The sequence below is a fragment of the Xenia sp. Carnegie-2017 genome, unplaced genomic scaffold (genome assembly GCF_021976095.1).
Source record: "Xenia sp. Carnegie-2017 unplaced genomic scaffold, XeniaSp_v1 HiC_scaffold_6, whole genome shotgun sequence".
Taxonomy (NCBI): domain Eukaryota; kingdom Metazoa; phylum Cnidaria; class Anthozoa; order Malacalcyonacea; family Xeniidae; genus Xenia; species Xenia sp. Carnegie-2017.
This window is the reverse complement of record NW_025813526.1, coordinates 8471267-8575813: the sequence shown is the minus strand read 5'-3', so window position 1 is coordinate 8575813 and position 104547 is coordinate 8471267. Positions and strand designations below refer to the sequence as shown.

The window sequence follows — 104547 nt, the reverse complement described above, 5'->3', positions numbered from 1 at the left end:
CAACATCCTTATTACCCTTAAAGGAATTTACTATACAGAGATTATTAGATACTTTTGAACATAATTTACAAAGTAATATTTCAGAATTTTAAATAATGACTGGAAAACTAATGTATGTCTTATGATTGTCCCACATCAATATAAAAATGAGAAAATCTCATTTAGGAAAAAAAAGACCAATTCGGAAAAACAAAACAAAAACTTATTTATAATTTAAATCCTGATGATGATAGTAGGGGGGGTGGTAAAACAAATCGTCCAATATTGAAACATCAAAGAGAAGTTAGAAATGGTATTTTGCAAATTAAGTGTGACAAATTGCAAACTCAAGTTAAAAATTGTTGTTTTGCTGTGGCTGTATTAGTTGGAAAAATGTTTATTAATAATGATGAGAAACTAAAAATTTTTAAAAAAAATTTAAGTAAAACAGTTGATGAAAAAATTACTGTAGACGAAGTTAAATCATTTTATAAAGAAGTTAAATTATCAGAAGGAAGTGTCGCCATTAACCAATTAAATTTAGTTTACGAAAACTACTTAAAAAAAGATAATTTTCATTTGGTGATTTTTTCTAAAGATAAATTAGATACAATAATTTATGACTCAAGAGTGAGTAATCATGATTCCTTTCACATTAGTGATAAAATTATTTTTTTATGGTTAAATGATTCCCACTATGACTTAATCTTAAATCCTAAACTTTTTTCCAATTTAAAATTGGATTTATTTTGCTTTAAATGCATGCATTATTTGAAATTTGACGAGTATGCGGATTCTCATATTTGTAAAAATGAAGACACATGTTTAAAATGTTATTCAAACTGTAAAAGAAGCAAATTTTTCTATTCAATGCACCGAATGTAATATAATTTTCAAATCATCAGATTGTTTCGGAAACATTTGTTTAATAAATTGTTTAAAAATAAGAATAGTATTAAAGTCACACCATGTCAAAAAATTTTATTTTGTAATACATGTAATAAAATTGTCCCAAGATTTTTCTTTGTTAAAAAAAAGGTTGTTTTACATGATTGTCAAAAAACATATTGTGCACATTGTAGAAAATATTTGGACAAACAACTCAAATGTCGTATCAAACCCTTAGAATTTAATAAGTATAAGTCTACACCAACGTTATTTTTCTTTGATTTTGAAACAAAACAGATGAAAATAATTTAATGATACCATTCTATTGTGTTGTTCAAAAGTATGTCGTAAATGTGAAAAATTCCATTTCATAAAAATTTTGAGTATTTTTACCCGATATGGATTATATTACTGACTTATCAATTGACCCCGTTGACTGTTGTGGTTATCGTCAATTTGTCTTTGATTGTAATAATGATGATGTAACATCACGTTAGCTCAGTTTATGTTAGAACAAAAAATTCTGTTTGGATTGCACATAATGGTGGTAGATTTGATACAATATTTTTATTAAAATACTTATTGACAGAAAAAAATTTAATTCCGGAAACTGTTATGAACGGGAATAAAATTTTATCTTTAAAAATAAAAGAAATTAATCTGCAAATTATTGATAGTTATTCATTTTTATCCATGAAATTAGCAGACTTTCCAAAATCACTTGAAATTGATAACATTGTAAAAGGATATCACCCATACAAATTTTTTGATCTGACATATAGGGGAAATATGATTGATAAAAATACTTTGATATATCAGAAGAGGATGAAAACGATTTTAACACATGGTATGACAAACAATGTGAAAAAGAATACGTATTTCGAGATGCAATTTATTATTATTGTAGTAATGATGTTAATATTCTAAGGCTTGGATGTATAAAATTTTCAAATTTAATCTACAACATTACAAATATTTTGCCTTTTTACGACACAACATGCATAACAATTGCTGGTTTAACATTAAAATATTTAGAAGTAATTATTTACAAGATGATAAAATTGCACAAATTCCATCATTCGGGTACAGGGGTAATACCATGCAAAGTTTAATAGCATTATGTTGGTTGAGTGAAGTTAAATCAGAATTAGATGAAATGGGTTACACTTTAGAATACAAACTATCCATTAATGGAGAAAGAAAAATTCTGGGTAGATTTGTTGATGGGTATTGTGAAGAAAACAATACTGTATATCAATTTCACGGATGTTTTTTCCACGGGTGTAATAAATGTTTTAATAATGATGATTATAATACTTTGAAAAAAGAAAAAATGTATTTTTTAAGAATGCAAACAAAACAGTTTTCAAAACAATTAATTGAAAATAATTATAATGTAGTCGAAATGTGGGAATGTGAATATTTAAAAGATAAAAATATAAGTGAAATAAAAAGTAGGAAAGAGGAATTTTTTAATGTATTACCGTTGCATCCACGTGATGCATTATATGGTGGTAGAACATCACCTTCATGTTTATATTATGAAGTGAAGGAAAATGAAAAGGTTAAATATGTTGACTTTACGTCATTATATCCATATGTTCAAAAAAAGTATGAATATCCTTTAAATGATCCTGAAATATATTTAGAGGAAGAATGTTTAAATATTGATGTCGGAAGTGTGTTTGGGTTAATTAAATGTTGTATATTACCCCCTACTACACTTTTATTTCCTGTTTTACCCTTACGCATTGATAATAAATTAATATTTACACTATGTTACACTTGTGCTATGGAAAAAAATCGAAAATGTAATCATAATGATGAGAAGAGAGCATTAAGGGGTACATGGACTAGTGTTGAAATAAATAAAGCTATTGAATGTGGTTATAGAATAATTAAAATATATGAAATTTATCATTATAAAAACAGGGGTAAAATTTTCGGAGGGTTTGTAGACAATTTTATGAAAATAAAACAAGAAAATAGTGGTATTCCTAAAGAATGTTATAATGAAACTGAGGATGAAACTGTTAATGAGGATGAAAAAACTGTTAATGAAGAAAATTAAATGAATTTATATTAGATTATTATGAACACGAAGGAATTCAATTAGATAGAAGTAATATTAAGAAAAATATATGTATTCGTACCATTATGAAAATGATTTTAAATTCATTATGGGGAAAGTTTGCACAAAATGATAATGTAGTTACAGTATCATTTATCAATAACTTATATGATCTACTGTATTTAGCAAACAATCATACTAACGAATTAACTTCTTTAAATATCGTGTCTTCGGATATTTTAAGAACAACACATAAAAAATGAAACATGTTCGTCAATTTTACCCAATCGTAATGTTGTTATTGCTTCTTTGTAACAAGTTATGCAAGATTAGAGCTTTTAAATGTATTACATAAGCTGCAAGACAAAGTTTTATATTATGATACCGATTCAATAATTTACATTAGTGTTGATGGAAATGATATTAAAACGGGTAATTACCTAGGTGACCTTACTAACGAATTAAAAATGGTGAATATATTAAATCATTTTGTTCTACGGGACCAAAAGTTATTCTTTTAAAACAGATAAAAATAATGAAATAGTGCATGCAAAAGGATTTTCTTTAAAGGGTGATGGGAAAAGAAAAATAACATTTGATTCGATAAATGAGTGTGTAAAGATAATGAAAAATAATTGAAGTAATTTATAAAGAAAAAATATCACGTGATAACCAACAAAATGTATTTTTAAACGAAGAAGTGAAAAGTTTGCATTCACTTTTGATAAACGTATAGTATTAGATAATTTTTACAATTCCTTATGGTTATTTTTAGATTGAAAATATGATATATAAACCAGTTGTAAAATTTCAACATCCTTTTATGATGACTATTTGTGGACCATCACAATGTGGAAAAACACATTTTATAAAAGAATTGATAAAATTTAATGATGAAATCTTTGAACCCCTTTTACAAAACTTTTATATTATTACTCGTCTAGTTATCAAGAAATGTTTGACGAAATAAAATCTATTATTAATGAACAAAAAAAATACAGCCCTGCAAAATTACGAATTTATCAAATGCAAATTACACATACCCTCTGTAACTGACATAAAACAAAAATTAGGAAATCAAACATTAATAATACTGGACGATTTGATGATTAATGCAACGGATAATAAAGATAATACAAAAAAATTGGATGAAATTGCTACACGAGACTGTCATCATGAGGATTTTTCTATCATATTTACATGTCAAAATTTAAATTACGGAAATACAAAATTAAGAACAGCTAGAACAAATAGTCAATACATTATTGTATTCAATAATGTAGGAGATAATAGGAATTTAAAAACATTATTGTTTAATAAGGGTTTATCAAAAAAATTTCATGGATTGTTTAATAGACGATATGAATGAGAATGATCATGGTTATATTGTTTTCGACAATCATATAAAAAGTAAACATAATGTAAGAATTAGGAAAGATATTTTTCCCAATGAACTGACAACAATATATGATGTAAATATTTAATTTTATTTCTGAAATATATTTTTTTATTAAATAAAGATACTTTTTTTCGCTAAATGACTTATATAAATAGAGAGTAAATTTTCAAATTATGTATAATACTTCTAACGAAAACATCTTATTTAAAAAAATGATTGTAACTTTTTGAGCATAATTACACTATTCCCATTTTTCAATTTTGGTGTGAATTTGATGTGTTTGAAGATATAGTAAGTAAAATAGGAAAAGAAAATATAGAAGTCCCATTTGTCAATGAAAGGGACGAAGATATATATATTGATGAAAACTTTGTCACGACAGTTTGGAGGTACTTTCTTAAAAATTCATTGATTCCTGAACGAGGTAAACATTTTGTTTAAATGTGGTGAAAAGATTTCAATTGCTTTCTTAAATATTTATTTTTTCTGAAGTTCTAAGCAAGCCTGATTTAAGAATTACCGAACTTCGTGTTTCATATAAAGATTTTGAAGAAGAAGAAAAAGAAAAGTGATGGTTGTCATAGTATTTTACAAGAACGATTATGAAAAAGTACGTTTTACATTGGATGAAGTTGTATTCTCGCTATTTATCAGAGTATTCATGATGCATCCCGATTTCAATGATTATACAATTGATGAACTTTATGTTATGAAAGAGTTTGTTGAAAAGTTTTGGGACTTATGTATTAGACATGGATATGTAACCAAAGATATTGATGTAATTCCTGATAAAATGACAACAACATAATTTTACTTTTAAATATATTTTTATAACTACAACATATTTGAGTATTTTTCTTCTCATTTTACATTTTCTTGCATACACTTTTTAATTCTTGGAAAAACATTTTAGATAAACTTAACAATTTTTATCATTATCTAAAGTCGAATTATGATTAATTACATTTAAAATATTCATTTTAAACATTTTTGTAACAAAAACAAACACCAAACCCCACAAGTAGTTGTATTAATATTTTGACGTCTTTTATAAGAAAATATTTCAAAATTTAATTTTTTATCAGTTGCAAATTTTTTCCATCTTTTATTTTTATAATGTTCTGGAGTTAATCCAAAACTATCAAAAAAATATACATTTTTTCCATTTTTCCACGCTGCTACCCAATGTTGACCTGGTTTATCACTAGTATCTGTATTCCATATCCATCCACCTTCTTTAAAATCTGTTTTAGGGTAATAATCAGCTGGAAAAACACCTTTGAATTTTTTTTTTATAATTTTATTATTACCAGCCAAATTTACTAAATTATCAGTTGTTAAAAACTTTTCTAACATACAATTTATATCCATTTTTTATGCATCAAATGTTTCTCTCAATGTTTTTCGTCGAGAAAAAAAATTAGAAAAACGATGGGGTGTAGAACTCCCTAAACTTAAGGACGGTTCAGGAGTTAATAATGGTGGTGTACGTGTAGATGACGATGTTGAAGCAGGAGAAGAAGAAGATAATAAAAAAGGTAATCGTGAAGTTCGTCTTCTAGTATTGCTTGCATCAGAATTTATATACATATCCTTAATTTTACTATTTTTAATATATGAAACTGGCATTCCTTTTCTTTTTAACTCAGGTAAAATAGATCTTAATTCATGTTCTTTGAGATTTAATGTTTTTCTATTAGATATTAAATAGTTTACTAAATCAAAGTAGGTAAAATTAAATTTCTTCCCATTTATTTTTAAGTCTTTTTTGTTTATGCCCTTTTTAAGTCTTTTTTGTTTACTCGCTTTATTCAAAAAATTAATTAAATTTCCTTTTCTTTTATTTTTTCTTTCTTTTTTTAATATATTATATGCTTTTATTACTTCATGTCTTTTTGTATTATTAGTTATCCCATTAATTAAATCATCTTCCTCACGTCTTCTCTTCAATTCTGCTAATAATTTATTTATTTGACTTGTGTCAACAAGACCAAATTTCTCAACACTATCATTTACCATTATTTTTAATTATGTTATAAGCATCTTCTAATAAGTACCCTGTTTGAACATCTTCACATAATAAATGTTTTATATCGTCACTATGTTTTTGTTTTAAACTTCTTAATAACATTTTCTTATGAAATGGATTTATTTCTTCATGCAAAATTATTTTATCATTTAAAATATTTTTAAAATAAAAATCAAATTTTAAATATATTCTTATTTTTAATTAATTTTATTCTATTTTCTACTCTAGAATTAATAAATAATTTCAAACTTGGAATAATGTTATTTTTTTCACTTTTTTTTTTTTTTTTGAAAATTCGACTAATTTGACAATTGCTTTTAAAACCTCTTCATTTAAAACATTTTCTTCATTATCATCATCTTCATCATCATTATCATCGTTATCATCAACAAATTCATATTCATCATCATCATCATCAGAATCAAATTTTTCTTCATCAAATTTATTTTTTTCTTTAATTAAATTCTCTTCGTCTTTAACAATTTTTTCCGCATTTTCTTTATTATCTTCATTTTCCATATCATATTTTCCCCATTCATTTACATTTTCTTTATCATCCATTATAAATAAGTAGGGTTTATTACTGGATCAACGTGTATAATTTGTTTTTTTAATGGAAAATCAATATCAATTACTTTTAAAGTTTTTCTTTTTAAATTTTTTTTCTTTCTTTAATTTATATAATTTTTTGTTCTTCTCATGTTGAATACACAACAATAATAACAAAATTAAAATCGATATTCAAAATATATAGGGATTTTATATCCATAATTCATTTGATTTCTAAATTCTCCAAAAAATATCATCGTATGTGCTTCAGTTAATGCATTTTTTAAATTAATATCAAATCCAAAATCCCTGTATTCTGACCCGATAAAACTTCGGTGAAACTATCTTGATTAGGAGATAAATCAAACCGATAATTCCACATTCAGACTTAAATCGTGCGTAATCAAAATTCATTTTTTCATTTTTTTTATTTAAAATTTTCTTTAAATTCCAATATGCTTCTTTTCGACCGTAATACTCATGTGTTACTGCACGGTTAGTACGTGCACAACAATAACGGAAATTCAATAAATTATATAAGTGACAATTGAGTTGATGTGATCCATTAAATCTTGTTGTTTTTGAAAACTATAAAACTCTTGATGGTAAACCCCAGTGAATACATCATAACAGTTGATTGCTTGGGATCCAATAGGAAGAGTTTTTGTAACAACTCTCATATTATTTACAAAATAATGACACTCTTTATTTTCTTGTATCAGTTTATTATTTATGGCTCTACTCAATTGTTCATTTGGTTTAAACATTCTAGTATTTATCTTAAAATCTTTAAGATGAATATCATAATTTTGGGGATTATCACCAGCTAACCCCATCAAATAATTTGTTTTATCTGCTCTTGCAAATTGAAATTTCAAATCACTAGCTGATGTAATCCATGTTGTTTTACCATATCCATTTATCAAAGTCATATCAAGTTGGTCTATAATTTTGCAAGTCTTATTATTTATAAGGCTTACTCGTGCATTTTTCCCATTTACATCAGCTCGATCATTATTACCTGTATTATCCGCAATATTATTTACTACATCCATTTTTCCACTCCCATCCAATATATCCAGATTTACAGCCCCTAAATCACCACGTGATTCATATGGTGTATATAAAATATTTTTTAAATACGAAATTCTATTATACTGATTAGTAATGTTATTTACTAAAACATCATTAATATATAAATTTATATTACACCACATGTTAGTTAGAGGTCTTGGATAAACGCATATATTTAAATTATTATATAAAGTACCACCAGCCATTAATTTTATTCTACCACTCATATCAAAGTCGTCAGTTCTCAATAAACCATATTCGGATTTTGACATTATACATTCGAATTTTTTTGCATAAGGTTCGTCAGGTTCGGGATTTAAATAAATAGGTCTAAATTCTAAAAATGTGTGATTTCGAGGAACTGGTTGAAATAAATTTAAATTACTGCTTACAACATGATCATTTTATCAATTTCATTTTCACTAACGCTTGCCATTTTTTATTATTTTGTTAGTTAGAACTTCACACTACCAACAAAAGATATAAAATGAAATGATAATTTTTTTAATAGCTTATAAATATATATATATTTACAAGAAATTTAATTTATTTCTGCAAAAATTCAATAAATCATCATCAATTCTCTTTCTTTTTCTCTTTGGAAAATCTTTTTTATTTTCCTTTTCTTTCTTTTACAGTATATTCTGATAATTGTTTTTTAATAAATTATTAAGTGCGACATCGGTTAAACCCATAGATGGACAAATTCCTTTTTTTTCAGTGATGGAACTAGATTTATATTTTATATAATTAAAATGTGGACTACAATATTTCATTCCATTACCCTCTAATACATTTTCATAATATTTATACAGATCATTTTTTCTTTCTTCATTCATTTTTTTCTTCAAATTTTAAGTCCAGAAATATATCTAGTTCTTCGTTGGTGATATAGTTATTATCTGAATCATCGTACTCCAATTCAAATAATATATATTTTGAAAATAGAATCGAAGGAGCTTTTTCATATTCCATTATTTGCATTGATTGCAAATTAAAATTAGCAACAGCATCTAATTTGGCTAATCCTCCATTTAAATATAAAAAATTTTATGCATTAATAAAAAAATTTAATATTATTCGGTTCGTTATTAATATTTTTATACTATCTGGTATACAATTTTTCACATTAGTTAAATCACCAAGATCTGGTATTTTTTGTACATTTTCACTTGAATTAGTAAAAAAATCATATGGAATAACTGAATAAATATTTAATTTAAATCCTCCATTTTTGAAATTTTTTGGTTTTAAACTCTTTATTCGATATAAAATTTTATTATTTTTACTAATTCCTGATAAATTAAATGGATATAATATATCTATATATGGCCAAAAAAAATTTCGAGATAAAGCATGATTATGATTAGGTATTTTAATAGGTCGTAACTTAATTTCCATTTTTTCAATCAATTTGGCATTCCAACGTTATATTTCCAGAATCAAACGGTATATAGTTGCCTTGATGATCCAACACTTTTATAGTTAAATCTTTAATAAATGAAGAAATTAATTGTTTTTTTATAATTGGAGGAGTGTACACAAACAAGTCGTCTCCACTTTCATCTGCATAATGTAAAGGGACAATACATAACAATTCACTTCTTGAATCACCAACAATTTCACTATCAATTTTATCACAATATATAAACATTTTATTTAACCCAATTGTCTCATCAGGAAGATATGGACAATGAAATATTTTAATTTTTTTTAAAAATTTACGTTCGCTAGAATCAAATCCAGAATCAAATGTATATTTTATTTCTTCTTTATCCAACCCCAACATAAAACTTAATTTTTTTGAAAAAGTCAATTTAAATTCCAAGGTATTATTTCCTGTAGCATAATCAATATATTCTATTTTGTTCATTACGGGTTGTGTCCAAATATAATTTTAAAATCATATTTTTACCATTTTGATATAAGATTCTTTTCCCTGACCATAGTAACAAGTATATTCATTTGTTAAAATTATATTATTTTTCCATTTTATTATTAAAAAACATTAAAATCGTTTAAATAATCATTTAAAAGCGCTAAAATTTTTTTATTGTTATATATTCCAGATGGTATTTTAATTCTTGGTAAATTAAACTTCAAAATTGGATATAAACTTTTATCTATATTTTTAGTGGTATCATCCGTTTGAATAAAGTATTTTGAAAATTTTAATTCCAAATCACACCAGCATTCATCTTCATTAATATTTTTGCTGTTTTGGATAAAAACATTTAACACAGATATGTATTTTTATTATTTATTGCATCAATTTGACCTGGTAATGTTGTGGTAAAATGATTAATATAATTTTTTCACCATTTTATTATTAACATTACTAATTAATGTAATATTTTTCATTTTTAAACCTTTTTAATTCTTCACGATAAAACTTCCCTTGAATTTCCTCACCGCTGTTATCACCAAGCTTATAAGTAACAGGATCCGTCAACAAAACTTTATTTATATAAAAAATCTCATTAACCCACTGTCTTAAACTTTCCTTTTCAAAAATATTATTTTCAATTCTTGAAATTTGCACTTTATCATTTTTTTTTAATATATTTAAATTTTTATCACTTTTTTTGTTTAAAATATTAGACAGTCTTTTGATGTAATTATTTTTTTCCACCTAAATAGACATCATATGATGAAAGATTATCGGAAAGTAATCTGCGATGAGGAGATTCGTTATATCTTTCAACAATTAAATGTAAGTATTTTTTATAATTAAAAATATTTTTTTCGCTTCTCGTTTGCAACAAGTCAATAGTTCTTCTAATCATCTGTTTTATTGTTCGTATAAATCTTTCAGCATGAGTAGCTTTAATTTCACGATTATAGGTATTATAAATTGTAAAATTATATTTTTTTGATAATTCTTTTCGAATCCCTTGAAATTCACTTCCCTCGTCCGATACTATTTTTTTAGGAAATTCATTTTCTTTCAATAAAATATCTTCAAATTTTTTCATAACATTTTTACTAGATTTATTTTGTAATAAACGAACAAATGCATATCTTGAATAAACATCGACTACACATAACAAATATCGCAAATTATCATTATATCTTGCCAAATCTTTCATTTCAGCTAAATCAATACTCCACAAATCATTTTTTTTCCATATATTTATATTTAATCGATTATATTTTTCTTTTTCTTTTGATACAAATTATATATATTTTGTTCATTATCTTCTAAATGTTCACCTTTTAATAATCTTGCGGCTTTTTTATAAAATCGTCATTAATTAAATTAGTCTTCTTTCGTTCTCCTCATCGTCATCATTTACAATCGTTGGAAGAGGATGGTGATAATCAAGCACTGAAAGAAAAATGTCATTATATATTCTTTCGATTTCATCATTTCCATATTTTTATAAATTTCTACAAAATCATATTTCTTCCCATTTTTCCTCTAAAATTTCATTCATAATTTCACTATGATAAACAACGCAATCATATATTGAAATATCCAATTTATTAGAAAACTCTTTCAACATATAAATAGCTTCAATATCATTATCAATTTCAATGTCATTACCATTTTCAATATCATTTCCATTTTCATTCATTTTTCTTGGTACAGTTTTCGTCTTTTCTTTTTACTTTTTTTTCTTTAACTTCCTTTACTTTGGTTGTTTTTTCTCTTCTTCACTTTTAATAAATCACGACAAGATGCAACAAATTCTCGCAATTTTTGTGATATAGATTTTAAGTCGTCATCTTTTCTGAAATACACTTTGTAAAATTCATCCGTCCAATCAATCATCGAAATATCATTTAGATTGCTTCGTTTGAAACATTCATCCCACTCATCATTATCATCATCAACACAAATAGTTACACTTTCATCAACAGTACGAGATGATTTTGTGTTTTTAAAATAAGTTTTCCTGATTCACGTTCCAAAATAACGCGTTTTTCGTTAGATGAAAACAAAACTTCATACAAATCTTCACCTTCATCTTTATTAGCAATTTTATTCAACACGTTTGCTAATTTTTCACATGCTTGCAAATTCATTTGCAATTCGTCTTTACAACACAACCCATCATTGTATGGAGAGTAAACAGATTTTGAAAAAACATAACTTACTAAAACGATTAAAACTGCATACTTTATTTCCAAGGATTGCTTTTCCATTAGTATAACTTTGTAAAACTGTTACCAAATCTCTAAAAGTTTTTTTATAAATGGTAAACTCTTGAGCCATTTGTTTTATCTTTTCCTTAAAAAACTTATATCGATGTGTTGTTTGAAAGTATATGAAATCAAATGATACAAAACATGAAAAATAAGATGAATATATACCCTACAAAAATCGACAATTTTTATTTTTACAAAAATCAACAAATTTTTTACAAAATTATCAACAAATGTTTTTCATTAATCCCATTCCATTTTGTTATATTAATATATGGTCCCTTAAAAAATATAATTCTTTACCAATATTTTTTCTATATATTTTGTTCATTTATATAAATATTATTATAGTCTCTGAGATATGATTTATATTTTAAAATAAAATTATAAATTTTTTTGATCAGTAATTTTCAACTCGTTATTCTTTGATAAAAGTCAAATATATAATTTTAGAAAAAATTTTTTAAAAATTTTCGTCGAATTGAAACAAATAAATTCCATTAAAATAACAATGAATTAAATTATTCCCATTCATCATCACCACCAATACAGATAGTTCCTTCTTCTAACAAATACGTATTTTCATAAGTTTCTGTATCTCCAGAATTTTCTTTTCTTGGTATTTTATCTTTTCATAAATCCTCTTCAATAATATAACAGTGATAACAAATATACCACGAAAAAATTAATGAAAAAAATAATAATGTCACAAGAAACGTTATAATCATTTCATCTACGAGGACTTCCATCAAATAAAATCTTTAATTCCTTGATGTTTTCTTCCAACATGGATATAATGAAGTAAAGTCAATATATTTAACCTTTTCATTTTCCTTCATTTCAGCCATTTCTCCATTCTTATTGCTCTTATTGCTCTTTATATAAACACACAAACAAAAAAAATAATAAAAATAATAAATAACATCAACAGCATCATCATCATCATGTACGTTCAAGTACGTTCATCAAATAAAGTCTTTAATTCCATGATATTTTCTTCCAAAATCTTTAACCTGGTATTAAAAAATTCCACTTTCGTAGAATGTATTTCGTTCAATTTAAGAAAAATACAACCAGTTATAAGTAAAAGACAAATGTAGGAATCATCCATTTTTCTTATTGTTCTTATTTGTTCTTACTGTTCTTTATATAAACACCCAAACATAAATTAAAATAAAAAAAATAATACATAATATAAACAATAAACAATTATAAATAGTATCACAATCATCATGATTATTTTCCATTTTCATACAATAATTTTTTTCTTTCTTCTATCAATTTCTCTAACTCTATAATTTTATTTTCTTTTTCTTTTATGATAATATCTTGCTCTTTTATGATAATATCTTGCTCTTTTATGATAATATCTTGCTCTTTAATCTTGTGGATAAGAGTTTCAATCTCTACATTCAATTTTTCAACATCTAATTTTAAAGCAGTCACTTCTTGAGATTTTTGTATGCCAAAAAATAAAATATAATCCCCATAAAATTGTTGTTTATTCACATCCATCATTAATTGAATCGATAGTTATAAAATGTTCATAAGGAAAATTTTTCCAAATAAATTCATGATAAAAATGATCATATTCCAAAACATCGATTCTTGCTTTATATGCTAGATTTAAAGTTATTAATTCACCATTTTCTTTTTCTAATTTTTTTAATCTTGATACTAATAAATGGTTTTGTTTTGAACCCTTCCACATTTTTCTGCATCATGTTCATAGTTTTGAATATAATGCAATTTTTTCTTAAAATTTTATTTTCATTTTAATATCTTTACATAATTTTTTAATGCAACAAGCGTAAAACTTTTTTAACATCATCCATCTCAAATAAAAAATATAATAAAATTTTCTACTTAATACAGTTATGAGTATATATATGTATTAATCAACTACTAGGACATCGTCTTTGTCTTCAGGTTTTTTTAGCAATTCATTTTTTTTTCACATAAAGATTTAATTACTATTTTCATTTCTTCAATAGTTAGAAATAATGTTTCTTGTCTTTCCACAAAATCTTTATTCTTTTCTTCAGCAATTTGAAGTCTTTCTTCTAAATCCTTTATCTTTTGTTCTGCAATATTTTTTTCCAACACGTAATTTGTGATTTGAACTTGATTACTATAATTTTCAAGCGATATTTCAGCTATAATTTTTTTATCTTTTTCTCTTTCTTTAACAGCTTCAAAATATTCGTCAAAAAGGTATTGATTAGTCTCACGAGATAAATCAAAATATCTATTCATATACCGCACAAAACTCTCACCATTATCCATATTTAAAATAGTTTTATCTTCTCTAATAATTCCTTCACTGTATTTAAACCATGTCTTTTTTGTTTACAAATCCAAGCATTCTCTTTATATACACCACTATCGTCTATAGATTGCATACATATTTTAAAATAATCATATTGTTCATCATTTTTATGGTAAATTCTATAAAAATATTCGTTAGTTAAAACACTATCTACAAGTAAAAAGTTCTCATCCATTTTTGTTCATGTCTTCATTTGTTCGTTGATCTTTATACGTGGAATCAGAAAAACCAAAAGGTAGATAAATTTGATTTTTTTCATTTTTCTTGAGTGTATTCACATACATTTGAGAATAACTTCCAACAATATTAGAGAATTTCAAATCCTCTCCATGCCATTTTTTTAAATCATTATATAAATCAGAAGAAACTAACAAAGCGTTTAACAAATCGATATAACCATGAATTAATGAACATAAAGTAACTTCATTTTCTAACACCACTTCTTTTAAAAATTTTTTTCTCTCTCTTTCTTCTTCCTCGTAAGCTTTATTTATTCTTTCCAAAGTTTCAGGAGGTATAGATGCCATTGATATCTTTATATACAATATACAAACCAAAACTTCATACAACGATACTATTGATATGATTGAATAGTAAATTTCACAACAAATGTTTATAACAACAACCAACCAAGTAAATAAATACTTCGTTATCTACATTTTTCTTTAAAAACAAATCGTGTTCATTTTCTTCATATTTATTCAAGTCGAAAACCGCCTCTTCGTTTTTTTCTTCATTATACCATGGTGTATTTCTTAAATCATTGTACAATTGTTCATTCTTCAAAATATATCTAATAATCCGAATATAATCATGAATAGAAGAAACCAATTTCTCATTACAAACAAGCATATCTTTTAGAAAATCTTTCCTTTTTTTTTCAGGTATTTTTTCCCATTCAGAAAGATATGTTTGTGCTCTTTTTAAATTTTGTTCCATATTATATCAATAGAGTTAAGAGAACACACTTAAAATAAAATGGGTAAAAGTGAAATAGGTAAAATTTATGAATTTTTAACTGAATTTAACTGTAGTAAATGTATATATATATACTTTTTACCAAATAATTATAAATATATAAGTGAATTATCTTTTAATGAATTTATTATTACCCATATAAATCATATTGAATACGAAAAAATAAATAAAAAAAATTCAAAAAGAATTTAAAAATGGAAAAGAAAAAACACTTTATATTATTACAAAACTATATAAAGTCTGTAGTGTAAAATTTTAAAATCAAGAATAGATATGGTATATGAACACATCTATAAACTATACAACAAATTACATTATAAATATTGTTTTTCTTGTTCATCGTGCCAAAGTCATAAAATTAAGTTAATTTGCTTTGGTTATACACTATTATCAAATGAAGATGCTATCAAGTATCATGCAAAATTTTGTTGTAAAGGAAATGAAGAATTAAAGAAAAAAGTTGAAGAAGAAATTAAATATATCAAAGAAGAAAAAGAAAAAAGGAAAAAAAATAAAAGAGTATACAAGAAAGAACTTAAAGAAATAAAAATGAAAAATTCCCTATTTAAAACCTCATGTAAATTTTTTTAAAAGAGAAAGAAAATATAGATAGTTTTGCTAATAGTATTGTATTAGTATTCATTACTAATAGACAGGTTATAAAAAACTTAAGTAAAAAATGTCTATTGCTAGCTTAAATGCTATATATAGAGATCTATTTTATAAATATTGCTTTTCTTGTAAAACGTGTCAAAAATATAAAATTCATCATAATTTATACTCATTTCCAAATCAATTACAACGTATTCATTTTCATGCTGACAATTGCTGCAGAGAAAACAAAGAAGAAAAAGAATATTTTGCAAAGAAACTAGAAATAGTTGATGAAAATATAAAGAAACTAAATTCTAATAGAGAAATAAGTAAAATAACTATACCCTATGATCACATCTTTAAGCTCTACATCAAATTAGATTATAAATATAGTTTTAATTGTTCATTTTGTCAAACTCATAATATTAAATTATTGTGTTATGGACGTGCGCCATTAACAACTGAAGATTCTATCAAGCATCACGCAGAGTTTTGTTGTGAAGGAAAAAATTGAAAAAAAAATTGAATTTATCGAAAAAGAAAAAGAAAGAAGGAAAAAAAAGCATACAAGAAAGAAATAGAAATTAAAAAAAACATGATAGTTTATTGTAACCTCATTAAATTGTAAACTTTATTCATTTTCATACTAACATTTAGTGGAGAATAGGTGATTTATTCTGGAAAAATGGATAAAAATAAAATTAGTATTGCAAATGAAAGATATAGAAATTTATTTTACAAATATTGTTTTTATTGTAAAGAATGTCAAAGATATCAAATGGAGGCTTTATATAGTGCTTCATTACCAAAAAATCCAACACATTGTGTTTTTCATCATTTGTATGTTTGCTGTAAAGAAAAAGAAGAAATAAAAAAAATTTAGGAAGAAATTAGTTTTATTGAAGAAGAAAGGAAAGAAAAAACTTAAATGTCATATAAAACATACCATAGAAGCAAAATCAATACAGAATACACAAAATTATTTTATAAATATTGTTATTATTGCAAAATATGTTTGGATTACGAAATTTATTTGAGTTTGAAAAATTTACCAACACCAACTGGAGCAGAAAGTATTGATTATCATGCAAACGTTTGCTGTAAAGACAAAAAAGAATTAAAAAGAAAAATTGAAGAAGAAATTCAATCGATAAAAGAAAAAGAAAAAAAAAGAGGGAAAATAAAAGATATATTAAGAAAGAACTTAAAGAGATAAAAAGAAAAAAAAACACATTATTCTATTTTTCTTTTTTGTAAGAAATTTGAATTTTTGAATGGAAAATAAAAGTGATAATTTTCTTGAAAATGAAAGATATAAAAAATTATTTTATAAATATTGTTTTTATTGTAAAAAATGTCAAAGATCTCAAAAGATTTTAAATAACGCATCATTACCACTATACCCATCAGTTTGTATTTTTTATCATACATATACTTGCTGTAAAGAAAAGAAAGAATTACAAAAAAAAATTGAAAAAGAAGTTAATTTTATTCATAAGAAAAGAAACTATACAGCGGTAAGTTATGTTATTAACAAAAACTGAAAGCAGAATGTATTCCTATTAAAACCAACTTTTGTTGTTTTACAGAGCGAAAATACAAAAAAATGAATGAATCTAAGGATATAAAAACAAGACTACAAGAAATATCTTTATTTATAAAAACAACAAATATCTTAGTGCAAAAAGAAATGAAAGAAATAAAAGATATAATTACAAAATTTGAGGAAGAAAATGTTAAAATACATTTGAAATTACTTGATAAATTTAATGTGTTAGAAAAAAATAAAACTGAAAAATCAACATTTGTTACACCTACTGGGTTATTTGGAAAATCTAATTTACTTAGTAAAGAAGAAAAACCAGAAGAATTTGGTGATGGTAAAAAAACATTTGATTTACCTAGTAAAGAGGAAAATGTATTAACATTCGATGAATCTTGTCAATCAAAATTTGGTAGTGTGCCCTTCGGTTCATGGCCTCATGGTCGACCTAGTGGTTTATTTTAAAAAACTTTTCTTAAATATAACATTTTAAATTGTAAAAACATGTAATAAATTGTTTTTTCTTGATTAAAATTGTTTTGCAATTTTTTACATTTTTTCATTTTTTACATTTTTAAATTTATTTTCAATTTTTTCAACTTTTTTCAATTTTTACAATAAATTTCATTTTACAATTTTCTATATTTATACTTTTTATATATCTACTTGTATCATAAATATTCAGTCGCTCAAAGAGAAAGATGTCTTTCAAAAGTAGAATTAATTCAATTATTCAAGATCTGAAATTTTTGGAAATATGATGGTCAATACTTGTTTATGACAGGTCTTCTTCATATTGGATTTTTTCTGTCTTCATAAAGCAACAACGTGTTTAGTTCAGACCACTAATATTGGTGATTGTGATTAAATTTATCTCCAATTTTTTTGGTAAGCATATTTTAATATTTAATATTTATTAACATTATGACACTTACTTGTTTATCATCATTTTTTTAGTCCTTTTATTGTTTCTTTAATGTGGATGAATCATTGAAGCATGACAATTTGTATTATCACTAAATTGGACTTTGGACTTTCCATATTAATCTTTTTTAAAAATTGGACTTTGGACTTTCATCAATGTAATTATTTTCTATTGTATTTGAAATATATATCTTTTTTTTATGAAATCTTCTTGTTTATATATTTTATATTACTCTTATCCACTATTCTAATATATATATGTATATTATCACAGGCTCACCCTTCTATTTTTATGTTTACTACCGCTGACTACCTCAAAACGATCCCCTGGTTTTTTATTATAAGATGTATTATGACTATTTTTAGACATAATACATTTTATAATAAAAAAAGTTGAGCCTGCGATGATATATATATATATATTAGTTAACTACTCAAAGACACAAACATTTATCACTTACACTAATTTTCTCTGCAGGTTAAATAAATATTGTCATTGAATATTTAAGTAATGTATATACCTGGTCCACATTCAAGAGGCTTCATAATACTGGACTTTTGATCTTCCCCATAAAATAGTAAAGACTTTGCAGCTTCTGGTGCCTCACAGCAAATGTAAATGGCACATTTGTGAAATTTCAAGGGAACAGCAACTTGCTTGAAGTATGGGTGCTTTGACTCAAACCTGCACCAAGATCAGTATCATTTGGCCAAGCCTGCAAAAGTATTAATTAGAAACTTAAACATTGCCTTGTACTAGACTAAATATTCAACAATAAGGTTTCACAATGTTAATTAAGTTACTAAAAATAATTGGCATGCCATTTACCATTAGCCATTATATAATTTTTGTACACTCTGTTTGTTTCTCTACTAAGCAGTTACCTGACAATGGTTCTTGGTAATGGATTAGGTAGTGCATCTTGGGGATAATAGATGCAGGGTACTGTTCAACAAATCGCATATAATGTTGTTCAATTATATTCTTGCTCGCTTGTTCACCAATTTCAATGACAGGTGAAACACCAACACAACTATTTCAAGCAGTAATATGAAGAGCTGTTGTTCTTCATCTCTTTGTAACACGATTTAAAAGTATGGCAAGTGTCTTGCAAGGCACCGCCTAAGAAGCAACAAATGAGCTACCGGGTTGTTAAATGTTTATTTTACTTTAATGCTGGGCAAAACGTGTCAAATTTGCTAGTATAAAGCATATAGTGCAAAAAGTGAATACATAACAGCGTAAGGTGTAATAAATACTTGCACAACGTGGTGCCTGACAAATAACATGAAAGTTATCCTCAAATTGTGGTACCGTTTTAAATGATTTAGTAACAATGCCAGCGTTGAAAACTCGAAAGGCACATTGAGCAAGTACAAGCCATTTTTCTAAAACCCACTGTCACTTCATATGGAACGAGCTCAACATTATGCTTTGCACGTGAATCACTGTGTGCAAGCCAGACGCCCGCGCATCGCTGCATTGGTCAATATAGTAATTCTTTCTTTAAAGTGTTTATATTACGACTTTAGCCCCTCTTTTTAGCTAAATTGAAAGACCTTGTTTCAGTGATTTTAAATCTGCAATTATAATTGAAATTGATTGGTGAAAGGATTTTACGGACGTTTAAAAGTCACGATTTTGCATTTTTTGTGAACTTTTCATGGTATGCTAATGACTTGTGACGTAGAAAGTTGAACACATATATCAACATATGTATTCTACTAGTAATCTTAATAAGAAACGCGGAGGAAAACGCTGGTTGCTGGCGGACCTAATCAAATTAGTTGCGCCAATGATTCAAAACCGAAGAATGTCGATGCATCTGTTCCTAAAAAGAAACAGAGCCGCAAAGATCAAGAAAATGGGTAAATGTTTGTGTAAACATAGACCGGGTTTTGATTTCACTCATGTTCGTGTTCTGCGCATTTTGAAGATTCTTGTTTTGACCTTAATTTGAGAGGCAAGTCAAGCTCAAAAGAAGGTTGAAGAAGATGCTATCCCAACCATTGACGTGGCTGGGATTCCTGAACCATTACAGGACGAAATAACCGATCTGAAAGCGAAGACAAGTAAGTTTACGCTTGTTTATAGTTTTTCTTTTTTCATATGTAAATTCATATATAAGTTTTGTAGATTATTTGACATTCTAATCCATAAGTTTCGCTGAAGGAACATGTTCTCTCGATGAGAAGTACCATCTACTGTGATGGAGCTGAGCATGTTGAAGTATGCACTGGGAAGCAAATGATTCGGCCATTGAAGAAGAACTACATGCAGTTGGTGAAGATATTTGTGAATCCCAGTCTCCATATAAATCGTGCCATCGTCTTAAGAAAACTTCATCTTTACAAAACTTAAGCTGAAAAACACAAAAGCATCTTTGAAGAAAAAGGCTCAGAAGTTGCAAAATGAATATCGAAGCGAAATCAGGGAAAATCGTAATCCCGTGGTGACCAGAATTAATATAGAGGATGGAATGCAGGGGAGAATGAAGAGCTTTTGAAGGAGAATCATACATGGACTACTCTCTTCGAAGAGTCTAGTCAGAGTGAAGATTTGATGAAGATACCACAAGTAATACAGTCAGGTATTTTATCTTATAAAGAATTAGATCTCTGTTGTATTTCATAATAATGAATTTTCTTTAATCGTGTTATAGAGTTGATGAAGGAGCCTCGCATGAACAACACATATGTTCATGGTATTTTACATCTCATTGGTTGAGTTGTTTGAAAACTTTGCTTTAACTGCAAGGCTGAAAATCCAAAAGTACACATTAAAACATTGGTTCAATGGCCATTGTAGAGCAAAATTGTGGTAAATGTGTTGAAAAGTACTTAGGAGAAGCCAACCTATGGTTTTAAAGATATCCAGCTAGAAACGTTATGACTAAATTGGTATATTGATGTCTGTGTCAGTATAAGCAGGCCATGCTGATGTTCAAGCACATGAATCGCTCAGCAAATAGTGTGACCACTTATCATGCATCAACGCACCTTCTTGTTTCCAGCTATTCTGAAGCTAATTCGGAAAGCTATCAGTCAAAGTTAATTGAAGATGTGAAAAAACTGATGCTGATTTCAGATGGTCGAGATGGAAGCTTTGATTCTATGGGGCACAGTGCGAAATATGGAATGTACACAATTTGGAGCAACACAACATGAAAGCTGGTTCATTCTGAATTGCTTCAGGTATTATTGAATGATGAAAATCATTGTGTAGTTTTTTACTTTCAATGATGGAGGCATTTCATTTTCAACAGGAAACAAAGTTGAAGCAGTAATGCCATGGAACTGAGGGAGCAAAAGATCTTTTCATCGTCATATGCGAAGTCGTTTAAATGCTCGACATAACCCACGGATTCCAAGCTCGAATCAGATACGCATTCAGACATCGAATTCGAATTATCTGAGCACTGATTTGAGGCCAGTAGTTATGGTGCAGGTATGGTCCCGGAAGTAAACGGAGCTCTTACCCGTGTCAATTAGTTTCAGTCCTAGGAAGTAAACAGGGCGCGCGCGTAAACCGAAACGATATAATGAACGAAGGTTGCTACTGATGACATGATTAATTGAAACATGATAAAACTTAATTAAAATTGTCAAATGTTTTCTATTCTTAAAGTAATATAAAATCCGTTTTCTTGTTTCTTTGCAAATATAAAAAAAAGGAGAACACGTTACAATTTTATTGAGTTAAAGTTATTTGTAATTTTGCCTACTAAAACGAAAATGGCTTTAAAGTAGACATTGAGCAAGCAAAGAAAGTGAAGGAACGTCCTTCGAATTTCAAGATGAGAGCCATGTTTTAGATGAACGCCAAAGCAATATACAGAATAAATGTTAAAGTGCTATGCTACTGAAATTGGTTTTAATATATCGAACTTCAAATGACTGTGACGTATGTCGCGTTGACTAACCCTCACAAAGATGCCACGAATGCTTGATGATGCCAAATGATGAAAGGTTGACGATCTACTTTGATGATGCAGCAAAATTGATGAGGAAGAAGTCATGAAATCCTTCTTGATAGTTTACAAGACATGACCCGATAGTAAATGGCTAGAACTTATCAAGTACACTTGTAATGATTGGAGAAAATATTTTTGACAGAAAAAGAACAAATTAGAACATGAGACGTTGATATTCAATAAATTTTATTGAAATAAAACATTTTTATTCAATTAAAAACTAGCAACAACGATCACTTGAAATAAAGAAATCAATCTTACTGACTGTTCTACTGTATCAATTTTCAATAGATAACAAATTAATACATACTCAAAAATCTTATAAGAAGCGATCAACTCTTCGTCAAAGCATCTAGAGTATAAAGCAATGGACATTACATAAAACGACTACAACATTAGCAAGCAATAATTATATCACTTACAAGCATCGGACATTGAAATGGCAAGCATTCCATTTGCCTTCTTCAAAAGATAAATGAATTATGCCCACAGCTCGGTGGGCAGATCAACCATAGATGGCAGTGTTCACACTGGCCTAAAACAATAACAAAATCCAACTTAATTTTCTAAAGTCATATCTAACATTGAAATTATTCCACCAACACTCAAAATTGCATATTCTTGTGTAGCCACCGATGTTGTTTGGTTGATGTCTTCTGCCGTTTACTTGCCTGAGACGGCATGGTGTTTTATCATTATTGACATAGGCCATTTTGTTAGCAGTAAATTTCAAATGGACGATTATTTCCCAAAGCCCAGCATTAATGAAGGCATTAAAGTATTAAACTGTGAAATCTCTAATGCAGGCCTAATGTATATCAAACAATCCACAAGATTGTGAAATAACTTCTGTTGTCATTGCCAGTTTTAGCTGAAAAATATTATATATCAAACTGTCTTAAAATTATAGCTATGAGTCTTAATAATTTATTATTCTGCAATTTTAACTTGTCATTATACTATGAAAACAACCAAGAAGAAATTTTTCATCATTCGTGTGAAGAAAGAATTTTATTTGGAAATATGTTAAAAGAAGCCTTAATCAAACAATTAAAAAACACAAACTAATCCTGAGGTAATTATATTGGTAAACAGCTGAACCATATTTAATAACCAAGGAAAAACAAACTTAGATACAATAAACAGTAAAGACAATCACACATATTTGTCATTAAAATAACGTTTCGTTATGTATGGACAGAAGGCCAAAGAGAAAAACCCTGTTTTTTGAAAATACTGGCTACGTGTGGACAAACCTTAAACATAGTCAGAACCTGCTCATTGCAAATTAAATAATTCTATTTTCATATCGTTAATATGGAGAAAGGATTTTGATGGAAATATAATTAAAAGAAGCCTTAATCAAACAATTAAAAAAATGTAGACAAAACTTAATCCTTGAGCTAATTATAACCGGCTAGCACAGCTATAGTCCACATATTTATGAAAATGTAGGATTACTATTTGGTTATTTTCATGGGAAAAAATTTTGACGGAAATATGATTAAAAGACGCCTTAGTCAAACAATTAAAAAAATGTAGACAAAACTTAATCCTTGAGGTAATTATAATCGTTATGTATGGACGGGAGGCCAAAACAGAGAAAAATACCTCGTTTTTTGAAAATACCCGGCTAGTGTGGACAAAAATTCAACATAGCCAGAACCTGCGTAATTGCAAAGATAAATAATTCCTATTTCATATCGTTATAAGGAGAAAGGATTTTGATGGAAATATGATTAAAAGAACCTAATCAAACAATTAAAAAAATGCAGACAAACTTAACCTTTGAGGTAATTATAATCATTACATAGCTAGAGTCCACATATTTATGAACTGTATGTTTACTATTATGGTATTTTTCAATGGAAAAATTTTACGGGAATATGATTAAAAGAAGCCTTAATCAAATAATTGAAAATGCCTTAAAATGGAGTCATTGTGACATTATAAACTCCAGCACTGCAAATCATTTGCATTAATTCGAGAAACGTTTCAGCCAGAGATAGAAAAAAAGAACAAATGAAAAATGGTTTCATTGAGAAGCACAGATGCTTTGCAAAACGGCGGTCTGAAACGTTTTACTTTCTAACGAGGGCGCTTCCAAAGTGCGCCAAAGAAAATGTAATTTATTCACGCCTGAAGAAAAGTAATTTGCAACCTGAGATGTGCACGATAAGAATGTTAAGGAATTGCCGAACTGTTTTAATTTGTGAGTGCTGGGTGTTTGCATATCTGGTATCGAACTTGACCAACAATCTGGCTGACCTTCTTCTTTTCTGTTATATGGCAAGTGAAAGTGTTCATTCTTTCATGGGCTGACGCATCGTTTAAAGGAACTGGAAAACTAAAACCAGCAGTGCCTAAAAAGAGAGTCGAGCACCATAAACAAAAAGAAGAATCAAAGGCCCAAAATATTGTCGAAAAATTCATCCGATGTTGAAGAAAACTGATGTCGAAGGACATAATTACAAACTTTAAATTTTAAATTCCATATAATTTGATGTGTTTACAATAATCTATGTATGAATTTTAAATTCAAAACAATTTTTTGCTTATTACATCATGATGGCTGTAAAATTGACGATCTTTGCCCATGGAGTGGTTGGACTTGTTTCTCTTTCAAAACAAAAAGCATTATCGCACGCCCAATGCCAGTGGGGCGAGAAAGTTATTTCCATCCGCGATTAGGCAAAGTTATTTCTGTCAACGGATTTTGGTGAAGACACTAATACTGTGTATGAGTTTTATGGTAAAAGTTATCAATGCTGTCCCTTAAGTCTGATTTGAGCGGTGAAAATCCTTATACAGAGGGACAACACTAAGAGACGCGTACAATCGAACCATTGAGCGTGAGGAAAGATTATTAGAGTAATGTATAATGTGAAAACGATATATGAGCATGATTTCAAACGACTGACACAGACACTGCAAATGCAGTATTTTCTAAACACAACCTGAATTCATAACAGACCTATGCCCGACTGATAGTTTTGGAGGTAGAGTTGAAGGCTTAGTTGTTTCATAAGGTTGAAGAAAACGAGAAAATCTTTTATTACGATTTTACAAGTCTTTACACGTTTGTTATGAAAAAAATCGACGTTATCCTACGGGTCACCCCACAATTATTCGAAAACTTTAAGACCTTCTAATTACTTTGAAGATGGATTACCACAGAATGTCATCATTCAGCAAACGAGCGTGCTTTTGGGGACTTTATACCATTGAAATGACTAAGGCAATTGAAAAAAGGCTAAAAATTTTAGAGATACATGAAATCTGCATTTCGAAGAAAGCCTGACAGCTTATTTAGCGAAAATGTCAATTTCTTGATTAAAAAAACAAGAGGCTTCCAGGCTACCCCGCATGGATTTCCTTCTAATCAGACCAGGCAAAATATATCAATGACTACCTAAAGGATAAGGGAATTCTATTGCGTAAGGAGAAAATTGTAAAAATGTAGGGTTAAGAGCACTAGCAAAGCTTTGTTTGAATTCACTGTGGTAAATTTGTAATAACAAAAAATGATATGTTAATTACTGAATTTATTCACAACGCGCTTGTATTGTACAATCGACTAAATAGAATGATACCGTGATTCACGATATGCAATTGTTGAATGATGATTTTGCCAGTTATTTACAAGCGTCATTGTGAGTTTCAAAAGGAAAATAAAACAACAAATATTTTTATTGGTAATTATACTACTGCATTGGGCATGTTTAAAATTATACAACGTGTTAGACCGATTGTATAATAATATTTTATATGGACACCGTAGTTTTGTTGCAACGCCTGATTCAGAAAGCCTCCTCTGGGAGACTATTTGTGGGATTTGACTAATGACATTGACGAAGGCGACTACACTACTGAATTGTCTGTGGAGGTCCAAATGCTTGCTATCATCTTATAATAGTAAACAGCATTGTAAAATACGAGGTTTCACATTAAATTTTTAAAATAGCTTGCTTTTAAACTTTGATCGTTAAAACGAAATGATTTATAACTATGTAGAAAACCATCAACTGTAGAAATAGAAGAATGTAAAATGTCAGAGCAAATGGTCGCGCAATCTTGTAAATAGAAATCAAATTAAAAATATCAAGTTGTCTTTGACAAACGAATAATATTAGACGAAGGTGGCGACACTTGAAAGTTCACACCATCAGACTTCTCCCATAACACGATGCAGTGACGGATGATATTTTGTTTACATCCGTTCATCAAATTGTGTAAGAAAATGACATGAAAAGCGGCTCTGAAGAGGAGAAATTAGCAAGTCGATTGATTTATGATAACCAACCTGAAAATGATGAAGAAGTCTTTCCGAAAGATACTGATTGTGGAGTTTCTGACGACATTGATCACTCCGACAGCGAACTTCGTTTTACAGGCAGATTGATAATTACTCTGTTAAACTTCATCATTTTCAGTTTACTGTTAAAATGATCAGTTCCTAAAAATGTCCCACCTGAAGCATGGATGTCGTTTATTTCACGTATATATTACAGGTGTTTTGGTCGTCAATATAAACTATCGTAACAAGACGTATTATGGCAGTTTAATTGACCGTTCACGTTATGAATGGGCGAACCGAGGGAAAATAACTTATGTCGCTTCATCATTGTTACGTGTGTCAATGCATTCTACTGAGTGTTACACATTGTATACTTCATGTTATCCATGGAATACATGTTTTTGATGTAATAATGTAGACATTTGGATGAATCTCAAGACGAATGTCAACTTTCCACCTGCGCGAGGTGCCACAGGAGAAAAAGAAACACAAGGAATCGGTTTATCTCGCACCAAAACATGACGGCAATTGAAAAGGACGTAAGAAACTGCTTAACGTGTCATTTTCTATCGATTGAATGAAAATCCCATCACATGCTAACAATTCATTTCTTCATCTCAGCCTCGAGATTTTATCGAAACAAGGTAAGCATAGAAAGAGACGTCCACGAGATCCAAAGGGATACGTGGCTCGGATACTGCAGAAGAAGGTGCGACAACAAGACGACGAAGTTGTACCGTCAAAATACCAGTATCTCCCTGTCCCCAACTCAATTTGAAGAGGAGGTAAATGTAACAAGGAAGGCGGTAACGGCCGTGATGACTGTGATGATAAAAACGACGAAGATAGTGACAATGATGACGACTGCAGTGACGATGTAAATTTCAAAGAGGTCGTGGGGATGTACAAAAATTTGTGGGAATAAATTGGACTGATGGTAATATGGACGTTAAAGAGTTGACATACGACGACGATAGCACAACAGTTCTTGACATTGAACATGGATCGTGAAGAATGTTTAACAATGTGAAGTCTACAGGACAGACCAGTGGTTTTCACGAAGATCTATATACAGAATGTTCGGGAACGCACGAATATGAGATGTCTGTCAACACTTCTTTCTGGCTGAGATTATTTCCACTCTTGCATCTCTTCATTTACAGGAACACCATTAAGTTTTAAATTGGAACAACCAACAAATGATACACTTATATAAATTCTTATTTTCAGCGTGGATTTCTCCCACTACCGCAAAAAATCCCCAAAAGCAACGAAAAACTCATTTTATCGAAATGTAAAAATAGCTATGCTGTAAAACAATACAAACGAATGAAAAATTTGAAAACATTTATGCTTTTGTGAAACCTTTAGTAAACCTTAAAGTGCTTTTGCATGCTCTGTCAAAAAATATTTGTTAGAGTGGAAGTGTTGATGTAATGAAAAGAGGTTTTGTTGTTTGATTGATGTAGATAATTAGAAAAATATTTAATAAAAAAAAATTGCTCATTGTCCAATGTATTTTAATATATGGACTTTGTCACTATTCTACAAATACTGCCCCATTCAAGCCAGTCGAACTTCCTTCTTTCTTTGAATATTTCAAAATTTTATTAGGAGTGGTTATAAAGGAAAGCAGAACATGTTTGCTTTCATTTGCGGACTATGGACGGTTTTAGAACACCTGCCAACTTTTATGTTTGTGGTCAAAGTCGTCGGCAAAAGCTATCTGGTTAGGTCGATGTTTATAATTTAAATGAACTTTTTATCCCGTTCCGAATAAAATTATTTACTGTTATGGCGAACGGCAAAGGAATTTGGTGAAATGGAATCGAAAAGTCCAAACATTTGCTTCGTCGAAGGTGTTGGGGATCGCCTCCCAAGTTTCTCCCAACACTTACAAATTTTAATAAACAGGTTTGATGAAGATATTTTTATTTCACAGTCCCAAAACAACAAGAACATAATAACACAAGCGCCTCCTTTCTATCGCAATTTGCATATCACCCCATTTTCATTGCTTACTATTGGCACGCCTCGTTTGTTACAACTACTCATAAAGAAGGCGAGTTCTGACACTTCCATACCTTTATTTATAAGGTATATGTAACCTTTAAGAGACTGCCTTCAAAAACAAAACAAAAATTTATAAAGTTCAATAAACTGTTTGTTCATCGCAAAAGTTTCTGTCCTTCTTCCAATCTCTTTCAAACTTCTAAACCGTTACTTCCTTGATGCGTTGTTCTGCTGCTACTGCGGCGTCTCTTGTTTAGGTTTAAACGCTGTGCTCTGGGATACAATGTCACGGAGATCGGTTCAACACGATCGCATGATAGCTCTAGCGGGTAAAGGTGGTCACTGCTCTCCAAATACGTTTTCCCTGCACGAAGTTTTACGGCACGAACAACACCATCTCGCCCATTATACAACCTCCACGATTCCAAGAGCCACCACCTTCCGTCTGATCGTATGATAACAACATCGCCCTTTTCACAGTAAATGTTGTTTTACTTGTGTTGTTGGTTGTGACGTTCACGCAATCCTCTTAGATACTCATTAGACCATATCCTCCAGATAGCTTGCTTGCATTTCAACAAATACTTCGCCCGTTCCGTTGGTCCTCTTCTATGTGATGCTTCCAGCTCTGGTGCGAATGTACAACCAACGAAGAGCATGGAGATAGGGTCACTGTGTTGAAGTTGAATACCATCCGTGTAACTTAATGGTCTATTGTTGAAGCCACTTAACATCCAAAAGAACATCCTTTAACTCTTCCCTATTCAGCAATCCATTCATGGTCTCTTTGAAGAGCCCGTCTGACCAACCGATTAGGCGCTCGAATTAACCGCCCCACCACGGGGCACGACTTAGATTTTGAACTGCCATTTCACCTGATTCTGCTGAGAAACTCGTTAAACGTTCATCCCTCTGACTTCCCGTAACCACTTTGCTGCTGGAACAAAAGTCTTCGCATTATCAGAGTATACCTTGTTCGGTCTTTCCTTCCTAGCTATGAACAGTTTGAAACTTTCCAAAGCGTTGGGTATCCAAACTCGGCTCAACTCGATAAACAGTCGCGTTAGGCCGGCAAAGTAAGCATATGCTTTCCCTGTTCCTTTTTCTTCCTTTGTATTTAGTTGGTCCGGCGAAATCACCAACAGCTTCGAACGGCGACTTCCTTCAGTTCGATCTTGGGATAACAACCAGGTGGTGGTTTCTGCACTGCTTTCGCTTGAAAAACGACGACAGCCATAGCACGCTTTGATTATTCTACGTCAATTGCCTTTAGTCGAGGTACCCAATACCGCTCCCGAACTGAGCCATGGTCATCCCAACTGCTCCGTGGAGAGTTTGAAGATGGGCGTCTTCCACTGCTTGGTTGTGAATAGGTGTTTGTCTGATAGGTATACCGATAATGCCCATGAATGCGCCCTCTGCATTCCATGATACCATCGTGTTCCTCTTGAAGATTAAGTCGACCTTGTCGTCTAAACAATCACAACTTTGCTGCACTCTTTCTCCCAGAATTTTATACTGTCGTTCAATCTCATCAGTTGTTAATGGTCCAACTACTGGCTGTTCACACGTCTGGTATCTGTGATAAACCTCTTTATCCAAGCATACACCTCATAACTTTCCTTAGGGACGAAAACTTCGAGGATGTAATCAAAACAATCTGAGTTGTCCATTTGTACGCCCAGTACTGTTTTTATGACCTTTCTCCTTCTCACTCTCTTTATTATTGATATAAATGTCTTGCCCACTCATTGATGTTTTGAGCCAATGTGGTCCATTCAGCCACAACTTGTTTTCTTTACCGTGCCACCTCGACTTCCCACATCAGCAGGATTTCAATCGGTTGGTACATATCGCCATTCGATACCCTGTTTGGACTGGATCTTTGGACTCTGTTGGCCACAAACTGTTTTATTCCTCCTCCTTTGATCCAGAAAAGAAATTGTCGAGCCAGGCATACGTTCCTTCCACTGGGAATCACTTAGGACCTTTGTCCACAATGTTACAAGCCATGCACTGAGACCAACTCCAACCTGATTGTTATTCCTTGTGGTTAATTGGCCTTTGCTGTTATGATGCCTTGTGTTGAACCAGAGGATTGCTTGACAACAGCATAAACAGCTGCTGCCACTCTTTTCCCGCTCATGTCTCCAAACGCATGCAGCGATATTGAGTCGATCTCTCTCTGGAAGGTGGGGATTGAACGAGGTAACAGCAATATTGTTTGGGAAATTGTTTTCCCAGTTTGTCCATTTAGCCTTTTGTTCGTCAGATAATGGTGCATCCCATGTATTTCTTATCACACCACAATATATTAATTTTCCTGCAACGTTCTTTATGACAGTAACCCAGGGATCGTAGACCTGAGCCAGTTTGCTTAAAATTCTCGTTTTGTTGTAGTAGCTAGTTGAAGAACTATGACCTTTATTCGTCCTATTCTTTGAACAACCTAATGCCAGAATACTCGCTTCTCCCAGTAGGTGTCTCTAGTTGTTGTTTCTTTGCTGTTTCTTCATCGGTGATGCAATTCATGTCTTCTAACCTTCATTCGATGCCATTTGTGCAGTAAACGTCGCATCGTTAAAGATTTCTACTGCTTCTTTCTTCAACCATGCACTTTTGCTATCGTTGTCGTTCCACTTACTAGATCATCTACATATAGGCTTTTGCGCAATTCAGTTACCACTTCTATCTGGGGTTTTCCCAACAGGTGAGATGTTGGTCAATCACTCCCCCAAGGAGAAATGGCGATGACGTTAACCAGAACAACGCTCTTGTAAACCTCAGTGTTTCACGAGTTGCATCTGGGCTCCAATGGAATTGTAGTGCATCCCTGTCACCTTCCTTGATTCGAACTTGCAGGAACGCTTGTTTAATACTCCTGACAGTGCAACAGGATGAAATGTCATTCTTACACACTGGTTCAGACTTGATCTTCATTTATTGGTTTTGCAGAGGCATGGTACACGATTCGAACTTTGTGGTTTCTGCTCTTTCTCTGACCACTGGTTTATGCGGAATATAGAATTCAACACCCTTGCTTCCTGATTAGCAGCTTCAACGATCCTTCTGACTTTCTGCTGCTCAATGATTTCAGAATAAGAATTAGTTAACCCCTTCTGATGCAATCTGCGTTGAAGTTTGCTGTCTCGTAAACTTCCTTTATAATTACTTTGTAGTTGTGGGGATTACCCTTCCATGGAAGGCCGGTTTCATACCACCCTTCTTCACTTGGCAAAGCTGTTCTTGAAACTCAGCATAAACTTCATGTTGATCATTTTCAGGTTTGTCAGCCAAATTATGGGACATCTAACCGACACAATTCTTCGTAGTCGCTTTGGCTTGTTTGTGAAAGAAACATAACAGCGTAGTCCAGCTCTTGCCTTGTGCCAGTATAGTCCAGCCAAACTTGGTTTTTTCTGCAACAGGTTCTCCCACCTTCCGACGCGGGATTTCTCAGACGTCTTGATGCGCATGTAGTCTGTAGCTCCCAGGATTAATTGCACAGGAGTCTTGGTTTTGATCATCGTCTTCATCTTCACAGCCGCTAAATGTGAATAAGACTTACTAATGCCTTATAATTTAAATTTGTCCACAAACAGGTTCTCCTTATTTACTTTGTTACGTTCACGTCCATTTGAAATTCCCTTACATCTTTTACACGTATGGCTGACAGTTCCATTTCCTTGGTAACTGAGGTGAACATCATTTCACACGTCGTGTTTCCTTTTTCTATAAGATCGCTTTTGTAAGTCTAATTAAGGCTCGTTGATGTAAGAATTACCAGAGCCTGTATCTAGAAGCGCACGACACTTTATTCTTCTACACTCACCACACAACGGTTGATATACAGCTGGCCCATCACCTGCCGTAAAAAGCTGATCTCTTTGTGCATATCGACGAATGATGTTTACCATTGCACTTTGAACACCTATGAAACTTTACAGTCAGCTGCGCGATGTTTTGTCCCCGTGCAATTAGCAAAGTTTTTCTCAGCTAATAATTTCTTCCGCTTATCGATGTCGGTTACAACCGTGCAATCAACAGCGCTGTAATTTTCAGCAGTGCAATAATAAACACACCTTCGCTTACGTCGCTCACTGTCTGCTACAAGTAAGGTTTCGAGTTTTCTTGAACTTCCACTCTCTTCGGCTGGATTGATGTTCCTCCACTTCTTCAGTTCTGAAATAAGATTTGTTAGATTCCATCTTGCCAACCTTCGTTACTCTCGCACAAGATCAGCTTTAATTTCCTTCAGTTTTTCAATATGTTCCTTTGTCATACCACTAACTTTGTCCAACTTCCTGAGTGTTTCTAATGCTTGCGTGTATTATATAGGAGAGTCTTATAAAATTCTTTCACTTTAGCCGGGTTCCCGTCCAAAATTGTTGGCAGTCCCATGATATTTTGAACATGTGTGTTAAAGATCTCACGGGTTTTCCCATATTCACTTTCGAGTGCATTCTTTGCTTTTTGATATCCTTCTGTTGTGAAAGGTAATCCTTCGATTTCCGTTCTAACTTTCGGTTCTAACCATTCTTTCAGGTACGCAAACTTAGTAAATAGGTACGTCAGATTTATCTACCCTCGCTTGAAACGTGTTCCAAAACGGAAGCCAGTTTTGCATAATTGCTGTCAAATTTGGTTACAGGAAGTTTGTAATTTACTTGCATTTTGGTCGGATCTTTTCACCGACTCTCTACCGCTTTTGATGCTCCAATTGTTGCTTTAATAACTTGATTTGTATTGAAGTTCTTACGCTCTTCTTTTGCTGCCTGTTCGAGCTCGAGTTTTCGTTTCAAATTCTAGTTGCCTTTGTCTGTCAACTTCCATAGCAGCCCGTGCTGTTTCCTGATCTTCAGATTTTGATTTCTTCGATATAATTTATTCGTTCTCGTAATTCACTACTTTGCTGTCAGCTTCGGTAATTTTATTCATTTTAGTGCCCACGATTAGACGTCTTCCTCAGATTCGCCATTGGTAAACTTAATCTCCTGACTTCATCTTTTAAATCGCACACTGTTTTTATCCGATTCGTTACCGAACTGATTTGTCGCGTTAAAATATCTACTTTCGTAGAATACATTACTTGGTTGATTTTTCTGATGGCAAAGCTTAATGCTTTGAATTTGCCAGTCAATTCCCTTTGTTTTCGTCTACTGTCTCGGTCATCGTCGATATTATATTCTGCCACGCACTAATATCCTGTTAAATTTGTGTCTTAGTTTGAACTAAACCACAGCCAAAAATCCCGTCGGAGGTGCCACTATGTTGGGGATCGCCTCCCAAGTTTCTCCCAACACTTCACAAATTTTAACAACAGGTTTGATAAAGATATTTTTATTTCACCGTCCCAAAAACAACAAGAACATAATAACACGTGTTCTCCTTTCATCGCAATTGCATGTCATTCCCATTTTCCTTGCTTACTATTGGTGCGCTCTGGTACATAACTACTCATCTAAAAGAAGGCGAGTCTCTGACAAACGATTCCCTGAGAACTGATTGATATTTTGTAAGGTTGTCAAAACTTTAGTCATTGTAGACGATCTTATGTTGAGTGTTCTAATGATCAACGAATGTCGGATTTTTTACCCGCGGGTCTAATTATCGTGGAATATCTGTCATGTATTTAACGCAAAATTTATTTCCGCCTGGTAAAAAAAATCGCGAACTATAAGTCTAAGAACGTTTGGAATCATTTCAAGATGCTACAGCCGCCCTTTTCGGTTATCTAATGCTGGATATGCATCAGCTCACATCTGACAATATAATGTGTCAGAACAAATATCCTGCCTGTGAAAAGCACTGTTTATGTAAATAGTAATAATGGTCGCCATCAACAATCATTTAAGAATTATGTCTATGCGAATTAGAACAATCTTCCGTATTTGCAAGTACTCTCAAAATCTATACCAAAAATTGAAAAAGTGATCATCGAACATGGACCTTCTGACGTTATTGTGTGCATAGTGAATGTGCTATCAATGTTTTAAAAGGAACTGTCCCGCATCTGCCAGTCAAAAAGCGACTGTTGTCAAGGTATAAGAAACATCCTAGAGTATTAGCCAAGAAAATTTCAAGGGCAAAGAAGAAAAGATTTTAAATCAAAAAGGAGGAAATTGCTACTGCAAGTTACTACCTCCGGTTTTGATTAGTGTGGTGTTTGTTCACAAATGAAACATGTCAAAGTTTTGACAGTGCTAGGTAGTTTGTTCACAAAATGAAGCATGCCAATGGTATGATTCTTGTACCTGAAGATGTTTAACCGATAATGAAACAACAAAAACTTGAAACTAGTCCGATTATGATGAATATGATGAATAAAGATTTGCAGCTCTCACATATTATTCAACAAGACAAAAATTTTTTGACGCAAACTTTGAACAGTTCCTTAAATTGAAGCAACAGAAAGATAATCAGATACCCATGGTACGCGTGGAAGACACTGTTGATGGGAATAAAACTCAATCAGACATTAGCTGACTCTCATTGTACAAAGTGTGCCAAAAACTATTCGTGAGCGGGTGAAAGCAATTTTGCAGCGTCTTAGAACATAACCGAGTATAATATCTTGGGACGGTTCTGGACAAGTCAAACTTAAGGGAGTCACCTCTGCGCAATCAAACATAACAGATCTAATTAGCGATGCTGTGAGGAAGGGAAAATTTCCACCTAAAGGTCTAAAGAATTCTTTTCGTGTTTTATCAAAATAGACATTCCTCGAGATTTGGTTAGGAACGATATGAGATGGAAGGAGGTCAATGGAAATTTCACCACGTGAAGAAAACGAAACAGTTTATCCTAGTTCATCAAAAACGAAATTCACAATGCCACATGCTTGATTAACACGAGATTTTGCAGACTTTTTAAAACTTTTCCCTGAGATAACATCACCCAAAACGTTTTCACCTTTATCGAGGCAATTTTACCTAGAGTTTTGCGCTATTTTAAGCAAATTGCAGCTCTGTTAATCTACGAAATAAACCACCAAGACCATAACCCATCTGCCCATAACCTTTTTGCCAGGATGCTCCTCTAAAGACAGGTTGTGATCCGTATCCTTTTTGCTGATTGAGATAATATTGAACATAACGGTTTGTTGTTCTAATTACATTTTTCATGTAAAATAAGATAAGGATTGTTTTCTGAAATGAAGTGTCACTACGACTTCCCGTTCAAAGCGATGGGATTTCCTAACTCGTCCTTTAAGAGAATTTCGATGTCCTCAAAAGATTTTGTTTGCATGCAAGGTATTGGATATTAAAGTGAATGTTCTTGAAACAATGTTCCATATTTTCCTTGAATAGCAACTGGCTTTAGTATTTTACATTGACGTCCCAACAACTTGTTGTACAATGTTGCAATATACATACATCATGACGGATCCTGTAAATCACAAGCATAGGACTTTCTGGTTGTTTTAAATCTCTACGTCTTTTTCCGCCAAAGCCGAGTAAGACCGACATCTTTTCGTTGATTAAATGATATTTGTAACCCTGTCTTACATGCACTTTAATTCTGTTCGGGTCAAAGCTCAATTTGATATTGTCTTACTTCTTGTCAAGAGTCCGTTAACTGGATTTTACTAGGTCGAAGGCTTTTCATACAAGTCATAGTCGACTAATACCGGAATAGGTAGACCTTGTTTTGGAGTTGCATATATATGTGTACCCAAACCTTTTTTTCAACGTACCATGTATGAGGATATGTAATTGAATACAATCCTACTTCCCAATTACCATTTTAAATTCACAACGAGGTAGTTTTACGCGATAACCTGAAATCTACCTCAGGAAATAAAAGAGAGATGCATTACTAGGTAATGTCAGATAGAAGTGTGTCCCGCTCATCTCTAAGGTATAATGTAAAATGAAAAATAATGAAACGGTTACGTTTTATATATGTATTTCCAGTTGGAAAATCCATGAATTAAATTTTAGGGTAGCCAGACCACTTTTACAAAATACTGTGGCCACGTCCCCCACCAATGTTCTTATGTATTTTTTCAACTTATAAACATCGCCTTCTTGATGACTTCTTGAAGTTCTTTTTATAAAATGTTCCTTGAAGTTCGTCCCCTCAATGATCTTTTCAGTCTGTATACAGGAGGATTGCGCGGTATTTTTGACTTAGAGTGAAAAATTACTTTGAAAAAATCTGGTAATACACCTTCTCAAACCTTTCGTTTTATTTTACTTATTCGTACTTGATTACCTATATCAAACTTATATTTTACATGCGTAGGTTTATTTAATTTGCTATCCCTGTATAGATTTTAACTGAATTCTATTCTATTTTCCTTTTAACGTTGATTGGTTTTTCCTTAATGCTGCGATGCATGCTATGATTATAAGAATACAGTAGATCAGGAAGCATGTCAATGTATCTATGGTTTTGTTTGCTGTGAAGTAGAGCACATTTTAGTTTTCAGTGTACGTATCAAACGTTCAACGATGGATGCCTCGCCTCAAAATGTGTTAAACAAGGTAACGTTTTCTTCTGCCAAAGTTTCTTAAAGTCTCGATTAAAACTCGAGCCTTGATCCGTTTGAATGTGTGTCGGTTTACGCCTTGATGACAAAACTTTTGAAAGCTTCCACCAACGACGATGCAGTTTCTTTAATGGAACATCTATGCATTTGCAAAAACATCAATACAGATAAGAAGATAGCGATAACCATCATTATACTTAAATGAAGATATGATCTTCAACTTTGTTGGACAACTTAAGCAATCGTCTTATGGTTCTAAAATTAAGGTGACTCAACGGGATTCGAACCCATGACCTCTGCGGTGTTGGTAGTGTTTCCAACCAACTGAGCAATGAAATCACACAGTGGTGAGTAGGTCAATATTGTTGGGCTCTATGTTTTCTCGTGAAGGAATATCATGAATGTTTTATGCAGGCAGTTTGAAATTAAATGAAGATAATGATTCGCACTTTTGTTGACAATTTAAGCAATCAGTTCCAGGAGCCTTAAAATTAAGGACTCAACGGGATTTCGAACCCATGACCTCTGCGTGGTGCCGCGCAGTGCTCAACCAACTGAGCAATGAAATCACACAGTGGTATGTGGTCAAATATTGTTGGGCTCATGCTTCGTGAAAGGAATATCGTATGAATGTTTTATGAAAAAGTGGTGTTTGAAATTAAATGAAGATATGATCTTCGCACTTTGTTGGACAATTTAAGCAATCGTCTCAGGAGCCTAAAATTAAGGTGACTCAACGGGATTCGAACCCATGACCCCTGCGGTGCCGGTGCGTGCTCTAACCACTGAGCAACAAAATCACACAGTGGGTGAGCAGGTCAATATTGTTGGCTCATGTTTCTCGTGAAAGGAAATATCGTAAGAATGTTTTATGCAGCAGTGTTTGAAATTAAATGAAGATATGATCTTCGCACCCTTTGTTGGACAATTTAAGCAATCGTCTCAGGAGCCCTTTAAAAAATTCATATGGTGATTCAATTGGGATTTGAACCTTTAATGACTCCTTCTGTGGAAAGTTGTGCAGTGTTTCTAACCAACCGGAGCGTAAACAGAAACCCAAGCGGCGAGCAGGTCATTGTCAGCTCCGCTGCTTCCCAGCGAACATCGTAGCGAAAAGCTCACAGTGCGGCGTTTGAAATCAAATGAAGATACGATTCGCACTTTGCCGACATTGGGCATCGAACCAGTGAGCCTTAATCATTGGTGATCAAGTGGGGATTCGAACTCGTAATGGCGCAGTTTCCACCAACTGAGCAATGAAACACAGCGTGAAAGTGGTCAATAATTACAGCCGTGAAAGTATCATCGTATGACATGGCGTGGTGTCGAAATTAAAGCGATCTCGCACTTTGCCGATATAATGTTCAGGAGCCTGTAATTGGTGATCAATCGGATTCGAACTCATGTCGCCTGCAGGCTGGTGCAGTGCTTCCACCGAGCACGAGCCACCGAATATTGTTAGCTCATTGTGAAAGATTGTATGCGGCGTTTGAAATTAAATCGAAGATGATTCGTATTCGTTGACACTTAAAGGTCGTCTTGGTGAGCCTGTGCATGACGACGGTTGCGCAGCTTCTGTTCAACTGAGCAGAGTAGAAACAAGATTGTTGGGCCTGCTGCGAAGTGAATATCACGAATGGAATGTCGTAGCGTGGCGTTTCAAATAAATGAAAGAGCTGGCGATCTCGGTCTTTCAGCCGACAATTCGTTACCGCAGCCTTACCATTCGAACTCATGACCTTTCAGTGGTGTTGGTGCAGTGCTCTGGGTCCACCGAGCAGAACACATAGTGAATAGCTAACATGTTTTCAGTGAAAGGAATATTGCATGAGTAGCAGTGGCGTTTGAAATAGTGAAGATACATGATTCGGGTATCTTTTGTTGACAATTTAAGCAAAATCGCCCAACAAATACTGACCTACCCACCACCGTGCGATTACTGCTCAGTTGGTTGGAGCACCGCACCGGCAACTTGAGGTCATGGGTTCGAATCCCGGAGTCACCCAATTTGGGCCCTGAGACGATTGCCAAAATTGTCCAACAAAGCGCGAAGATCACACTACGCATTCCAAACACCGCACTGTACAAAACATTCATACGATATCTTTCACGAGAAAAACATGAGCCCAACAATATTGACCTACTCACCACTTGTGTGATTTCATTGCTCAGTTGGTTAGAGTAATCAAAACCGGCACCGCAGAGGTCATGGTTTGAACTCCGTTGAGTCACCTTAATTTTAAGGTCTCTGAGACGATTGCTTAAATTGTCCAACAAAGTGAAGATCATATCTTCTAATTTCAAACACCGCACTGCATAAACATCATACGATATCTCTTTCTACGAGAAAACATGAGCTCCAACAATATTGACCTACTCACCACTGTGTGATTTCACTGTTCAGTTGGTTAGAGCACAGCACCGGCAACCGCAAGAGGTCATGGTTCGAACTCCGCTGAGTCACCTTACCTAAGGTCTCTGAGACGATTGCTTAAATTGTCCAACAAAAGTGCGAAGATCATATCTTCACGCACTCAAACACCGCACTGCATACAAAACATTCATACGATATTCCTTTCACGAGAAAACATGAGCTCAACAATATTGACCTACTCTACCATTGTGTGATTTCTATTGTTTTAGTTACAGTAATTGCACTGGTAATTCGTAGAGGTCGGGTTCGAATCCGAGTCACCCATTCTAAGGCCCCAGACGATTGCTCAAATTGTCCAACAAAAGTGAAGATCATCTTCATTTAACTCAAACACCGCACTGCATAAAACATTCACAATGTATCTTCACGAGAAAACACAGAGCCCAACAATATTGACCCACCACCACTGTGTGATTTCATTGCTCACATTGCATAACTGCAATCAAGCACCGCAGAGGTCATGGGTTCGAACTCCGCCGAGTCACCTTAATTTAAGGTTCTGAGACGATTGCTTAAATTGTCCAACAAAAGTGCGAAGATCATATCTTCATTTAATTTCAAACACCGCACTGCATAAAACATTCATACATCATTATACTTTTGCAAAGATTGCATGTCTGCAAGATCCAATTGCTACTGGTCGTCAATACCACTCACTACGACACGATTTCTTTCAAACCTCTTTGAATAGGTTTGCGCAAAGTATAAGCCCTTGCATGGTTTCATTCTTTACCTTTCACGACTAATGTCATATACTCTTCTGCCTTTACATTATAACAAATCGTTCAACATCTCCGTAGCTTCCAGGACGTTTTGATTGAAAGTATACACCGGCTAAGTACTGGTCAACGTTACCATGACAATGTTCTCGTGATAATAATTTGCAATTAGATGTCACTTTTAACTACCATTATCGACGGGCTCATGTTTTCAGTTACAGGCAGTGTTTTTCTTCTATCGCATTATCTGTTGAAGTTTAATTGTGGCGGGTCCATAGTTTTAACAGTTTTACTTGTGTATCCTGTTTGCAAATGACCCTCAAGATTGAGATCGTTGCGTCCGAAACTTATACCCAAGCGAAACATTTTCTGACGATTATGATTTTTATCCCTTTTGTATTCTTTTTCACGTTTGCTGCTACCGATTCCCATTTTCACAATGGCATGGTCTTAAAACAACTGAAGTCAAAATGCAGTAATATTGAAATTTATATTTTTCTTTTTTCTTTTTGTCAAAGCAATAGACCACTGGCGGTTTTATTTGAATAAAAACACGTGCTCGCTAAGTGACAAACTCGGACAAACATGGCGGAAAGTCATAACAATGACTAATTTGCTATATGAAATAGAAATATTTTTCGCTCTCTTGCAAATATAGCGACGAATCAAACTTAGTCATAGTTGTTGTGCGTCAACGGATATACGATGTGAGTAAGCACAACAACTCGCTACAAGCTAACCACACAAGCCCGACCACAAAGCATGAAAGCACTATAACGCGCTTAGAAAGAACTAAGTCATCCCACTATTACGTGCAGGATATGACGGATAACACTTTAGTTACTATATAAATGCGCGACAAAATATAGAATAGGACATGATATAGAATAGGACAAAATATAAGGAAAATGAAGAAAGTTTACGGAAGAGAAATTCAAAGCTATGAAACTGCCAGAATTGAAAAGTTACGTGCAGAGTAGAGGTATAACCGTAAATAGTTATCTTAGCGGGACTAGTAGCCATTGCATGTGCAGTGGAAAAATGAACATTCCATTGATCCCGCAAGTCAGTAAAGCCGAGGAGCAAGTAAATTTGTTGTTTGACGATCCATGACGTTGAGCTGCCGGATCCATTTACAATTAATGTTTCAAATGATTTTAAAAATTCACCCTGTTCGGCTTGTTTGATATATTTAATCATCTTATATCATTCATCGGAATACGACAAGCAGGGTCTTGCAGCCTATAAGTCGTTCGAGAACTATCGTTTGTTTTACGATGGATACGTTGAGTCTTTGCTAACAGCATACAGGCAAGATGCTGGTGCATGTTTATATAGGCAGGTTAAGCCTGCAATGAAAGAAATGCTCTAAAATGTAAAGACGTTTACAATTTATGGTTTATATTTGAAGGAAACGGGTCTCATCGCGGTAGTGTGCTTGATGCGTATTGCTGTTGTCTTGGTGGTAGAGATGGTGGATGTAAGCATGTATCATCTGCTTTGTATTCTCTTGATGATCTGCTTAATTCTAGAGGAAAGGATAGTGTTACAAGTAAGGAGTGTAAATGTATTTGAAGATCAAGGCCTGATACAGCACCGTGCAAGCTAGAAGATCTTCAAATAAAAAAAGTGGGACTTAAAGATCAAGGAAAGAAAAGAAAAGATGAAGAATACAACCAATACATTGACTATGACCCACGTCCATTTACAGATAAGGGACCCTGTTCACATGAACAACTTGTTATTCTAGTAAAATCAATGGATGAAATAAAGAAGAAACCACCTATACTATCCATTTTGAAGAAAGAAGTGTATGGCATGGATGAAATTCTGGAAAAGAATAAAGAATCATCCAAGCATGGAATAATGGAAAAAAAGATAATACAACACCTGCAAAGCAATCACCAAGCAAATGCAGATGGCTTCTTAGAAAGTCTCCACTTCCCAAAGAAAGAGATTGAGGATATTGCTTCAGTCACTAAAAAGCAATTTCAATGTAGTGAATGGTACACCCATAAAAGAGGATTTATAACTGCCTCAAAAGTTAAGAATATTTACACAAGGCAGATTTCCATTGAGAAACATGAGACGGATGTTTCTTCTCTCGTAAAATTGCTAAGAGAACAAAAAGATATCACGACAATGAGAAAACACCGGGTTGATGATCCTAAAAATCCACTCGATTGGGGACTAAAACATGAACAAAGTCTAGGAAAGCTTACTATAGTGTTCAAGCAAATAAACATAAACAACTTAGTTTAATTTCAAAAGGCTTCGTGATTTTAAAAGATACACCTTTTCTTGGTGCTAGTCCTGATAACATTACAAGTTGTAAGTGTATGCCTAAATGCGATAGTGTTGTAGTGGAATATAAATGTCCGTGGACCCACAAATATCGTGATCCCAAAGAGGCATTCCTGCAGCCTGAGATTGGTGGTAGATGGGAAAATGGCAAATTTTTTCTTCAAGAAAAGTCCAGTTACTTTTACCAAATTCAAGTGCTTATGCATGTTACTGGACTGAAAAAGTGTGATTTGGTAGTCTGGACAACGAGAGGAATTTTTTGCCACCAAGTGACATATGCTCCAGTGTTCTTTCAAAGGATTTCTTTGAAGCTTAAAAAATTTTGGCTTACCAAGGTTGTGATACACATGTTCAAAAAATTCTGCATTTTGAGCAAGGTATCTTCTGAGTGTACAAATGGTAAGCATTTCATTTGAGTGCTACCTTAGCAAATTTACTTAAAGTTAATTTGCAGTAATGTTACTTATGATAGGCTCCACAAAGACAAAGTATGTTGATAAACAAAATCCGGTGAACAAAGATGAAAAAGAGGCTGCTTTTTTATGCAAAACAGGTATCACATATCAAGTATCAAGTGGTTTATTAAGAGCCAGGATGTTTTGTTATTCTCCTCAATTTTTTTCTTAATTTCCTTAGATGATACGGCAAGCATCTTGGAGACAGAAAACAGTGATCCGCCCATGAAGTCTTTTGTTATATTTGGCTTTGATGTGCAACTAGAAGACATAGACAGTCTACAACCAAAGGGACTTATCACAGACACAATCTTCTCTATATTAATGAAGTATATTCTTTCTATGCAATATCGATTGATTTTAAAATAGCAAATAGTTTGATTACACTACAAAAGTAAATTTACTAATGCTAGTGAACTTAATAATTTCATTTCTAGTGATCACTGCTGTGAATACCCCATAGTAGACACTTTATTCTATTCTGTTCTTGTGGGAGATCAAGAACTGAAAGCGAGAACATCAAGCAGGTTTCAGTAATTGACAATGATATTGCACTTATCTTTTAAACATTCTACTTTTATACATTGTATTTAATGTTTGTAGACTAGAAAGAATCCAAACTGCAGAACAATTTTTTAATGCAAAGTTACTTGAAAAAGATTATGTGTTTGTGCCAATCAACAGAAGGTAAAAATGCTTTAGACAACAAATGTAGCATCTTTTGCAAAAAAATGTAAAAACAATTTTTATTCCATTATTTTAGCCTACACTGGTTTTTGGCCATCATTTCACCATGGTAGGAAAAGCAACATTTGCCATATTGCATGTGTTCCTTTAAAGCATGTAATGTTACAATAGTAACCAGTTTCATAGTTAGGCATCTCCTTGTTCTGGACTCTTTAACTTGGGATAAAGAAGACAAGAAATCTACATTTGAATATATCTCACAGTAATTGTTTTTCCATTGCATTATGCCTACTCTCATTGCTATTTTTACTGTTGGCTAAGAATTTTTACTTTTCATTCTGAAGAAATTTGGACTACACCTTTCAAAAGCACAGCATCAAAAGAAAGCATCGTTCTCATCATATGTTAAAAGTGAGTTCTTATCATACCACCAATAAAATATATTGTGCAAATAAATCTTGCTATATGCATTATTTGGTGGGTCCCACAGCAGGAAATCTCTTCAAACCTCCGTGCTGTTTTTGTATTACTTTTTATTAAATACTTTTTAAAGGTAATTATGGAAACTACATGTTTCTTCAAGTTAGAGCCTAATAATAGGAAAGAGGTACTCAATGCAATAACATAGGGAAGAGTGCTTTCTTTTTCAATCTCACAACATTTTTTAGGATATTGAAAAATTTGAGAAATGTCCCAATGATTTCATTCTCATGGAACATAAATGGTTTAGTAACAAGGGTGCAACAATGGAAAGAAATAAATGGCACAGAACTTTGCACACATTGTTTACTCTGCATTTATCTAAGTTTATTAACACAAAGGAATATTTTATTGTATATTTTTTAAAGCTTCTATATACAATGTTTTTAAGGTGATGCAATAATCTGTGGTTGCAAATTAACCAATGCTGCACAGATAGACACAACAGAATCAATATATGGTTTCATTGTTAATGGGATTACACCTTGTAATATACTAAATGACTTCAGTCATTGAATAATTCTTTCAATGTGAATCTTCTTTGTAGCTACTCTCCTTGTCATTGTTGTTGCACCAGTGCCAACATTACCTTTACGAATGTATAAGCTTATAAAACGGTCAGCAAGCTTTCGTATAATTCACACATTTACGACAAAAAACAGTCAACACTTACATTCTCAATACTTTGTATCGCTGAAATAGGGTCTGGGTTATCTACAGTAGGACCATTTTCTCCCACAAAAGGAAGTCTGCAAATATAACTGTCTTTCGTACACACAAATCTGTCACCTCGATGACACGCACGAATCCAGCGCTCTCGTTTGTTGCTATGGTATTTCTCCCCAGGAAAATGTAAAAAAAATACTTTGCTTCTACTTGCGTCTCGTTTTAAACGATCAGGATACCGCGAATCGCTTTTGAAGGTTCCCCAAGCGCACCTCTTCGTCGTAACCATTGTCATAAAATTACTCCGCCACGTATCGTTATTATTATTGCATTATATTTAATCATACGAGTTTACATTGAATTTTGCTATGCTCTATTCATCTCTTGTCCCATTCTATATTTTGTCGTGCATTTATATAATAACTGAAGGAGTGTTCTCCGTCATATCCTGCACGTAATAGTGGGATGACTTAGTTCTTTCTAAGCGCGTTATAGTGCTTTCATGCTTTGTGGTCGGGCTTGTGTGGTTAACTTGTTGCGAGTTGTTGTGCTTACTCACATCGTATATCCGTTGACGCACAAAAACTATGACTAAGTTTGATTCGTCGCTACATTTGCAAGAGAGCGAATAATATTTCTATTTCATATAGCAAATTAGTCATTGTTATGACTTTCCGCCATGTTTGTCCGAGTTTTTCACTTAGCGAGCACGTGTTTTTATTCAAATAAAACCGCCAAAGTGGTCTATTACGTAGTTGATTTGTATTTCAGTTTACAACTACAATCAGCATAGTCAAAGAGATGTTAAACAAAAGGAGGACGTTTTTTCTCCGTGTAAATTAACATTAGTTCTACCCAAGTAGCACTAAACAGTTGGTCAAAATATGTCTTATGAGAGTTCAAAGGTCCACAGTTCTTTAGAAACTGAAAGGCTTCACATATTCCATTCCAGACATGTTCGCGATTAATTGTTTCGACTGCTCGAGCTGCAAAATTGATCCAACAATCTTCCTCAGTCATCATTTCTAAAACGTTTTGATACTCTACCCAAGGATCTGCTTTACTTTCATCCTTTTCAGCTCTTCGTAGCTCTTGAATCTTTTTGCTTATAAAATCGACGAAAGTCAAATTGATAAGATCGCTGTGACTAACTTCTTCAAACTCAACAGTGTCTGCATATATCTGATTAAACATGTGTGCCATATTTTTTGTCTTTTTTCAAAACGTCCAAAAGCAATGCAATAATGAACAATGCAAATAACATTTTTTACGCCGATAGTTCGAGTATATAGTGAATCGTGTAATGAAATACACAATGAGGGCTTTAAGACATTTTATTGGATGCTTTAATAAATTAGATAATATTTCTTGTCAATTGTTTCATTTCCCTTTATTATGATAACCTATCACATTCAACATTCCCCTGCTAAGTTCGTTTCCGGTTTACACTCGCGCCCTGTTTACTTCGTAGGACTGGACACTAATTGACAAGGGTAAGAGCTCCGTTTACTTCCCGGACCATACCTGCAACTACTGAGGCCATACTTTCCTGAAAACTTGTTTTTTAATATTTTATTGAAAATACTGTCATTATTTGTTTTTAAGACAAGAAAAACTACAACAAAATCACCTCCTATAATTTAATATTATATTGACGGAAACAGACGTGTTCAAGTATCTACGTCACAAGTATCAATATGGCGTCGTAAAAAATTCGCAAATAGTACCCGACTTTGGAGGCAAAATTAAGGAACCTATATTTATCTGTTTAAGTCCAGCGAAATGTCATAGTTCTTCAAATAATCCAAATTTTCAATTAAGCTCATAAAAAAGGGGGGCTAAAATTCGTAATATAAGCACTTTAAGTCATTTCACTTACTTGCTAGTCGTTTTTGTAGTCTAGTCGTAACATTTGCACCGAACTTCTTGCAATGCCTTCATTTAATGATTTAACCACCTCTGAATTGTCCACGTTATTGGAAAAGAATGGAGTGGATAATGAAGTCATTGAAAATTTTAAGGTAGTTATTGTAAATATTTATATTTTATGAAAACCTAGAAGAAGACATTGCTAAAATTTTGATATGATGTGGAAAATTTCTCCCAAGTTAGACATAACAGTTATCTTTGAAATATTTTAGGACATTTCTCATATATATAATGCTTTATTCATTGACACCGAGGAAAACAGCTTGTTTTGCGTACGAGACCTACGTTGTTACTCAAAAAAATGCCGATCGAGGGTTAATGATGTAAAAAAATACACTGTTTCACGAGATATCAATCAAGGAATTGTTTTATTACCAATTCTAAAAGAAAAAAAACTATATTTATAACGCAGATAAAGGAAGTAGTTATTTTCCCAAAAATAATATATAAAAAAGAACAATATAAAAACTCTTCGCATATTTCACTGGTGTATTTTGTAAAAATTACCGCCCTTTTCGTAGTCAAGGTCAGTCAGACGTTGACAATGCCAAGGTCGGGCCATTGAGTTCTATAATAACTGGAGCGGCTATCTTTACTGGGGCGAGGTCGCCAAAAAAATGGCGGCCAACGGACGTATTTCCGCTGAAATGATCGCTTTGCAGAAAAATAATATTCTCGACCTCCCCTGGTGTCTATAGTAAATTATAAAGAATTTATCAAAACAACACGATATCACAGAATATGGATATCGTTTGTTCCATATTCTGTGACGATTCTTTTTTGGCATTTCTTTTATAATGCCAACACTTCAATCGTTCAATTGTTGGATGTCGTAGTTTCCACAAAAACGAACATATCGCTTCTTACAGGTGAGATAGTTGCTTGTTTTCTTAGTCCGTCAACGATTGAAAAGCAATTATACATGTACTTGAAAAGCCATAAAATACGTATTAAAGATCGTATTTTTTAAGATTGACTTGAACGCCAAAGATACTGATGTTTCCTGTTTTTGTCTATAAAATTCTGCATACTTTTCTGTCATTTGTTAATGCATGAAATCGTAAATTTACCCATCTATTTGCAAAATAGTTTCCTAAAGCAAAAGACACTGCACACATTTTGCTCTGTATCAAAAATGTGATCTGGTATCAAAAAGAAATGATCAGCCCCAACAGTACCCATGATTTGGAGCAGAGCTTGTTGTGTTCTATTTGCTGACAACATCCAGGGAAGATCAAGGAGTAAAGATGAGTAGAAGATGTTATTGACCAGGCAGAGTCTTAAAAAAATGATAATGCTGTAAAGATAATTGATTTATTGTCTGCCCAATCCAGAGTTATTTAATTTGATCATGGTCAAATTCTATGGATGGAGACAATGGATTCACTAAGGATGCCTTGAATGCTTTGAAGTTAAAGTTCATGAACCAAAGAAAGATGGCAAGAAGGTTGTGTGTGTTTTAATGCTTAATGAAATGTCAATTCACAAACATGTAAAATGGAAGGCCATAAAGTATGTGTCTATGTAAACATTTGTACTGAGATTGATGATGACTCGATGCAGATGTGAAGCATCAAACTGTATAAGCCATTGGGTTTTATGTAACTTAATGTTTAAATCATGTCATATCTTTATCAAAATATTTTAGTTGAGTGTTGTTTCAATGTTACTAATATCTAATGCACTATACTGGAGCATTAAAGTTTCAGTGATGAAACCTTTAAAGTTACTGTACTGTACATTTCTTCATTATCACAGTTTTTGCTTTTAGAAATAGTTTGAGCTTATTTACCTATTAGAGTACAGAATGGAAATTTATCATATGCATTATTGCTGCTTTTTTGAAGAAAAGTTTAACACTTTTCAAAGCTTTTCTACAAATTTTTTTGCTTATTTCTTTTCATGAGATTGATGATATATAGGTAATATAATCCAATAACTTTATAGTTTCTAAAAAGCTTTTAAGCTTCTAGCATAAAAGTACACTATAGGTATTTAATTCATTTGGTTATATTGTCTTGCTATGACATATCTACTTGCACTTCATCATTCTTGTATGAACAAAACACCAGATGTGGATACTCAGAGAACAAAATGCACTACCAACTGCTTATGAAATATATTATTGAGGTGAAAACTGTGTTAATCATTCAAATTGTGCACTTATATTGCAAATATAGGTAAAACAAAACAAAGTGAAAAAGAAGGGTAGAAGTATTAAAACTACAAATGAATTATAAACACCATTGGAACTTGGAAGCATAAGTGTTTTGATGATTATTTGCATTTTGCCCAATTTATATATCAATACAACAAAATCAAAATGTGCTACAACTTTACAAGTATTTGATGCAGTTGCACTTCAGAACATCACAAAAAGGTTACTTAAAGTAATTTCTATACAATATTGTGTGTTTTCATTTACCAAACCTATGCAAACTAGAGTCTTTTTGAAATTTAATATGAAACTCAATTACAGAAAATCCGTAAATATCCAGAGATTTAATATTTACTTTTTTAAAGCAACAAGTAAAAATCCTACAATTGTGGCGAAAAAAGCAATTGCCCATTGCATGAAAAGAAACAAAATAGCAATGATAAAAATAAGCTAACTTCTCTCATGAACCGTGGAGATGAACTATGATATACTTTTTTGTATAGACTAAAGAGTTTAATCGATCAAACAAGTTTGACGCTGGTAAGAAAACGACGCACATCTGCATTCATACATGTGTAGCCGACATATAGCTCTTTCGTCGATAGTTATAAATGCATCCCCTCGTAGGAGTCGATAACTGACAACCACAGTTGACTCGCTTTGTGAATTTAAGGTTTTACCTTGATTTTCATCAAAAAATTGCTTGCCGAATCCCAAATACACACATACATTTTCCTCACTCTTTCCTCAGGAGGGAGTGGGAAATTGTGAAATTTTCGGAAAAGCGGTCAATTTCGGTAAATCTCAGCGGCAACGGACGAAATCCGCCATTTTTTTGGCGTCATCAGATATCTAAGGCCGCGCTTGAGATAGCCGCTCCAGTTATTATAGAACTCAATGGGTCGGGCAAAGGTCGCATGCGCTTTCACGTGATTACAAACGTAATATTTTAATAGAAAGGATGAGCAATGATGTGTTGACTTGTTAGGGCCTGTTTATATGGAGCCGAGTTACCAGGCTGAGCGAGTTACTCGCCGAGCCGGGTAACTCGGCCCTTATATAAAATGAATGCATTTCCCGGTCAATCGTTTATATGACACATCTGAGTACCTTACTCATTCGGAAAAGCTTTGAAAAAAATCGGCTATAATAATAGCAAACTTACTGTATGTTAAAACACTCAAGCTTGAAGCAAGAGCTTCGTAAGATTGTTTGATAATGAAAGTGGGTTTTTCGCTACAAACTTGCAACTAGGCTTTGCAAAATCAAATTACGATAACAAATATACGTACCTTCTCAGCTGCAGAGATTGATGGAGAACTCTTTCCAACATTGACTAGAGAAGAGTTTAGTGACATGTTTAAGAATCTTAGACAAAAGCGTGCTGCTGTTGCAGTTTGGTCGAAACTTTCTGGCATGGTACGTACGTGAGCACTTAATATATCAAACTCTTTCAAAAAACTTTTCAGGATGTTATGTTTATAGCAGCAAACGTTTGGTGTTTTTTAGAACTGTTTAAACTTGTCATGCTTATTTTTAAGGTGTTGGATTCCAATAGAAATCCCATGCCCCAAAAGAAAAAAAGCTCTGCTTCATCTACTTCTGCCTCATGTACTACTTCCCAAGAATTGCTTGAAGTCATTATATCAGACTCTCCAGAATTGAAAAAAAAAGCACGAGGTTATAAGCTCTTCTGAAACATCTGAAACCGATGAGGATAGAAGTATAACATTTTCTTTCGATGGCAATGAATGCAGTGGGAAAGGAGACTTGGAATATAGTAAAAATTTATTGCTCATCGTATACCAAAACATGTTATAGCCATTTATGAAATCAACACGTAATTTTTCCTAGGTTGATATTTGTCCCGTGAAAAAGGTTCCTGACAGTTATATCAAAATTGACAGTGCAGTAATGCACGAGGTTTGTTTTTTCCTTATTTACATTCATGTACATTGCTATTTCTTGATGCATAGTAACAAAAAACTTAAGTGTAAAAAGTTGCTAATGAGGAAGTGATTTAAGATAAACAATTTTTTTACAAACCCAAATCATTGTTAAATTGTGTGCACCATGTGCATTCATTAAAATTTGCAGCATAAGGATATGCTGGTTTAATTTTTCTTCTTTAGAGTGATAGCTTACCTCTAACACCAATTCAGGTTGATGCACTTCTGTTTCTGATCATTTTAGTAATAATACATTTTCTCATGGTTACATAAAATATTGCATATAGTCATGGTTACATATAATAATACATATAGTCATGATCCACAATGGTTCTGTATTGGGGGTGGAGGGTCCTCTAGTTTAGATTAGGCTTTGATAACTTGTTGCTATACATATTATGTCAGACATTTGTTGAAATGTTCTTACCTCTTTATTAATATTACGAGATTTCTATTGTTGGTTTTATTTGTATTTTTTTGTAGTGATAATAGTAACAGCATCACCATAAGTCCTGCTCCTTCACACCCCTCTACTAAGCTCTTTCCTATTTAAACATGCTGTGAACCTTCATTAATAGTTAATTTGTAATTTTTAGTGTCCAAATGCTCTTAATGCAAATACCAGTACCCAAAAGTATGCAAGTTTTTTTTCATTTGTTCAAAAAATGGAAATTGAAGTACTTCTAACAAATCTAATTTGCAATTTAGTACTATTTTACTTGTTTAAGGATTGGTTACAGAACTACAAAATTCCAAATCGTGTAAGTACAATACATTAACAGCAGCTCGTTTATTACATAGAATAGTACGAATATTATGCTTAAGTGGGTGGTTAAAGTTAAAGGCTTACAAAGTTATTAAGGTTTAAGTCCTTTTAGAGGTGAGCTGATGAATGATCAGCTTTTGTTTAAGAGTTGGTCTCTCAACAGCCATGTCTTTAGCCATTTTACAAATTTCGAAACCACAATTGTATTCCTAAATTTCTGACATTATCTTGCCCCTAAACTAGCCTCTAGTTTTTTTGGGAAGGAGGAAGACAGGTCACAACAAGTGTTTTTGTCTTTTAGTATTCTTATGCTGTTAAAGCTGGGCTGAAAACAGAGTATTTACCCCCAAATCTGATTAACGAGCTCATCCCAGCAAAACAGAACATGTAAAGATTGCACTTATGATTGTTGAATCATATCCATTCATGAAAGATCCACTATTGGATGCAAACTCAAAGCCATGGGTAAATAATACTTAAAAGTGTTTATAATATGACATTTTGTTTTGTTTCATTATACATATTTGTCAAATAATAATGAATTTTAATCACATGAATGTTAGCTCCTTGTAAGCATTAGGAATTTTTTAAAGCTGACATGTGTGATGACATTAATTGTATTTTACTGTTAGCAATAATAAGAATGTATGATTTCTCAAAAGCGATTTTGCCAGACAAGTTAAAACTTTGTACTTCAGAAAATATTTTGGGCAGTTACAAAGTTTTAATTTTCCTCGATAAATCTCTTTTAAAGAAACCACACGTTCTTTTTGCCAACAGTCATGACAAATACATTTAATGACGTCACACCTCAATTTCTTATAATCATGCCTGCTAAAATCAATAACTGTGTGACTAACTAATTAACACAAAAATCTAAATCAGGGATGTGTATTCACAATTTTTTTGGCTGGAGTGTGTTTGGGAATAGCATGGGTGTGGTTTAGGTTACAACTTGTCCAGAGTGGATGTGATTTCTGTGAGTACGTATTTGTTGCCAAAGGATGTCAGACATTTTTTGTTAAATTCTGTTACATATTTATTACGTTCGTAGATTTTACCAATTATAGTGGCATCCTCCATTTATCTCTAAACACAATTGCTTTTGATTTGACTGAACTCCAGATTTTTTGCGATTAAATTACTTACCACAATTACAACGCGCGTTCTCATACACTTATATTTGATATGAACCTTCAACGCCGATAGAATTGCCACAATTATATACAAATATATGTTAACTAGGCTTTAGTATTTTGAAGAGAAATGGATGCATCTTCCCATCCCACCCCCTAATCCAAACTATGTGATGCAAGTTTACATTATCACCTTGTTATTTGCGTTTTAGTTGTAATGGGCTGCTTGCGTCTCTATTTTGTAAATGATAAAAAATAAATTTACTTGTCTTTTACTACTTTTAAATGAAAGCTTTCTTTTATAGGGATCTATTGAGATGAAAATCTATTACCGATTCAAAAACTTGCAAAGAAAGAGATGTAACACGCCTGTTACCAATGTCTCGCAAACTAAAGGCAAAACAACAAAAAAGGAACAGTCACTTTTGGACGAACGTTCTCGAGCCGTGCGAAAGAGAAGATCTTTTAGCAGTGGTATCAAAAATAAAAAAGGAGTGGCATTTAGCTAAAAAGGATTATGAAAAAATTCAGGAGTTGATGGCTGCATGCTATGCTTCAAAGAGATCACTTGTCTTGGAAGACGTCAGAAGAATAGTGGAAGTTGTTGCAATGTTCCCTTCTTTAAAAAATCTGCTATACGTTAGTACCTAGTAGTATTTTCATCCCATAAAATACGTACATAAGTTTAGCAAAGCTTATAGGTAACTGCTGTATATTGTATTACTACAGATCAAGGCTGAATTTGCAAAAGTTATGGGGAATAAAGACGTAGCTACACAGGTAAAGGAAAACTTCAACAAAGTGTGGCGTCACAGGCTGTTGGCATATGCTGAGAAAAACGGTGGTTAACAGTCAGAAGACTTAAAAAGAATGCACAATGCTATTGACAGTGGTATCCTTGAAGAAGGTATTTCAGCTGACAATCAACTTCATACACATCAGAAATTCTCTTGAAGGAAATAAAACTAAGAAGGATCAGCAGTTGTTTCTCGATCAACTTTTGTGTAGCAGTGTGTGCTATTTTTTAGGCGAATGTGCTGGTAGGGCAGCTATCAAAATCGCTCAAATTGTCTTCAAGCAGCCAAACAGCAGGAGGACGCCTCTTGTTAAAGAAGGTGTTATCAAAGTTGTTAAGGTAAAACTGGCACTATATCTTTACTATAAAATGAGTATTACCATACTACTTCATTTTGTTTCTCACATAACAAAAGTGACTTGTGAACCCTAATGAAAGTAGACACATAAGACTTTTTTGTGCAGCCTCAAGCTAGTTCTCTAAATTTTCTGCTGTCTTTTTGTCGTAGAATGGCGCTTTCCTTGATGAAAGAATAAGAACACAAATTCAACCTTGTATTTTGGTAGTGGATGACCTTTATCAAAGTGACACTATATATGTGGTGGCAGAACGAATAGTTTTGTACCATGTAACGACCAAAAAGATTGGCGATGCTCTGGTTGCTTTGTTGGCCACGTACTATATGTACAATATAAAATACATTGAAGGCATGAATGTGTATAGCTTTCTTGACATGGCATTATTGCGAATTATCCCAGAGAAGTGTCCATCTTTTGAGAAAAGTTTAGTTGGAGTGTTATCAAATTTGTTCAATTTTGTCCTCATTTTGGGGGCTAAAAGGGCCCCTTTATTTTTACTGTGTGTCAATCGGTATGCTGGACCAATTCGTGTACGTACTAAGCATGGTGGAAAAATCATGAGAATCTGGCAAGAAATGATTGAACATCTTGCAACACAGAGTGTTATTGCTGGGACACCCGTTCGCAATCAGCATGTTGAACGTATAAAAAGTGATGTTAACACCCAAGTCAGTGCATTTTTTGGTCAAGTATTCAGAGAGCTGCAGTTTGAAAGCATTTTAGAAATTACAAACTCAAATGATGAATTTTGCCTTCATTATGTTTACTTGTCAAGAATGAACAAAACTCCTTTGTAAAAGTCCATAAATCCAATAGCATATCTACTAAAAGAAATGCCACTACGTCAACTCATGTTCGCATATCGACATTATTCAGAAATTAATCATCTTTCTTTGTACTCTACTCCTTATCCCACAACTTCTGTAGATGATTTGTTGAGCAACAGGCAAGCCCTTCCATTTGTCTAAGTGTCACGGTCTGATTCCATTTGGCCATAAGATGCACTCCATGAGCTGACCACACTGGTAAATCCTTTAACCCCATCTAAAGATAAACGTAGAAATCTTTATAGACTAACTATTGAAGTTGTGGTAAGCTTTTTATTTGATCAAAAAACCCATGATTGAATACACTGCTGAGTTTTGTTGTAATTTTAAAGACCACACATCTGTGTTGCTAGTGATAGAAACAGCTTCTACATCAGTGACCATGTGCACTTGGCAATATAACAAACACAATTCTGCATTTTGAGAAACTATATATTCGTATATTAGATTTATAAGACAAGGAAAACCTGCAAATATATTAAGATTCTTATAAATACCACAAAATTGAAGTGTGCAGTGCAATGTGGTTATTCCATCCCTACCCCATGCAAACTCTAAAGTTCAAATGCAGTAAAGTAAACAGAATTGAAAAATGCCTGGATACAGCTAGCAGCAACAAGTGGGTGATCTAATTAATTGAATAAAACTCAACCTCTCAGCAATTTTTCTTCTTCAAAACATTACAAAAAATTCCCCAAAAGTGAAACTTCAACGGTCATCACATATATTATTGTATGCACTTACCACTATCCCCGTTTATAATGGAGTTTGCAGTTATTGTGCCAACAATTTTAAAATGCCTATGCTTCAATACAGGAAACTTCATGACTGGCAAAATAAATTCTGTATTTCTTCAATGAAACCAGCTGCCACAGATGATAAATAGGTAGCCAATAATTCGAAGAATTCTCTCCTTGGACCTCCACCATCGATATCCATTTCATAGGCTCCTTCAAATTCGATACGTAATGGTCTAGTGGCATGAACTAGTGCTTTGTAAAATATAAAAGCATCCCTTCAAAAAGAGTCACTTTTCACTGAGAGAATTACCATTTCCCCTGTCAAATGAAGAGAATAGTATCCCCAAACATTAAACATACCTAAAATAGAGCAAAAATGCAGAAATTTACTTTAGCCATTTATATTAGTATTTAATTTGTACATTTTTTCTACAACGATGTCTACTGAGATCACCATAAGTACAAAGGACACCTGTGCTGTCACCTGTGGCAGAATTGCTTTCATCGACATTGCCATTGGATAACAGTTCATCAAATAATTCAATATTAATGTTGTTGTTAAGTGCTTGCTGTAGTTGCTCTCTAGATGTCGAAGGAAACATTGGTTGAGTTGCAGAAGCTATTCACTACTGTTATTGGTTTTGCTTCTTTCTTCTTTAAAATGACGAAAATATACTTTGTTAGTACAATAAAAATTGTTCATTTCTAAGATTGAAAAATGTGTAAGCCTACACTACCTCTAAAGTTATATCAAAATGATTATGAGTCAAGTCTATTTCTTCAGTTAAAGTGCTTGTTTTGCTTAGTTTTTGAACAGAAACATAGCTATCATTTCCATCACTTTCCTGATTTGAAGGATCGTAAATAAAATTTCAAAGAAAATTCACAAAGAAAAAAGAGGTTTCTAACATTTCAAAGCCTTCTATTACTATAAATACTTTATAAACTCTTTCTTTATTATCAACTATGGTCACATAGCCCAAATAAAGTCTAAGTCACTTTTAACGGCAAAAATGTACAAGTAACTCTCAGGCACATCAATCACAATTGTTTCTAGCAATATTCTGTGAGTTATTACATAAAGGCTGCCTTGTCCAGCCAATGATGCAACTTCTGCCCCTATTCCATGTGTAGCTCTTGCTTACAGGAGGTCGTGTTGGTGTCTTTAAGCCTGGCATAACGTGTAGGTATTCATATTGGAGCATTTCACAGAATAGAAAGTATTTAGGAAAAAATTCTAGACAAGACCTTCTGTGTTGAAGATAAGCATAATGAAGATGACCAATCCCTTTTTCTCTCCTCATCACTGACACCCAAGGACGCTAACCTATCGAGTATATTAGTCTTAACCGTGGACAGAGTTTTCAGTAAAGCTCCAAAGCTGTTTATGCACGACAGAGCTATCGTTTCAGCCCCAGGAGGTAACAGCAAATCTTTTCTCGTTTTAAGCAAAACATCGCGAAGATTTTACTAAGTAATAATTGAAAACAGTGAGGAAGTTACGTGCTAAAACTGCCATAGATGCACCTCTGCACACTTTGGCCATTATGCTATGGCAACAACAGAAAAAACGAACAGCCTAAAAGAATTTGTTTAATATATAGAACCAGAGGCGGATCTAGAGTATGTCAAATCCGTCTTGCGACTGATTTTGAAATTCAAAATTACCTATTCATATTAATTAAAAATTCATAAGTATTCTTACTTTATATGAATGTTTTATGCAGTGCGGTGTTTGAATTAATGAGATGATCTTCGTATTATGGACATTTAAATCGTCTCAGGACCTGAAAATCAGGTGACTCAACGGGATGAGTCACCCAATTTTTTAAGTGACCCAACTCATCCCGTTGAGTCACCTGATTTTTTCAGGTCCTGAGACGATTGCTTAAATTGTCCAGCTAAGTACGAAGATCATATCTCATTTAAGTATTCTTACTTTATTATCGCATTTACTTCGTGATAAAAATGCAGCTTTATTTATTATTAAAAACTAATGACTAATCCAATGAATATCTCATTGGTAACCAGATCAGTTGAATTTTAATTTACCTGGAATAACCGACTAATAAGCGTGGTGGCTTTACTGGTTCGATTGATAAAGGAGTCTATGAACGCCAAAAACACTTATTTTATTGGTCAATAGCCAGATCAGTGGACAGTCTGCATTGGTCTCGACCGATAACAGGGTGGCCGGACGTATAAGGGAGTCCAATTGCTATCTTACAATTGGTTCATTTGAATTTTTGTTTTATTGTGATTGGTTTGACCGATTTCGACTGATAGCCAATTGAACTAACGTACTCAAGCTCACTGTCTGAATTGAACGCTTCATCGTTTCATAGTAATTTTTATAAGCATAATAGAAACTAAACCACAATCAGATGGAATTTATGGAAATCTTTTACAAATTCATATAATAACACGAATGCTGCTGTCCAAACTGTGAATTTTTTCAAGAGGGTGAAAAATTTATGGATAAATTGTAAATTCTTGGAAAGACGATCTTGCAAGCGACATTTCAGTCATTGATGCTCAAAAGAATGCGAACATTGTTTTAAGTTTTATAAGCAGAAATTTCCATCCAAAATCGTAAGTGAAGGACAAGTGAAGTATATGCATGAATGTAATATATCAAAGTCAATTTATATGTTTGTAAATGATGATCGTCCAGGTTAATAAAGTCCTGAGAAGGACTGTTTTTGTTGTTGTTGACTGACGTTTCGATAACCTTAGCGGTAGTCATCTTCAGAGTCATAAAAAAAAAATTTTATTTTTTTTTAATTTTTTTTTTTGACTCTAAAGATGACTACGGCTATGGTTGTCGAAACGTCAGTCAACAACAACAAAAACAGTCCTTCTCAGGACTTTATTAACCTGGACGATCATCATTTATAAACATATAACGATACTCCCGGGTTCAAACCATTTACTTTAAAGTCAATTTATGCGATTGTGTGATATGATTTATGTCCATATGGCGTATGGTAAGCAGATTGATGCTTGTAAAATTGTTCTAGCCAAAGAACTTAAAGCTCTGATTTCCTTAGTACTTGGGGAACCGTGGCTGATATATGGTAGCGAAATCCTACATTCCTGCGAATATATTGCAATGGACAATAAATCTGTAGCCATAAGGCGCCATACTATTATTTACTTTATCATAAACAAATGTTTGGGGCTTTTCAGTTTATGATCATTAAACATTCAATCATTTGACAGTTCTACTACTTGTTGTTTAAGATTTGAGAAAACTAACATTGATTAAATGAGAAGCTGTTTACTATAACCTGTGATTTTGAGTCTTCTGATCCATGAAGATTTTTATTTTGACAATTTGACTGGAAGGGTATTAAACCTGAGTAGTTCACATATATGAAATGTTGCCCCATGTCACATATTGTCCCCTTTTCTAACTGAACACCTCATGTAGAGATGTAAAGGTGTGTTAATATACGGCTCATACCAGATTGTTTGTTATAAATTCCAAAGGGCTATTGATGTATGAAAAGCATTTTCTATAAAGTAAAAATGTCTTCCTATGTATACAGATAAACCTTGAAATTTTGCAAAACAGCAAACTATTTTTCATGCTCACTAGGTAATTTTTGTGATGATCATTATAATTTCTAAACTAAATTATTTCAGATTTACATTTCAAGGAGTTTTGATCATATGAAACGATATTTATCATAACCGGTAAGCATGACACATGAACCAATTTTAACATTCATGTAATATATTAATTAAAATCATGTTGGTTACATTCTGTTTGTATTTGCAAATTCAATGCTACTAGTGATTGCTATATAGCACACCTTGCAGAAGATAATAGTCTAGTGAAATACTTAATAAACATTTATGGCATTAAGCTGTCCTTAACTGAAAATTTTCACTCTGATAATTTTTGCTTAATCTTTGGCAGAAAAAAATTTTGACTTTTTTCTCAAAAAGTGAATTTGCTGGCACTGATGTGGAGATGGGTAAAGGGTTACAATAAATTTGCATGGTTTGAAGTCTGAGCTTCTCTACATCTATGAGCTGTCACTTGTAGTACCAAATTTATAAATTAACTCATTACATAGAGGTTTGAATGGGGGTCTCTAGGGGGTCTATGCCTGACAACTTGGTAGAAATTTTTAAATACTATTACTGTTTTTGAATAACATCATTGTAAAATACATTTTACGTTCCTAGACATGCTAGTGAGTCATATATTTGGCATAATAATGAGCCTAAATATTTGGCAAAACATTCAGATAGTGTTCACTTCATTTTGTTTTTTAAAAAAACGTAAGCAGAATGTGTTGTTTTTACGCAAAAGCGATGCCCACAAAGTACATCTTGTATTCCTCTAAAACGCTGAAAATGGCATTTTCAAGGCTCTGAAATTCAAATTTCTCAGGGGAGAACGCCTCAGACCCCCAAAGGTGCGGAGCGCCTCCGACGTTTTGTGACTGATGTTTGAAAAATCCTAGATCCGCCCCTGGCTATGTTGTAGTTTTTCAAGTTTTGCAAAAGTACTTTTTGATAGTGATAAACAAATACAAAACGTAAAAATTTATTAAAACAATGTGAGTGCTACTACCAAATATGATGAATCATGTTTTAAATATGCCAAATACAATTAAGGTACCTCTTACCTTAAAGAACTAAATGTATTCTAATGTAAAAATATAACTGTTTTAAGAAAATTTTTAATCCATGAACAACCAACGATAAAACAATTAATTAGTTAGCTATATTAATTTTTACCTGCATCATGAAGAAAAAATAAGAACTCTAATTTTTGTCATAATTTAGCATAGCATGACCATTACAACTTTAAAAAATTTACTTGAACAGTGACAGAACTTCCATCTTTTAACCTTCTTTGTTTGTGACGTAGTTATATATTTTGATGCACTGAAATTTTTAGCAGTACCTTAAGCCTGATTGCAAATAGGAAATTAAAAATTCGTCCATCTGAAAGGAATGAAATTGAAAGTTACTTACAATCTTTATATGTTTTCTTCATTAAACTCTTCTTTATTGACAGGTTACAATTTAAATAGTTTCTTTTATTCTTTTGTTTTCGTTAAACAAAAGTTTTATAAACAATAAGATGAATTCTTACATAGACTAAACTGTGCCCATTCATTTTTTACTTTTTTTTTTGAAAATAGAGACTAGAAAAATGTACAATTTTTTCATTGCTGCATCTTGGTATTTACATTTTTCTTTGTTTGATAGATGTGAATCTTACAACTAAATAAGGAAGACAAATTTTCAGGTTTAGTAAATGATCATTAGCCATGGTATAAAAATTTTTTTTATACCTGTCATCTTTTACAGCTTCTTTGCATCATGTAAAAACTAAAAAGTATGCGCCACAAAGCGCTAGAAATTCATTAATTGAATGCTAATACAAGTCATTATTTTTAATTTAACAAATTTAAATAATATGGTCACACTTTTGATGAATAAGAGAGACAATGTTTGTAAATGTAGATCGTCCAGGTCGGTATAGTATGACTACCGATTTTTGATTCTAAAGATAATTAGCGCCAAGGTTGTCGAAACGTCAGTCAACAACAACAAAAACACTCCTGCTCAGGACTATACCAACCTAAACGATCCACATTTACAAACATGTAACGATACTCCCGGGCTCAAACCATTTACTTTAAGACAGACAATAATGGGCAATTTGGTTACCTTTTTTCTTTGGCGTTACGAAAGTTCTTGCTTCATTTTGAAGTTTAATGATTTGTGTTTGCAATTTCACAACTTGTGTAAGTAGATCAATGATTTGTTTTTGTACTTTTCTAGTTCTTTGTACCTTTAAGAAGTTTCGTTGCAGTCTTCTTAATTGTGACAGGTTTATTTGCTGTGAATGTAGTATTGCTAAAACAAACCCAAAATTTCTAAGCAACACATATTTTCCAAAAATGAAAAATGATTTTCTGATATGGTATATGTCTGAAGTAGTTTTTTTAAATGCTTTAAATATATTACGAATTTTCTCTTTTATGAGACTACGTGTCTCCCATATGCATTTTTTTAAGTACTGGCTACATGGTTTTAATTTGCACGATTTTTCAATAGGCAGTCATCGAACTCTAGAGTTGCTGCTCACCTAGAGCACTCCGGAGGTATTCTCCTCTGGGAAATTTTGAATACAATGCCTCTAAAGTGCAATTTTTATTGTTTTAGAGCAATGCAAAACGTTTTTTTGTGAGCATCGTTTTTGCGTAAAAACAACATATTTTCTAAACGCTGTTTAGAAATACTATAAATGAACAACTAAACGTTTTGCCAAATGTGAAGGCTCAATAGCATGCCTAAAAACATAAAATTTACTTTACAATTATGCTATTCCAAAAAAGATCTAGTATTCAAAATTGTTTACAAAGTTATTAGTATAGACCCCCCATAAAGACGCCTATTAACAGGTGCAAAAAAGCTCAAATTTTAAACCATGCTAGTTGATTCTAACCCATTGCCTATATATGCATGGTGTGCCTGGAAAATTCACCTATTGAGAAAAATTTCATGATCTTCTTTTTCCAAAGATTAAAGTTAGTGAATTTTCCCAATTAAGTACAGCTTAATACAATTTGTGTTTATGAAGCATTAATCAGGGACGCCGGAACTGGGGGGGGGCAAGGGGGGTAACGGCCCCCTTGCCTTTTCTGCAGGTGGGCAGGGGGGCAAAAGTGCCCTACTTGTTGAAAATTTATTGTTTTTAATCCAAGATAAAGACTACTTAACCGTTGCGGTATATTGCATTCTTTTTAGCTTAGCAATAAAATTGTCGTAACTATGTTACTTTTCCTTTAACATTTCTTTGTTTTAAGTACGTTTTGTAAGTTCTTCGTTTGTTTATTTCTTCTTTTTTGTTGCAACGCGTGAGAACTTGAAACGCAATGAAAGAGTGAGTACTGCTAATGACGTAAAGGAAAGCTCGACTTATAAGTAATTACCGATAGTATAAATAACATGTAAATAATTAACTCTAATAGATAGCGCAAACATCTGCTGGCATAAATGGCTCAGTCACCTAAACACTGATGATTTTGAAAGGGATACTTATTGCATCTTATCGCTTTTTCTACAATGCCAAAAGCAGAAAGATGTAAAAAAGATTCAGCAAAAGCATTAGCGAAAGCAGCGGCTAAACCTGGTCAGTCTAAAATAACATCGCTGCTTGCAAAAGGAAACACAGGCCATGATTTTGATTCTGCTTCAACAAGCGGAATTGACACTGTAATAACTGTCAATACTGAAAAAGCCTCAGACTGTGAAACAAAAAAATGGTCCAAATCGAAAAGTCTGATTGGTGAAACAGAAAAGATATGCATGAAAACGACATGGGTAAAACATGAGAAAGACTTCACAAGTGAAGACAAGGAAAGTAGTGTGAAGCATGGTCGATATTGGCTAGACAATGAGTGGCTATCCACAGATAAAGGAGTTTTGGCAGTTATGCTGGAAAAAGGCTGTGAGAAACTCAACGAACATGAAAACAGTTACGCTCTCAGATGTGGCATGGAAGGTCCCAAAATGGCAGCTATGGGCTTTGATGGGGCTTCGGGAATGAAATCCCTCGCAAGAAAGCTCAAGGAAGATATTGCACCAAACGCAATTTATGTTCATTGTTTCAGTCACTGCAATGAACTTATTATACAGGATGAAGCTAAGCAATCTAATTCATTGTCTACATCACTGGATTTATGCCAATGCCTGTATGCAATCGTAGGTGCCCATCCAAACCGTATTTTATTGTTTGAAGAAATACAGGCAGATTTTAGAAACGAAACAGGAACAAACGATTACAAAGTTCTTCGACTCCAAAGTCTTTCTACAACGAGATGGACAACAAGAGTAAAGGCTGCTGACGTCATCTTTGAGAAATTGGCTGAACTACATGCAACCCTTGAAAAATTGCAGGAAGATCCTAGCATTTCGGCAGACACAAAAGCAAAGATTAGAGGAATATTAAGGCGACAACTGTTTTCCTTAATCGTCATCTTTAATTTAAACGCGACAAGAAAGCTATTGACTTTACTCGAGAGGCTTTCTAAAGAGCTCCAAGCGGTTGATATTTCAGCTGTGTACGCTCTATTTCCAATAAGACGTGTTCGTCAACGTCTTCATGAGATGAGAAGCGAAGAAGAGAGATGATGAAAGTTTGATGATGTTGAACTGGAATTGTGACACTGGACTAAGAAAAGTTCCAAGATGGATGAATAATGAAGAAATGTTAATAACACGTGAAAGTTTACATCAGTGCGAATATAACACCAATGCAAAGCTCGTACTACCAAGCAATTGATGCAATCATCTCAGGTCTAGGATCGCGATTTGAATAAGACGATCTTTTCCAGATCAAATGCATCGAGGAACTGTTACTTAACTCAATGAAAGAAAGAGGAGTATCTTTAGATGGATTAAGCAATTCTTTGATTGATAAAGATGTTCTAAGAATGCAGCTTGATGATCTTCCTACCATTCTTGGGTTTACAACGCGGATCAGAAGAAAAAAATAACAGAAGTCACGCGTATTTATACAATAGCAGAGATATTCAATGCCATGCCGTCAGCAAAGAAAAGGTGCTCACAGATCCACAAACTAATTATACTATACTACACAGTGCCACTCTCATCTGCCTCGTGCGAACGCACATTCAGCGTAATGCGTCGTCTCGAAACATGGCTGCGGTCAAACACTGAAGGAAATCATCTGAATGATATTATGTTCTCCAACAGTGAAAAGCAACACATGGATATGGTGGAAATAGACGTAATTGCCAAAGAGTTTTCACAGAGAAATGAAAGAAGAATTAAATATTTTGGAAAATACAATACATGGCAAATTGTAAATTAGTGACGTTACATCGTTTGATAGTTATATTATCGTTAATATTCATCGACCAACACTGCGGACATGTTTTTCTGTACAGTGTATTGCATGTAGCACATCTCTTTGCTGTTTATCACTATTAGATTATTTTTAGTATAATTCACTAATGTGCCCTTCCACAAAGGCTTGCCCCTCCTGCCCTTTTGCCGTTCCGGCGTCCCTGGCATTAATTACCTAACAGACAAATAACATTTAACCGTTGTCTAAGCAGTTATATAGATACTCGAGTATGACGTCAATTGTGATAAAAACTAAAAGTGGCCACGAGCCGCAGGGGCGAGTGGTTGGCCAACAAAATAAACAAGCAATGGCTGATCAATTTTCTTGAAGGTTTGTTGTCGAAGACGAAGTACAGATTAATGTTTGAAACCCGGTTTTCCTATTCTTTTTAGTCATATACCTTAACTGCCTAAGCTAGGTCTTTGTGAATATCTTTATTTTCCCATACAGAGAGGTATTGTGATAAATTTTCAAATATATCCGCCATTTGTTTGTTTTTATAAACATAAAATTTTCTGTGACGTCAATTCCGTGCGTATGTCCTCTCATAGACCATAGCTATCGACCAATGAAGTTGGTTATTATATAAACTGAACTCTCTGCCTTCTGTAAGTGTATGCAAGCGGAGATTTATAGCAAATACCAGTGAACTGGCCATAAAAGACAGAATACAACCAACATGTCTTTTTTGATATAATTACATGAGATGATTATCGAGTACATATTTCACAAAATTCATGGCTGATGATGGTCAAATTGGTTCATGTTTCATGTTTCATGGTTATCTTTAAATGTGAAATAATTTATTTTAAAAGTTATATTGATCATCAGAAATAATATTTGGTGATTGGTCATAAAAAATATTTTTCAAATTTCAAAGCTTATCACCATGCCTAGGAACACAATTCTTATTAACAGGGAAACTGTTCTTCCTACATGGACAGGCCTAGGAAATTTCTGGCAAAACATCTGGTTTAAGCCGCAGGTCAAAACATCTTCACATCTCTACATGAGGTTTTCATTTAAAAAATGGGCGACATGTGACTTGGGACACATGATCGATGTAAAATAGCTCAGCTTTAGTGTTCCTTGAAAATTGTCAAAAAAGCTTCATATTTAAGAAGAACTCGTAATCACTTGTTATAATAAACACCTTTACAAATAATCAATATTAGTGTCCTCAAAAATAAAACAATGCATATGCCAGCTATTCATTGTCTTATGATTAAATGATCAATGATCATAAACCAAAAAGCTTCAAATAATTAGTTATAATTATATATAAGGGAAAAAAACTTGGCACTTGATTGATTTATTCTTCTATTTAATTACATTTCAAGTAACGCAAGATTTTACAGCCATATTAATTACCCAATTACCTAAGATTACCCCATTTCAAAGAAATTGTAGGTGAAAGTTCTTTGGAAACAACAATATCACAAGCATCAATCTGCTTGTTTCACCCGAGTAAAAAAAATAAATTGGACTCTGTCAAATGGATTGGTTTTGGAGAATCTGAGCAAAAAAAATGCATACAGAAAGCTGATGACATGAAAAACAACACAGTGACATTAGATGATGCTCAAAGAACAAAATTGGTTGATCAGCATATGAAACTTTTAGCTGAGGAGGTAACAGTCATTTTGATAAATTAATTTTGCAATGAATAGCAGAGGTAGCATTAAGTAATTATAATAAATTAGAATAGTCCTTTGATTGGGGAGACTTTAGTCTTTGGAAATATACATAATTCATGGATTCGGATAAAGGAAGTTTATAGTGCCTTAACATTGGATGCATTTCTAATAGTGTTATGTTGAGTAAAACTCTTTGTTTTGAGCATGTGTTTTTTGTGCAAACATGGTTGCAGTGATTACCAGATAGAAAGTTATTTCTTATTGCAAACTTGTTTTTCTTTTGGCATGAAATTTGACTTGAACGCCATCTGGCATGAAAACCTTTTTTGTATTGTGGTTGTATGGAATGTATCAGTTGAACTGTTTCATAAGGCAATGAAGGAATTAATGAAGAAATGATTTAATAATAATGAACTTTATTTAATGGTGGTATGAAGATTAAAGTTTGTGTGAAATTGAAAATATTCACAGTTACTAAATGCTGTCAAAAGTGATTGTAAAATTCTTTTGTTTCCAGGAAGATTAATCACTGAAGAGATGATTGTTGTTGCTGTTGTTGTTGTTGATATTTTATGACAATATTTATACTTCACTGCCTTAATCACAGATGTAATGCAGATATATATGTCATATAATTTGGAATATGTAGAATAGTGTTTAGACAACAAAAGATTCTGTTTAATGCTCCATCAGTAATGATGATCATTACAATAGCATTGATGGTATAGCATTACATTTATAGCAATAATACTTATCATAGCAATACCAACAACAACAGAAACTATGTATAGTAAATAAAAAATATAGCAATAATAATAAAATAAATGTCATCTCATGCCATTTGTTAAAGTCCATATTGTTGTAAACTATACATAGCTTTTTGCAGTACTTATGCATAATGTGACAATTATCAATTATTTTATTTTTCTTTTAGTTCAGTTACTTGGAGTATCTTGGTTGCCAGGCCAGCTGCTTACTGGTGAATAGAAAAAAGAACTTTATGTCCTTGGTTTATCAGGAGGAAAAAGATTTGTTCACAATGAACCAGCAGTTTTGTGCAAGTTTCAAGCAATGTTTGGTAAAAAGTAAAAAATTTGCAAAATCACATATGCGCAGTAGGCATAACGTTTAACTTCTATTGATATGTCTGCACCAGTTTCATGGATACCAGTTACTGGATGGTAGTCAAGTAGATACATATGACTAAGTTTCAGAGCTTTACTACAATATTGTGTTACGTATGGTTGCAAAATGTTCATCCCATCTCAAAATAGCATATTTCTAATGGTAAATATTAAGGTGTTTTTTTGTATCCGATAAAGTGGTGTACGTATATAATATCATAAAACCATTTGCTACACTGTGTTTCACGCCTTTTGGCAATCATCAGGTGAATGAAAGTTTAGTTGATATTTAATTTTACTTTTATGAATTTATATTTTGCTCTATCTATGAAGATATTGAGCACGCCTTTATAACAAAAATTCAAAAACTATAATTTTATATTGACAAGCCTGCTTCGTGATTTCACTCTTCATTAAATTCTCTAAAGAGAGTGAAAAATCATGAAGCAAGCTTTTTGGGATAAAATTGTGGTTTGTAGAGCTAACAAAAATTTTGTATGCTATATTTGGTAGATGTAGACCGAGAAAAACAGAAATGGACTCATGAGGATGTAAGAATGCTCTTCAACAAGAAGTATAGTAAGTTATTTTTTTATTTATTCTTGTACGCAGGTCTTCACCATTGAGTGTGACGTGACCATACAGGTGTAATTTTTACCATCACAGGCCTGGATAAAGTATTTCACAATATGGCTGCAAGTTTGAAAAAATATTTTTTCAATAAATTTTTCATTAAATACTTTTGAAAAAAGTATATTGTTGTTAATAACAGTTATGTACAAAGGCTGCCTGTATATTCCTGAATGGTAGTGTTTCCCTTACAGTGATAGTGTAAAAGTACCTTTTGATATACCTGCATAAAGAAATCTTCTCTGTTTTTTAATTAAAAGTTTATGGAAGATACAAAATTTTTTTCCTGTGAGTAATTTTGTAAAAATTACTCTTTTTACAGTCATGTTGTTAATCATTATGATTGTTAGTTCCGTTCTTGTCAGTGAGCATTTTTCTTAAAGGTGAAGCAAAATGTGGGACTGGTTCTCGCGTTCCATATCTTTCTGAAGGTTTTCATGTTGAAGGACTACCAGATGACATTCGCCTAAAGAAGCCACTACAGTATGGCTCAGAGGAAATACAGAAATTCATGGACTGACAGGACAGTAGTTCCTTCATTCTTAAAACGTCAGAAGGTGCACCTTTGCAAGATTTTGGTGAAGACTGCAAGGAATTGCTTAGTAATGTATTCGGAAAATGTGACTTTAAAGTATCAAAATAAGATGTGGAGGTATTGGATATTAATGAGACACATAGCATTTCTGAATTCGAAGAAATAATATCAACACACTGGAAAGTGTTATGTCCAAAAGCTTTGACAGAGTTAAAAAAAAATTGAATGCATATGTGTCTCAGGCAAATCATTTTGTTTTGCCTGTGTACAGTGATGATGAGGAAAGTCAGTTCTGTCTTTTTTCATTTACGGGATCTCTACAAGCTCTGCAGCAGATAAGCGCAAGAGGTAAAGTGACAGGATGTTGGCTAAATCATGAGTCAGGCAATACCTTTCATCTTATTAAAAAAAAGGAAACAATCTTTGGAAAAATATTATTAAGGACAATGGCAATGTAAGTTTTGAGACTCATAGTTTAACTGATTATACCCAAACCTTCATATTGAACAAGTCCTTTGAAAGGAAAGTTACTCAAATTTTATCACAACAGGGATATATATAGTTTTCAATTTCACACCAATGAAAAAAATTCAATGTTTACAATGGTAATAGGCAGCACTGCAAAATGTGCATTTTAATCAACTCAGTTTTCAGTTTTAGTTGCATTGAATACGGTGTTTTAAAAGGTAATATTTTTCTATTCATATATAAGCCATGCAGAATGTCTAATTCTATAATTAAATTTTCGAAGATTAAAGCCGATTGATGCTTGTCTGGATTACATGGGGGTAGGGGTGACTCTGAATTATTAGATTGACATTTTTTTTGACAGAAGCAACTTTGTTGCCAATCCATTTCAAAAAGCATAATGTCAATTGTGAAGAAGCTTTTGAATAATTACAAAACATGCAGTATCAAACCAGTCAGAACGAGACAAAAACTTATCCGTTAATCAGTCAAGCCTTCCTGCTTATCACTCAGTCAGTAGTGTATAATTACAGATAAGTTGAAATCCACTTATCTGTATACCAACAGCAAATTTTTATAACTTTTTAGCAATAACACATAATTGTGATAATGAAATTCTTCAAACGATACTAAATCGGAAACTTATATTGATCTCAAAAAATTATAATCATTAAATTTGAAAAAAATTTTCAGCTATAAACGTTAGTTGCGTGATGGATTTGGCATACATTAGATCCGCCCCTATTACTTAACTCGAGCGCCTTTTGGCAAATTCCTTGGTTAACCCATCAATTGCGAAATCCATGAATTGCTAATTTCAGTTAACATCCAGAGATCAACCTGTTCTGTTGCATGAATGAAGATTGATGCCGTTCGAAAAGTCAATTTCGACAGTTAACAATATTCGGCGTTTGTAATAGTTTTTGAAAATTTATAATTGTAAGTGTATTATGCTAGCACTTACCAGTAACAAATAGTAGATATGAAAATGCAGTCAAAATCAAAGCCAAATTATGATTTGCCTCTCTTGTAACCAAATGTTAGATGAAAAATAAAGACAAAGGTCAAACACAAGCACTTTTAATGCACAGTGCATTTTTAATTTGTAAACCTAATCCTTGTTTGCTACTAAACAGGAATTTTCTTGTGTTGTTACTGAAACCAGATCATGATTTTTGTTTTTTATTATAATATAAAGCGGTTTTGCAATGCTAATTCTTATTTGGGGCAACAGGAGAAAATGGCCTGTAAGGAAGAACTAGAATATGACATGGTAGTTAATTAACATTGCCATCAGTATCATTTCATCTTGCAATGAGAGTATTCAACTATAGTCACAAGATGAAATGATACTGGTAAAAGAGATAACATTGAATATCTAAAATACATGAAATACAATCCACATAAAAAAGTTCATAAAAACAATTGTCCAAGTGATTATTTGTTTACCTAATAATAATGACTTTAAAAATTGACGTTGTAAAATTGGTATAAATGTAATCACCGAGAATAACACTTTCAATACGGCCACAAAGAAATAATTTTATTAACTAAAACATTTCATCTTTAGCTTTCAGTTTAAAATCCAATATACTAATTATACAATACATCACAAGGTACTGTGATGACAGTGTTGTGTTTGTCATCACTATATATTCCAATCTGATAATGTCTTAAACAAAAACGAAACGTTATTATTAGTAAAATTATGTAATAATGGCAATATTGAAAGTTTTATATTGAGCAATATTATTATTGTCACAATGTTGCATAGTTATAATAATAACAGCAACTTTCTAAATATTAAAGTCAATTGTACTTTACATGTATAGTAAATAAAAAATCTTACACCAAATTAGCCTTATTTGGACAATTTTCCCCTGAAATATGTGCTACACCTTTAGTTTACAATTTATGGACATAATAATTATCTTTATTGCTCGTTATTACGAGTGCACGGCTACAAATAAACGTTAAAAGTTTCGGCTCATAGAAACCCAAATGTCATGGACGAACAAGTATACTAACAGTGTAAGAGCATGATGAAGATAAAACATGGCCTTTTCACTTTTGAAGTGCTTGTTGATATAGAACATTTCTTGCTTTGCCTACGTAAGATATATATCACATGAGAAGTAATGTATAATTGACTTCAAAGGGTATTACATGGTTATATTTATATTACAACCCAGCATTGGTAATCTACTAGCATATTTTATGTATTCTTGCTTAAAATTTTAATAGCGTATATCGTCGGTTTGATACAAAAAATTTGAAGACCCATTATATTGATTTTTTCTCAAAAGGTGGCAGATGAATGATAGCATATGTGTTACGAACGTCCCGACTAATAATAAAATGGCCGCTTTTGGTTCAGTTGCTCGTAACAAAAGGAGTAAAACCTTGTGGAGAAGTTGTTGTCAATTCTTAAGATATTTATTTAATATACTAATAATTTTGATATAAACGTTATAATATAAATGTTTAAATGTTCAAACTTATCTAAGACAACTGCTTTCAGACTTTCAGTGACTCTTTCGTTCATGGATTGGATATATATCTGGATTCTTCGGTTCTTTTCGTAAATAGTTCGTTTTCTTTTACATGAGCTTTCTTCTGATGTGGACTTCTACTAAGCACCAACATAACTACAGCTTTCGATTCTCGGCTTATATGTGATTGCACAATGACGTACGATTAACCGGTTTTGCGTAAGCTGTGGTCAGTTGATTAACCATGTATCCTGTACGTTGTCTGTGGTCAGTAGGTTGACCACGTCCTATACGTAACCTTTTCCTTTTATTGTGGTTAACATACACATGCATGTATGAGTAAGGCATTTTACAAAGGGCACTAATAATATATTTAAGTATATAACAATAATAACTATAATTTACATGATTGTGTATTATCATGTAACAATATGTACACACCAAACAGAATATAACATGGGTAGATAAAGCACGGATTTCTAATAATTGGTTTGGGTCTTTTTATTGTATTTAGGAAAAAAGTATAAAGTTTTTTCTAAATCATTAACAGGGGCAAAATCATTTAATGTTGAAATACAACTAATATCATTTAAATGCTCAATAAAGTGCTATAAACTAAGAATTGATTGGGTTTGTAGTGACGTACATAACGTGCGTTTATTATTCATCCAGATTATTGTAATTACGTAAAACTACTCAAATTTCAAGTACCTTATCCGCCTAGTAATAACCGCACCTTGTTTAGCCAAATACATAAAAAGCCTGTAAAGAAATTGTAAAATATAGAATACTCACGACTGTTGTAAATAACTTCTTCGCTAGTGAATAAAATAATCACAAAAATTTATTAGGGTTCTAGTACATTAAACTCACGTTCGGAGCTCATACGAAAGACTTATAAAACGCTAAATTGGTGACCCCGAAAGACATTCTTGACTGTCGAAATGGCTACAACTGATGAACTCAACACCTTTTCAGCGACAAATTCTTCACCTGGCACCCCGACCACTTCTATGATCAGCCTCAAACTTCCACCATACTGGCCTAACGACCCAGAACTGTGGTTTTCTCAAATTATCGCTCAATTTACGACACGCAATATCACCTCACACAATCCAAATACGCATACGTTGCTGGTTCCCTTCAACCCGAAATTGCTCAGGAGGCTCGCGATATCACCCTTCACTCCCCTGCTCTTGATCCATATGACAAACTGCAACGCGAGTTGATACACCGTACCTCACCATCTGAGCAACAGAGACTTCACAACTGCTCACAGGCGAAAAACTAAGAGATCGGAAACCTCCCCAACTCCTTCGCAAGATGGAACAAACTTGGTACCCAAACATTGCCCCCATCCATCATAAAACAATTATTTATACAACGTCTCTCTACCAATGCTCAGGCTATTCTGGCACCTACACAGGAGACCCTTGACCTCAACAAGCTTGCAAGGGTGGCCGATAAAATTAGAGAAGTCAACAACTTTGAACAACCCACATCCCCCCTTTTGACCGTTGCAAAAGACCCTTTTGTTGACACATCTGCCAAATATGGGGAGCTTCATCAACTTCGCAAGACGGTTTCTGATCTTGCTGCGTCAATACAGGCTCCCAATCGTTGCTTCCCTTCATTGTCCGATGTAAATAACCGTCCGCCTCGCTCTCGTAACACCCGTTTCGCTCATTCTAAATGGATATTACTCAGAGTTCTAAACTTTAAAATGTGGAAGATAGCCAAATTAGATTGCTTTCTGCGCTATCTAAGCTTTCTGTGCTATGTAAAAGGCTATGTTTGTCTCTCCTGAACTCTATATCCCTGGAAATTTTTAGTGTGGGACAGACAGAAAAGACGGCGCTTAGTAGGAGCGGTAATCGCAGTGTAAACCATTGAGTTCTATAAAGCCATACTCTTTGACTGTGAAGGCATTCTCTACGGCTAGGAAATTTAGTAGGAAAAATATTTCTCTCTCTCCTAATGTTGTCCTTCCTGATTCTTTTCCACCGTAAAACTCACTTTCTATGTGTCATTATATCCCAATTGATGGCGAAAAGAGTAAAACAATTTCTCCAGTTCGTACGATCAATACATTTGAAGGCTTTCAAGAAAAACTTAACGAAGGTACGAATAATTTACGTGGAGCTGGATCTCGATATGAAAGGAGAAGAGTGAATGAAAGCGAATCCTGGAAGTGTTTGCAAGATAATTTAGTAAAGTCGTACATCAAAAATTGTGCCATGTTACCAGGACAACTCTGTGTAAAATTTGTAGAAGACGGGATACCAGCGAAAAAAGCAGAAATTAGATGTCGTGATTGCGGTAACGGACAGTTCTACTGTTTTGAGTGTGGGGAATCCCTTCATCGAACGAGGAATGTTTTCCATTTGGTTGAAGTATGGAAGGTAATTTTAATTCTTTCTGGCGGCACAGAGGAATCCCTATAAAATTTGCCTTCCAGCAAAACATAAACAAATTAAGTCGTCTATTAGAAGGCAATTCTAGGTGATTATTTCCAAAAGTCAATTCTTCAGATCTAATATTTTTGCTTTTTACATTTGGAATTTGGCTTGTTAAGCTCTAGTATTCATCAAATGCTGACAATTTTTTACAACCATGTCTTAAATCTAAAGTAACTTAATCTGTAGTATTTTGTTATAACTATTGATCATTTTCAAGAACGATATGCTGCTATATGCTGTGCATGGTGCCTTATTTAATGTATACATGTTCTGATGCTTAAATAGTACTCTTTAGACTGATTGTGAAATTTTTGTTCCATTACTTTTTTGGTGGTATATTACGTTACAGTGAGCATGCTAACTGCTCTTCAACAGAATCACGTACTACAATTATGTGTGGTTGGAAAAGGTACAGTATGGCAAGAATGACAGGAATGACAGTATTTTGACTTTCACTACATGTAAATGTGTATATGTTAGTCATACTGTTAAGTATTAGCTTCATTTAGGCCAATAATTTCTATGTTAATTATTTGCATAACAAATAATCCAATTTTTAATCTCATACAAAATTTAGGTCCGCAGCAATTAAAAATTGTTGAATTCTGTCGTGTATTAAAAACTAATGCTAAAAAACTAATTAAACTCCAGCTGTGGCCAAGCTCATTTTCTAAACCCAAAATTGCATTTCACTTTGACTTCATCGATTTTGCTGAAAAATTCTTTCTTGAGAGCCATGTACTCTTGCACAAATTTTGCAGCACTGTTAAAGTTGAATATCCTGAAATGCTACCTAGACTGGTATGTATTTCTCTTAAACCTGAATTGTGTACTCATGTGATAGTCTACCCATCATATAGTGGAAATAGATGGGTTGTACTTTGCAAAAAAGTTTATAGAATCACTGTTATTTACAAACAACATAAATAATGCAGATTTACCTCAAATAAGGTAAGAGCACATTCAAATTGTACATGAAGATTCCCTTGCTGTTATGACACTGTGTATTTAACCTTATTTTATTCTTGAAACAAATGCACAAGTTTACTAGGTGTTCATTTTGTTCTTGTTAAGGTCAAAAACATATATATTGTGTTAAACAATGGATCATTCGATGAATACAGGTATGTTATATGTAATAAAACAAAAGTCTATTTACAGTTATTGTAGACCTAATAGTTAGATTATATGTGTAGAGTAGTACAGTCTATCCTGTTTTAAGTACACACCAAGGGACAACAGACTAGTGTCAGCTTAATGAAAATGTCAGCTTGATTGAGGTTTCACCATTATACTTTCATTATTATTATCTATATGAGATTATGTTTTGGATTTTACACAGTATCTGCTTAGTAAAGGGTCATTTGATACAGGAGGTTTGACTGTATATAATATATCATTTAAGAATTTGATTACATAATATTTTTTGTCAGATATTTTAAACACCAACTCAGATCATTAAAGTTCATACAGAAAGACCTGATTGATTATAGAAATTGCCCTCTATGTCCACAAGTCAGTATTTGATTTGTTTTTTTCTACTATTTGCTTAGTGAACTATTTTAAATTATATATTTTTTGTCTTATATATTATCAAAACATTTAAAGTTGCTGTGAAATATGAAGTGTTACATGCTTTCCATAAAATTCATTTTATTTTATTAAAGAGCTTTATTTGCTTTAGACTGGTGTGGCTATTTATTTCAGGGATGCTTGCTTTGGTCTAACTCGTAAAAAGTTGGCAGGGAATAGTTTTGCCATCCAAACAATGGCTGCCTTAAGTTTGCTGAAGAAGATGAAGCAGATGATTTTGTTGATCATTATAACAAGTCTAACAACAAAGTAGGAGAGGTAATTATTGCATCATGAAGGACTTTGAAGCCTATTCAAAAGTGTTCTGGGAAGGAGGGGGAGGAATAATTTGAAAACAAACTTTATATGTAGTCCATGAAAAAGCAATGGCAAAGCCAGCACTTTTCTACTTTTACATTGCAAATGCTTTTGTATTCAATCACTGGAAAAACATTAAATGGATTTGATTTTCTAAAGAAATTATTAACAATTTTGCTGACAAATTTGCACTGTAAGAGTAAAAGATTGGGCAGGCTTCGCGCTTGAGAAAACTGGATCTAGGCTTCATGCAGGTCCATGGGCCCTGCTACATACGTAAATAGCTACGTGGATTTAAAATCAAAATTGCAAACAGCCAATTTTTTTCTTGTCCTCTTATTTATCATGTTTTTGCATGGTCTATGTCTTGATTGTGTAAAATGTCATGTTTATTATTACAGTAATAAAACAATTGTTATATATGCGTAATCTATAATGTGCTCCAACTTCTTTTAGAGTTGTCAGATATTTAAAGCAGAAGAAGTTACAGAAGCACTTCACTCCATGAGAAAAAATAAACTTTTTGATGAAAAAGGAGTGTTTGGTAGTTGTTGCAGTCGGCATTCACACCCTAGACGATTTTTCAGCCCTAAATATGTGGAAAGGTTAGTGTCTTAGCCTTGGTTTGCATGTAATTATCAATATTCTTCATCTTTGATGAGGTAGTATGGAGAACAAATCGTCGGGTTATAATTTCTTTTCCTGTGTCAATTTTGAAATAAAGGGACAGAAGGACAAAACGATTCTGTGCTAACGAGATCCATTATTACCCTTTAATAATACTTAGTGTCTTATTATTCATATTCAGAATTTCGTATTCGCTGTTCCTAATCCAAAGCATTTTAAAAGAAGCTGACCAAAGTCCTGGTGTTGATTTAAAAATAATGTATGCTATTGGATGTGTATTATTATCACATTTAAAGGTATTTTAATGTTGGCATGTATGATGTGGGACAAGTTCATTCACCAACTAAACTTTGAATAAATTGGTACCGTTCTAGGCAAACAAGAGGCATGACATTTCGTCAAAAGTGTCATTTTCGGTGACGATATTTCATTGTTATGGACACAAGGTTTCATGGCAGGTAATAAATAAAGCTTTGTACCTGGTAATGACAGGGATGGATTAAGAGGCGGGATAGCGGAGGAATGGGCTCTCCTCCAACCTTGATTAGTGGAGATGGATGAGGAGTGGCAGTTTCCCTAAAAAATTTATGTATACCAAACCATGAAGCGATAGTAGTTGGGGTTTATGGAGCACAATTTCAAATATCTCCAATCATTGTACATGATTAACAAAATTTAACGAAAAATGTCTTGCTTGTTACAGCAACAAGCAGCCACTAGAATCTTATCCAAACTAGGGCACCCCCTCTCTCCAGAAAAATACATCCCTGGGTAATGATGTAGCGATGGAAGAAAGACAATCTTTTCTGCTCTGGTTTCTTCCTTGATAAAAAGCCCCCGTAGGTAAAATATTATTTTTTAATGTCTTCAAAAAAACAGGTCAAATTCTGTCCTAGAAGGCTCGATGGTTTTGGTCTAACAGATGTTGAAGCTATTAAAATGCTCTGGGCTTACCTTCGTGGGTTCTCAGCAATTACTAAGGAGATGTCTGCCAGTAGAAGGGTCATCTTTTGACAGATGCGCTTCTTCACTTATCTCGAAGAAATTTTAGCAATGCAGGTGCTTGAATATTGTCATTGCTTTATGTGTAACTATGCGTTGACACAATGAAAATGTTTTTATTTGTTTGTTGCGCCTTAATTGTTTTAATTTTCTGTATATGATTTGTTAAATTATATAAAATATGTAAAATCGTTAACGTCGAAGCTTAAAAATGTCTACAACTTAAAATTAAAACGCAACAAGAAATGAAAGATTTATTTAGAGAACTACCTGGGAAGTAGTTCTGGTAGGTTAAAAATTTCTTATGTTTTCTGTGGCCGAAAAGTATTTATGATTTGGGTTTGCCTAACCAAACTCTCAACTCAATTTGCATCCAAGGAAAACATGTCGTTATTTAGTAAAGGCTTCTTCATCGAATTTAAAATCTGTTATGAAAAGATAAAGATTTATTAGTATTGATTGTACTTCAAAATAGCATACTCGTTTTTACGAAATACCCTACTGAAAAACGAGATTTTTTTATAGTACGGGAAAATACAAAACCTGTAGCATATATAGTTACATACGTATTTATTTTGTTTGTTAATGACGTACGATCCTGAAATTGTTAGTCAGTGGGAGGCCAGAGAGAAAGAAATTATGTCAAGAGTCAACCCAGCTATATAATGTTATTCATGGGAAATAGTTTCATTCTTAACAATTCAGTCTGTAGGATTTAAAGACGTACTTTTTAAATACAGAACGTAAAGAAACCACTGAGATCTGGAAAATGACGTACGTTCAAAAGCTACTGCATTTTAAACAACTTAGGTAGGTTCTTTAAAGTACTAAACTGGCTGTTTCTCTATAATACATGCCTATAGACGTTTTAATATTTCTTTTGAGCCCAATTGGTAAATTATTTAAATTCTTAGTACTACATCATTCGGATGTTTTGAAGAAAACCTGGAGAAAATCTCTGAAGATTACTCAATTCATCAGATGTCGAAAAACTATACCAGTATGTATAAATGTGTCAAAGAAATATTTGAAAGATTTTAAAAGATATTGAACAAAAGCATTCTGTAAAAGAAAGATGGAAACCTGGTCATCCTAGTTTTGACGTCGTTGCATTGCAAGTCATACAAAGAAAAGGAAAACATACTGTCGGAGATTTTCATGGACTTTCCATCGAAAGGCATTTCTTAATAACATTGAGAAAGAAGTATGCAGGTACTGTAATGCACTGTAAATTTCGTATACCTGTAACCTAAGCTATGTTACCATATCTGCCTTTCGTTCTTGTAAATGTTAATTTTGTATTCCTTTTACTCGTTTAGATGGTCAGAAAATTGCCACTCCCTTGTCCAGGCAAATCACCTAAATCATCCAATTTGTTTTTTATCGTTATAGGCCTTCCCATGTTTCTTATTTTGCTCGAGATTAACTCCACACAGATGACTAACTTTACCGATGTTCAAGCTAACGAAACGATGCTGACGAGAGAGTGCTGTCTGCTTCGGCACCCTTGATGGCACTGCCGCTGTAAGAGGTGAATGAGAAATAAAACTAAATAGGTGTTTGGATTGAAATAATATTAAACTCAAAATTATTAATCTACGTTACTGTGCACTGTTGCCATTTCACAGAACACATAAGCCATTTTACAGCTCGAACACTCTTGTCATGTTGCACGCCTACCGTAATCATTGCCGTATTACGTATCACGCATTCTTGCCATGAGCTTCAAATATTCTCCACGCAATACCAACTCTCCCTACAGTCACATTCTCAAGTAACATTCTGTTGTTAAAATAGGAACGTGATCGTTTTTTTGGGTTTTTTTTTATTATATAATGCTACATACTCTGCTACTAATAAGGTCTATGGTAAAAGGGTCAATGCACTAACTAAAAAAAATCAATATTTTATTTAAAACATTATTTGTTAAAAAAAATTTCAAGCCGCAACTGTCAATTATTTGCTGTAACAAAACTTTGCAACTGGCTACTGCATCCTTCTGTGTAACATCATCATCATCATCATCATCATGCAGTCAGTCGTAAGCGACGAGGACTGTTCTATGGTTGGATTGAAGCTCTCCAGGCCGGTCTGTTATCAGCCAATTGCTTCCAGGTTGTCACGTTGATGTCTCTCCTCTTTAGATTTCGTTTCATGACATCTTTGAGTCTAAGTCGAGGTCGGCCTTGGTTTCGTTTCCCTTCTACTAGTTGGCTGTACAATAGCTGGCGTGGTAAACGAGATCTCTCCATACGATGGACATGACCGATCCATCTTAAATTCTTTTGAATCAGCATGTCAGCCATGTGTGGCAGGTCAGTCAGACGGAGAATCTTAGCATTTGCGATCTTGTCCCGCCATGATATCTTCAGAATGTCCCGCAGTTGTCTCATCATATACGCACTCAGTTTCTTCACTTGAAGCCTGTAGATTGTCCATGCCTCTGCTCCATAAAGGAGTGTTGTCAGCACCACCGCCTGATAGACCTTGGCTTTAACTCTGGTCGAGACATGCTTATTTTGCCATAGCCGATCGTTTAGTTGACTGAACGCTGCACTCGCCCTTCCCATTCTGTTCCTCAGCTCCTTTTCAATCTTAGCATTGCTGGAGATTGTACTACCCAGGTAGTTGAAGTCTGTGGTCTGGACAAGAGGCTGTCCGTCAATGGTGATTGCACAGGGTTTTGGGGGAGGGAGTAGAAGCTTTACTGGCTGGTAGAGGCACTCAGTCTTTTTGATGTTTATCTTGAGGCTAAACATAGCGGCAGCTTGTGCAAATTTGTCCACCAATGCCTGCATCTCTGCTGCACTGTGAGCAACCAGAGCACAGTCGTCTGCAAAAAGCATATCTCTGACAAGCTGACGTGTTGTGCGTGTCTTAGCTTTGAAGTGTGAGGCGTTGAATAGGTTCCCATCATGTCTAGTCTGGATGTAGATACCTTCCCTTGTGTCCTCGAAGACAACCTCCAGCATGGCAGCCAGGTAGAATGAGAACAGTGTCGGAGCCAGCACACACCCTTGCTTTACACCTGTTGAGACAGCGAATCCCTCAGAGCAGTCGCTCCCACGAGTGACTTTAGCTTGCATTCCTTCGTGAAACGCTTTCACGAGATTGATAATCTTATCAGTACAGCCAAACTTTTCAGTACTGCCCACAAGCCGCCTCTAGGGACAGTGTCAAAGGCCTTAGTAAAGTCTATGAAAACTGCATAGAGGGGCATGTTCTGTTCAGTGCATTTCTCCTGAACCTGTCGTAGGCTGAATATCATATCCATGGTACTCCGCCCACTCCGAAATCCACTCGGGTCTCAGGAATTACTCTGGGACTTATCATTTCGTTCAGACGATTGAGGAGTATTCGAGCCATCACCTTCCCAGCGATTGAGAGTAGAAAAATGCCGCGATAGTTGCCGCACTCTTTACGACTGCCTTTCTTGAATATAGGGACTATATTCGCGTCTTTCCAATCTTGTGGAATCTTCTCTCCTATCCAGATATCTCCGATCACATCTAGCAACCTCTCTTTGAGTGTTGTACCACCATACTTCCATACTTCTGCAGGTATCCCACAACATCCAGGAGCTTTGCTTTCCTTAGTTGCTGCGATCGCCTTCAGAAGTTCATCCATCTTTGGGGGCTCATCCAGTACGTGGACTGTTGGACGTTGGGTGATGCTCGCAAGAGCAGCACTATCCACGTTTCCAGGCAGATTTAACAACTGGTCGAAGTGCTGAGCAAATCTTTCCAGCATCCTCTTGTTGTCTGTCAACACAGTCTCTCCATTAAGAGCGAGCAGTTTGGCAGTACCTCTCTTTTGTGGGCCATATACTTCTCTAAGACCTCCATAGAAGGACTTCATGTCGTTTTCTGCTGCGGCGTGCTGCAGTTCCTCTGCTTTAGTCTCCCACCACTGAGACTTCTTCTGTCGGGTGTACTTCCGTAGTTTGCTGCGTGCTGATGCAAGGTTTGCCCTGGTAGACCTGGTGTTTACAGTCAGCTGTCTTGCTTTTGCCTGGTTCCTCTCCTCTAGTAGTCTGTTTAGCATCTCGTCTGTTTCGTCAAACCAGTCCTGGTGCTTGCGTTTCGGTTTGCCTAGGATTTCTTTTGCTGTATTAAATACTGTATCCCTTAACGTCTCCCACTTCCCTACAACATCCGAGTCTCCTGTTGAGCTCTCCTGTAGTGATGTTGTCATACTTCTCTGAAAGTCTTTGCGCACACTGTCACACTTCAGTCTGGCCACGTTGAGATTGTACCTGTGCTGTCCTCCAGTTTTCTTGACTTGTTTCCTTTGTGAGAAGGCGATTTTGGACAGCACCATGTTATGATCTGTGTTGCAATCAGCCCCTCTAAATGCTCTGGTGTTGACTATGTCCCTCTGGTCTCTCTGCCTAGTGATCACGTAGTCGATAAGGTGCCAGTGCTTAGACCTCGGGTGCATCCATGTCGTCTTGTGGGTGTGCTTATGCTTGAAAACAGTGTTGGTTATCACCAGACCATATTCAGAGCACAAGGCTAGGAGGAGTTCTCCATTGGTGTTGCACTTGCCCACGCCATAATGTCTCAATACTCCAGGCCAGTTTTCTACTTCATCTCCAACTCTGGCATTTAAGTCTCCGGCTATAATGAGCTTATCGGTGCTGGGCACTTCTCTGATAGTTTCCCTCAACTTCTGATAGAAATCTTCCTTTATCTCATCAGGGTTAGTCATGGTCGGGGCGTAGACACTAACAATAGTAGCCCACACCCTCCCCTGCAGAGGAAGGCGTAGAGTGATTATTCTGTCGCTTACAGCTACCGGTTCTTGTTCCAACTTCTGGGCGATTTGGTTTCTTATAGCAAAACCAACTCCAGCCTCTCTTTTCTCTCTCTCCTCTCTTCCACTCCAGAAAAAGGTGTATCCTTGGTCAACCAAGCTGCCACTTAGAGCCAGCCGGGTTTCACTCAGTGCTTACACGTCGATGCTGTACCTTGACAACTCCCTTGCTGCTAGCGCTGTTTGCCTTTCCGGTCGTTTAGATCCAGGTCGATCAAGCAGCGTCCTCACGTTCCATCCTGCGAGTCTCAGATGTTTCTTGATGTCCTCCTTGCGGTCCACCTTGCGTCCTAGCTTACTTCTCACTGGTCGCCGGAGCGGGAGCGGACCAGCTCGAACCTTGGTAACCCGGGCGACGTTCGAGCCGGTATCATGTCTAGCTTCCTTATTCATTTCCATAGAACTGCATGCAAAATGTTAAGTGGCACTGGCTTTTGCATTACCAGGACACTCTCTCGGTGGGGCACTGCTGTTCTCCAGCGGGCAAGAACAAGTCAGGACGTGCTGGCAACAATACTCCACTGCAGGGACTGCCAATCCAGTTGTCGTTGACTGAGCATGGTTGCCTTTACGGGGTCCCATCTCCGTAGTGAGTTGTTTGAGGTTCACCTTCCTTTAGCCTTTAGTCTTAGCAAAGACCTTTCCCACAAGGCAGTGGGGGTTTGCTGAAAGCAGGTGTCAGATGGTCACAAGACTCCATAGTGCCTGTGGCTTTTTAGACAGTTGTTGTTTTTGTATTGTCAGGATGTCTGACCATCCTTCCATCGCCATAGGCAATGGTGAGTCAGATTTGTCGCCGACTTTTCGACCATGACACAGATGGTACTCGCTAACATGGTAGAGTCGTCAGCCTTCAACAATCACATACGCTCGATGATATTGGATTATGCGGTGCTGTTTATTTCACAAAAAGCACCGTAAAGTGAAAATGTCGACGCAGCGGAATTCAAATTTCGAAATGTTCAAAGTGGAATTCATTTATAATATATGTGTTGCTTTACTTTGAGTGTTTGTTGGTACCGTAAATGAATTTATCAATGGCCAGGGCGTTTAATCAATTCTAGATGTTGTGGTGCAACGAAATGAAAAGAGAGACGTGTATATTAGTTGTTTGCTTGAACAAATAAAACAAAACTAAGACAAACTAAACTTCTTATAAGCCAAATTGTGAACCCACTATAATTAATATATCATAATGGTAATGTTGTTAAGGTGGTGAATGTCTATTGAGGACGGGACTTTATTAGTAAGTGGCGTTGCAAGAAGGGGGGCGTTTAATATGTATAAGATGTTAAATTAATATACGGCATTTATTAGATCTTTACGTCACATATGCCTATACATCATCTGAAAAATACAATTTGGCTTATGCAAACCAATGAGACCTTTGGAAAAACTTGAGAGCATATATGTGCAAGCAGGAGACCGAAGGTCTTGGGTTGCACGTTTGCATTTGCTCGAGTTCTCACAAACGGCTTCAAGGTTTGCATAAGCCAGTGCAATGGTGCAAACACGAAAAACAGTTTTTACCTCTTGTATACAGTGATACGAAACAATAATTGGAAACAGACAAATTTACATCGATATGCAAATTCTTGCTAATGCAAACTTGGCTATAGACCAATCACCGAGCGGGTACTATTGTTTTTATTTTATAAATGAACAATGGACATTATATATGTTGCATACTCTTATGTACTGTACTGCCCGTCCATATTAAAGCCCATTTATGTCATTTGATTTGACGCAATGCCGAAAAAAGATGCATCAAGAAGAAAAAATAAGCCGTCTCACTTTCGAGAAGCTCGTGCATATTGGTGAAAATGTCTCCACTTGTGTTTTTTTTGTCAACTGGTAATCCGTGAACGCAGTCGCTGGTGTCCTTAATCGTTATATATGACTATATTATAGGTTGTCAACTCTGTTTCATCAAGATTCCTTATGTCGCGTAAAATGCTCAGATGTTCTAAAAGTGTTGAGAAATAAATATAAGAGTATATCTGTTCGAGAATGTGGGCTCATTGTACGAAAGTGTTTTCCTATGGTGAAGCGAATTCATAGCAATCATGTCTACTTTTATTCTGGCATTAGCCACATCGACGCCATTGAATGTGTTAAACAATGTCATACGGAAAATGGTATGGTTTAAAATAGCTAGCGCAGTCGCTAATTAACATAAATTTCAGAGGCACACGATAATAATAAGTTGAGGAATGGCTTAATTTTTGGTGTTAGTTGTATATAATATTGAGAACCTTGTTTTTGATGGAGAAGGGGGTGATTTTCCATCTTGAGAAGAACTACCTTGGACATAGAGAAAACTTTATTTTCTTGTCTCATTTCATAGATTGCTCAACTGAGAATAAAATGCTATGTGGATTACCTCATTGCATGAGTATCAATCGGTCGGAATTGCTACGTTCCTCATCAAAGACCCTACATATTCATTCCCAAATGAAGCCTACATATTCATTCCCAAATGAAGCCTACATATTCATTCCCAAAAGGTAATTTTGATAGCATTGAGTTATGTTGGTTTAGAGGAATGGCAGTTGCATTGAGGAAATCTGAGTTTGATGTCATAGAGGAAGCAAGAACTATTCTTAGCTTACCATCTCATCCATGTTTTCCAATCTTAATTGGTATTTGTCAAGATGAAAAGCCATTCATTTTAATAACAAAATTTTATGGTCATGTAGGAACTGGAGTGTACATGTCCTTTGAAGGATTGTGCTACACTCATGGAATCACTTTTGCCGAGTGGATATCATTTTTCATTAAGATATGGGAAGGCATAGAGCTGTTGAATTCTTGTGGATTTGCTTATAGAGGTCTTGGAGTTGAAAACATTATTGTTGTGAAAAAGAAAGAAAAGAAAAAAGTTTAGGTGCCAATATTTCTGAATCTTAATGAAGTCAAAGCTTTATGTGCAAGTATTGACAACAATTTAAGTCAGCATGACTGCTTAGACTTTGACGTCTTGCTACATAAAGTAACTACTCTCCCTGCAATAAAAGAAACATGTGCATTACGCCAGCAAGAGAAATTAACTAAATTGTCCAAAGCTATTTCTTCTGGTTGCAATGCATTGTCAATATCAAGACGTTTAAAACATATTGCACAAACATATTTATTTTTTACTAATGCAGAAGTATCTCAATTATTACAGTTATTTTAACAAATATGACATCTTATTTGCCTATTCAGTGAATTGTGCATGTCTTTGTGTAGGTGAAAGGTAGAACACCACCCTCCTCAAAAAAATTATTTTTGTATAAAATGTAGTTTTTCTTTTGGGCTTTAATCTTCGAAAATTTAATTATAGATTTAGACATTCTGCATGGCTTATATGTGAATAGAAAAATATTACCTTTTAAAAAACCATATTCAATCCAACTAAAATTGAAAACTGAGTTGATTACAATGCACATTTTGCAGTGCTGCCTGTTACCATTGTAAACAATGAATTTTTTTCATTGGTGTGACATGAAAATTATATATATCCCTGTTGTGATAAAATTTGAGTAACTTTCCTTTCAAAGGACTTGTTCAATATGAATGTTTGGGTATAATTAGTTAACCTATGAGTCTCAAAACTTACATTGCCATTGTCCTTAACAATGTTTTTTCCAAAGATTGTTTCCTTTTTTTTAACTAGATGGAAGGTATTGCCTGACTCATGATTTAGCCAACATCCTGTCAATTTACCTCTTGACAGGTAAATTGACAGGATGAAAATGAAAAAAGCCTGAACTGACTTTCCTCATCATCACTGTACACAGGCAAAATAAAATGATTTGCCTGAGACACATATCCATTCAATTTTTTTTTAACTCTGTCAAAGCTTTTGGACATAACACTTTCCAGTGTGTTGATATTATTTCTTCGAATTCAGAAATGCTATGTGTCTCATTAATATCCAATACCTCCACATCTTATTTTGATACTTTAAAGTCACATTTTCCGAATACATTACTAAGCAATTCTTTGCAGTCTTCACCAAAATCTTGCAAAGGTGCACCTTCTGACGTTTTAAGAATGAAGGAACTACTGTCCTGTCAGTCCATGAATTTCTGTATTTCCTCTGAGCCATACTGTAGTGGCTTCTTTAGGCGAAAGTCATCTGGTAGTCCTTCAATATGAAAACCTTCAGAAAGATATGGAACGCGAGAACCAGTCCCACATTTTGCTTCACCTTTAAGAAAAATGCTCACTGACAAGAACGGAACTAACAATCATAATGATTAACAACATGACTGTAAAAAGAGTAATTTTTACAAAATTACTCACAGGAAAAAATTTTGTATCTTCCATAAACTTTTAATTAAAAAACAGAGAAGATTTCTTTATGCAGGTATATCAAAAGGTACTTTTACACTATCACTGTAAGGGAAACACTACCATTCAGGAATATACAGGCAGCCTTTGTACATAACTGTTATTAACAACAATATACTTTTTTCAAAAGTATTTAATGAAAAATTTATTGAAAAAATATTTTTTCAAACTTGCAGCCATATTGTGAAATACTTTATCCAGGCCTGTGATGGTAAAAATTACACCTGTATGGTCACGTCACACTCAATGGTGAAGACCTGCGTACAAGAATAAATAAAAAAATAACTTACTATACTTCTTGTTGAAGAGCATTCTTACATCCTCATGAGTCCATTTCTGTTTTTCTCGGTTTACATCTACCAAATATAGCATACAAAATTTTTGTTAGCTCTACAAACCACAATTTTATCCCAAAAAGCTTGCTTCATGATTTTTCACTCTCTTTAGAGAATTTAATGAAGAGTGAGAAATCACGAAGCAGGCTTATCAATATAAAATTATAGTCTTTGAATTTTTGTTATAAAGGCGTGCTCAATATCTTCATAGATAGAGCAAAATATAAATTCATAAAAGTAAAATAAAATATCAACTAAACTTTCATTCACCTGATGATTGCCAAAAGGCGTGAAACACAGTGTAGCAAATGGTTTTATGATATTATATACGTGCACCACTTTATCGGATACAAAAAAACACCTTAATATTTACCATTAGAAATATGCTATTTTGAGATGGGATGAACATTTTGCAACCATACGTAACACAATATTGTAGTAAAGCTCTGAAACTTAGTCATATGTATCTACTTGACTACCATCCAGTAACTGGTATCCATGAAACTGGTGCAGACATATCAATAGAAGTTAAACGTTATGCCCACTGCGCATATGTGATTTTGCAAATTTTTTACTTTTTACCAAACATTGCTTGAAACTTGCACAAAACTGCTGGTTCATTGTGAACAAATCTTTTTCCTCCTGATAAACCAAGGACATAAAGTTCTTTTTTCCATTCACCAGTAAGCAGCTGGCCTGGCAACCAAGATACTCCAAGTAACTGAACTAAAAGAAAAATAAAATAATTGATAATGGTCACATTATGCATAAGTACTGCAAAAAGCTATGTATAGTTTACAACAGTATGACTTTAACAAATGGCAGGAGATGACATTTATTTTTATTATTATTGCTATATTTTTTATTTACTATACATAGTTTCTGTTGTTGTTGGTATTGCTATGATAAGTATTATTGCTATAAATGTAATGCTATACCATCAATGCTATTGTAATGATCATCATTACTGATGGAGAATTAAACAGAATCTTTTGTTGTCCAAACACTATACTACATATCCTAAATTATATGACATATATGTCTGCATTACATCTGTGATTAAGGCAGTGAAGTATAAATATTGTCATAAAATATCAACAACAACAACAGCAACAACAATCATCTCTTCAGTGATTAATCTTCCTGGAACCAAAAGAATTTTACAATCACTTTTCACAGCATTTAGTAATTGTGAAAATTTCCAATTTCACACAAACTTTAAACTTCATACCACCATTAAATATAGTTCATTATTATTAAATCATTTCTTCCTTAATTCTTTCATTGCCTTATGAAACAGTTCAACTGATACATTCCACACAACCACAATACAAAAAAGATTTTCATGCCGGATGACGTTCAAGTCAAATTTCATGCCAAAAGAAAAACAAGTTTGCAATAAGAAATAATTTTCCATCTGGTAATCACTGCAACCATGTTTGTACAAAAAATACATGCTCAAAACAAAGAGTTTTACTCAACATAACACTATTAGAAATAAATCCAATGTTAAGGCAATATAAACTTCCTTTATCCGAATACCTTGAATTATGTAGATTTCCAAAGATCAAAGTCTCCCCAATCAAAGGACTATTCTAATTTATTAAAATTACTTAATGCTACCTCTGCTATTAATTGCAAAATTAATTTATCAAAACGACTGTTATCTCCTCAGCCAAAAGTTTAATATGCCCATCAACCAATTTTGTTCTTTGAGCATCATCTAATGTCACTGGGTTGTTTTCATGTCATTAGCTTTTTGTATGTATTTATTTTGCTCAGATTCTCCAAGACCAATTCATTTGACAGAGTCCAATTTATTTTTTTCACTCGGGTGAGAATAGTATGCACGATATATTTTTGGGCTAAACAGTATAAACGTTTGTGATGCATTACGTAACGCCACACTACAGCGTTCTTCATCGTTTGTTATCTTGATGGCACTCCATTAAATTACAGAACCGTGCATCACAATGCATCACAATGTATCACACTATATCACAATGTATCACACTACATCACAATCTATCACACTACATCACAATGTATCATACTACATCACAATACATCACACTTCATCACACTACATCAGAGTGCATCACAATGTATCGCAACGCATCACAATGCATCACATTGCATCACAATGCTTCACAATGTATCACACTACATCACAATGTATCACAATGCATCACAATGTATCGCAATGCATTACAATGCATCAAAACACATCACAATGCATCAAAATGTATCACACTGCATCACAATGTATCACAACGCATCACAATGTATCACAATGCATCACAATGTATTACACTACATCACAATGTATCACAATGCATCACAATGTATCGCAATGCATCACAATGCATCACACTACATCACAATGCATCACAATGTATCCCAATGCATCATTATGTATCACAATGCATCACACTACATCACAATGTATCACACTACATCACAATCTATCACAATGAATCACAATGTATCACACTACATCACAATACATCACACTTCATCACACTACATCACAGTGCATCACAATGTATCGCAACGCATCACAATGCATCACATTGTATCACAATGCTTCACAATGTATCACACTACATCACAATGTATCACAATGCATCACAATGTATCGCAATGCATCACAATGCATCAAAACACACACAATGCATCAAAATGTATCACACTGCATCACAATGTATCACAACGCATTACAATGTATCACAATGCATCACAATGTATCACAATGCATCACAATGTATCGCAATGCATCACAATGCATCACACTACATCACAATGAATCACAATGTATCCCAATGCATCATTATGTATCACAATGCATCCCACTACATCACAATGTATCACACTACATCACAATCTATCACAATGAATAACAATGTATCACACTACATCACAATACATCACACTACATCACACTACATCACAGTGCATCACAATGTATCGCAACGCATCACAATGCATCACATTGCATCACAATGCTTCACAATGTATCACACTACATCACAATGTATCACAATGCATCACAATGTATCGCAATGCATCACAATGCATCAAAACACATCACAATGCATCAAAATGTATCACACTACATCACAATGTATCACAACGCATCACAATGTATCACAATGCATCACAATGTATTACACTACATCACAATGTATCACAATGCATCACAATGTATCGCAATGCATCACAATGCATCACACTACATCACAATGCATCACAATGTATCCCAATGCATCATTATGTATCACAATGCATCACACTACATCACAATGTATCACAATGCATCACAATGTATCGCAATGCATCACAATGCATCACACTACATCACAATGTATCACAATGTATCGCAATGCATCACAATGCATCACACTACATCACAATGCATCACAATGTATCACAATGAATCATAATGTACCACAATGCATCACAATGTATCGCACTACATCACAATGGATCACAATGCATCACAATGCATCACAGTACATCACAATGCATCACACTACATCACCCTGCATCACACTACATCACAATGTATCACAATGCATCACAATGTATCACAATGCATCACTTTACATCACAATGCATCACACTACATCACAATGTATAACAATGCATCACAATGCATCACAATGCATCACAATGCATCACAATGCATCACAATGCATCTCAATGCATCACAATGCATCACAATGCGTCACAATGCATCACAATGCATCACACTACAACAAAATGTATCATAATTCATCACAATGTATCATACTACATCAAAATACATCACAATTAATCACAATGCATAAGAACGCATCATCTTTATTATTGCAATGTATCACAACATTACAATGTAACGCATTACATCACAATGGACAGTAATAGTGCATCACATGAGAATACAATATTGTGACTGATCACAGAACCACACTCGAGTGTCGTTATGTCTTGTCATGGAATAAGCATTGCGATAAATTCATAAAATAATTGACATATTTATTATCAGAAATCATAAAGATGGGAAACTACAGTCTCCTGCCTTTCTTCAACTAGATGAAATGTTCATGATCTCTTATGTCAAAAATTTTATATTAACTTTTGACATTGGAAATTGCTGAAACACGTCTGATTAACTCAGAAATTTTTAAGGATTTTGGACCATTGTCGAGGTATTACAGTCCAGTCGTTAGAATTGAATACTTTTTTATTCAAAATTTCGTAAAATTTAAAAGAAACTCACTAAACTATATTTCAGTGTTCGTCAAAAGTTCACTAATCTATGAACTTAATTTACGATCTGGCAACTGAACACCAATTTTCAACACTGCCTTCCCAAAATGAAACCCCACATAGATCAATGGAAACACAATGGCTTTGACTGCTTGAACCATTGGCTCGAATAGACTTTTGTCAGGCTTACTAGATTCAAGAAAATATTGCGTGCTATAGAAAAAATACACTGTTAGATGCTACAAGAGTGGTAAAAAACCCTTTTACCTGTCATTCATATGACAGAAAGCTACAATCATTCACTTTTGAGTTAACGCATATTTCTTAATAATCGAATATTAGTCGTTTTTAATATTTTGAGTTTTGTGATTAATTCAATTTTCATTACTTTAAAGTTTGGTTTTATCACTTGACATCGCGTTTTGATTAACCTTTTTTGAATATTCAGTATGTTCATTTGAAATCCTCCCAAATAAGGTATCGTCGATGAATCGAGTTGTCATCTTAATTGGGTTTTGAGGTATAGTCTGTTGTGTTGAAGTGCATTCCTTTGAACAACTTCATCACAATTCTTAGTTTTTTCACCAAGTTATATTAAATAGAAACACACATCATTAGTATTCCAAAATCAAGTTTTATTAAACGTTCAATTACATTATGTACATATATGCCAGTTACTGTTCACTTGCTGTTAGTTACTCGGCAACTGGGACAAAACCTTAAAAAGAAATCACATTCAATCCATCAGTTTGAATACTGTCTTTCACTATACGTAACTAATGTCTAATTCTGTTACCAAAGATCGGTGTTTGGTACAACTTTAAGTTTCAAACAGACCATGTGGTAATAATTGTTTCCTGGACACTAAAATTAAAAGAATACTATACATGGTACATCTACTAAACAACTCCAATATTTTATCTGCAAACGCTTTGTATTTTTTATTGATATAAGGCCTGGCTTTACAAAAGGAGCAGGAGGCGAATCAATTAATAACACGATAAAAATATTGAACCTTTCTTGCTTTTCTTTTTCTGTTTTCGCAAACAGTTATTTCGTCTTCTTCGTCCTTTGACCTTTCCTAATGAAGTGTGAAACAGGGGCGGATCTAGGATTTTTCAAACATCAGTCATAAAACGTCGGAGGCACTCTGCACCTGGGGGGGGGTCTGAGGCATTCTCCCCTGAGAAATTTTGAATTTCAGAGTCTTGAAAATGCCATTTTCAGCGTTTTAGAGCAATACATAATGTATTTTGTGGGCATCGTTTTTGCGTAAAAACAACACATTTTTCTTACGTTTTTTTTCAAAAAAAAAAATAAAGTGAACAATACTTGAATGTTTTGCCAAATATTTAGGCTCATTATCATGCCAAATATATGGCTCATTAGCATGTCTAGGAACGTAAATTTATTTTACAATAATGCTATTCAAAAACCGATATATTCTTTAAAATTTCTACCAAGTTGTCAGGCATAGACCCCCCTAGAGACCCCCATTCAAACCTCTATGTAATAAGTTAAGTTAGAAATTTGGTACTACAAGTGACAGTTCATAGATATAGAAAAGCTCAGACTTCAAACCATGCAAGTTTATTGTAACTCTTTACCCATCTCCACATCAGTGCCAGCAAATTCACCCTTTGAGAAAAACTCAAAATTTTTTTCTGCCAAAGATTAAGCAAAAATTATCAGAGTGAAAATTTGCAGTTAAGGTTAGCTTAATGCCATAAATGTTTATTAGGCATTTCACTAGACTATTATCTTCTGCAAGGTGTGCTATATAGCAATCACTAGTAGCATTGTATTATCAAACACAAACAGAATGTAACCAACATGTCTTTAATTATATAATTACATGAATGTTAAAAATGGTTTATGTGTCATGCTTACTGTTTATGATAAATATCTTTTCATATGATCAAAGCTTGTTTAAATGTAAAACTAAAATAATTTAGTTAGAAATTATAATGATCATCAGAAAAATTACCTAGTGATCGAGAAAAATACTTTGCTGTTTTGCCAAATTTCAAGGTTTATCTGCATACATAGGAAGACATTTTTACTTTATAGAAAATGCTTTTCATACATCAATAGCCCTTTGGAATTTATGGCAAAAATCTGGTATGAGCCGTAGATTAACACACCTTTACATCTCTACATGAGGTGTTCAGTTAGAAAAGGGGACAATATGTGACATGGGACAATATTTCATGTATGTGTAATACCATTTCAGTCAAATTGTCAAAATAAAAAGCTTCATGGATCAGAAGACTCAAAATCACAGATTATAGTAAACAGCTTCACATGTAATCAATGTTAGTTTTCTCAAATCTTAAACAATATGTAGTATAACTGTCCAATGCTTGAATGGTCAATGATCATATACTGAAAAGCCCCAAACATTTGTTTATGATAAAGTAAATAATAGTATGGCACCTTATGGCTACAGATTTTTTGTCCATTGAAATATATTTGCCAAAATGTAGGATTTCGCTGCCATATAACGGCCACGATTCACCAAGCATTAAAGAAATCATAGCTAAAAGTCCTTCGGCAACAACAATTTTAGAAGCATCAATCTGCTTACCATACGCCATATTAACATTAATCGCATCACACACTCGCATAAATTGACTTTGATATATTACATTCATGCATACACTTCACTTGTCCTTTACTTACGATTTTCGATGTAAATTTCTGCTGATAAAACTCAAAACAATGTTGGCTTTCTTTTGAACATCAATGACTGAAATGTCGCTCGCGAGATCGTCTTTGCCAAGCATTTACAATTCATCCATAAATTTTTCACCCTCTTGAAAAAATTCCCAGTTTGGAAAGCAGCATTCATGTCAACATATGAATTTGTAAAAGATTTCCATAAATTCCATCTGATTGTAGTTTAGTTTCTATCATGCTTCAGAAAATTACTATGAACGATCAAACATTCTATTCAGACATTGAGCTTGAATATGTTAGTTCAGTTGGCTATCAGTCGAAATCGGTCAAACCAATCACAGTAAGACAAAAATTCAAATGAACCAATTGTAAGATAGCAATTGGACTCCCTTATAGGTCCGGCCACCGCTATTGTCGGTCGAGATTATTCCAGACTGCCCACTGATCTGGCCATTGACCAATAATATAGCGTTTCTGGCGTTCATAAACTCCTTTATAAGTCGAACCAGTCAAGCCACCCCGCTTATCAGTCGGTTATTCCAGGTCAATTAAAATTCAACTGATCTGGTTACCAAGGAGGTATTCATTGCATTAGTCATTAGTTTTCAATAATAAATAAAGCTGGATTTTTATCACGAAGTAAATGCGATAATAAAGTAAGAATAATTAATGATTTTTAATTAATAGGAATAGTAATTTTTGAATTTCAAACATTAGTCGCGCGACGGATTTGACATACTCTGGATCCGCTTCTGGTGGGAAAAGTATGATATGCAAAGTATATTATGATCAAAAGTACACGTTTATTCCTAAAAAACGAATCATAATTTTTCAAACCTTTTTGCAATAGCAATACTTGTATTTGGCTGCAACGAAAGAAAAACAATTGTTTAGAGATATGCTTGTTGTTTTCTTAGAGAACTTCTGCCTTGTTATCATATTTCATATAATGAATGATGAAGGCAAACTGTCACATATTTTGTTTTGCTAGCCAATTAGGTAATCTCATGGCAGGATAGCTCAGTTATACGGTGAGAAGTTATATTTTTCATAACCATACTATTCTCAACACGTTACACAATACACAATACTTTTTTAATTATATACCTTTGTTCTTAAACTTTTTTTTTAAACTTGTCTCGTTCTCTGCCTATTTGCTTGCATCTCTTCTTCTTTGATGCACTAACTGTGTTTAAAACATCCATTCTGTCCACTTCTCCCAGCTCCACTAATACGACATTATAAAAACAAAATGTTAGTATGATAAAAATTTTTAGATATGAGACAAATAGATGAATCTTTAGCATAATAGTTTTTATCAGTGTATTTACCTTCCAGATTAATGCCACTATCATCTAAATTTGTTGATTCAGCACCACATGTTGATTGTGTGACAGGTCCATCAGGTGTTGTGCCACCACACTCAAAAGGTGCGTTTTGCGTGGTGTATGCATTTACGTCACGTGATGTGTTTCTTCTTCCATTTTCATTGTCGGATGTGTACGGTGTGTTTGAGTCGTATCTTCTGGCTCCAGATGTTGACGGTCTGCTGCGTTTACCAATTTCCATTTCAGACGTAGACGCTGTGTTTGAATCATTTATGCTGGTTTCGGCGGAGGACCCCAAGGTGTCTCTTGCGATATTTGTATCTAAGATGTTGAAGGCTAAAAAAATAATGACTATTATTATTTGGCTTTTCAATGACAATCACACGTTTAGTCAATATACACTTTAGATTTCTTTTTAAATAGCATCTGTTCTTAAATCAATTTTTAAAGAAGCTGATAACGATAATACTTTGAAAGTAACATAACATGACTAAAGAATAGCCAGTCTATTCCATTTGTAATCCTTTCGCAATTATTTCCATCTGTATAAAATTAGTTGTTAAAAATGCTAACTTCCGAAAAAAAAATCAAATTCTCACTTCCAAATGCAGATTGTTTTATAATCACGCAGTTTCTGGAAGTAGTTTCTACTCCATCTGAGCCTCTGCTGATATTTTCACCATTTGCATTTGCATTGAAATACTGGCTTCGCCCATTGACCACCCCAATGTCGAGAGACTTAATTTCTTGTCTCACTCTTTCTTCATTCGGAAACAGAATACCGTGATCTTTTTGCAAGGCAAAAAACCATTTCAGTGCCACTGCTACTCCATTTAGTCTTACTCCACTTGAGCTTGACTTAAATGTCACTTTTCGATTTATGCAAGTGAGTAACTAGAAATGAGAAATGTCACAATTACTTCATGAATTTGGTCTATGGGCTATGAATTTATTACAAACGTTTTTGCAAGATATTTTGTGCTCTATTGACTTCATTATTATGTCCACAATAATTGCCTGTTCCGTTTGAAGCATTGCATGAGACACTTGCACTTGGTTGGTCTAGAATCGCTTCGTCCACACTGGCAGGATTGTTTGTTTAAAAAAAGCGATGGCATTGCTTGGATAGAGATCATCAATACTTGCCAGCCGTATTACCTATGTTATGATTGTGCAAGTGGTCATTGGCTATTACTCAATTTTTTCATGTTATGCGGTTACTAAGGCAGTTATCTTCTCAGCAAATGCTACCAAAAGTGCATGATTTCTTAAACAGCGGTCGTCGATGTTCGGTGCTTCAATGGTAAATTGTTGACAGAGCTCATTAGTTCTCGCTATGCAGAGGTATTCGACAGATCTGCTTATTGCCACCATGGTCCCAAAAGCACTAGACCCTCTTTCCATTTTTGCATTGTTTTGGAATTCTGCGTTCTGTTCATTCTCGATTCCGAGAGGACTTCTTGCTCCTTCTTGAAAGGGAATTAGGACAAGCCTTCCAAGTACTCTACAGCACGTGAATAAATTACATTAGTGCAATAAAAAGAAAACTTCTTCCATAAATACGGAAAATCTACCTGGGGTCATTGTTCAATCCCTCTAAAGTGTCCCAATTGACTGTGAACATCGGAATCGTTCGAGGAGCTGCTTTGAAAACACATATCCTGTCTTTGCCACTGTTGTACAAAGAGACCGCAACATTTTCAATAACGGTGGGGCTCTTAACGTCGTCGAGCACGGGAGGCAAAGTTGATCTGATGCATAGCCTGGGGATGAATCTTTCCCTTACTGCCGAAAAGAAGTTTGATCCATTTCCTACAAGACTTAGTGCGGCTTTTGAAGATTTTGTCTTTCCAAGTCTGTTTGTTCCACATACAATGGGCAGTGGACAAAATCCCAGAATATCCACAATCATTTCATAATGAAAGCCTATTAACATTCCAGCTATTTTGAAAAAAAAACTAATTAAATCAGTGATCAAGTTTCGCCTGCTCTTCATATTGTTTCATTTAAGTGAATATTGTAGCTACATATAAAATTCACTATTTAACTACCTCAAAACTTAAATAAGCAACAGGTCTACAAATTACTATTATTCTTTTCATGCTAAAATGTGTTCAATATAAATGTGACAAATGTATTTTTACATTGAAAAACGTCAGAAATTTTGTAATAAACGGGCGTCACTTGCCAAAATATTGAACATATTGTAATGAGCTTACCAATTGTGAATACAGAAGCGATACCATTATGATGCAACATGGACATCAGAGATTGCACCATTTCACCTAATGTTAAAGAACATAACGGCAGGTTTACTTCAGGCCAATGAGTTGCTGTTCTTTCAGATTCCAAGATTGCCTTGACCCATACAATGCTGGTCTCTTCTGCAGTAACGACGACACCATCACCGTTCAATTGCAGGTTTTTGCCCAAAACCCAAACGTTTGAATTTGGTTGTCTACCAATGCAGCAAACAGCTTCGTACTTGTCTCTCACTTCAATGATTCGGCATTTCCTGGAAGCGTTTTTTGATAAAAGTTTAGAATTTAAATTGTTCATTGATGTCAATTTTATTCATGAAGTAGCTAGAAGTTACTTCACCGCAAAAAATGGTAGGCTTATTTCATCTCAACATGAAAGAGCTATCACGCTTGTGTATCAAAATGACGGGGATAGTTTATCTGATCGAATAATCTGAATTAGTTCATAATTACATTTCGTGAAATTTGGGCGATAAGACAACGTCTCCAATACAGTGAAATATTTGAAAAACGAAATACACCTTGAATTATGAAAATAATAATTTCGATAATTTGGTTTACCTAAAATAGTTCTTTATCTGCCACTTGATGAAGCATTTGAATTCATGAGGATCGCAGTCACTTGTCAACACACCTGAACTATATGATTTATTTAAATCGTCCATAAATTTTGATTGACCTCCAGAGATTGCACCTTTGCTTCGGAAGAAACACAACCTAAACACACACATATTTTTGCTCTGCATGAAAATGATGAACAACAATGACAATATGAAAAATAAGAGAACAAAAAATTCTTGACTTACCTGGACCCTTCACGCAATGAGCAATATACGCGACATTGAAAGCCACTGTCATCGCCTGCGTCAATGTGTTTCAGCAATGACATCGAAAAACTAGTTTTTTCAACATACTCCGATTCTACTTTTTTTCTCCTCTCACGAATTCCCATAGTTTTTTCTTGAATTTCAAATTCATAGTCTGAAGCCATATTCCCGCCTAGTTTATAGCTTACCAGAGTTTGTAATGAAGATGTACCGTATGAAAGATATGTTGAAACGCCTCTCTATATATATGCTAAGGAAATTTTTGTGTTACGCCCCTCGTAAAAAAAGTTGAGGCCTCTAATTGGCTGAAAACAATCCAGATAATGAGCGAAAGACTGCATGACGTACATTATATCGAACGTCGTACACTGATCAAGTCTCGATTTGACGTAAAAATTAATTAGGTTGTTTTCAAGTGTGATGCAATATTTCTTAGTTGGGTGAATTATATACTGAACATCTTTCTCGTACACATTGCTTTTAATTGAACGAAAAAATCAAAATTATTGGCAGATTGAATCAAATTTCTGTTATGTAGGTCATATTGTACATAGTTTGAATTTATTTTTTAAAAAAAACATGCCTAGCTTTAACATCATGAATATTTAGTTTTAATTAAATTTTTAATATATTGATTGACATTAATGTTGATTGTCGAACTAGTCACATTGATAAGTATGTCATGCAGAAAAAAGGCACTGTTTTAAAACAGACAAAACCTTTAAGTGTAGCTAATTGTTGAACAAATAGATGAGTGTAAGAAGGATTTATTTACAAATCTAGTGCACAAATAAAACACTGGTCTTTCTTTATACTATACAAGGATGTGTGAATTTTCACCAAGTTTAATATTTCAAATGCATGGCAATATTTCTTTCACGTTTTCCATGCAATGTTTTAATATGGATCATGAATGTCATTGCTGTTTCTCTAAAACATGAGTGCTCTTTGAAGAAATTTCTTAAAAGAAAAATGATTTAACTTCTAACATTCCTTGTGGCAGCAATGAGTTCTCACTTCTTTTGAAAATGAAACGTCCATCAAGTGAAGTACACCATTTGAATTTCCTGTATATTGGGCATAATACTAAAGTGTCACATTTTGACGAAAAACATGCACCAGCTAATAAAAAACATAAGTATTGTGATGCAGTGTAACAACCAATCTCTTTGTAGCTACTTCAAGTTTTTATATAATTTTCAGTCATCTTAACGTTTAAACTTTTATACTTAAGTGTTTTTTTTCCTTAAAATGATGTTTTTCCAGCCACAGTAATAAAGTTCAGCAGTTTTTAAAGATGCATCATAATGCATCTTCCATTATCTTGTCCATGCATTTATTGACAATTGTTCAATAATGAAAAGGCGCATAAAATATTCATCTCATTTATAGCTGGTGCATGTTTTTCGTCAACATGTGACACTTTTGCACTATGACCAATATAAAGGAAATTCAAATGGGTACTTCACTTGATGGACGTTTAACACTCTCAGTGTAAAAGCATAAAAATACTTTCAGTGTTTTATTTGTGCACTTCAGATTTTGAAACAATTCCTACTTACACTCATCTATTTGTTCAACATTTACCCTCAGAGATTTCGTCGAATTTAAAAGAATGCTTTTTCATGCATGATATACTTATCAATTGGACTAGTTAAGCAATCAACATTAATGCTTCATATTCCTGCATTGATTTGCAAAAATCTTTTTGTACATTATCATAGTGCTAGCTTGGGTTTTAGCTAATATTAAAAATTTGATCAAAAGAAAATATTCATGATGTTAGAGCTTGTGTATGTTTTTGAAAGATATGTTCAAATTATGTGTAATATGACCAATATAAAAGAAATTTAATTCAGTCTGCCAATAATTTTGATTTTTTCTGTCAATTAAAAGAGAAAAGTATTCAGTATGTAATTCACTCTAAATAAGAATGATTGCATCACAGTTTAAAATAAGCTATAAAGTTTTGTAAATTGCAGAAGTATATCAATTTGAGTTGAGGCACCATTGACACGTAGAAGGTATTCTTTCAATTTTTTTATGTCCAGGAAGCAGTTATTACGACATGGTCTTTTCATTCTGTTTGAAACTTAAACCTGTACCAGACACTGATCCTTGGTAAAATAATTAGACATTAGTTACATATAGTAATAGTTAAGGTTCTGTCGAAGTTGCGGAGGAACTAACAGCAAGTGACCACTAACTGGCATATATGTACATATTTTAATTGAACGTTTAATGAAACTTGATTTTTTAATACTAATGTTGTATGTTTTTATTCAATATAACTTGTTGAAAAAACTAGGAATTGTGATGAAATTGTTCAAAGGAATGCTTGATTATATTTAGAGATGAGACAATTCGATTAATCGACGATACCTAACGGGGGGAATGGGGGGGGGGGTGATTTTCGAATGAGCATTAATAGTCAAAACAGGTTAATAGAAACGTAATAAAATGATAAAATAAAACATAACTTAACATAAAAATAAAATATCAATAAAGTGATAAAATAAAATTTTAAAGAAATAAAGGTTGAATGAACCACGCAATTCAATACTAGTAAAATTGACTATTATTCGTTTGTTGTAGATAATCGACCATGCATTGATATTTGCTCATCTCCAATTACAGTTGCTTAAATAAAAAGGGAATGAATTAGCTTTCCGTCTTACGAAAGACTGGTAAAAGAGGTTTTTACCAGTCTTATAGCATCTAAGAGTATATTTGTTTATGTCTTTACCATTCGATCTAAATAAAACAAATGATGCACTTTGGGCATAGCACACAGAATCTTTTTAAACCTCGAAAGCCAGACGAAAGTCTGTTCAGCAGCCATTGAATTTCCATTTGGATTACAGTTTTTAAACTCAAAGGATTGTATTTCTCCAGGCATTTCTCGTCTTTGTGATTTTTGATATCAAGGCTATCAATTATTTTATTAATTGACTGCCATGCTTTATCCCATGGTTGAGACCATTGCAAAACGTTTTTCACTGCTTGTAAGCCATCTAGGTGGCACATGTTGTCATATGGAAAAAAGAAGGAACTCCAATTCATTGGGTTTATTTCCTTTAACATAATGCGCAGCCAAGAAAGAGTTATCAAAAACACTTGAGAAGGGATTTCAGATCTGAAAAAAATTAATTGCTATGTAAATGTATAATAAATACAAAGTTTTTCTGAAGATGCGCTTTTGTTAAGCATTCTCTGTGCTTACCTATAAAGAGGACTCCATTTATCGATTATTCATCATCCTCTAACTATAAACAAATGCCCTCTTGACCACTTTTGAAGTCTTTGTTTCCCCCCAGTTTCCTTATTGCATTTTGTTTTTGTTTGTTCAACACAATCTCTTAAAATAGCTTTAATTGCATCTGGCTCATAATTAACGAACTCAGCATTGCCTATATGGTACAAATTAGCGTTAGTACTAGTTATCAGTTGTGTTTAGAAACGACACACAATACACAGCTTTGTTGTTCCATGCATTGCTCAAAAAGAATGAAACACCTACACAAGGCTTTCTAAGTTCTAACCGACAAGAAATTTGTCAAGATATTTGGTTTTCATTTACAAAAGAATGACTTTGAGACTTGAGGCCTGAAACTTTTGACGCTACACTTTTATAAACATTGAAAGTGCGAGAAGGCAAAGAAAAAGCACGCAAAATCAAAATAATCCAAAGTAACACTTTCCCCACCATCACGCGTGCATGTATAACTATAATCCAAATGCGGTCATAAAAAGTTATTTTTCTATCTTAAAAAAATAATAAGTTATTAATTATCTGTACCAATGTATTGAAATTTCATCATATATATAATATGGATGAGGTTAAAAAAATTGAAATTATTGCCGTCATTCACAAACCTGCTTTTTAACACACTGTCATTAACGACCACTTTTACGTTAGTAGGAAAACTTAGGTTTTACTGATAGATATTACTACATTAGCTACAATGCAAAACTGTTTTTCATATTGCGAAGTAAACAAATTTTAGACAAATATACCTTGTGACTCCATTTTTGACACGTCATTGTTAGATAGGAGACGTGTGTCGTCAATCAATTCTTCACCTATAAAATAGAGGAATTCTTTGTAGTAATTTTCTGCCAGCTCTGTAATACACATATCATTGAGCACATCGATAAATTTAGAGAAAGGGGTACCAATTTCCCTGCAAAATACTATATACCAAAGCAAGAGCAGTTGTGATTAAGTGTAAAAGCTCTGTTAATATATCTCGAATTGATCATGAAAAATCGGTCTTTATTCTCAAGCATGATTATACTCATGACAATTGTGTAGTACATACCTATGTTACTTGGCTTCACACCACAATATCTTAAAAATCCACGCACACTAGTGGGTACATTAGGAAAGTTTTTTTCCAAATATTGCACATGCTGTTCGCAGAATGCCTTTCCTTTCTATGACTTAGTGCATACATTGGGATAGTTCAGCAATGGAATACGTTTTACAAAATATTGAAAACAATTTCATATAATATTATTAAGTTACGAAAAGCAAAGGAGTAATGTTATATCAAACTAAGATAAGTACCTTTCTAGGCATAATGCAATGAGGAAACATTAATTTCCATATTCCATTGGCAACCCATAGCCTTTCACATCCTATAAGTTTGATTACGAAAATATCTTAGCCTGATGAGAATCACAGCGATTTTCCAATAAAATATATTTATAGCTTTTAAACTAATTTTAAAATACAATTGCATCTAACTTACCGCGCTCTTTGCAAGTATCAGAACAATCGTCTGATGTATGCTCGTACAAACTTTTCGCCCTAATTTTGTCTATTTGTTCTAGTACCCTAGAAGAGTCCCCATCTTCTTTAAGTAAACCAAAAAAATCCAGTTGCCCCAATTCCCTCAACTCATTCTCCATCTCGCCGACACAAAATGAAGCAGTAACTTGTTTCTCTCCAAAATCTTTATATAAAACGCAAATAATGCTTACCATCAAAAACTGTAACAAGGTGATAACAGTAATACAACATATCTTCTCTTACTGCCATTGTATACTTCATTAAACGCTTCAGAAAAACCGTTAAATGATACCCACGAATGACAACTATAGAAAACATGTTTCATTTGTAAAATCTACTTGCTATTTTAACATTAATTAATCAAGTGATTATATTGTAACTTGCGCAAGTGACAGCTGCCACTGAAGCAAAGTTGAATCAACAAAACAGGCATCCGTAGCCTCGATCATTTTTCTTTGTTCGGGATATAACATCCAGCCATCTTTCCCATCACCGTAATTGGAATATCCATAAAGCAAATTACAGCGATTGCATCTAAGCGAAACTTTCACTCCATCGGTAGTTCCAGAAAGATCGTGTAGCTGAACTTTTACTGGCATATTGTAGCTCACAGGGTCATTGTTGCACTTAATACATTTGGAGCATGGAGGTGTAAATATATGCAACTTCCTATCGGTTGTACTAGGAACTTTTAATTTAGAAGCGGACTGTAAAAGAACATTTCCATCTTCTAAATTGGGACATACCAAAGCCAACACTTCTTGGCGTAAATTTACGGGGAGTACAAGCAAAGAAGACGCAACATTGGCAATAGAGCACACAAGTGACAACCCATATTTCAAAACAAGAACAAACAGAATTACATCAACATTTATATCATTGCAGACTTTCAAATTAATAGATTGGATATCACTTAATATCCTGGACCCCACTTATTCTTGATGTAGCTCCTCGTTGACATCTTTTCGCAAATCGTCAACCGATTAACAATTGTTACGCCTGCGCTTCGACATATTTTCAGCTTTCCGTAGTCAGAAATGATTTCGGCTTTCCCCAGTGATCCAGTGAGAAATGACTTTTGGCTTTTCCCAGTCAGAAGTCATGGGAAATACTATTATTATGCATATTATGCAATTTCGATTGCAATTGGCTAAGAACCTAGCTACACTGCTATAGGTGACATATTACATAATTGTTTATGCAAAATTGTATATAAAAAAGTATAATGACAGACACTTGCTCGATATTTGCAAGCGTTTTGCAAACTTTTTTCGCTCGAATTATAGAGTATTAAGACGTAAAAATAAACGGAATGGAGAAAATTGTCAGTGAGGAGAGTTTTCATCGAGTATTTTCGGGAGAAAGACGAATGCGACACTGCGGACATTACGTTATTCGAGTGTGATAGTGTGATGTTGTGTGATGTATCACAATATTGCTAGCCAAGGTAGCAAAAAACA

The 104547-nt window shown here is 33.6% G+C and overlaps 5 long non-coding RNA genes across 5 annotated transcripts; 4 read left to right on the top strand and 1 right to left on the bottom strand.

Annotated features, from left to right (window-relative positions):
- Positions 1-43670: 43670 nt before the first annotated feature.
- On the top strand, positions 43671-44116 carry LOC124456660. Its single transcript, XR_006952377.1, has 3 exons — positions 43671-43723; positions 43800-43883; positions 43960-44116. It is a non-coding gene; the product is annotated as an uncharacterized LOC124456660 (long non-coding RNA).
- A 105-nt stretch (positions 44117-44221) lies between these two features.
- LOC124456662 lies at positions 44222-44836 on the top strand. The gene is made up of 2 exons (XR_006952379.1): positions 44222-44294; positions 44552-44836. It is a non-coding gene; the product is annotated as an uncharacterized LOC124456662 (long non-coding RNA).
- A 10028-nt stretch (positions 44837-54864) lies between these two features.
- On the bottom strand, positions 54865-55810 carry LOC124456661. Its single transcript, XR_006952378.1, has 2 exons — positions 55694-55810; positions 54865-55166 (listed from the first exon to the last, which is right to left on the bottom strand). It is a non-coding gene; the product is annotated as an uncharacterized LOC124456661 (long non-coding RNA).
- A 10352-nt stretch (positions 55811-66162) lies between these two features.
- On the top strand, positions 66163-67912 carry LOC124456659. Its single transcript, XR_006952376.1, has 3 exons — positions 66163-66225; positions 67166-67309; positions 67869-67912. It is a non-coding gene; the product is annotated as an uncharacterized LOC124456659 (long non-coding RNA).
- A 1384-nt stretch (positions 67913-69296) lies between these two features.
- On the top strand, positions 69297-85138 carry LOC124456656. Its single transcript, XR_006952371.1, has 12 exons — positions 69297-69308; positions 76295-76434; positions 76638-76752; positions 76831-76914; positions 77336-77515; positions 78199-78268; positions 78373-78458; positions 78530-78670; positions 78851-78989; positions 84185-84411; positions 84621-84780; positions 84973-85138. It is a non-coding gene; the product is annotated as an uncharacterized LOC124456656 (long non-coding RNA).
- The last annotated feature ends 19409 nt before the right edge of the window (positions 85139-104547 follow it).